Source organism: Stegodyphus dumicola, chromosome X1, assembly GCF_044657685.1.
Source record: "Stegodyphus dumicola isolate Sdum_Otavi_A_Nest chromosome X1, ASM4465768v1".
Classification (NCBI taxonomy): Eukaryota; Metazoa; Arthropoda; class Arachnida; order Araneae; family Eresidae; genus Stegodyphus; species Stegodyphus dumicola.
In genome coordinates this window covers 120,681,523-120,825,701 of record NC_140780.1, presented here as the reverse complement: position 1 = coordinate 120,825,701, position 144,179 = coordinate 120,681,523, and the positions used below count along the sequence as shown (strand labels likewise).

The 144,179-nt window shown below is 32.8% G+C and overlaps 1 protein-coding gene across 1 annotated transcript; it reads left to right on the top strand.

The window, feature by feature from the left end:
• The first annotated feature begins 73,400 nt into the window (after positions 1-73,400).
• On the top strand, positions 73,401-116,572 carry LOC118193450 (pancreatic lipase-related protein 2-like). Its single transcript, XM_035364545.2, has 10 exons — positions 73,401-73,555; positions 82,457-82,728; positions 94,842-94,988; positions 100,487-100,595; positions 102,432-102,548; positions 102,981-103,097; positions 110,203-110,463; positions 112,236-112,359; positions 114,113-114,298; positions 116,333-116,572. The coding sequence occupies exons 1-10, from the start codon at positions 73,456-73,458 to the stop codon at positions 116,439-116,441; spliced, it is 1,542 nt and encodes a 513-aa protein (XP_035220436.1). The 5' UTR covers positions 73,401-73,455; the 3' UTR covers positions 116,442-116,572.
• The last annotated feature ends 27,607 nt before the right edge of the window (positions 116,573-144,179 follow it).

Below are 144,179 nucleotides of genomic sequence, written 5' to 3'. Positions count from 1 at the left end.
AAACTGATTTTGTAAAATAATTTAATTATGAATATATTGAATTCAGTTTGGGGCTATTGGATGATTAAAAATGATCGAAAGATTTTTAATATCTTAAACATAAAAGCAAAATTTTCTGTTATAATATTTTGTATTAATAATCATTTTAAGTTCCTTGCCCAGTTTTAATATATTTACAAATTATTATGTAAATTGTAATTCAGATAAAAAAAATAAGTTGTATAAATATTCTCAACATTTCTTATTTTTCCATAGTAACCATACGAGAAGGATTGACACTATGTGTGTAAAATAAGTAGGTTTTAGATTTTAACACCTTCACAAATTTTCACTGGAATGTAAGGAAGTTTCCTGGGGATGTACTGGAATGTGACATTAAGCAGTTGTGTTATGTATTAATTGTTTATTAATTTCAAGCTTTAAGTTAACTATTTCTTATTTCAGTTTGATCAGTAATTGAAGTTATTAATTTGTTTTTAGTTTGTTTAAAGTTGGTTGTAAGTTTTAAACTGTAACTTTGGTTAATTTAATTTTGGTTGCTTTAAAAGTTTTTATGTGAAGTTGGTTAACTTTAATTGAGTTTAGGGACTTAAGGTTTTACTTGGTTTTTGAACGTGTTTGTTTTGACCCTTTAAGATTATTTAAACTTTTAATTTTATTATTTTAAAAGTTTTGTTGCTGCACATTTTGGTGTCTTAATTTTTTTTTAATTTTAAGGTAGTTTAAACTTTAATAGAAGAACACGGTAAATCGTCTTTCTATTAAAATTTTCTTGAATTCATATTTATCTGAAATTATGAGCTACTTAGTGAAAACCTGAGACTGTTACCTGACAAACCACAATACCGTAAAGACAGGCCGGCAGATCAAACTAATCTGATCAGATTATATGTTGCATGGAAATAAAAAGAAATCGCAAAATACATGTGAGCTAATAATGTATGGTATCACGAAGGATGATGCAGAAGGATAGTTTTGCGCTGAAATCGAAGAGTGCAAATTCATAATAGTATATATAAAGTTAATGCAGTATAAGCAAGGTAGAATATCCAGGCGTTACAGAAGAGGAGTAGAAATGGCACATGATGATACACAATGATCAATACAAAGAATGTTGTACGAATGAAAAGGCAGTTGTTATATAAAAATATCTCATGGTTTAATTAAAATAAAATTTGATCAATGACTTGCGTAACTATTACTTATTTAACACGCTGCAAGAACTCTATTACAGGATTTGTACTTAAGCTGACCAGATTTCGAAAGTTTGAAATTCGGAACCCTATATATATATATATATATATAATTTTTTAATATTTTTTTACAAATAAATTATTTTATTTCTATTGTTATTGTGGTGGAGGTGGTATGTAGGTCAATATCTATCTATCTATCCATATATATATATATATATATATATATATACATATAAATCAAAATAAAAAACTTTTGTTTTATTTTTTTAATAGTGATATATATTATTTTTTAATAAATAAAGAATAAATTAAAACACACTATTCATTTTTAAACAAAGTAATAAATTTATAACAATTCTAAATTATTTTGATGAAGTAGCCGTATATTTTTCTGAAGCATTAATGTTTCTTAGAACATCTTTTTCCTTTGTGTTCTTATAAAAGTCCTAGCAGTTTTCATCAAAATTTATTTAGGACATTACCATAACCTTCAAAGTGCCCACTTTAAGCTAAGCCCAAAAACTATTCACAATACTAAATACTCGTTCCAGTTGTATCACTAGTACCAGGAAACACAAAATTCTCTGGCAGTTTTAAAAACATTTGAACAAGGAATCTAGTTACGGCGAGATTTTGGATCTCTCATCAAAACCTGTATTTAAACAGCATTTATAAGCTGAATTTGTATGATTCTTTAGTTTAGCCTATAAGATAAAGCCGACGATCGCTTACTTTTGTCTATTTCAATGAAAGTGAAGCGTTAATTTGATTTTAGACTAATTCTAAATTTATGCTTATTGAAGCAAATTATAGATCTTAATATCGGTCATTTTATAAATTGCTGTAGTTATATTTATACGGAATATAATAGCAAATAAATTAATTAATAACGCTTAGAATAGATAAAATACACATAGTTGGAATGCATTTTTCCAAGGATGGTTTAAAACTTATTTTAAAATCAGAAACTTTTTGAAATGGAAAGAGCATATTATAATCAAGTCATAAACAGGTAACTATTAAGTAAATGATTCAAAATGTACTTATTGATTTCTATTGGGAAATGTTCAATCCAACTTCCCTTTTTTGTGGGGCTGTTATTATGTTTTTTTATTTTAATGTATTTTGTCATTTTATTTTCCCTTTTATCATAATTCTTATGAAGAATATAGTCACGAAAGACGTACACAACTATAATCACTCATGCATTCATATAGTTGACTTAAAATATCTTTCTTTTACTAATTTATTTACAAGCTGTTTATAAGAAGATTACGGTTTGCTAATTTTTGCATCTAACTTTGTTACATTCTTTTTTTCATAGTTTTCATCAATCACCAAACATATTTCTGATATCAATGAAATAATTTCTTTTTCGGTCTGCTCACGTCTACTCTTAAGTTACTCTTACAAATCAAAGCTAATCTGTGAAAGGTTTCAACAAAACGTTAATTGCAAAGACTATAAAGTACTATAATCTTGAACACCTCAATAGAAACTTCAGAAAATCCTACTCTTAAAACAGACATTTTTTTGGTAATTTTAAAAGGATTTTAGACAGGAAAAATATATTCATGCGATAATTATTCCTAAGTATCACTAACAGTTAACTTTAAATTCTTTCCTATTCTTGGCTCGACACGAGACTCTCTCAGAGCAGAAAGTCTATCCAAACTGAACATCCACAGTTTAAAAGCCAGTATATTAATCTTAGTCGTTAGTCTATTGGAGCTTACACAGTCTTAGAAGTTAGAAAGATTTCCATGATTTTTCGCATTACAAACACGTTTGAGTATGTGAGTACTGAAACACATGCAAAGGAATTACCGAGAGACATCATTTCCGATTTGTCGAAAAAGTTATTACATCATATGCCACCTAGGTGTTTATAAGTTTGCTATTTAGGCTATTAATGTAAATAATCAGAACCTTAACTCCAAATAATCAGAATCTTAAGTTGCCTAGAACATAAGTCCGATATCAGAAAGCCAACTTTAGTTTGTATTATTATTTTAACAATCTGCGAATGCCGTAAGCAATGTCTAAAACAAATCACTATTGAATTTGTTTTACATTTGAGTTTCTAGTATTCAAACAGTGTCAAACATGATAACTCTCCATATATTTAACTTTTGTGGATAACCATTAAGTGGTAAGGTTAAGGTATTTTCACTCCACAAACATTATATCGATAGGAGTTATAATAAAGCCTAAGTATTGTATTTTATATGTAATTACTGTAAAAATTCTTCTTTAAACTTCTTTCACCATCTTTAACTTTACAGTTTCTCTTCCCATTCGCCATTATTTCACTTGTTACCTTTTCAGTTTTTCATGCACATGTATATAGAGCCACATAAATTCAAATTTATATTTTAAGAAGTATATATAATAAGGGGTAAAATAAACATTTCTTTTTAATGCGCATATTGTTTAATTTGTGTTCTGTAATATGATTGTTAATGAATGAGGAAAAGGCTGTATGAAACTTACTAAAATGCTTTCAAAACTAACGGCATAAGCCCCAGTATTGTTAAGGAAATAAAAGAAATACTTCCCATTTTTTTCACAATTGCTACGTTTATGCCTAAAGAAAAGCTTTCTTTGGTGTTCAAATTGCCTATGAATATCGCAGCAACATGTCAGGAATTTTTGTTAATATAATATATATGAAACAATCCCAGAAAGTACAACTATCTAAGACAAATAATAAACAGCAATTAGTATAAAGAGCCCTCTTTTTCTTCATAAAAATAAAATTCATGTGTGCAAGAGGAGCTAAAAGGGAAAAAAAACGGAAGTCATCATAAGTGCTGTTTACGATAACAGAAGTAAGTATAATCACACTGAGAACAATAAAAGCCATTTAACCATTAAAAGAGAAGTCACATGTATCTTTTTGGGACGAAAGCGAAAATCCTTGATTGCCGAATATCAGATATAAATGTAACAATGCGCATATAACCTCTTTTCGTACTAAATGGCGCTTAGGAGTCAGAAATGTAAACAACTGAAGACCACATTCTTCTATATGCTCCTCTTTTGCTCTCACTTGTAAAGCACAATAATCATATATTACTTTTTTAATTATTTAAATCTAAATTTAGAAAAAGTAACGAAAATAATCTAATTTACTTTTCCTGAAAGCGGGTAGACCATGTTAAGTTTTTATTTTGAGACCCATTAAGTTTAAATTTGGGTATACTTTTGCAATTAAAAAAATTCAAGAAAAATTTAGTAGAAAGATAACTATTTTGAAATTCTATGTCTAAAATGCACTTAAAAACCAAGGACTGAATAATGGAAATCTTAAATTGAAAGCAGTAACCTTTTTTACATTACACAGACTTCTTTATTTTCCCCAAATGCCTACGTGATAAAAATATATCCTTCATTCGTATTCTAAAATTTGAAAGCTTTATGGTCTGTGTTCTGTGCCATTTATGAAATTCACTAAACTGAAAAATGTGCCTAGTTTGTTTACATAAAATGTGGTTAAAGTGAAGTTCATGATGTTTACGTTAAAATTTATTGCATAAAATTTTTATGTTATTAATCTGAAAATTTGAAAGAACAGTAAAATAAGAAGAACTCTATATGCACTTGAAAATAAATAAAAGAGTATCAGCATACTGAAAATGAGGGTAAAATGAAACCCAACCGATTTATGGTAATTTTTTTCTTGAGTGCTATAACAAATTTCTTTAATTACAGAAGCATAATTAAATGATTTCTTCAGCAATAAATAATTAAGCAAAATGTCTGATAAATCATACCATATTCATTGATTTATTAACAATTAGCAAGCATTATAGTGAAAGAAATGAAACACAAGTTTGGAATAAAAAACGTTTTTTTTTTCTTTCTTTCTCTTCAGTACTTCTAAACAAGGAAAATACTCAACAACATTTTTTCTCAGTTTGGGAACTTTTCAAAGATAAGAACATTACCTTAAGTTACAATTCCCACAAATTTACTTGACAAAGTCAAGGGGAAAAATGAATTCACACTAAAAAAACTTATCTACAGAAAATTAAAAGCAGAAGGCATTAAAGGAAAATTATGAACTTTTGTGCAATGTACAATTATTTCAGATAGCGGAATAGGGTACTGTTAGCAGCCAAACTTGACGTGATACCACAAAATCTAAAATAGCAGATGCGATGGTTAGATGATCTCAGTATATCGAAAACCTTAAGTAATCTGTATAGGCGTAAGGAGAAGCTTTTTTAATGATTGGTTATCCGATTACATATGAGTTTACACGAAGGTCCGTCACCTGAACCAATGTCAAAAGGCATTATTTTCGATGCTTGCTGAGAAATTCACTGAAATGACGGTATGAGTTGAGTATGAAAGCTAGCGAATCTTCTGTTGTGGGTTTTAATTTTGCTTCAGTCTTAATTTGTTTTCATTAGTTTTAAATTTCATCTAATGCAAAACGTTCAAATGCCCAATTTAATTTTAGCTACTTTAATGATCTTTATTTCGTAATACACTTAAAAAAATAAATAAAAAATATTGACAAGTCTAACCTTGTCAAGATTATATTTAAGTACCCTATTAATGTAAGACAGGTTAATTCGCTTCCTGTAGCCAACTTCGTTATTGCTTGAATTCTTGGGGGAAGGCACGTTCGAGCAAATATTGAAAGTAGGCTGTAAAACAGCGCTTGTCAAAGATGCTGTAAATAAGCATTTACGTTTCTGTTTCTGTTAGTATCTTCTTTCTCCTCAGTATTTTCTCTTAGTAGCACACTCGGCGTGTATTCAAGAGGTCTAGGTTCGAGTCCCGGCGAAGGCATTGCTATTTTTCCATGTTTCTTGTCTCAAAATAACCTAATGCCTCTACAATGTCTTATTTCTCACGTGTGTACCTCAACGCACCGCTTACGAATACCATGCAAAAAATATTTGTTACAATGTGCTCTATTGTAGCTTAAGTTTTGTCCCACAAATTCTGAATCAGTAGACTCTCAAATTAGTAAGAGTTAATCTATAAAAGAACTTTCCAATTTCTTAGCAAAGAACTCATATGAACGCAATTTCCGTTCATATATTATAAAAGTTGAAAGGATATGTCATCGAGTAGATGGTATCGCTTTCTTATTAAAATAATTGTACCCGTGTTAATCCGAAGATCCTATAATCCTATCTGTTCAAGTTGAAATAAATATTTCTATCTGTTTTTGTCATACTCTGTTTCATAACTACACACCTGTAACACTGGTCTAAGTAAATGGGATTCTGGAAGGCATGAGAAAAACTCATTAACTGAATTTTTTTCATTTATTTTTTTAATTTTCTTTTCAAAGAACAGATAATTTTTGATCAAATTTTACTTTGGACAAACTCTGAAATTTTCCTTGTTTTGAACATCTTGTCTAATAAGATTTAATTCATACAGATTTTTTTTAAAATTTTTTGTCTTAGTATTTAGAAGGCGAACAAATTGGACTACTTTTTGGCTTAGCTTTTAATTCAATAATATAGTTATAGTAAATTTAACTGTAATGTCCTTCCTAACAGTAATTCCTACCTTGTAAAATTCAACACTAAATCATAAACTACAACAATTAGTAAGACGCGCTAAAAGAAAACTGAATGATGTTGATTGAATATGTGATAATAGTTATTTAATGAGAATCTTACACATCTGCCAACACGGCATGAGTGTTGGGTTACAACAGTTGGCCATACAAGTATAATTACCGTTTTGTTGAAAAATTATTGGGCATAATTTAAGAGTCTTGGACGAAAATGGTCGTTCCTAGGGCGCGAAAAACTACTACCATGCCAACAAACACATGCGAGATCATAGTAGTAAATGTTATTTGCTTTCTCTCTATCACCTGAACTCAACCTAAATATTCATCTGCGGAGTGCATTATAATGGCTTCTACAGCATCGCGTTCCACCACCTCTACTCCCAGACTTAAGCAAATTTATTTTGCGAGCTTCCTTGAATCTTCCTCAATTGCTTATTACTAAATAATAATATTAATTCACCATGGTACTGAATAATTCTGTGATTACGAGGTCACTGCAAATAAAGTATTAAAAATATTAACTTTAAAAGGTATTTCTCCCACCTTCCTAGCGTGCCTTCGTGGTGTAGTGGTTCTGCACAGTAGGGTCGGTATTCCAGAGGTCCGTGGTTCAATTCCCGGCGAAGGCGGTTGCTAATTTTTCATCTCTCCGGCTTTCTCAAAATACTTAATGTCTCTACAACATAATGCATACACTATCAACGCACTCATAATCACATGATACATGTGACATTTCAGTTTTCTTCAACTTTTAATGTTTATTTACTTTGTTGAGTCGGATTTATAATTTGTGATATAAAGAGCGTTATTTTAGTGACCTTTACTGATCTTATCTAGATATATTATTATTATTTAGGGAAAATCATTCCAATCTGGCATTCTTTTGTGAAATTTTGAGGTAACTGAAAGAAAACAACATGAAACTTTATCCATGAAATTAATATCATCTACTCATAATATTTAGAATTTAAAAAGCTGAGAACTAAATAACAGAAGTATTAATAAATTTTTAACCCACAAGTTTAAAGATTGCGATTTCTATAAGTCTAGGTTAAAATGTTCGAGTATAATTTTTAGGAATTCATATTACTTTATAAGTTAGTGAAATATGGAATATTTTATTGCAAAATATTTTTAAAATGTTTTATAACCTTGAAAGCAATTTAGAAAATTAGACTAGTAAATATGAGAAAGATTTAAGTTGTCAAGCTCACTTTCCGTGAAAATAAATACGATTCCCCATTATAACTATGTTATATTCATATGCACTGCATATAAACATGAGCACGCTTCTCTTCTTATTATAGTCCTTCAAACCTCTATCATTCTTACGTTTCTAGTATTAAAATTGTATGTAGCCTAAAATACATCATTCAATACTTATATTGAAAAATATATATTGCTAAGGTTTTTTTTAAAGACAATACCTTTGACCGTTTCGTAAATTATTTCATTATTGAATCACTAGCACAAATTTAGCAATAAAACGTGTTTTAAATCTAACACAAGCAATACAATTTTAAACATTATTTAAGAAACAAAATTTAGCATTTTCAATCCATGGTAAATTTTGACTCTTTAGAAAACAAATAGAATGAATGAGTTAAGAATGTGACGATCATGAGTGCTTAGAAAAAGTAATAGAGCTTAAGCAAGTTAAAATATTTGTTAAAAAAGTGTTAAAAATATTTGAATCCTTTCATCAGGTTCATATAGCCATTAATTACAACAGATTTAACAAGAGACGAAAACGAACAGTTGCTTTTGTTTCCTCTTAACCCTAAAGATCTTACTACAAAGGGTAAAACACTGAATCAGTGATACGGAAATCATTTATTATTTCAGAGAACTAATGAGGCTTTTAGAAGACTAAAAAATGAAAAATAAGATAACAAAATTTAAAAACTCTAAGCCACTATGTGTTTTGAAGTGCAGTCACTGTAAATACTTATGAGTGATTGCTACTAAAATTTTCCAGCTACTTCTATTCTGAATTCTTCAATATGAATTGCGTTTCTGCATTTTTACATACAAAGGGCTGACTGTATGTTCGTTTTCATTCTTCTTTTCATATTTAACGTGGATATGAGCCAGTTTCCCTTAAGTCTTCCCTAGGTCGTTATTAACAATGTTAATTTCGAAAACAAAAGTGACTTTAAATGAGCTGCTAACAGATATACTACACTTAATAAAAGTGTTAAGTTGAAGAATTGTGCGATCTCTCTAAGGAATTAAAACAAGAGGTTAAATTAGCTATAAACCATTAGAAGTTCATTAAAATGTTTAGCTTTGAATCACAGTAAGAAGCACTGTTTAAAATATAATATTTCAAGTAAAAAACACTACTTAAGACAATTGAAAAGCATTATATTCTTGATAGTACAGTCATTATCGCCGCTGTGAAGCCGAATTCCTGTCATCTTCTTGATCAGGAAAGCGGCTGTTATTTTATTGACACAGTATAGTGCCAATTTAACATCAACAAATTCTTTAAACATGAATTAACTTGTTTACATTTTCCGCTTAATGGTGGCTAATTTCTATAATACATATTCTTCCTTTCCATAGTTCCGTTAAATTCAGAGCAAGAGCACAATAAAAATTTTATAGTATAAGTATCTCAATGGAATTTTTAGAGAAGAGTTATTGAATTTAATTTACTACCAAAAGTGCCTGGATTTTACAAAACTGTAAGCACTACCGTCTAGTATTAAAATTTATTAATGGAATTCCCTTATTGGCAATGTTTAATTAAATGTTCACTGCACAAAAAAAATGGGATTGTAAAAATAGGATGGGTAGTTTTTTAAAATTTAGCTCTCAAAATTTTAGCTCCTCAATATTAATTGAATTTGGTATATATTTATTAATATATCTTTTTTATTAAGCTTTTTTTATTCTTCCTTTCACATTTCGAAATTTAAGTTCATTCCAAATAAAATTCGCCCATTTTTATGATTTATTTTTAAAATTTGTATTTTTAAATAATTTTTATAAATTTTTCGAAAACAATTTTGAATTATAACCTATAAAAGTTTTACCATCATCGTAAAGTAAGTGTATTTCTAAGCATACATTAGAAATGCAAAAAATTAGACTTCTTTATTCAAAATTTTCTAAGATATACACGAATTTACGCATTTGCACGGTTTGAAATTTGGCATCTCTTTTTTGAGGGATAATAACGCCAAATGTGGTTTATGGATTTTGTCACAGTGAATTGCCACAGCTATTTTCAACCTTAAATATCAAATACATTTTTACGGAGAATTAATTATATTAATTTTTTCCTCAATGATACATAATAAATATTTATTAATACCAAATGAAAAGCTATTTTTTTAAGTTACTGATGATATTATTCAAATTTTTGACTTTTTAAAATTTCATTCTTCTTTTTTTAAAAAAAAATATTTGTAAGAGTAAATTTTTACCCTCGCCGTATTATCGTCTGCTACTTTACTTTAACTTCATTTAAATTGAGTTGTCTAAGACTGAGAAAGTTCTTTTGATATTTATTTTTACAATATTTTTAAGCAAACAGGATGCTGACAGTTTGGATCATGTCCCAGCTTAAAAAATATATATATAAGGTTTTGCAAAAATCCTCTTAGAAATAATGTTTTAAGTAGTAATTTTTTCTCATTTTGTAGATTATATACAAAATATGTTATTTAATATAGAAATTATTAGGCTTAAAACCTCGAAATAATACTGATTTAGATTCTTTGCACCAGATATAAGAATCTGGCCACTCAGTGGTAAAGGATAAGCGCTGCTAGAGTGGTTTATTTATTTCTCATTTGACAAAACTCTTTTGATTCAAATATTTATCCTTTGGACTTTGCATTAAACTTTGTTTATAGTTAATATGTCTAGAAAATGAAAAGCTATCTTTAGCTGAAACGCATTTGATGCAACGGATATTTTTAAAAGAATGCAAAATTTATGGAAGTGCAACAATCGAAAAATCTTAATTTACTTTTGTCAGCACTGAAAACAAACGTAGAAGGAAAGAAGGGAATTAGGGGGAAAGCAAAAATTTAAAGGGGAATCTACTTCAAGGAAGTTGGGTGTTGGAAGTTCACGTCAGTGTGCACACCAGAAAATAGCAGCAACTGAGTTAGTACTAACGGAACAAAACTAAGTACAAAGACAGAACTAAGACAAAGACAGTATCATTGCAGAATAAATTGAAGAGCCACTGGTTTTCGATTATATGGTTGTATAAATTAAAATTACGTCATGGAATATCATATCGTATCATAAATGGAACATCCCATGATTTCTCAGTCAAATTATTTGAAGATTCAGGAATTTATCCAGTGACGTTATAAGGTATTACTCCCGCCTTCTTAGCGTGCCTTCGTGGCTTCGTTTGATTCCCGGCGAGGATATAGTTCATTTTTCATTTCCCCTGCTTCCAAAAAATACCTATGTCTCTACAGTGGCGCCCGAACTGAAGGGTAGTGAATGCTGATTCTTCACTACCAGGATTTGAGGACTGGTTTCCCCAGTCGCCCTTTAAAAGGGGGAGTATATAAGGTATTTCTCCCGCCTTCTTAGCGTGCCTTCGTGGTATAGTGGTTTGCACGCTCGACGGGTATTTGAGAAGTCTGTGGTTCGATTCCAGTCGAGGGCATTGCTCATTATTCAAGTCTCCTGCTTCGAATAAATCCTAATGTCTCTAAAACATATATGGATATCACCTAAAGGTGTTTTCCCTCTTGATGAAACCAGTCTTTCCTTTCATCTCACGCCTTCAAAATGCCTAGCCTCGAAAGATTGATAAAGGCCCTGACCAAATACTGATGAAATGGATTGAATTGGATTACTAAGTTACGGCAAAGCACGACTATCTACCTAAAAGCAAGGATGCCTTCGTGAATAACTTTCTAAGGGAAACCAGCTGGTATATACGTTACACATGAGAAAAACAACGAAAACGTCCATGCAACCAGCCCGTTTGCCGGGATTCGAGCCCCGGAGCGAACTATCAGTATGCAGCGACTTTACCGCTCGACCGTTTGTGGGACATTTGGAAATGGAAGGCGATAACTTTATTTAAAATTAATGTCAGAAATACCAAGATGTTTCGAAAAGTTGAATGCTTTTTAATATACTTGCAGAATGTCTGAAGAAAAAGAGGAAGCCATTAAGAAGAAAAAATACATTTTTAAATAAATTTTAGTATATTTTTAATTTAAAATTTTTAAATTTTATGATGTTGGATTCTTGTGATTTCAAAAATAAAATGTTTGATTAAAATATGAATAACATTTTAAGAAATTAAATGTAGTATGATAAAATTGTGTGAAGCAATGGGCACAATGATAAAACTGTTTAAAACAATGTATGCAAGTCATCCTAAATTAAAATGTTAGATATACTTCTCTCTTATTTATATATCTTTTCTGAACGAAACATTGAAAGGCGTGTTAACTGTGCTTTACTGTGTTTTCTCTTTTAATATATGGAGTTTTCAAACGCATCGTAGTCTGGGTCACAAAGTATTCTTCCGAAAGAAAAGCTATTCAAATGTGTAACATCAAATTCTAGAAAATCTATATTAATAAATATATTTAAAATGCGCAGTTCGAATGAATGAATAGAAAATTTTAAAACAATTATCTGAAGAGACAATGCAAAATAAACAATTAAAATAAAAATCTAAAAAATTACCTAAAATAATAACTATGACTAAAAAACATAGTATAAAGAAAACTATTTGAAAAAAATAAATAAAGGATGCACCTTTTATTTAAACTACGCAGTTCGAATGAGTAGTTAGAAATTTTTAAAACAGTTATTTGAAAGAAATCATTTAATTTAAACAATTAAAATGAAATTCGAAAAAGAAAAAAATTACTTCAAATAATAAAAATTATAATTAAAAATATAGTATAAAGAACATTATTTGAAAGATGGAACGATGTAACTTTTTTCCGCTCACGCACAATCTAAAAAGGGAAAGGAAAATATGTTGCCATATATCAAGAAATTCGTCAAGTGAACTACTCTTGGCGAAAACTGTAAAAAAAGCGCCAACATAATTTTTTAATTTTTCCGTAAATTTCGCGCCAAATTTTACAAAATTTAATATTTAGGCATAATTTGTGTTGTAGAATCGTAATATGTAAAAAAATTGGTATGTTATTTCAGAAAACGTCCGATTTTTATGTCAAAATACCTATGTTAGAATAGTGCTATATGTAAATTTAATACATATTCTAAGTCGCGCTTTCGAGACATGAAGAACGCAATTTGAATTTCGTACATAGACAGGAGCATAGAAAATGCCCCCACTTCAGTGCTTCTATTTACTTCTAACTTTGCTGAAGTTAGAACTACAAGAAATCCTATTAAGCTAAAACTAGGGTAATTTTGTCAGAACATACTTTTTTATGTCCACATTAGGAACTTGGAATCGCGTGACGGTTGCTTAGAATTCATTTCATCGAAACCTGATGTGTTAAAACTCATTAGAATTACATTAGGAGATTAAAAACGTTCTTATGAAAATGAAATATAACTCATTAAGAGCTTTTTCATTAATTTTTTTAAAGAAGTTTGCCTTTGAACCAGATTTATTCTTCGAGTTTTCATCCTATTTTATTCATATTTATTTTCTTTCAGAGCTGCACAGTCGATTTCATTTACTGTTATTCCTCAAATAGCTGCAGTTCTTGTTAGATGGTTTAAGTAAATCGGCATCTTATTTTTACTTACTGTGATGACTGGAGAGTAAAGAGATCAGGTAAGGCGTGGTTCTCCTTTTCTAAAATTTCTGGTATTTGCAAAGAAACAATAAAATGAATTGTCTAATATGAAAGATATAAAAAAGAAGGTTTAAAATTCGGAATTTTTGGAAGAATGAAAAGAAACCCTTCCAATAAATTTTATGATAACATATAAGAAAGACTGCAATAACACTGATTTTCGGTATTACTAATGATGCTAGTAAAAATATTCATATTCTGGAAAATATTGATAGTAACATAATTTCTAATAAACATTATTTTGAAAGCATATCTAATAATAATTTTAATAAAAGTAAATAAGTTCCTTTTTTAAAAATTGTCATTAAAATAAAACGCAAATTTTATTATAGTGAATTTTATTCGAATAAAACTTAACTTTAAATTAATAACTTTATTGTAATAAAAACTTAACTTTATTAAAATAAAAATTTTATTAATGTACTATATAATAACGCTTATAATTATTTTCTTACTAAAATAAAATTTGAACAATTTTAATTTAAATAGGCATATTAAAATAAAATCAAATAAAATGTAACGTTTAATGTAAGTAAAACTTAAGTTAATGAGAAGTCGTTAGTATTCATTAATAACTAAGCTTCTTAGGAAATAATATTATAACTTATTTGCCAACTGTTATTTATTAAGTAATTGTACATATTTAACTAACAGTAGCCGAGTGCAAAAGATCCTTATAGTTCGACTTTGGTTAAAAGCCTGAGAGTGGATTGGCTACATAAGCGTTTATGTGATATTAGTGTTTATGTTTATGTGATTATGGTTCGGTCTTCAAATTTCAATATAATATCGGGATGCAAAACCCTTTTCCAGCAATTTATAGTTGCTATGTATGCAAAACTAGAGTTGGAAAGGTTAAAATGCATACGACGTAATCAAAAGAGCACTGAGAGTGGACCAGTAAGCTCATCTTAGAGATGCTGTGATTGCTGATGAAAATGTCAGTGACATCGGTCAACTTATCATCTTGCCATCCACCTTCAATGGAAGTCCAAGATATATGCATGAAAGAACTAAAGATGCGATGATTTTTGTGTGTATTTATGGTCTACCTGATCCCTTTATTACCTTCACGGTATAGAGTCCAGCTTGGGATGGAATCAAGAATGAACTCTTCCCAGGGCAAAAGCCACAAGACCGCCATGATTTACTTCCAAGGGGTTTTCACCAAAAATAAAAGACCATGATGAATCTCATTGTCAAGGCAAAGATTTTTGGCAGTGTTCAATGTCACATGTATACAATTGAATGGCAGGAACGAGGGCTCCCTTATGACCACTTTCTGGTATGGCTCAAGGAAACAATTCATGTTCAGAGAGTCCATGAATTTATTAGTTGAGAAATACCAAATCCAGATGAAGATCCACATTTGTTTAAATGTATAACTACACATATGATTCATGGTCCGTGTCGACTCATCAATCCTCATTCTCCATGCATGATGTATGGGAAATGTATTACAAGATACCCACGTAATTTTCTGTGAGGAACGCAGACAGGACAAGATGGATATCCATTTTATTGTCGCATCATCAATCCGACAGCAATCATCAATGTTCGAAGGTGTGAAGTGTTGGTGGACAATAGATGTATTATTCCCTATTGTCCTCCTCTTTCAAAACTTTTCACTGCTCATATAAACGTTGAATACTGTAATTCAGTGAAGGGCATAAAGTATGTCTGTAAATATGTAAACAAAGGATCGACATGGCTGTTTTTGACGTAATGACTTCTGGAAATGAAATGAATGAAATTCACCAATATGAAATGGGAAGATATATCAGTAGCAATGAGGCTGTGCGGCGAGTTGTGAACTTACGAGCGGAGAGTTGTGAACGAGGGTTACCCATTTGAGTGTCCGCCTTGAGAATAGAGAACGAGTATATTTCACTTCTGCTAATGCAATTGAACGGCCCCAGGCTTCTCAAGAAACAAATTTGAGCTCTTTGTTACGCCTTTGCCTTGAAGATGAATTTGCACGTACATTAGTGTTTTATCAAGTGCCAAAGTACTACATATGAAACAATACAAACAAGAAATGGAACAGGCGTAAAGTTGGAACCAATGTACCTGATCCTCCTTAAATCAAGTCGAGTGATGCCCTCTGTCGGCTGTATACCGTACATCCAAACAACTTGGAATGTTTTCAGCAGAGATTGTTTTGCACGAAGTTCAAGGCCACAAGTGATTTTGAGAACTGCGAACAGTTGACGAAAGAGTATTCAAACCTTTCAAAGAAGATTGCCAAGTTAGAAGACTTTTGGAAAATTTAAGCACCGGAGTGCAGCATTAAGTGCCGAAGTTGCTATGACCCGCTCCACACGAATGCTACGAAATATGTTTGCTGTTATGTTACAGACATGCACCATGTCAAATCCTCATCAATTGTGGTCAAATCATAAGGATAGACTGTCTGAACACTTACTGCATCAAACAAGACTTCAGCAGAATAATATGAATCTTGCTTATAATAAAGAAATCTTCAACAAAGTTCTTATCATGATTGAGGACAAAATTTGCTTCTTTGGTGGACAAAACTTGCAGTTATTCGGGTTACTTGAACCAACACAAAATGTTGAACCGGCAATGCCCCGGGAAATTTGTCATGAAATGAGTTACAATTTGCAAGAACTTGGTAGCATTTGGAAGGTAGCATTTGAAACAATTACGACTGCAGTTTCGGATCAAGATGGTGGTATTTGTTTATTGATCCACCAGGTGGTACAGGAAAAACATTTATAATTAATCTTCTACTGGCAAAAGTATGAGTTAAGAAACACATTGCACTGGATGTTCCATCATCCGGATTTGCTGCTACATTGCTAACGGGAGGAAGAACAGCTTATTCAGCATTTAAATTTGCCATTAAATTTGGAAAATACCGAAACACCAATATGTAATATTTCTAGAAGTTCTGCCAATGTAAAAGTTCCACAAGAGTGAAAGCTAATTGTGTGAGATGAATGCACAATGTCTCACAAAGCTGCATTCGAAGCCCTTGATGTTACTTTGCAAGATCTGAATAGAAGAATGGGAGGCATTACATTGGTACTTACCGGAGATTTTCGATAGACACTACCCGTTGTACCACGGGGTACACGAGCTAATGAAATGCATGCATGCTTAAAATCATCATATATTTGGAATGAAACTCAGAGAATCTTAGAACTAATATGAGAGTTCATTATTAATGGATATACTACAGCTCAAGGATTTGCTGACAAATTGCAGAAACTCGGAAATGGATTCTTCACACCAGATAACCAACATGGATGTATATCACTGGAATATATTGGAAACATTGTGGAAAGCTACAAAGACCTGTTACTTCCAGTATTTGCCAACTTAAAACAGCACTTCACTGATCACAGCTGGCTAAAGTGAAAGAGCCATTCTTCCACCAAAAAAATGATACATTGAGAGCCACTAATAAACAGCTTTTGACACAGTTGTCTGACAATGTTCAAATTTACAAGTCAGTTGATACTGTGTGTTCTACAGATGAGGCCCTAAATTATCCAAATGAATTTTTGAATTCTTTGGAACTTCCTGGAGAACCTTCGCATATTCTGAAGTTGAAAGTTGGTGAACCTATAATGCTGTTTAGAAATTTTGATCCTCCTTCACTCTGCAATGGTACAAGATTATCTGTCAAGAAGCTCGTGAATAATGTTATTGAAGCAGTTAATTATTACTGGTCACGCAAGAGGAAAATATGTGTTAATCCCAAGAATTACCATTATACCACCTAATGTACCATTTCATTTTAAACGGCTTCAATTCCCAATAACTTTTAAGTTTTGCAATGCGTATCAACAAGACACAAGGAAAGTGTTTAAAGGTCGTTGGGCATGACCTACAAAGTCCATGTTCTTCACATGGCCAATTATATGTTGGTTGTTCTAGAGTAGGAAAAAAGATAATCTTTACATCTTTGTTCCCAATGGGAAAATACTTAATATTGTGTATCCAGAAGCCCTTCAAGAATAGCAATTAATTAACTTACCGTAACATTTTATAAAATGCACGTTTAAAATCATCCTATGCCTGAAGCGGAGCTCAAAGGCTTTGCTTTACAAGTTAAATGGCCGTGATATTACTGCTGACACATTTTCTCAGAAGATTACCTCAGAAGTGTCGTAAAATTTTAACACATCATATATTGGGCGTTATTAAAAGGTAATGCTTTTAATGTATATTTTTTCATAATTCTAATTCGTAAAATTCAAAATTTCAGAAAAAGTACAACTCAAACTGTCGAGTAAGACAATGAATTTGCTAAAAATTATGGTTTGCTTCCTACATCAGTGCCGTATGCAAGGGGGGAGTTGGAATATTAATAAAGGAAAAAAGTCGGAAGAATTTAAGAGGCCATCGGTCTTAGGTGTTCCCTTTAGGCATTTTTCCGGTTACATTTAAAAGCCAGACGATGGCTGACCGCCTAGCGAATCATATGGTAAATAAAATATGTTCATATTATAGATTCTCCCCCTCTTTGGTAATAACGCTATGCCTTGGAAATTACAAAAGATTTGGGGAAAGGGTGTAAAATAACTTTTATTAAAATCAGTAATTTAACCCTTAGCCTGTCGAGTGATTATCTGAGAATCTCTTTAAAACTGTCGCTAGTTTTGGACCGAACTTCCCGTAAAATGTCGCGAAAATAACCCTAAACCTCTGAAAATTGTCAAGCAGTTCTTTTGTTATTTCCCATCCCTCCCAGAATTTTGCTTCAATGATTCCGCTAAGTGAGATTGATTGCTATATATTGTTCAGTACCTGTGAGCTCTCAAGAGAATTGCAAAAGGCTAGACTCTCCGTGATGATCGTCTTAATGCCGCAGGCTACAGCTGCGAAACTTGAAAGTTTCCTTCCCTTAAACAATCTTATCTCTACATATCTTCTCTACATATAATAAAAGAAAGAGTCTATCTGTGTGTGCGCGCCTTTCGTTCGCGCTGCGCGTAAGCTAATATACCCACGGCTACGAAATTTGGTACATAGGTACATCTACACAAGAGCCAGTGCACTTCGAAGCGATTTTTTCGAAATTCGAATTTTTTTTATTTCATGTTTTGTAACGAAATCGTGTCATTTTGAAACATAATGGGCTATAGGAAAGTGAGATTTTACTCTACACACTCCATTTTCACATCGTCATGAAACGTAGGCACTTAGCTATTTTACGAACTTAAAATAAATTTCGTGTTTCAATAAATCGATTAAATACGAATTTATTTAACAAAGGGAGCTTAACACTTTTTCAATGGGATTTTTTCTAAAAAAGTTTATTTTTAAAAATGTACAGATTATTTTTCTTTGATTTTTGGACACGTTAAACTTTCATCCTTGCGAATGCTTTTACAAAAAGAATTTTGGAAAAATGATAATATTTTGTATTTTAAAAAGATTTTTTAAATGAAGCTTCCGAGTACATTTCTCACATCTCACATCTTTAAAAATGTGATTTGGGCAACAATTTTCCTGTCTTATTGTTGTTGATAGATTTTTGATGAAATCGCATCATTTTGAATAGTTTCATTCTTTTAGAAATATGGGTTTGGCAACAATTTTTCATCGTATTTCTTATGTCACTGTTTTTAAGAGATTGGCATATTTCATTGTCATTTTTATATAAATATAATATATTTTTATTGATTTTTTTTTTTTTTTTGATAAAGTTGTTCTGTGGAGTAAAATTCTGCGCGGAATTTTATGTTTTTTGAGTTGCTTTCATGTTATTTTTTTGCTTATTTCACTGTTTATAAGATATTGAAAAGTTTTGCATGATTTTTGTTCTTCTACGGAAAGTTGGTTAATTTTTAATTAGGATAATTAATATTTGTATTAAGGGATATAGCTTATTTCATTGTAATTTTTTCCCTTGAAAACATAAGATAAAATATCATTAATTATACTTTGCTTTTCAGAATTCTTTGTTTTTTGCATTCCTTTATTTTATTTATTGCTCATTTCACTGTTTTTAAGATATTGAAAAGTTTTGACTGATTTTTTTAGGAAACAAAGTTATTAACCTCCTTTATACCATTTGAGTTCTTAAGATTTTGCAAAGGGACTTTGGTTAATTTATTTATTAGGATAATTAATATTTGTATTAAGGGACATTGCTTATTTCATTGTAATTTTGTTATACGTAGTAACTTTTTTTATGAAGTTGTTCTGCAGAGTAAAATCCTACGCAGTTTTTAAATTTAACGTTTGGAGTTCCCTTCAGCCATTTTTCCAGTACATTTAAAAGCCAGATGAAGGCTCGCAGCGAAGCTGATAGTTTTCAAATAAATTGGTTTTAAAATTTACCCGGTTAAATTTTAAATTATTACACATTTTTAACCTAAGTAACCTAAATCTGTATGTCACTGATTATCACCGGAATTTCAATGCAGACTTATTAAACTGCTATCACTAAAATTATATTCTGGCAAATATCTGGTGCAATTTTCATTCCTTCTGAGATATTGCTGAAACATTTCGTATTATTTCCGATTTTCTGTATTTTTGTCATTAATTAAAAATCTTTAAAATCTTCTGCATTTTCCTATATTCTTCAACTGCAGGTAACTAATAATTATTTTAAATAATTTCTTTTTTCCTTAATTATTACGTAGTTTTAAGAAAGTAATAAACGAAATATTTGGGTGTTTTTAAGGGTGGTAATATTAATATTAAATTTGCATTTTACTTTTTCATATACATTCAAGATATTCAGAAAGGGAATTATAACATGAAACCGTTTTCAGTGCATCATAAATTTATGGATTCAAATTAAAAATTCTTGCTTTCCTGTCCAAGAAACACTAGTAAATTTTATCTGAAATAGGAAGGATGAGACATATTAATAACAAACAAAGCAATTAATTTGGAAGTCAAAGAACAAAAATCAGCCTTATATTTTCAAATTTTCATAGGACTAGTTTCGATGGTTTTACCGAACCATCATCTTCAGCTGCAAAAGCGCAAATGAACGAGATAAGATATAATGAAAATTAGATTGTGAAAATTGCAAAATATAACGTTGATTTTTGTTGTTTGACTTCCAATTTAATGTTTGTTCGGCTTGTTATTGTATCTTAATTAAACAAAGCAATGTTGTTACTTATTAGCTTACAATATAATTTATTCAATATGGTATTTTTGTAAAGAAAGAGTGTTGCTGTACATTTGGTAAAGTATAAATAAGCATTTCATTTAATAATTATAAAAGTTATTAATTATTTAATAATTAATCATAAGAATATGAATAATTAAATATTTTTTCGGAGATATCTTTTCCGGCGATATTTTTTTTCTAGGGATCCCAGCATACATTTTTGAAGCACTATGCTCTAAATAAATGTCTTGTTTAAAAATAGCATTTATTGTTGACAAATCTCCAACCAAAGGAAATACCTTAATAGGGAGGATATTTAAACAAAAATTTTTAGAATAAATATTTTCGTTATTTTAATACTACTAATAATATACAAACATTAGTTTAAGTTCACTATAGTTGAGTGAATAAGATTGCTGGATGTTGGTATTTTGTTGTTGGCAACCGAACAGTTTAGCTGCTTGTGGTCTTTATGATTTTCTCGATGCGTAACGTGAATTCAAGCCAATTTTATTTAGAAATTTGCCCACGAAGGTGTTCTCTTAAAGCAGATAACCCATGACTTCTTAAAAACTGTAAAATATAATCTGTGGATATTTTCCGTTATACGATAACACGAAGAAAATGATTTCCTATACGAAACATATGATCAGCGCTGTTATTGCCCGCCGTTTAATTAAATGCATCCATCTTATTCCTTACAATTAATTTTCCTTTTTCAAAGAAAGTTTGATTTCAGTAAAATGTACTATTTACAATATGTCATTTTATTTTGCTCGTTTTTTATGCAAATATTCAAATTCAGATAGATATTGCGTAAGTTCAGAAAGGCAACTAGTCTCCAAGCGGTAAGATAGCTGAGCACCGGTAAATTCTAGCGGCTGCATGGGAGGCTTAGGGGTTTTTCATAAGTACAATTGATTGTGAATTAACAGTTTGTTTCCCACAAAAAAAAAAAATCTACTCTTCCTTTCCCTTAGACAAATAGGTCCTGTGTGCTTTATCATAATCCAAAATCTTAAGCGTATAAATCTTTTATCATGGCCGATGATGACGATAAAATATTTTCTATCTGATGTGTCAAGTTAGCATAATTGTATATTTCTAACGAAAATTGTTTGGCTCATGTTACCCTATAATGAAAAAAAAGATTCAAATCGGTTTTTAGCTTAAACAGTATTTTCATTATTAATTATATCACGAATTTTATCAATAGTATTCTTAGTATTAATTGCAGGCATGTATTCAAGAATATAATATACACAAAGCTGTGTCTAATGATTACGGCTAATTTTTATATAAGATTTTATAGTATAAAAATTTAGGTTCATAGGTCAGCCATATTTGAAAGAGTACTTGTGTATTATAAGAAAAGAGAGAGAGAAATTTAAGAATAAAAAAAATTACCACGAAGTAATATAAAAATGCAATAGAATACAAAAGAGTACAATACTATTTCATGTTTTGTGGATATACTTGAAGACAGAAACATGTTTCAGCTGTATTCGTTCATCGGAGAAAAACTTTTCATATGAAGCTATCGTTTTCAAATCTTTCACTATACAAGTAATACAAAAGCAGTATAGGAATTTCTTTTCTTAATACCCAACCGAAGAGCTGAGGGGACGTACAATGATTAACATACAATGGGTGCCTTGAATTATTTTGCTTTACATGCAGTTTCCTTATATATGTAAAACAAAATAAAATTTCACCCATTCCAAGATTTCAAGAACTCACAGAGAGAGAGAAATATCTATAACAAATTTTATTGCTGTCTGACTTCGGGAACATCTTCCAACTCAAGCTTTCAAGCTTCAAGCTATTCAAATACGAACGCTTCTCAGAAAAGCCATTTGGACCGCATCTGCTTTGTTAAAGAAAACCTTTTGGGGGTAAAATCATCCACTTCATCGGGTTTTTCAAACAAAGCAGTCAGTGGTCCTGTTACTACCTGCTGACCTAGAGAAATTTCTCAGAAACTTTTGTTCGAAAAAAATGAATTTCATATTTTTAAGAATTTCCATTCTGACAGCAAGATTTTGTTATTTTTCATATATAGATGAAAAGAAACTAATTTGTTTTTAATAAAGAAGAAAAAATTAATAAGCTTATTTAAATTTTTTACACAGCACCGAGTAAGGAGACGAAATTTAATTTTCTTTATAAATATTTTTCTCAGACAATACTTTAGTGTTTTTCAAATTACGAGAATAGCGCGTTAGTGCATGCATTTTCAAATTAGATTTATTTAATTAATATATATGGATATGCCGAACAAGCACACTTTCGCACACATACACTGTATATTAGTACATACTAAAAAATCAAATAAACTTTGAAAACAAGCAATTTAAAAACTACTGTATTGAAAAATTATTGAAAATTTGTTTTTACCTCGTTTTTTTTTTTTTTTTTTTTTTTTTTTTTTTTTTTTTTTTTCCGTTATATACATTTACTTCAGTTTTTTTATATGCATTTCCTTAATTTATTTTCTTATATGCATTTACTTAATTTTATTTTGTTATATGCATCTGTTAGTGTTTTTGAAAAATTTTTAGATTTTTTGAGTATGGCAAAGGAAAGGAGATCTATCAGCCGAAGGCAATGAATGTCTCCATGGACGACTTTCTAAGTAAAACGTACTCATGTTCATGTTACACATAGGGGAAATCACAAAATTCAACCAGTTCGTTTGTTTGGGTTCGAATACGAGTCGAAATAGCAATAATCAGATATCTTAGCCAGGAGGCCATTGATTGGGTTTGACAGATTTGAAAACCTAATAAATAGTATTTAATAAATATAATATTATTAAACGAATCGGATTTATATAAACCAAATAAAATTCTTAGATCGAACACAACTAAAACTCGATATAACTTACACTGATAAACTGATGTGTAATAACACTGATAAATTAACATACTAAACGGAATATACATTAATTCTACATAGATAATTTTTTGTAATTTATTTCGCTGGGAATGTCTGGCCGCAAAATCCTGATTATATATACCCTTATTTTAAGGTTATCACATATCTGATGGTTTGACTTTTACCTCAAAACACAAAAAATCCACAAAATTCAGTAAAATTAATAACTTTATTTCCATGTTGAAAATTCTCTGAATCTTTTCAAATATAAAAGCACACGCGCCAAGCAGTTTGCTTTAAATAAATATATGCAGCAACGAGAAGATGCGCATTTGACAGCAACTCGTTTCGAAAATCGAAAATTTTTCTAAATGTAAGAGATTTGTCGCTTAAATTAATTTTTCATTAAACAAAAAAACAAAATATAATCGCATATTATTAAAAGAATTTTATTGATAATTCAGATTCTGAAAACAAGAACATTGTTGTTATAAAAAACAAAGAAAAAATAAACAACATATTTCATTCAACGGGGGCCAACTTTGGCGCATGAACCTTTCAACATAAAAATATTTGAAGCTGGTTATGGATAAAGGTTTATTTGATTATGGCAAAGTACTCGATGGTTATTTGCCTAAGGTGAAGGATGCCTTCGTTCGAGGACTGCCTAACGGAAATTAGCTTGCATACATGTTACACATATGGAAAACTAAGAATATCATCCTGGCAACCAACTCGATTCCCGGGATTCGAACCCCGGACAGAACCACCAGTTGTTCCGTTAGACTCCCTCAGTCCCTGGTGGGCTGTCCGATAACGGAAAAGTTCAAAATTTCATGTTAGAGGAAAAGTAGTAGCATAGTATAATTCGAAGTTATTGCCATTTCAGTAATGTGAAGAGATTTCAAGAATGTTTAATTATTTTATTTAGCTTATGACAAACTAAATAAAATAATTAAACATTCTTGGAATCGCTTCTCTTAACATACTGGTAGTTTGACCTGCATTCAAACCCCTGTGAACAAGATGATTGCATGGGCGTTTTTATGGTTTTAACTTTTTGCAGTGCGAGATTGTTTCCCTTAGAAAATCTGTCACGAAAGCATACCTCCCCTTAGACAGATCGCCTTCACGTGCTTAATAATCTAACAAGCCAAACCAAACACAACCCGAGCGAGGACACGTAGTCAAGGCACGTCATCATGAAAAGCTAAATAAATTGTCTCATATTCACATTAAACACGCGCAACAAACATTCGCTAAAACTGGTATGCAGGCAATTCATTCATCAGGATTTGAACCCGCTTCAAACTATTAGTATTCAACGATTTTACCGCTACTTCGTTGGCGGCCTTTTGTAGTATCTATAAGAAAAGTAATCGCAAAGACACAATCATTGCGTACCGACGGATGAACTAAGTTCGGAATTTAAAGAATAACTTTCATTCGTGCTTTTGCTTTTAGCATTGACATTTGGACAGATGTTAATTTATTTTAAATTCTTTTAATGTAATTAATTTATATCTTTAAATAATTGATCTTCTGACTGTAATTTTTTGTGCGCAGTATATCTAACCCTTCCGTACACTAACTGTTTTAATTAATTTACACTCCATTAATTTTAAGAGATTTTATATCGATAGATTTCTTTCCAAAAATGTTTCAAGGATTACATATTTTTTTCTTTAGATTTCAAAACATTTTGTATTTAAAATCTTAATAATAAAATTTTTAAAACAAATATTTCTAGAAATTCCCTCGGCGTATTCATTTATTCCATTTAGTTGAAGTTTCGAGTAGAATATCTTCCTTTCAACATTCATATAATTTTTATATGTCAGTTCGCCATTTCTACGGAGCATAGAGCCACACATACGAGTACAAAACTCAGGCATGCTGAAAGCACAGTTTTAACATTTAAGAATGTAAAAAGAAGAATATAACATTATAATAACGCGCATTTGAAATACGAAGGCAAACAAGAAAGCTGGTTGCAACATTTTATATTGTTTCCTGACGAATCAGAAATTGTAATCATTTTTGAATACAAAAATAAAATATTTGATTCTATAACATATAAGCATAAAGGCGTCCTCCGTTACAATTCTTATTTTTTCTTGTTTCTACTAAAATTCGGCAATGTACTATAACAACGTCGGATCCTGTTTGACTTTCATTTGTATAAAGTACCACAAGGCAAACAGTTATGAAACGATTTACCTTCTTTCGCAAACTTTTAGTCGGCACACAGATAATACATACCTGCTGTCTGACAAAGATACTTCACTCTAAGGACTTTTTCCTAAAGTGCTCTTTTGAAAGAGACTTCACACCCTGTTAAGAGCTTTATGTCAACTGACAGCCGCCTGCAGAAAGGTAGGGGAAGGAAGATCAGATCGCGTCGTCTAAACACGTCTTAAGCAATCTTCGCGAAATTCGGGCTTCGTGTATACACGTCTTAAGCATTTTTCGTGCGATTTGAAATTCGTGTAAAGACGTCTTAAGCATTTTTAAAGAAATTCCAAAAACGTTTAAACACGTCTTAAGCAGTCAAAGGGTTAACAGAAGGTACTACTCGTGCTTACAAAGCCAGCCAGTATTTAAGGAGAAACTCAAAATTAAAGAATTTAACTTAACAAGTAAATCGTACGTTAGCTCAGGAGTTACACTGGCATAATGCGCGCAAGTTAACTGAGACTCAATATTGGCGTGACAAGCCTAATGACCTAAATAAAGTAACGCCGCAAAGAAACCGCTCTCGTTCTGATTCCATAATCTAAAACCTTTCTTTAAATGCTATCTCTTTCTACCGCATTTAAAAACTCGGGAACTAGAAATTAGCATTCTGGCAAGAAAACGGAAAGCCATAAAGGCAGTAAAGATAATTAACATAAAATAACTGGTTAGTAAAACTAATAAAATCCTTGTAAAATGTAACTTAAATACACTGCTTGCCATTAAAATTGCAACACCATGAAGGAAACCAAATACAAGGAACTGTACGGTAAACTGTATAGCATGAAGATAAAATGATTAAATTTGTAAGCAGATTAGGCGTTTACAGATGTGCGAAATTAGTAGAGAACAGCTTCCCCCCCTGGCAGCTGAAACGGCCCTTACCCGGTTAGGCATGAAGTCGAATTGTGCTTGGATGACAGAAACGGATAACTCGTTCCATGCTGTTTTCAAGTCTATGCGTACTTCATGAACCATATTAGCTTATGAGGTTGGCGGGCCAGTCCCTCAGATACCCAAGACTAGATGTTTTGAATGGGTAACAGATCTGGAGACCGCGCAGGCCAGTGCAAAAATCGAATGTGTATCGAAGAATGTCAGGACACGACGTGCAACATGTGGTCTTGCATTATCTTGTTAGGAGATGGCGTTTGGCAGGCCTCGAAGATAGGACACAGCAACTGGATGTAAGATGTTAGAAATATACCGATCTGCTTTCAAATTTCCGTCGACAGAAACTAGAGATGTGCATGTCGTGTACTTAATGGCTGCCCAAATCATCACACAAGGTGCAGGCCGCCTATGTCGATATCGAATGCAAGCAGGCGACGTGCGATCTCCTCGGAGGCTACAAACACGTATACGGCTATCAGAATACTGCACGCAGAAATGGGACTCATCTGAAGATAGGACATTATGCCACTCCCATATCCAGCTTTGTCGTTCGGCGCACCAGAGTCACCATCTATGCAGCCTTGTCAATGGAACTCGAAATAATGGTCGCCGTGCTGATAGTCCACGCTTCAGCAAGCTTCGACGTACCGTACGAGCCAACACTGTGCGTGCTCCAAACATGCACATTTCTTTACCAGTGATCCGTGATGTGGTTTTTCGGTTTTGCAGGGCTGACCTCACAATATGTCTATCCTCTAGGGCATTATTCATGGGAGGGCGTTGAGATCCTGCATGCCGTGCAGTACGATCCTTTGCAACCCATTGATTCCATATTCACATGACAGTGGTTGGATGTCGACCAGTGTGACGGGCGATATCACGGAACGATAATCCGCACTCTCGATAGGCACCAATCCTGCCTCTATCGAATGCCGACATTTGCTGGCAAGCATTTCTTCAAACTCCGACCTTACAAAACGCTTTCCGAATGAGAAATCCACTACACAAGTTTTCTTCAAAGTAGTGCTTCAGCTGTCGTTTATCCCTCCTGCGTCGTCTAAATGCGCTGAAATACTAATCATTTGCATATCTCAACCTCTTCTTCCTTTCATGTGATTTGACGTTCGTCAGATCATTTCTTCCTGATGTTGATCATAATCATTCCCGGCCAGCATTGTATGAATCACTTCCTCTCAGAAAGCCTTCCAATTCCTTCTTTTCCTTAGAAAGATAACCTTTACGTGTTTTGGTTTTAATCAATTAAGCAAATCAAAACAAAAATTAATTGAGGCAGTACAGGACAGGAACAAGTACAGGGGGCACTATGCTATCGCCATTGACAAAAATGCTATAGCCCTCATGCACTAATTCTCTAGGGTACCGCCCCTTCCACAGGGGACCTGATTACGGTAAACATAGGACATACATATAAGACATAACATCATATAAGACATAGCACAACATACTTCGACACATAGGACATAGCATTAACATACTGTTACAGATTATTTACAATGCAAGAAGTTATGTTCCTTGTAGAGCTTGTTGGTTTTGGCACCGCTCCTTCCACAGGGGACCTGATTACAGTTAACATAGGACATAGCACAACATATTGTTACAACACACTTCAACACATAGGACATAGCATTATCATACTATTACAGATTATTTACAATGCAAGAAGTTATATGTTCATTATAGAGCTTGTTGGTTTTGGCATATGCTTTATGATACCTAGGGTGTTATATTTGAATTATGTATTGAAATTTGTAGTGCGGTAATTAGGTAGGTAGTGTTCCATTTGGTCCAAGTTCGATGTTCAGAATTTAGCGGTTCATGGGTGCGAGGCAGAAAAATCCATATCGCATATTTTATATAATTTTGATATAAATCGTGCTTAGAGTGATGGAACGCCTAGGCCGACATAGTGGCGGTGCCATAGATAGCTTGTTAGCATGGTCCAGGATGTACAGGGACCAGACTTGGGCAAAACCAAATCTTTAAGCGATCAGATCGGAACCATTCGCTCGCTGAAGTGAATCAGTTCTTTTTAACGATTCACCGCTCTCTAACAATGACCTTGATGAATGCGCGTGGATCAACAGCGGTGTGCAGAGATGGGGAAAAGCAGAAAACAGAACGTGAAATTAAGTGAAAATACAACCAGCTAACTACTGTAATCAGTGCCATGTATCAGAAAAAATCTATTGCTCTCGACGTATAATTCCTTACTTTCAAAGTTTAGAAGTACTGTGTATAATGTGAGCTCCCAGTAGAAAGTTGTTATAAATTTTCGCTCTTTACATATAAGGTATTTCTTCCACCTTCTTAGCATGGCTTCGTGATGTAATGGTCAGCACACTCGGTGCGTATTCGAGAGGTCCTATTTTCGAGTTCCGGCAAGAGCATTGCGCATTTTTCACATCTCCTGCTTCGAAATAACCTAATGTCTCTACATACATACTGATTAAATTTATCAGGAACTTTCACATTCGCCTTGAGTAACACATTACACTCGAAAAGCGTTATCACGTTCTCTCGTATGTGTTTGTTCTTGCGGAATATTACACATACGTAATTGCTAATAGCTAGATTTCTTGATCGAATGCCGGAGAGAGCAAAGATTAAAATTTAGCAAAGTCTGACCAAAGTGCTACAATTTGTATAAGCAATTAAAGTAAACATCAAATTTCAGGAATGAGTCATAATTTCAGTACTGTCTCTACAGATGAGGTATGCATGTGTGTGCATCAACTTCAGCCTTAGAATGTGAAGTTGGCAACACTATTTATTATTGTTTTAAAATATAAAACAAATATCGTAATCCGCTGTGTATGTGCTCGCGGTGTAAGTAGTAAACACGTCCAGCTAGCAATCAGAAGGCTCCTGATTCGAACCCCGGTGTAAGCACAGTGGTACTGAAAATCGTAACAGTCTTTGCAAAAACAGATGTGATAGAAATGCTTTTACATAAACCATCAGTAATTTTTGAATATTTTAAATTGCGACACCTTCATACTGACAAGGAACGTTCAAAAGTCTTCACGATTGCAAACGTAGTGTGAATTTTTTCTCATATTTGAGGAAAAATGCTGTTGATTTCCAGTATTTCTGCATTATTTGTAATAACAGTGGTACTTCAACTGAGGAAGAAATCTGAAAAGATATTTTAAGACAGCATATAGCAAATCTGAAACTAATTATCCACATGAGAATAACTTACAAAAAGCTAAATATTTGGAGCTAAGTGCATCTTATCCAGTAGCTACCATTTACTAAATAAGCAACAAAAGAAAAACTTCCTGTTTCTGCGACTTTATGACGTATTATTTCAAAAAAATCAAAGCATAACCTTTCTAAAACTAAGAAATCCATTTGGGATGAAAATTTTAAAAGAGCATTCATAAAAACGTCTGATGCTTTTGCTTTGTAACTTTAAAAAGAAGTCAGACGTAGCTTTTATCATCGACGAAATGTAATTATCACGCAATGTAATTTCAAAATAAATGCAAGATTAAAAGCGCAATTAATGCGAGATTTTTATATTTTTTAGGTTTCTGTTGAGTAATATTAACTGACGCATCTCAGACGATTATTCCATTAAGATGGTTTTGTAAAGGCACTAAGGAAGAAATACTTGTGCTCATTCTTCTTAAATGAAACTTAATTAATGACACGTTATTTACAGGGTGGTCATAAAAAAACTTCTCTGATATATGAACCCCTAGGGGGTCTATCAGCTGAACCAATCGAAATAACATTTCAGGTATTGTTATTTGAAGATATGCGCTCAAGATTATAGTGATTTCGAAATAATAAAGCTCTAACAACTATGGTTACAGTGAAAACATTTCGAAATTTTAGAATGGCAACATTTATTTCTTTCCTGCGCAAATTTATCTTCAACTTATGTGGCCTAGAGCAGGTCCATCAGGTCTCTCGATAACTAAGTAAAAAATGACTAATCGTATTGTTTTACGAAGTATAGTTTCTGCAAAAGTTTCATAGTTTCTACGAGTAAAATCTGCGAGAGTGTATATCTATTCAAAGAATCCTGTTTTAAAACGAATTCTTCGAAAACAAAACTCTGACATTTTTTAACGTAAGCTGAGAATTAAGTTGGTGCTTACTAGAAATTCGCAAAAAAATATTATGAAATAGACGCAATTCTATAATTAAAGCAAAACGTTTAAAACTATACATTTTAATAGCTTTTCTATGCATATGATACTCATTTTTATTAGGGAATAGTTGCTTAGTAAAATATTTGTGCAATGCATCAAGAAGTTAGTATTTAAATAAGATAGAAAAGATAATGCATGCGATATAAGCATAATTTATTCAGTGCAGACAGTAACGCATTTTATTAAAGAAGAACTTTCAAAAATAATGATGGAATTTTATATCTTTGTAATATTCTACGCATCTGAAGCCTTTTTTATGAATGTAATTGTTGGAGAGCTTATTTTCCTTATTCCATGATAGTTTCAAGAAGTTCGGTATGAAAAAGGACCGTTTCATTCATAGATCAAGGAGATTCGGTGAAAAAGAGTCTATTCTTAGATTACTTATCTAACCTTGGGCGTTTATACTGTTAAAGAATAATAGTAAAAGTAAACAATATCGAATTAAAATAAAAAAGTATTAGATCGTTAGCAGAAATTATTCCTTATTTCTCATTTTAAAATAATCTATTCATTTTGGAACATCGATTTTTATATCAACTGATATTGATTATTCATTTTACTGCTCTGTTAATGCGAAACTGCAATAGAGGTGAAATATATCTTAATTTAAATGTAAACATTGTATGATCACGTATTTAAATTTGTGGCAGTATTTAGCATACAAACTGGTCGTCTTCGATTGACGTTTCTGTCTTATGTTCTAGTTCCTTTGTCAGAATTCCCATTTTGTAAATATATTTTCATATTAAATACTCATGATTGTTTTTCTGCCTCTAAAAGAGGATTTTTCAAAATGTTTCATTTAAAGGAATATTAAAACTAAATTGAATTATTTAATATATGTATAGGAAAAGACTACCAATAGTGTTACGAAAAAATTAAACAATTTTACCATTATATTTTACGCCTTATCTTACTCTTAGAATCTTTCATAAAATTATTACCATATCATTTTTCCTTCTTGAAATTCAGAATTTTAGCAGCATTTACAAAAAGCAATGCAGTGCATTAATTATGCATTTTAGTTCTAAATATTCAAATTTTTAAGGATGATTGAAGATTACAGATCGGATCTTACATTAAGTTTTAGGAAATATAGAAGAAAAAAAAAGTTTTAGAAGAAAAAAAAAGTGCTTATACAAACCAAAAAAAAAAAATAATAATAATAATCTTACAGTCGGTTAAACCTATGTTATCTTTCTATAAAGAAATCGTGAAAAATTACTTTTTCTGCGAATGAAATCTTTGTCCGTGTACAGCTACTCTTCGTTTACCATAAAATAATGTAACTTAGTTGTATTTGCTTAAAACACTAATTAATATTTTCTCAGGTAAGTTTTTTTTTTCTAAAACTTGTACATAACTTTTTCAGGAAAAGAATGTTTTTTCTGCGAACCATTCTAAAGTCTTTTAGTCCCAGAACTATCTGTGACATTAAATGAATGTTTTAATGAAATGGAACTTTATATTTGTTTTTCATACCCTTCAAAAGATTATATAATTTAAGCACAATAATTTTACATTACAATCTCAAGCTATTTCCTGGAGGTGCGAATATTCAGTGCCAAAAATATTTTTGCTGGGCTTAACTCTCGACAACAAACTGGAGTTTGCAGTGCAGTGAACAATTAAAAATATTACTTTTGTTGTAACCTGTGTTAGACAAACTGATTCAAGTCAGAATTATTGGAATTCCAGATGAGATTCCAGATCAGACATCTCGGGCTTGGCAAGCTCAACCACTACTTACGGAGAAGTAACATAAAGTAACAGTCAATTTCAAAAGTTAATGTAACTTTAGCCAAGGACTACACAAATTGATTTAACACCAAAATAGCTCAAGCTACTTACCGGCGTAACAATTTAAATATCGACAGCTATATCTCAAAGCCAGATGATACAGTCGGAGCTAAACAAAACCTAGTAAGTTGACCTCGAGAGGCAGAAACACGCTCTTTCGTACAATCCAAAAACTTCAGCTTAAATACTCTTAAACTAATTTGCATTCTAATAGAGAAATTGAAAGGATAAGTAATCGTACAGTATGAAATTATAGAAGTTGGTTAAATGAAATACTGATAACTCTACAGTGTTCCGCACCAGAATTTAAGTAACCGCAATGAAGGTCTTTAAGGACCTTTGTAAGATTTTAAATTCTAAACTTAACTGTGAGCCAATTTTTTATACTTAAGAAAGTTTTAAGTTTAAACTGTATTTAAATATTACATGCAATACACAACATGGGACAATAAAATTTTGCATATTAAAATTTTCACTGGAAACTAATATTCTTCATGGCATCTGGAAAGAAAAGTATTTTAGGAAAACAGCTTCTTAAACATATCATTATTTTTACTTTCAATTTAATTTTATCAAAATCTTCCATACGCTTTGCATTTACTGTACAATTAAGTTTTCATCCGCTGCTCTCTAGCAATGTACTCAAATGTATGCCATGTATCATTGTCTAACGTGTTCATCTTCTACCTCCTGACCGAAATTTTGCACGTTAATAATTTAAGCAAACTAGAATGTAGAATGCTCTCTGAAATATTAACATGTAGAATTTCGGTCAATTTAACAAACACTTTAAATTCAAACTATTCTTAATGTGCAAAGATTTAAAATTTTCGTTAAACATTAGTGTCGGCCGGAAAGCCTAACTTTAATTATATGCATTCACAAAGCTAGCTTCTACCTTAATTTATTTTATCATAACTTTCCAGCTTTCATTTGATTATCTAAGACATATGTTAACAATTTTACTCGTAAAAAATCAGTAATAGAACCCTTTTACATTTGCAAAACTAATTTAGCAAACATACCTCATGAGACATTTACAGTTTATTGATTATCAAATTTTAAACTAAGTCTAAATGCCAAAGGCTGTACAAATTGATTTAACCCGAAACTAGCTCAGACTTCTCACCGACGTAACAATTAAATATCGATCGCTACAACGCGAAGCCAAGTAATACAATCTTATCTGAGCTAGCAGAAACTTAGTAACGTAGCCTCGAGAGGCAGGAGCATGCTCTGTCTTACAGTCTGAAAACCTCAACTCAAATACTCTCAAACTAATTTGCATTCTGTTAGGGAAATGGAATGGAGAAGGGAAAGTGCAGGCTGGAATTATAAATAACTGGTTACATAAAATAATAATAACCCTCACATAGTTTTAGCCGTCTTTCCAGATGAAGGACTAGTGATGACAGTTCCTATTTAAAACAGAAATAACAGAAAATTTAAAGGATATATTCACACCAATTATATTAGACTCAAATGAACCTTTCGAATCCTCAGACTGCCAAACCTGCGAATTGTGGCACGGATGGTCTTAATCATGTACTATGAAGCTCTGCGCATTTCTAAAGACCGGGAGGAAGTATTTCACCTTTAGAAGCTAGTACTGCTAATTCAGGTAGCTAAGGTACTACAACAATGCAAAACTGTGCATATTTATTAAAGTACGGGAAAAAAATATGATACAAGTTATAAGGTATGTCTCCCGCCTACTTGTCATGCCTACGTGGTGTGGTGATCTGCACGCTGGGAGCGTGTTCCAGAGAACCGTGGTTCGATTCCCGGCGAAGGCGTTGCATATTTTTCATCTCTCTCGCTTCCAAAAAATACCTAATGTCTTTACAAAGTATGTGTATAACATTCTTGGAAAGTAACATAGTAAAAAATACAATTATTCAGAACAAATTTAAGAAAGTTATATTATTTATTTGTTTTTATTATTTGTATTCTCATACATTTCGCAGTTGCTTAATCTGCCTCTTAGAGCCTGAATAGAAACTGTCTGTTAACACCTTATGCTTTTTCTACAATTTTGCCCTAAGAATCTCTATTCACCTATACTGAAAACTGTGAAACTTGTCACTAAGGGCTGTCTTTAATGGCTTTCATATTTTTTAGTCTTTTTTAATTATTTGCGTTATTTTCCTTCTATGAAATTCAAATTGACTTTTCCTCCTCTTAAAATTTTACTGCAGGCAATTTGGAGCAGAAAAACTAATTTCCCTAGTGAACTAGGTTTCGCATCGTTATTTTGATCCGAATTTCATAAGAGTGCTAGGAATAAAGAAATTTCGGCTGTTAGTTCTCAACAGTTGTTAAGAAACCTTCTTCACTTTCGTAAACTGTATAGCTATTAAGAGCTCTTAAGGTTTATTTTTTCATCATTTCACTCAGAAGAGAACGTACAGAATAAAATTATCATTCATTTGAGAAAGAGACATATAAATATATTATAAATACTTCATTTACAAGCATAAGGCTACGCAAATGCACTGAAGTAAATTATATTCCATCTGTTTCCATTTGAAGACTATCTTAGAGTTTCCAAATGTATGTTTGATGAAATGTATGTTCTTGAAAATATCAATAGTACATTGAATAGTGCAGTCAGGTAAACAGTTTACATTTACGGTTTCACGATACTGAGCTCAGCTTAATTTATAATTCCTAAGATAAACATATACCTAATTCAAACTAAATGTCTAAGAAATTTTAACATCCTTGATTTCCAAAATCGAAGTGTTCAAATGTTTGTAATTTATGAATTTAGGTTAGCCTAAATCTGAGTTTCGCTCTTCGAAACTTAAAAAAGGTAAAATTACGTGAATCAAGTTTCTCTATTCCCCTTTAATTTTACAAAAACTCAGGATTCTTGTGATCATGATAAACGAGCCATAAAGGATCTGATAAAGTTAGCAAAATTATTTAATACTTTTTAGTTAAAAACATGATATTTTCTCAAGTTATTTTAACACGAAGCCACGGGGACGCAAAAAATAATCTCAAGTTTTCTCTTTATCACATTTCTTATCTGCTTCTGTCTTTCGTGCAACAACTTTTAAAACATAGGTAACATTGAGCTAAGGACCGCCTCTAAATTTATTATTGGCTCAACTATAAAGTAATAACTGCCCAATCCAAATCTTTATATATAACTCTCTCCAACCAAGGAGAAAAAGGGCAATAATTTACCTTCAAATTTCCCAGAAAAGTCTAATCCCCTTTTAAAATGACATAGCCCGTTCTCGCGCTAAACTTCAAGTAAAGTTTTCAACCGTAATTCTATCAAAGATGCGATACTAGTTAGTAATAAACATATTACAAAGTTCTCCACATCAGAGAAACCGAAGAATTTCTGGCCTCTAAACGAACAAAACACGTATTCAGTTTGGAAGTAAAGGGAGTGGGCGGAGCGCAACGGTCCGCCGACCCTTGATCCCTAACGGGGTAGCCTCGTGGGAATGAAAATCACCCACCTTTTAGCTGTATATATTCGTAAGTTCCCACTAACTCTTTAAGAAAGTAGTGCATTCAAAAGAGAAATGTGTTTAAATAATAATACATTAAAAATTATTTCTCAAATATTAACGTTATAAATTCACTATTCCTGTAAATTCATACAATCAAACTATGCACTGTAAATTAATAAACAACACTACATATATACATGTTGCTTTCATGAATTCCTTAATAAGCTACTAAAAGATTAATTGCATCCAAAAAACTTAAAAAAGCTCTTCAAATGCCCCACAAATTCATCGTTGAGACGCATTTCATGATTAAATAAAGTTCGTATGAAAGACTTAAAAAGAATCTTGAATCAATAAAGTTTCTTTCCAGTCCCCTGAGATTTGTCTGCTTCTATTATTTATAAAAATATTTAAATAACGATTTTGTGATGCAAATTCACATCTAGAATATTCCTAGAATTTTTCCCAGATATAGAATTTACTCTGCACCATGAAATTGAGTTTATGTTTCCAGAGATTTCGAAAGAAACCACTCTGTTTGCATCATATTTCCCATAGCTCTTTTGATTCAATTTTGACATTATCCACTTTTACAAGATATGAATTCTAGCTATGCACGGGCTATTTTTCATATTCTTATTTACTTACCTAACCATTACAATGATCAAACGAAATATTTTTTGTTTCTAAAATATTTCTGCTTTCCTTTCCATCGTACTACGTCCCTCGACGTGACGCACTTGGGCACACGTGCTCATTTCCTGTTTCCTCCTTGCAGAAATGCTCCACAATCTCTAACTGAAATCCTGGCTTTTAAATTCCCTTTTTGTTTTAACACTATTCGTCTGCACTGAAGACTTTTAGTTCATTAAATTTTTTTATACTTGATATTAAATACTTATAACTAATTTCATAGGTGCATTTTTGATGGAATATTTGTAAAACGTGTTAAAAGTGTAGTGTATATAAAAGCAAATCTTGCTTAGGTCATTCAACCAACATAGATTGCTTTGTATATTTGTCAGCAAATATGAAATTCGCTTGAATTAATGACTCGCAGTGCCTCCTGTGTAACGTGTATACGAGCCAGTTTCCCTTAGAAAGTCCTCCACGAAGGCATCCCTCCCCTGAGGCAGATAGCCCTAGTGTGCTTTGCCATGATTAAATACACCGAAGACTCGCAGTGCCATTTAATAAGTGCAGAATTTAAGTTCCAAAAATTTGTTCCTTGTTGATTATCTTAGAACTAAATCAAATATCATTAGGAATTCAAAGTAGAATTTTTAAAGAAACCTGTTCATTATCAATATAACAAAGGCTACTCCAATAACGTCTTTAGTAGAATGCAGATCTGAAGACTAAAGCGGTAGCATATTAGAATACTACTTAAGGTAAAGTTTTGCACATTACCTTTATACGCAAACTTATATACTATGATAGTATCTCAAGTAGCTCAGTAATAAATTGTAGAGCTTTCAATTAACGATGAAAGTAGTAAAAGCAAGAATAAACTTTGTGTAGGAAATAAGGTGCCTATTGATCACAGTGCAGTAAAAACGGAATTAAATATGTTAGATGGCAGCATTTTTTCCGTGACAGTATACTTTCCAAAAAAAAAGAAATCAATTTAAAATAATAGTGTTACAACAACTGTCAGTTTTAAATTTAGATATAGTAACGTAATTTTCATAAAATACAGAAAGAGAAAAATTAGTAAAATATATGACTAAATTACTTTCTAAAAAACTTCATTAAGACTTTGACTGAATTTAAGAAGCCGGATATCGAAGAGAGATTACCAATTCCTTTAAGAGACAGAAGAAAGGACAATATTGATATTGTCATTAGATTACAAAATTTCTACATAAGCAGTTAAATACAAGTTTCTAGTTAAACTGCTAGCAATAAGAAATTTAGGTCGAACTATAAAAAAATAAGCTCGGAGAAAATATAATGCCTCTTAGGAAATGAATTTTCTGATCCTTGCATATGTTCATACCTAACGAAATTCAGTAGAACTAATTTTAATCTAATGTCTATTGAATATGAAAACAATTTAAAGAAAATACCCTCTAAAAACCTTCGCAATTAGTAATTACTGGAGTATTAATTTTGCATTACTAGAGAATTATTTATTTTCTAGTAACGCAAAATTGTTCTTCTATAGACTGAGTTTCGTGGCTAACAATTTATAAATTTAGCTATAGGTAATATAGTATATTTTGCTATATATATATTTTTTTTTACCTAAGACCGCACTGTTTCCGCCGTCTTCCGAAAACATCGAGAAAGAAAACGACTTGGAGGAAATAATGCAAGACGAAAACGTCATAATACAATATATCGTGAGAGAAAAGAAAAGCAAAGAGAAAACATCATAGTTCTAAAACGCGGTGGTAGAAAATAAAGCGGGGCAAAGTGTTCGCAGTTTTAAGACAGCGTCGTCCACTATATACTGATAAAAAGGCACCTAAAAATCATCGCATGATGATAACATTTCTGACAGATAATTTCTGACTATAAAAAATTTTAAGAAGAAATAAGGAATATTTTTACTTTTATATTTCACATCATTCTGTCAACTAATACATGTTTACTAACAAAGCAAGAAGGAAATTTCATTCAAAATCTGTAAATTAGTAAAAATAAATTCTACGTATAGCTTTAGACTTTTAAGATAAAGCCAATAGAATTTTAAGCTTATGTCTCTTCCTCTTTCTAATTTTTTATGCTTGTCTTTTTGAATAAAAAACAACAAACACGTCTTTACAAGAGGGATTAATTAAAAATGACTTTTAATAGTTAGCAACATAAGTTTGAAAAAATGTTTGACTGGTATACGTAGCAGCAAATTTTATTAATTTCCAGATTTTGTCGCTTAAGTTTCCTTCTTGCGTTTTCAGTAAACATGTATTTGTTTATACAAAATTATGAAATATAAAGATAAAAGCGCTCCTTATTTCTTCTGCTGACAAATTAATATGCGAAAATTCACTAAATTTTTAATTGTCAGACAATGCATGTCTGAGATGTTATCATCATTCGATTGCATATAAATGCCTTATTCTTTACGATGATGTTTTAAAAATTCGAAGTTCTTGCACCGCTTTATTTTCTACCACGATGCTATAGACCTGCTATTTTTTCTCTCTGCTTTCTTTCCTCCCACGATATTTTGTACGAGGACGCTTTACCTTGTACAGTTTCCTCCTTCACGTCTCCGTATGCAGTGCTTGCTCCTGTCACCGTCTACATGACACGAATAATTTTAATCAACTGCATACTTTTTGAGATGGTAAAATGTATAAGAGTAAGTTCTAGCCTAGGTCGCTTCCTGGCCACTTGGCTAAGATCAAAGTTCTGTTCTTGATATTCAAATAATGAATTGTTTTTTGGCGATTCTTAAGCCTTATTGTTACAAACACTATATAAAAACTCTAATTTGTAGAGTTCTTGTTTTTCTAAGAATGCATTGTTCTATAAGAATTTTTATTGAAAGCAGTTTCCGTATATTCCTTGCCACTGAGAATACGTTACTTTAAGTAGGATGTTTAACTCGTTCTTTGTTAATAAGGAAGGTAAAAGTAATGTAAAAGTCAGTGGGTCTAACATTAAGGTATAGGTTAGTCTAAATGTCTAAACATTAAGGTATAGTTTAGAACGAACGTTTTGGCAACTTACATTGGCATCAAACACATATACTTATGACAGCTTTTGCTACCTAATACCCTCATGCACCTCCTGATTATAATTATCATGGAATTGATTCCATGATGATGATATTAGACAAAAGTAAAAGCACACTTAAATCCAATCCGCTTCTGGCGAATTAAGCAAAAAGCTTGATTTCCTAAGAACACCTGTAAGTTATTTACTGTAGATTTAAAATTACAGTTTATGTTCTACAAATACCATTATTGCGAAATAACGTGTAACTGACTTTCTCGGGAAAAATAATGAAACCCAGCAGCGATATCGTGAATCAGATATCCCCTCCCAACTCATTGATAGCTTCTTTCTAGATGAATTGCTGACAGAAATTTGCAAGTCAGTTTCCCTTTATAAACGTATTGGAAGAAATGTAAGTTCAAGTCAATTTTCCTCTACAAACATATTAGCGGAAATGTAAGTGCAAGTCAGTTTCCCTCTGCAAACGGCAGAATTGTAAGTCCGTTTTCCTCTACAAATATATACCTTGTTAAATTAATTGGTTCTTTAATGTATAAAGTCTGTGTCTCTTTGGGAGCATAAACTTTTAAAATTACTTTTGAAGAATTATCTTTTAGCCTTTGTGAAACTAAACAGAGATCAGAAGAAGGGTATATTCAATCATAAAATTAACAAATGACCCAAGTTGGGTTACAGGAAGCCTATACTTGTGGCTTAACAGAAATACGTAACAAATAATAATTTCAAGGTGTGGTAGTTCAGTCTAACGGCTCACAGAATCCTTTAACGCACAAGAACAGCTCTGGTCGGTAGTAACCGGTGAAAGAAGCCTAAAGGCGAGAATATATCAACGCAAGTTGCTAATAATCACAGCACAGCGTTACCTGGAATAGGCAGACACGCTCAAAACTTAATTCCGAAACTCTTGCTTAAATAGCACTTCAATCTACCTTAATCTGAATGAACTCTCGCTAACTCATTTACATTCTGGCATGAAAAGCATGGGTGAAAAGAGAGTAATAGCAAAGTCTTTCAACTCCAAAATGAACTATTAGTTAAACATAAACAGATAAACCTCACAAATGTTTCGTCACAATAAAATAAACCAGATAAAATAGCAATGAACATGTCCTTAAATTTTTCGTATCTCTCATTATTTAACTAGATATAATTTTTCCTTATTTGTTAAAAGAAGTTTTGATTTTCAATTTATATAATGGCAATGAAAGTTTTATTTTGCTTATAAAATATTTCATGTTTGACTTCAAGGGAAATATTCAATAAATTTACCCTTTGGACCTTAAATGTACAGTACAAATTTCGAAAATATAATTTGTTCTATTACAAAGTTTAAAGGTTACTTACCATTATTTTTCCACAGAAAAATGTAAGTGGAATGGTTGATTTCATGTTAAAAGCACTTTTCCTGACGTTTAGCGCTTCCGATACTGAGAGAGGATTTTAACTCTTAACCAAGTGTTTCAATTAATCAATCTATTATTGACTTTAAATCTTGCATCAGAGTTTAATTGCTAACATTAGTGATTTCAACCACTTTGATATCAGAGTCTAGCTTTAAATAAAAACATTTTCCAAAACATACAATTTAATCCATCCTTAGTAAATTAAAAAGTGATGAAGAAACTTTATCTAGAGGACAACTCTGTTCATTTAATCCAAATTACATTCCTCGTAGCTCCGACTGGCGCCGACTCCCATTCGTCGTAAAAACCTCAATTCAGCTATAAAAGCAGTTTGATCTAAGTTGACTTGGTACATGTATGTTCATGTGTGAGTGAATGTGTCAACTAAAATATGCGGCGCCTCCGCTGACAACGTGTAGTGGAGTCTCCCTTTGGCTGAAAACTAGCTTTTAAATATAAGACTCAAGAAATCAATGGAGAGGTCGTTCTGGAAATGTCAGTAAATCTTTTTAGTATAAAGTGGGATTGAATATTTTAAAAATAGTCTAGTGACTTTTCTTCTCAAGACCTGCTTTAGGACAGAAAAGGGGTTATTTAGCGAATGAGGATCATTGTTTAGTAATGGTACCTTGTTTAGCATAGTAAGAAATCTTTAAGTTAGAACTAAAGTAAGTCGACTAGCGAAAATAAAGAAACTCTAAGCCACCTTCATTTATCATTCATTAATTGGCAGTTTACGTTCTTTATAAATGGAAAAAAAATTATTAATCATTGTTTTCTCCCTTCTGAATTCATTTCATGCTTCGAGGACTATATTTAACTGTAACTGTTGAATACTGTTCTTTTCATTGAGAAGGAGTTTTTTCATCAGTGTTTTCGCTCAAATTCTGTTTTTTTCTATTTCATTTCTCACAAAATATTTCATTGACTGCATTTAATTTTCCGATTTCATTCATTTTTTTATGGAATTGTAAATGGAATATGCGTATACGGCACACAGAATTTAAAATTTTTGTTGAATTTAAAATTGGAGTAGAGAGTTTAGAGAATTAATACTTAAATATTGTTGTCAAATTTAAATTTACAGTTTAATGCTTATCATATTATATCATTTATTTCTAAGCATAGAATAGTTTAAAGCATATTTCAATCAACACTTTTATATTTTTAGAATAATTTTTACAAGCAAACAAATATATTTAAACTTTCGAAATTGTGGGAGTAATACTTCAGATTCAGACCCTTTTTTAAAACTTACATAAAAAGCGCCAATTTGGTTTTAATTATTGATAACTATTTTATGTCATTTAACTCTTATGTCATTGTGTTTCTGTAATATACATCTTAAACCCATTTAGCGCATGTATTGTAGTTTTATATTCGTATTGGTTTAGCTAGTTATAGTTTGACTAATTAATCATACAAGACACGTAATATTTACTGTCCAAGCAATAGGCAAACAGTTTCATTTTCGAAAATCTGACAACCTCCAATATTTACCGTTATTTCTACTGGTACATGTTCCCATCTGTGAACTGGAAGTTTATTATAACGAAAAGTTTAATTATGCATACATTAAATCATAGCGTGCGCAATAGGTTAAACTTCATTACCAAAATCTATCTCATAAACTTCGAAAAAAAATTTCTTTCTAAGTAGGTAAGTATAGAAGTTTTTTAGTCAATAGAATATATCTATAGGCTAAAAGATGAAATTTCCCGATAAAAAAAAAGAAAAATTGAAAGGAAAATTGAAATTTTGAACTAAAGAAAGCAGTAAAAGCAGTATTTGCTTTGCTTTCATGCTTTTAAATTATGAGCTGGATATTTCAAAAACCAAAATCGGCGGGAAATTCTTTTCGTGAAAGATATACGATATTTAGGTGACATAAGTTGACGTGGCATATAATTTTAAAGAATGGCAGGGCTGTAATTTTACTGCAACAGCACTAGAAAAACCTTGAATACGGCATTTAGAAGACTAGCCGAATAAAATTTCTCTTCAGATAAAATGTCCTTGAAACAAAACTGTCGAAGAAGCAAAGAGTTGGAGTACAGGAGCTGCACTTTCCTTTTCCTTCTGCATCGTTTTTTTTTATGGCGGAGAGACTTATAGCAGATATTGCTCTTAATAATATGAATTTCTTGTGCGTTTATTAGAGAAGTATGCCGATAAATTTACCGGAGAGGAATGACTGTCAACAGGGAAAAATTAAGACTTTTAAACATTTATGCAGACCATTCAGATTTTCAGAGCAAGGAACACCGAAACTCACTTTGCAGGGATTCAAACCTTGGATCTTTTAAGTTAGGCGGAAGCGTTCCCACTTCTATAAAAAGAGTATTCACGGGATTGCAGTAAGTTTTTATATTTTCTCCCAATTGGAAGGAAACTGGGGAGCGGCTCAAGAGCCAGTCGACCAAATTCGGTTGGTTCATTACATTATTATTCGGGCGCCCCGCACAGATCATGTGATTTCTCAGAGCTAAAAACATAAAAAATCACCTGTGTCCTTTTTGATATTTAAACCATGAATATCCTGAGCTTACTGGATTCCCTGCCAGTTATACCACAACAACATGCAAAGCAGAAAGCAATATTCTTTACAAACTGTGGTGACAAAACATCTAACGCCAGCTCCTATAATTCCAAAGGAACAAATTTCCAGATTGATTAGGACCACAATCTCACTGCTAAATAAAAAATTCCGGGTAATTGAATCAACTAATAAAATTATTAGTCAAAAATGCACATTTACTGCAATGCAAGTAACATAATTTATTTTTTATTCACTTTCCGTTTATTGTGTATTAATCCAACACCTATTACACAGTTTTAAAACAAAAAAAATTTAATTAAGTACAAACAACTATTTTTCTCCTTGTAAAAAGTGCCAAATATTCTTTCTAATAAAACTAAACGACGAAGTCACGTTCAATTTCCTTAGCAGAGAGCCAGTGTCTATTTCAAATATTATAAAGCAAGACATGTAACATAAATTTATGTTAAAGGCTTTTTACCTAATATTATTGGTCAAGCGTTCACAAAATTCTCTCTGAACGCATCAAAAAGCACTCCCTCATTTCAAGAGATTGTAAGAATTCTGTTGCTATTTCTCTCTTTCCAACGATTAGCTGTAAAACTGCATGTGGTTTACAGAAATTCATCTTTCTGGTCGTTTTTGCCTCTGTCAATAAAATTCGTAGTTCCATACCTAAGGACTCTTCTGGCTATGAATTACTGGGTTATATACAGGATTCCTTGCCAATGGGAATTAATTTAGACTGGTCAAACTGACAGAGGCTTAAAATTTCTCGCTAGGTACATGAGGCATATGCTAAGAAATACATAAATCTAGTATTGCCCAACATTGTTGGTCAGTAAATTGCATTTTCCATTTTTCTGCAACTAAAATTGTTTTTCTTTCGCCATTTGCACTTCTGCAGCCGGAAACGAAGGTTCTACATTCTTCGAAACTAGTCCTGCAAATGTATGAATATTACGCTGATTCTTGTTACTTTAACCCCTCTAACAATATGAAAAATCAAATGATTGTTTGATGATAAAAATTAAAATATAAATACTTTTAAATTGTTGTAACTTAATAAATATTGAAACTTGATCCAGATAATAATGGGGAAATACAATGGATTAAAATAAAAACACATGCTAGAAAAACTAAAAAAAATCATAATGTACATAGTATTACTAAACTGATTATGAAACTTTGTTGATGGCAGAACTCGAGAACAAACAAATTCAAAACAGCAGCTTTAAAATTAAAACAGTTAGTGTAATTATCGATATTATTACACTCATGTCCATAAATTAAGGATAATTCGGAGTCACGCAAAAATCGAACTCTAAAATAAATATATCACCTGTAAAATCACTACACACATCTTAAAGAATCATATGCAAATTTCAGGAAGTAACCAGATGACACCGGTGGTACGGCACAATGACGAGAGTGTAAGAGAGTGATATATAAGGGACACAGGCAAAGACGTAAAATTGTTCGCAGGCGCTTTATAAGCATTTCAGTGCAATAACCGAATAGTTATGACACAAAGGACGCATTTGGATGATTTTTTACGTGGTAGAATTATCGGCCGTCTGGAATGTGGGCGTACCCAACTGGAACTATCAGACGAACTTGGAATTGCCCAAAGTGTCATCTCCAGGCTGCTTTGGCAACGATTCCAAGATGATGGTAAAGTGAGTAGACGTTACAGTACAGGTCGCCCCAGAGTTACAACGCTGAATGAGGACCAGTATATGGCAGTTACTGCCAAAAGAAACAGGCGGAGCACAGCCTCAGACCTGTCTTGTCAGCTCTCTTCTGCCACTGGTACGACAATTTCCAGGCAGACCGTGTACAGAAGCTTAGGGCAGATTGGTCTATATGCTCGTAGACCTGTCAGATGCGTTCTACTTACTGCAACTCACTGTCGCCTGCGGTTAGCCTGAAGTAGAGAGCATGCATTGTGGACACCGCAACAGTGGGCTTGTGTGATGTTTTCCGACGAATCCAGGTTTAGTTTGCAGTCTGATTCTCGACGGACTTTCATATGGAGAGCTCCAGGTACCCGTTACCACCAAGAAAACATCATTAAACTACACTGTTACGTTGGTGCAGGAGTGCTCGTTTGGGGTGGAATTATTCTAGGTTCCAGAACTGACCTGCATGTTCAAATTGGAACCATGACAATCCAAATCTATCGGGACGTCATTCTGGAACAATATGCACGTTTGTTTCGGGGCGCCATGGGCGCACAATTTGTGTTTATTGATAACAACGCCCGTCCTCACCGTGCAAACATCGTAAGCGAATGCCTTCAATCGGAAGATGTCACCCGTATGGACTGGCCAGCATTCTTACCGGACTTGAATCCAGTAGAGCACGTGTGGGACATGCTTGGCTGACGAGTTGCAGCCCGTCAACCTCCTCCTACATGTCTACCGGAATTTCGGAGAGCATTGCTTTTTGAGTGGTGTAATATCCCCCAAGATCAGATCGATAATTTGATACTCAGCATGCATAGGCGTTGTACGGACTGTATTGCATCGTCTGGGAGACGTACAATGTATTAACAATCATACCAACCATGTAATACTGGTTTTTTGTAAATAAGTTTTTTTTTTTTGTAATTTGCTCCAGGGAGAAAAAATCGCTAATTTTTTAATAATATCAAACATATAGCATCTTTTTTTGCTCTTTACCTTTTGTTTAATAAATAAGCTTTACAAATAAGTCAAATTCGTTTTGCTTCTAACTCTTCCTTTGCCTGATTTTGCATTATCCTTAATTTATGGACATGAGTGTACTTCCATTCATGCTGAAAAGTGATTAGCACAACTAATAACAACATTTGTAATATAACAAATTCTCCACTAAGAGAGAACGTAACTGAGTTAAAGGAAATTTATGCCAATATATCGACAAATCTAACGCTATTCTTCCCATTAATGCTATTGAGATAAGGGCATCATCTTGAAAGTGACAAACGAGGATGATCTATCTGTTAGAGCTTACCACAAACTAAAGCATAATATGGAAATTCTTATACTAGATTTTAAAAGATATTACATTATATAGCATGTAAATAAGTACAGTTACAGATAAATGAAAATGAGGTAGATTTAGAATACCATTTCTGTACAAACATTAAATCAAGTTAGCTTAGTAGTGCACACAAGGGCTATCTGCCTAACGGGTGGAATGGCTTCATGGAGGATTTTTTAAGAGAAAATAACTTGTATGCACTTTAAACATTGGACAAATCACGAAAATCATTCATGCAGATAGCCCGTTAGCTTGAACGTAATCCCGGCTAAAACTACAATCTTTCATTGGTCTTAATCCCATCGTCTCTCATGAGACCTCTGTGCATATGAATTACCTGCCTATATTTGAAAATACCGTTTTTAAAATTACCTAGGCCCATCAGCATGAAACTATATTCCTTCAAAAAGGAATTTTCAGAAATGTTCATAAGTCAACAATGTTGGAACTCGTAACCCAAGCGATTAATAGAATTGAGCCCCCAATGATGGACCGATAGACCAGCACCTCTCTCGTTTCGCAATTGCACAAATAAAATTTCCGGAAAAAAGAATACTGGTATTAAGTATATTACTTTCTTTTTTAAGATTTAACTAACTTGTCGATTTTTCAAAATTGTATTCCAAGAGTCGTAAAAACATTGTTGAAAAACGTTGCCCATATTAGCTTCTTTTGCCAGTAAATTTGTAACAGAGCCTTTTGACATGTTTAATGATTGGTCCTTTATTTTCTAGACTAACCACGGCCAACTTACTTACTAACAAAGCGTTACATGAAAACGATATTTCTATTACCTGATATGCATTAAATTTATATTAATACTTGAAATTTGTTAAAGTGAAGCTTAGTCTTTCAGGCACATGTCATTGCTTACCGCAGAAGGTTTTTATATTTCTCTTACAAGTGATCTTAGATTTTAGAATACCATATTACTCCAAAATTATGGCCCACCAGCGGCCGAGCGGTAAAGACGCTGAACACTGGTAGCTCGGTCCGAGGTTCGAATCCCGCGAACGGGCTGGCTGCATGGTCGTTTTTATGGTTTTCCCCATGTGTAACGTGTATACGAGCCAGTTTCCCTTAGAAAGTCATCCACGAAGGCATCCCTCCCTTTAGGCAGATAGCCCTCGTCTGCTTTGCCATAATTAAATAATCCAATCCAATCCTACTCCAAAGTTATACCATTACTCCAAAATAAGACTCTATCGGTTACCTGACCCTCTTTACATTTTACGATGCGTTTTAAGAAATAAATTATAAGTGAGTATCAATTTTGTTATTTGGCACGAGTCTCAGCATCCTAGACAATACTACCCAAATCCTCAGTAAATCCTGTTTAAATTAAGATCATCTGACTACCCATGGTATCCATGACTCTATTAGATCTACTGTGTTTCCCCAAAATAAAAACCATTCAAAAAATAAACCCTAGCATGATTTTTCAGAGTGCTCTGATATAGACCCTACCCTTAAAATAAGCCCTATCTAAGCTCAGGAGTCAAAAGAGCGCCTTATTGCCGAATTACAAAGTGCAGGCGCAACGAACATGCACGATTGAAACAAACGGATGTGGTTGCGATAAATTAGAATCTTTAGTATTCAATGCGGCACATTAACAATGAACATTTAACCCTTGATTTAATAATAAATATAAAGGATAATAAATTATGATTCTCGTATAAAATGAGCCAAAAAAAGCTATTTCGTGGAATACAAGAAAAGAATTGTGGGATACTCCAAGAACAAAAATTGTGTATTCTGCAAACAGAAGTTAGATTTACGAATGATCCAGAAAAAGTGACGTTCGCTACCTAGTATAATAACCTCAGTTAACAGGTCGACCACAGAAATGCCAGAAAGTGTAATTGCAACCATTATTTCCAGAATAGGGAACACCTTATCTGTGAATGAATTGCTAGCATAAGAGCAGAGTGTTTGATTGTTTGCGGTGCTGATATTAAATCATTTTGCTCTTCTAATAGCACCACAGCTAGACATGTAAGAAGACAAATTCAAAGTGTGACAACATTGTGTTGATGGCTTCCTTGAGCTATATGAACTGTCTCTAAGAAATTCGACAACACTGCTCAAATTAGAAGATATGGAAGTGATTAAACCTGTACTTGCATTCAGTTGTTTTGTTGATGGCATCGACTTTTCTAAGTTCCAACTCTCGAATATGATGAAATTGTAGTGTTTATGAGTCAAGGGTCTCAAACCACCATTGATCAGAGGGGTGCGTCTACGATATATGTTCCCTCCACTGGTTACAAAAGTTCACGCTTTGTCAGTATTGTGACAGTTCGTCTCGATGGAAAGAAACCCCCTTCCAACATCTCTAACGGCAAGAAAGGAACGTGGAATCGAACGTGTTTTAGGTATTTATGTTCTTAGGACTGAAAATGCTTCGCGCACTAAAGCAGCAATAAGAAAGTGGGTCATTTTATTTTTCCCACTTGTTTTGTGAGATAGTCAAAGATGTATATTAGTGTGGGATTCTGTCAGCCCTCACCTCGCTAAAACTACGAAGAACTTCCTTGCAGAAAGAAGAATTGATCAAATAATGTTTACTGCAATAAAGACTGCATATTTCCAAACTCTGATACTGCAATAAATAAGCCATTTAAAGAACATTTGCGCACGGAAATAAGTGACTACATTTGAAAATGCATGGAGAGAAAACTTTGTGAAGCCTAAGCTACAAGAAGTCGTTACTTAGGTAAAGAAGGCATGGGATAAAATAATGATATCTGTGCTGCCGATTCCCTATGAGCAGGCAACGTGGATAAGAAGTGCTCATTTCAGGAGAGCTCTATTGCTCAACATGAGAGATAGAGGCCAATTATCTTAGAAGAAACGAATTCGTAAACTATTCAAGCCGGAAATTCTGATTTCGAGCTTTATAACGATCTTCTAGAAAAAGACGACGTGGCTGTATTAGATTAAATTATTTTTATCATTTTTGAATGTTTCTTGCACGTAAATAAATGCATTTCTTGAACTAGGGATAAATATATTTCTTGAACCTTAAAAAATGTGCTTATTGAACATGATCAAATGTTAATTTTTGTGCATGAGAAAACGGTATCCTGTGAAAATAAGCTCTAGCATGCTTTAGCAACAAAACCTGGTATAAGACCGGGTCTTATTTTCAGGGAAACACGGTAAGTAAGTGTAAATTTGTTTCATATGTCCGTTGATTTCACTTTAAGAACATGTGTTTAATTTTTGATGAATTGCATGAAAATATAATAATAATGTTTTAACTTATTTAACTGTGGCTAAAAAAAGAATTTCAATTTTAATATTCATCGCTTGTGCAGTTTTATTCAAAGCTAAGGACTTTCTCAAGTAACACGTTTTACCCTCTATAAATTGAAATTTTTCTGTGTAATATTAAAATATTCCCAAGCACCTGAGTTGAAAGTTCTAAATTTTAAACTTTACTGTAAATGCATAAGTCTAGAACATTAAAACAAACCAAGAAAGAAGCAATATTTATCATCAACTTTTATCATGTTCGATAAGCATTCCAAGACAATCGTACTTCAAATAATTCTAAGTAATGCAAAATCAGTTGCAGCATTTTCCCCGAATTTCAAAATTATAATACTCTATGAAATATAATTTTTCTCTGTCTTACCATACTTGTTTATATTAAGAAGCTAAGAGTTATATTTAACTGGCAGTGCCTTTTCTCTAGAATAATATGGCTATACTTCATATTCCAGGTTTGACGTAATAGGATGGTTATATAAATTGCTACTTATTTTCTGATTAAAATTTTTCTTTTCCCAATTTTAATTTTCAACTTAAATCGCTTGCAATACAGTCTTTCAAAAATTCGAATACTTATGAGACCTCTGCTAACTGAATCTATGTCTTCGGTTTTCAGATACTGAATAATTGAAAGAAGTTAGTCTAATTTCAGAATTAAATTTTGAGATATAAATTAACTATATATACATTCACAAAATATGTTATCAGATATCAATTTTTTAATTGGTAGCATAGCATTTTCTAATTATTATACCTGCTATTGCAAAGGAAGTCTCCTTAAGATTTAGAAATATATGCATTCCTTTTTACTCTTTTATAAATATAAAACTGCTCATTTTGTTAAATTGTAAACACAGTCTGAGTTCCTTTATATGCAAAATAATCTCTGCCCAAAATATTCGTAAGTTTTGCCATCTCTATTTCAAATACTAGCTAATAACCCTAATAAAGTCCTATATGAAAGGTATACGTCTGTATTAACGAAATCTATATCATATTGGGAAACAAAAGCAGAATCGACTAAATTGATTTTTCACTCCGATTAAGCGTTTCGATGAAACTGAAAGTAAAACTAAAGCAAAATTATATTATCATTTAATTTTCCTATAAGAAAACTAATACTCTCTATAAAAGATGTGAATGGATGAGTGAGTTTTTTTTTTTACACTTTCCTCTGACGACTGAGAGTACGTTTGACGTACGATTTTTACATACGATTCCGTACATTTCAGTTTATAAGGTAATTCTCCCTTCTTAGCGAGCCTTCGTGGTGTAGAGGTCTACACGCTGGGCGCGTATTCCAGAGGTCCGCAGTTCGATTCCTGGCGAAGGCGTTGCTAATTTTTCATCTTGCCTGCTTCCAAAAAAATTCTAATGACTCTACAGTGACGCCCGAACTAAAACGTGTGTTGGATGATATTCCCCTCACCCAGGATTTGGCGATTGGGTCTCCTAAAAACCCCAGTCGCCCTTTAAAAGGGGGAGTATATACGATATTTCTCCTGCCTTTTTAGCGAGCCTTCGGGGTGTAGTGGTCTGCACGCTCAGCGCGTAATTGAGAGGTAAGTGGTTCGATTCTCGACGAAGGCGTTTCATATTTTTCATCTTGCCTGCGTCCAAAAAATACCTAATGTCTCAACAAGTTTATTAATTTTATCGTTATTGGATAAACGCAGGAAATTATCATTTATATTAAAAACATTCATTCGATATGCTAAGAAAAGCTGCAACTGCGATAGTTCTTTATCATTGCCCAAGGGATAAATACATATGAAAGCGGACTTTTATGTGTCATTTTTTTTTCCTTTTTAAGTAGGAGACGTGAAAAGTGTGCAATGAACTAGCTGGGAATCGAACCATGGTCCTCTCGAATACGCATCCAGTGTGCTTCCAGTTACATACCAAAAGCATGTGAAAAGGAGGGAGAAAATACCTTATAACATAATAGACGAATTTTTGAAACTCGAAAGAACTTTCATTATCTTCAGAGTAACTTTTAGAACTACTTTTAGAACGGTCATCTTTAATAGTAAACCACAAAATAAATAAGCGCTTTTACTACGAATGCTTTCTTTAAAAAAAGTAAACTTTTCTAAAATAACAAAACTAATTAAACTTTTTCTAGGAAACGCAAATACAATGTGCATATGAAGTGAATAATTCAAAAAAAAAAGAAAAAGAACTCGTAATCTGGTAGCAAGCATTGAAAGATATCATTCTGGTGTGTGAACCCGGGTTCGAATACCGGAAAAAGCATGGATGTTTATAAGCTATATTCCACTATACTACTGGTGCAATATCAGCTACCTCTTGTAGTGCGCTCTGGGGAACATGCTCGGTGAAGGGCGGTAAATGAACAAAAAATGTTAAAACTCCCTTAAACTAGCTGCAATGAAGAAACGAAAATGCTTGATATTCAAATCTTGATCGAACAGATGAAATTTAAAATCAGTTGATTAAAGACTATTTGATGGCTGAAAAAAAATCAAATTATATTTGAAATCACATTTATGGAAATGAAAAAGGGAAATTTTTTTTTTACTTTTGAGTGTCAGATAAAGTAAGCTGAGAAGCCACCTTTATTCTTCAAATTAAGTAAACCTGTAAATTCTTAGCAGCTACATTTTTGAACCGCTAATATCCAGTCATTTCTTGAGTTTAAAATTTCGCTTAACTTATCGCCCGTAAAAAAGGACATTCCTTTTGGTTAATTACATTTTTCTGTTTAGTTTTCTATAGCTTTTACTAATTGATACTGCAGTGTATCTCATCCAAAAATCGTAGCTATCTAGAGATAAAAATGGGAAATATATATCAACTACAGGACGAAATGTATTTATGGTAGCTCTGATAAATGATCAATGTTTCAGTTTACCGTAAAATACGAAATTTTTAAATAAAATCTTTTGCTTCTGTTGTACATCATGGGACATATATATATAAAGCATTTGGCGTATGATTGTACATGATATATCTTGCAGTCATTAAAAGTAATTATGTAAAAAATTTTCTCTAACATATGAAATTTTATTGCTCCATTAGGCTGCATAAATCTCATCACTTATCACTCGCAAATGAACTTTATACCCAGTTCAATGAAACCAACTATACATCCAGAATGGTGTACATCAGTTTTAATTATGCGAGAAAGTATAATTTAAAGCACCTCTTTTATTTAATATATGATGCATTAAAAGTATTTGTCAAAATATCTAATTATAAATTTTTTATATGTAATCAGTGTTTTATCAAAAAGTACAAATAAAAAATAAAGAGTCTTACATATTTTATTTTTATTGTGACAAAACTAAGCATGTAAAATATGTTAATATTTAATATAACGCATAATGATACCTATTTTAAAATGTATAAAGCAGCTTTATGTGAAAAGACCGGTTTCTTTAACGCAGCTATTAAGTCTTCAGAACGCCATTTAGTAAGACAAGTCACATTTTCTACAAACAAGTTTCTCCTTATCTTGTAGTGATACCGTCGTTAATACTCACACAGGATTCACAAAATATGCAAAAAATCGAGTTACATCGAGTTAAAAATCGAGTATACATTTCATCATTCAATGTCATGTACATATTTCAGCATTCCTTTCCTTCATAAACTTTAACAGTACTAACTAGCAACAATTTTCAGTAAGCCAATGGAATGTACTTAATATTACACAACATAGCTATATCTCCTAAGAGTCATGTATTTACATGAGAAATAAATTGAATGTAAATAAATATCAGCATGTATCAAGAAAGCACAATAGTAATACCAAGGACACGTAATAAAATTTATAGAAATGCGTACAAATTTCTGCTAATAATTTGCATACGGAGCAAATCTGTCGAAACTTGCCAAGAAACTGAAAAAAAAAAAAAAAAAAAAAAAAAAAAAAAAAAAAATCGTCGGAGCATTACGTCACCTAAAGCATTAAAGTTGGCACTCAGTGCACCAGTTTTTATTGCATACTGTGTTTGGCAGAGAGGCATCTCTGAAGTTGATTTGGCTTGTATGTAACAGAAACAATGCATTGATCCAAAACAGTGTCCCCATCATTTTTGCATCAAAGAGCACGTTCATAATTATCAATGATGTGGCTGCACTATTTACTGTTTAAAGATGGATTTACTTAAAAAATTTATTTTTGCAAGAAATGAATGTTCAAGATATATGACAAGAATGTATTACAGTGCTACAAGAGAAAATACTATTATTTACTGTAGGAGCTGTTCAAAATTTTCATCATTACTTCTATGGTTACAAATTAGATAGGGCTATGCCTCATTGAATTTACTGCTTAATTTATCTTAATTTAAAATGTACGATATATTAAGTACCCAAATATATACAACGGTTACAACAATACGACATGTACTTTTAACAATGCAAATTAAATTTAATGCGAAGAAATGCCTATCCTCTTTCAAGAGAACATATAAGTTATTTCTTCCGCCTTCTTAGCATGCCTTCGGGGTGTAATGGCCAGCACACTCGTGTTATGTAGAGAAATTATCTGATAGCGTTGTAAAAACTATGTGAATGATTTTATGATTTATGGAAATTTAAATTTTATTTTGATTCTGAATTATTTAATTTAAGGCTTTAATTTTGGGGAGAAACAGATGCTTCGGGAAATATTATTTAGTTTGAAAGAGTATTATTTATTTTCCTCTATTTGCAAATCTTGTACAAACTTTATTCATTGTGAAAGAAGCAGGAAAAGGGAGGCAATTTTCGCCAAGTCATGATTTCGCGCGCTTTAGAATGTTCGAGAAAGAATTTTCATTGTTAGTTGACCTTAAGAGAGGAAAGTACGTGACCAAAAAGGTCAAAGGTTGCTACTTGTCTTTCAATGTAAGTCATTCAGGTTTGGCGATTGAGGGTCCGGTTGTTGGCTAAGTGAAGAAAGGCGCGCATGCGCGATCACCCTTATTTCCGCATTCTGGAGTTGAAAACGAAGATTTTGCCAGAATTAAGGGGGCGATAAGTGAAGCCATAGTGGGAGCCCGTTTGGGGAAGGAGACGAAGGAAATTCGAGTTGGATACACACTTACTTTTTGGCTGACTCTCTGACTGACTCGCTGATTTTCGGGCTTGCTGGGAAAAATGTAATTACGACGAGAAATGTTTTCCGGTGGGGAGCGGCAAATATGCTCCCCGGCCGCGTTTTGGTTAAGAGGCGAGACTCTCTTACACACTTACTCTTGGACTCGCTTAGGCACTCACGCTTGGATTCGCTGACTTTCGGGTTTGCTAGTCTTGTGGACGTTGCTCTTGAAAACTGGCTTGAAGAAAATTGGAGTTGGATTCTCTCCCTTACTGACTGGTGGGTGGAACTTACTTGGGTCGTTACTCGTGAAGCTTGCTCTTGGGATGAGTAAGAACAGGCGAGCTGAAATGGCCTAGAAAAACGTTTCTGACCTGAGCCTGAAAACCCTCTTCCTTGCGGCGTGCTGGTAAAGAGGCGAAATTTGAACGAGTTACCTGCGTGTGGACATAGGACTTTCAGGACCAAGCGGATAGCCGCCCTGGGCAGCAGTGCTCCTGTTTCTGTTTTACAGTAGTGAAGTGGAGTCTACATTTTTAGAACCTGTGTCAAGATGAGCCCGGCCGACATCAACTCTTGATAAGATAAGAGTCCTCCGCTTCAAGATGTCCCCTCAAGCTAAGTTGTATTTTTTTGGTGTGTTTGAACCATAGGCAAGTTTTTTCAAAAACGTCCTTAGCAGTAAAAAACTACGTCGAATCTAAAATTTAACTCTCAGGCCTTAAATTGTTTCCCTTTCCTTTCTTTTAAATCACCAGACAAACCTTAAGCTTTTATGAATTTAAATGAACAGACTCCCAGATGAGGTTAAGATTTTTCTTATTGTGTTGTAATTGAATAAACTGATATTTAATCTGGAACCTCTTACAGTATGTTTTCTTTATATATTTAATATGAACTTTTCCTTTATATCTTGTATATGTTTTATGTTTTGTTCACGGCGCGGTCCCGGGATGCATTTTTTTTCACAACGCAAAAATGCTGTACACGTTTCACTATACGATCACTCCCTTTAACGGCAAGTAGTTTCATATTTAACATTTAACAATAATATGAATTTAAGATATAACATTGGTCAAGATGTCTTTACCAGATAAGAAATTTTTTTGGATTGAATTCTCACGGTAATCTATATAACATTGGTGCCGTGAAGTAAGATTCATAACATTATTTCCCGGCGTGACCTCTGCTATTTAACACTCGGTGCATATTCGAGAGGTTCGAGTCCCGGCGAGGGCACTGCTCATTTTTCATGACTGCTTAAAGAAAACTATGACTTTACAAACCCTAATCGTAAAAGGCAGACTTTGCTTGAAATCTCAGGAAAAACATGGCTTTGAAATCCGAGTATCAGAGATGTTAACTGATTTACTGAAAGAAAAAACTAGAACAAACAACTTGAGTTTGACTTACAGTAACTGAATAAATGTGATTTCCACTACGACAGATCACCGTGATTTTCATGCGTGCCTAGAACTAGATCTACATCATCTGTGCTATTTTTGAGCATTAATTATAAGTTCTGAAATTGACACTTATCAGTGGCAGGATCTTCTCAAACTAAACTTGGGAGAAAAGGTGAGCAATACGCTTCCTTACTGAATTACATATGTTTTGATAAAATTACCGCGTACTATCTTTATACTTTCTTCTAAGTTCTGGGTTAGGTAATCTATGGTTTTTCAAGTGAAGAGATCTTATGCATATGAAATCATAATAAACAGAATATAGCTGAAATGTTAAGGTATCTGCTTAGGATCTTACAATAAATATTAAAAAATTTGACAAAAATTAGACATATCTCCATATGTTTAAAATTAATACATATTTGGTACTTTCTTAGACACTGCGAAAAAGCATACAACTTGTGTGTTTCTTAGAACTACAGTCTGAGTATTCAAAACGAAATGACTCCACAAATATCAGCTTGTCGTATGGTAGAATTGCACTACTATTCTAATTTACTTCGCCTTATACGTTACACTTTTAACTAAACAGTTACAGCCAATCAACTTTAAAAAACTAGTAGTATTTTGAACAATAAACAGTTAAGTTATTTAAATTAAACTTTTAACTGTTCCCATTATATTGCCGTCATAATACCTTTTACAGTTTAACTTAGTCGCATCGGTATTTAAAATCGTACGTGTTCAGCAACTCAGATTCAGGAGACCACAATATATAAAGGATTTTAATTTTTATTGTTTTATAGTCAGACATCTCAGCACTTATTAAAAGATGATGAGATATAATTGATAAGTAATAAAATATTAATATCGGTTAAAGGCAGCCTGTTTAATTTTTCTAAAATTTTGTTAATGTGCTTACTGTACGAATAGAAATAACAGAGGATTGTCAAAAATATCCTTCGCTCACTATATAATTTTTCGCAAACATTGCTAATATTTCTCATTTGATTTAAAAGTGTTTTATACTCTTAAGGTACATGTATAAGGTATTTCTTCCGCCTTCTTAGCATGCCTTCGTGGTGTAGAGGTCAGCATGCTCGGCGTATATTCAAGAGGTCCGTGGTTCCAGTCCCGGCGAAAGTATTGCTCATTTTTCATCTCTCCTGCTTTAAAAAAATACCTAATATCTCTATACATGAACAAGATAACTGTATGATGATCATATCAATGGAAGGCCTTTGGATTTTCATCTTCTAAAAGAAAAATTCGTTTCTATTTCAACCTGCTGATATCATCGATTTTACTGCCAAAGTGCTTTTGTAAGATTTAATTCACATATCAAAAGTCGAGCACAAATCCAGTCAGGTATGGAGCAAAAACTCAGAGTTATATTTGAAAAACACCCTGTCAGTAGTGACATCATCTATGAGCAGAAACAATTTGCTGTATTTTCCAAATTAGGCGTCCTTGTTAAAACCTCTTAACTGCAGATTTTGTTCTGCTTGTTTATTAATGTTACTTTAATTAAATATTATTGTTATAAGTTTTATAGCTTTATGACGCAAAAGTGTTGTTTCCTAATTCATATGTAAAGGATTGAAAGTTCAGTGATCTGTTTCCTATGCGTGGCAAAAATTATAATCTACATTTATAAATTAGAATTTATCAGATAAATACTTACAATACAAAAAGTTAAATGAAGCTTCAAATTTAAACTACTTATATATCTTAAGAAACATATATTATTCAAGCAATGAGCATCTGTATGCCCCATATATAAAATCTTTACGCGTGGAAGAGAAGTTAAGCCAATTTTAATATGTAAGAAGAGAGAGAAAAGCAAAAGACAAAAGTTAAACGAAGAAAATATATTTTAAATCTAAAAATATCATTTAGCAATATACAGTAAAACAATATGAATATCAAAATGATTAAAAATGCGTGTCAAAAATCAATGTCTGTTATTAAAATGTTTATTCATTTATTTAAACAGTGATATGTGAAATTTTCCACTTAAAAGATGAGCACAAAGAGCTGAAATTCATTCAGTATACTTCACTCCTTCGAATGCTTATTCAATTAAATAGGTCTCCCATGTTTACTCATTCATATTTACGCAATTAAATAATTCTGAAATAATATGTTTTCTGTTAGAATTGAGCATCAAAAACAACGAAACGGGAAGCCGCAAGAAAATTATGAAATCTAAGATTTATTGGCCGAAATGAGGGAAAAAATAATCGGAATGCATTTTATGCTGAAGAAGAATAACGGATGTCATGTTCAACTCATATCAATAATTGCTAAAATTAAATTATTTTAATAAAATACGAACGAAAATCAAATCTGAAGTTTAATCTGATGTTGACAATCATTTCGCATTAACATTTTTCGTTTCAAAGTCCTGTTTCTTTTTTTATGTAAATTAATAGATTTAATATTTCTGCATTTTTATGTCTTAAAATGTGTCACTCATTCCATCGATGTGAAAGATTTCAAATTTGCAATTAACACATTCTACTACATTTTAGACTGATACTAATAAAGGCTATCATTTTTATTTTACTTCAGACCCAATCAGCAGCAGAGGGGTTAAGGACTCTGAATGCTAGTAGTACCCTCGAGCTCGGACTCAGGCAAAGGGTTTGGATGAATGGGGTATTTACCCCACAAAATTCCTATATTAAAACAAGCCAGCTTGCTTTGTAAAATCTATTAGGCTTATCAAAGCAGAGAATAGGCCTTCACCAGGGTTCGAAATTCGGAACTTTCTATTGCTAGCCAGACGTGCTTTCCAGTTAGTCCCAGAAAAGCACACGGCTAGCAAGGAGAAGACTTTTTACAGCCTTTTAAATCCTTCATAAAGACATTCCTCCTTAACCTTCCAGTTGCTGTTACTTTGTACCGACTATATTTGCTGTTACTGATTTCTAGGCTCAAAAGCGAAAAGCAATAAGCGTTTAACTGGAATGGGAGCTGATAATCCCGAATATAAAACAATATATTACAAGTAATGAATATTAATACTTTATTGCTCAGCTATAGGAAACCTGGCAGCTATTTGCAAAGACAAGAGAAAATTAGGCTCGGGCAGACAAACTTCGCCTTTAGAGACTTCAAATAAGGTCGTATTGATGAATGTTTCTTATTTGCAAGCCCTATTTTATATGCGTTTATAAGCTGCTTAGCATTCACTGAAGAAACCGAACTTAACATGTAACTCTGGAAACTGTGCTTTTGCTAAATTATATTTCGATTAAACACTTCTGTGAATCTTTATATGGAAAAGATCTTATGCATTTAGGAAACTAGTTTGTGATTCAATTAAAACAAGAGATAATTATTAAATTAGTTAGTGTAAAAAATGAGAGACCACCAAAATTTTCCGATCATAAAAATTAAACTTCACGAAATTTCGTACTTTTCGCTTCATGTACGTCAAATTTCGAGAACTGCTCCTTGGAAATGTTTAAAATTTCATCTAACTATTTAATATCTATGCTTTGTAAAATAAAACGAGTAAACTAGTATATTATCTGTGCTTGGAGCAAACTTCAAAATATTGTAACGGATAATATGCACAATGTGTGCACTTGTAATCCGTGGGTATTTACCATTTCAACATAATTCAGCTATTCGAAAGAGAAATGCCTGCAATTTGAAGTACGTGAAACAAAAGAGAGAGAGAGATGAGCGAGCTTTGAAATCCCCCCCAAACAAAGTATAAAAGCGAAATTTTGTGTGAATGTCTGTTATTCAACTACGTAAATTCCTCAATAGAAGTGTCCGGTTGATTGGATTAAGAAGTAGGCCATCAAACATCCAAAATATTAGACAAGCTCTCCAAGGACCTCAAAGAATTTATGCAGATGAGAGAGCCAGAGAGCTACCAGAAATGTTTTTTAATCAGAGCAAGTACTACAAATCTTTTGCGTTTCGCACTTGTGGCATCAGTTAAATACTTATTTAGATTCACCCATGGCTGAGTGCATAATATCTTTGAACACAAGAAACTTGACCCTGGCTACATTTCTAGAAAACGACTAGCTGTTAGGTCGCCTTCGTGGTTTTTTTATGTGCAACATGAATGTAGATCATCTTATCATTGAAAGTACTCCACGAAACTACCTCTGTATTTTGCCATACAGACTTCGCCTGCTTCTCCATTATAGGCTAAACAGGCACATATGAACAACAGTGTTTAGATTGGAGATACGTTTACAAAGCATACTGTGAAATCATATGGTGTGATACACCTATAGAATTAAATAAACTAGTTCAGTTGTTTTACGAAGCAACGAAAAATACTTCTTAACATATTTTGTTTTTGCTTTTGAAACTAGTGTTAATGTGAAAACAGGGTTCAGTTATTCAGTAAGTTGTTACTATTATCATTATTTTTATTAAAATTACACATTTATCTTTGCGTCATTTAATAAACTAGGCATAATTTTACCTGTTCTATGGCCGCTTGTAAACCTATTATAAAGCATGTAATAGTTCTGTGGTATTCTGGAAAATCAGTATAGATTATACTAGTGAACGCCTGCCTTACTAGTGTTTGACCTGGATATCATAACTCTGAGCATAGAAAAGCATGCCTTGTTGGTACCAATTTATTTGCAAAATAAAGAAATGGATGCCCTTCTTGAGAGAGAACTTTACCATGCTTAAATTGTTTCTAGGCACATTCAGGAAATTGGGAATCAGAGAATAACCAGGCGCAACTTGAAGTAAAGAAGCAAAAGTTTTGAAAAGTAAATTATAACATTCTTTGCTTTCCTATGTTGAGATTCGGACAAATGCTCATGTAGCTGATAATTGGAAGTGCTTTGGAAATTGGGAAACATGGGAAAACTCTTTCTTCGTGTGTCACACAGTATTTCACTGTCACTTTAAATCCGCTAATATTACAATATATATTAGCGCAAAGCAGAGTAATAGAGCTAATGTTACAAAAATTCGGAGATGACTGTAAAAGCATCCTTCGCGTATCATATGTGCATATTTACTGAGCGGCCAAAATACGAGGGTTGGAACTTTAATAGTGGCAACACAGCTGAAAAAGCGCTACGCAACAAAACCAAATATCGCGTATAACACACGTAAACTACATACCTACCTTACCTCTCAGCAAAAAGACTCGTCCTGCCTACGTCACGCGCATGCGGAGTGACGCGAAGAACGAATCCTTGTATTAGATCGCGGTCTAAAGTAAGTGTTGTCAGGATGTTTTCAAAACAAGAACAACGATGTTGGATAAAAATTGAATGTGCCAGAGGTCGTACAGCACGACAGTGTCATCAAGGGCTTCAAGAGGCTTGCGGGGAATTTGCATTGCCTTACAGAACCGTAGCAAGATGGGTGAAAGCATTCAATGAAGGACGCCAAAACGTGGCAGACATGCTGCGGCCAGGTCGTCGGAGTGTCAGTGATGCAGACGTGCGAGCAGTTGCCGCACTAATGGACAGTGATCGCCGCCAAACGATTCGTCAGCTGGCCGGACAAACAGGATTAGCGCATACGACTGTGCTGCACATTCTGATTCCTGTCCATGAGAAAAATTGCTTCACGATGGTTTCCACATCAATTGACGGAAATGCAGAAATGGCTACGATACGATGCTGCCCGAATCCACCTGAAGAGCTATGAGCGCGAAGTAGATGCGTTTTTACGCCGTATCATTACGCTGGATGAGACTTGGGCCCGATCGTACCAGCCAGAACTGAAACGCCAATCAAACGAATGGCGTCATCACGGGTCACCACGACGTTCGAAATTTCGTCAGAACCCCCAGCAATGTGAAAGTTATGGTGATTCTCGTGTACGACTGTGATGGTGTCATCCTAACGCATACCGTTCCCCCACAGCAGACCGTCACTGCGCGGTAATACTGCTCATTTTTGGAGCACAATCTCCGACCAGCTTTGAGAAAAAAACGGCGACACGTTCTGCAGAACGCTCCTCTCATTTTGCATGACAATGCTCGGCCGCATGCAGCACAAGCTGTGACTGATTTGTTCAAGCGATGGGGTTGGGAAGTGCTTTACCATCCACCATACTCCCCAGATCTAAGCCCTTGTGACTATGACTTAATTCCTAAGATGAAGGAACCACTTCGTGGCACTCGCTTCCAAACTGTTCCTGAGATTCTTGCGGCAGTAGACCGGTCCATTCAAACTATCAACAAAACAGGCGCTGCTACAGGTATTCTGCGACTTCCATATCGTTGGAAACGGGTTGTACACAATGCTGGCGACTATATTGAAGGACTGTAAAACATGGTGACATGAATCACTTTTGTATTCCTTGTAAATAAATAGTTGCCACTATTAAAGTTCCAACCCTCGTATTATGTCCTAAGATTAGTACAGGCTGTTTCTACGTACACAGCACATTAATCGATCAAATCTAACCATAAGCAAAAAATTACGAGGACAGTAACTGAAGCTTTTTCAATTTTACGTATTCAGCACCAGATGGCCATTTTGTCCCTTGAACACTTTTCAAAATATTATGGATTTCAGAGCACAATAAATTATCTTTACTATTGTGTCTGGTATTCTTGCGTTATTTGAATTCACCTTAGCATCCAACCACACTGACTTTTTTATGCGCTATATAGCCGTTTGTGATACGTCCTTAGCAATTGCCCACCAGCATATATTGCGTAACGTAAGCCTGAGAGAGGGGGGAGGAAGAGAAGAAAAGCTGTATTCATTGATCTAGACTGAATAAATTTCGCAGACACGCTCTTTCAGTTGAGGTAATAAACTTTTGCACTAAATTAAGAATTATATAAGCAAATTAAAATTCTTAAATGATATGATTTTTAAATGTCAAACATGCAATACTGAGGAATGTGATTTCCCGAAATATAATGGCAAACTATAAATAGCTCAACATTCTGTGCGAAAACGGCAAGAGAAAACTGTAAATCAAATCCTGTACTTTTCTAACAGAAAAGTTACAAAATTCCATTGCTGTGTACGAGAAAAGAGGCCGCATGCGAAATCATAACGAGAAAGATAATCGTTATAAAAGAATGCGAGGGGGAAACTCCTCCATTTAAAACATTACCGTAAAGAGAGAAAAGCAGAAGAAAAAACCTTACTATTTTAAAACATCGTGACAAAAAGTAAATGCAGCAAAGCTTAACACTTTAGAAATGTTATACCACACGAAAGCTTGTGATAAAACAAAAGCAGCGACAAACTGGTTTTTATAGCTTTTTTTTTAATTTGTTAGATTTTTAAAAAGGAAAACTAAATAAAGTTTCATACAGGCCTGTTTTTAACCGTAATAATTCGCACTACATTGTTTTGAAATACGATTTTTTATTGCTGCTTTTCGAGTTTAACAACGATCTATAAAACCATGTTCCGATATTACGGAATTTTGATCTTCCTTTACACATTTCTCCTGGGATTTCTTCCTATAGATATATTTCCTCTTCTAGATTTGGTTTTCGTTCACCGGAAAACATTACACTCGCGTGCATGAAACGCGTGGGAATCTGGAAATGTGTTTAACTCAATAGATCATCGTAACTTCGAAATCCTGAAGAAAAAGTGTATTGAAAAATGGAAGTGTAGGAAAAATCTTTTACTTTTTATTTCAGTTTTTGTTCAGTTTGTTAGTTTTCGAAAGTACATCTTGCTTTTAACACCTGCCAACAGAATAGTGAGTTAATGTTTCACGGAAAAAATAAAAAATTGTTATTGTAGACTTCCAGATTAACATTCCTTAATATCAAACATTTTGCAACAAAGTGAATATTTTATTACACATGAGTAATTTTGAAGACTTGGTTACTTTACCTTAAGGAAACCATCTACTTGTAATAAAAGATTGATACTATTCTATATAACCTTGGTTTTAGATAAATGTAATATAACCTTGGTTCTAGATAAATGTTCAGAAACTGCTAGGAAAGTTCCATTTTGTAAACAGGTGGCCCAGAAAGCTTCGACTATACACCTGTCGAACAGATATACAGAGATAAGGTCCTGAAAAAACCTGATGGAAGATAAATCCTTCACACGTCAAGTAAGAATGTCTATTGCAACTTTAAAAAATGACATTTCTGGTAATAAAACAATTATCTCTCGACTGTGTAAAGTATATAATCTGAATTCATCTATGCTTCTGATGCTTATATCTCGATACTTCCACTTTAACTCAATATCACCAAGCGAATGTCGAAAAAAAATTATTCATGAAATTTCTACATGATAATTTCGAAATGTTTTTATGCGATCAGTTTTCCTTTGTAGAGGTTGTATTATAAAATTTAATTTTTCATTGGATCTCAGTGGAAATTTATACTCCTTGCTGCTTTCAGCTGCGAACAATGAAAATCAATAGTGATCTTGGGATAATTGCTTCAAGTGATTTCTTCCATGAGCAAGTAGATGTATTCTGACCATATAATGGAAAGCGAAACCTTCCTGAGTGAAAACCCTATCCGAAAATATATTTAAAAATTTTGAACGGTTTCACTAGATTTGATCAGTAACAGATATAAATTCTATAACGCATATATAACAGAAAGTAATGTTAAATAATCAAAATGGACATTTTAGGTAGCAGTTTCGCATTATGTTGGGTGTATGCCTTTTTGGAAAATCTCGATTTGAATCAATAAAAAATAATTAATAATAAAAAATATAAAAGTCTGAAGGCTTTTAGATTTAACATTACGTCCAAAGGGCTGTTTTTTAACGTTTTGTGTTTTACCTTTATTTATTAAAAATTATGTTCTTCACACTTAAACCATAAAATTCAGTTCAATAGCAATATCGCAAAATAATTTTAAAATATGCCTATCTGTAGAATTTCCGATATACTGTCTCGCGGGCTGGAGATATAAATGAATTTTTCTCCGTAGAGTTCTGTAATTGCTCGCTTTGAAATCGCTGAGTTTGTTAATCGAAAATTCGTTGAAATTTTACAAATTATGAAATAGATATTAAAACAAATTCCAAATTCCAGATGCCCATATTCGGGTGGAAACGTACGTAATTCAAAATTTGATGGCTGTAGGTACCGTTGTTGTATCACAAAGCGAAAAATATACATACATTTATGCAGATTCTTCATTATTTAATGTCTTATAATATAATACATGTGTCTAATATTTGATGGCAATAATTTGAAAAGTGAACCTACAATTATGGTGAACCAACGCAAAATACCAAAACGAAATTAATAGCTCTTCTTGGCTAACGGCCTTTGGGCTAATAACAATTATATCACAAGTATACTAATTAAAAAATTATTTTATTTTAAATAATAAATAAATACATTAAAACCAAGTGCGGTACGTTTTCTTTTTAAATTTTCCTTGCGGAATAAAACTGCTAACATTTAATTGCATGCTTGCAATTTCCTTGTGGAATTCTGCAGGGACTACAAAGAAAAAGTGTTCTGCGATTTAATTGAACTCTTTGGCGATTAGTTTACTTTCGCCGTAAGCTAGAAATTAATTCAATATTTAGATACTGAATTTGTGACACTTTGTAAGTTCCTACGTTCCATGCAAGCCAGATTAAATTGGTACTACTCTAAAGCTTTAGTTTTCTTTCTGGAAAGTTTAGTTTGTATTTCTTTTCTTTCCTAAACTGTAATCATTTAATGAACATATGTTTCAGCCTGTTTTAAAGCTGCTAAATAATAGGCTTGTTGTATAATATTTATGTATGCGTTTTAAGCAGAAAATGTAGTTTAAACAAAACTTGAGAAAAACTTTGAAACTTGAGATATAAAATATGGATTTGACTTATTTTAAAAATATGGAATGATTATTACTCTATTATTCCTTTCCAATCGATTAGCAATAAATATATACTGAGACAAAACTCCATGTCCAAACACCATTTCTTTGAAAATAGATTTCTGGAAAGAACCAGCAATATTCAATGATTTTAACCATTCACCTCACGCCTCATAATATGCTATGTAACAGCATTAATATTAAAAGGGATGATTCATAGGTTGATTCTTTCTCGGTTTAGTTTTAGGTAAAGATTAGAGTAAATAGTAAACATTCAGCAAAAGGTAAGGAGTGGGAAATTTTCAGTATCCAGCTTTCTGTTTTATTTGGTGCAAAGTTCAATGAGGCCATATTCGAAAACTACATTACAAAGAAGTGGTCTGCATCAAAACAGCTAGCTGCACAAGAAATTATTTACGATTCCCTTGGGTATTATGTATAATAATGTTTAAAATTTATTCAGAATCTTTGATGCATAAAATCACTGAATAAAATTAAAATTTTACCTTTCCAACCATAAATTAATTTAAGTGCGTATTACATGGCATATTTCTAAACCTTTACTCAGTGACTTGTTTCCGTTTTTAATTTTGCAAAAGAATATCATTTCAGACAATCTAGAATATATATATATATATACTAATGTCCACAAAGTTGGCAATATACTATTCAAGCATTCTTCCAGGTTTTTTATATATCTAACTGATACCACAGCCATAAACAAGACTATCTACCTATTCCCTAACAGAAATTTCATAGAGAAATAATTTCATACATCTCATAGTACATTCGAGAAAGATGGATATATTTTTGTTCTTTAATTTACATCTAATTTCAAAATTTCTCAAAAATATATAGATTTTTATGAAAATAGTTTGAGCCTAGAGGTTAGACAGTGTTATAAATAGAAATTATATTTACGAACCTCTCATACCTTTATGCTGAAATTGCCTATTTTTATTCAAAATTGCATCTTATATAACCCACGTAGAGCAAAACACGTCCATTAATAAAACTAACTTTGATGAGGTAAATAAAAAGGTTTCCACAGCTTATCGTACAAAATTCGCAGAGAGTGTAAAATACAAAAACCACCGTAAGGGTGTATTTAACCATTATTTTTATCAAACTGCCACTTTGATCTTTGATGTAAAGAGTGATTAGCAATTAGTCTTATGGGGTTAGTTATAAAGTTAATAATGAGTTCTAGTTTACTCAACACCAGTTATTAATGCCAACTTCTCTTTTGCTTCCCTAAACCTAATCGAAATCTCTTAATCATTGAAAATTTACTCATGCTTTTCCTTCAATATCTTTATGAATTTTGTACGTAAATAATGCACTGATTTGCATTAAATATTTTAAAGCATAGGAAACAACGGTTTTTTTTTTTGTTTGTTTGTTTTGCTTTATGGAGAGAGAATAAAAGTCAAGTTTTGTATTATTGAAAGCGTTCATTTCCTATTTGCCGTGGAAAGTAATGTCACAGGGAGAGTTACTTAAAAGCAAAAGCATGAAACCATTCAAATGGTAGATGTTCGAGAAGTATCAAGGCGATATGCTTCTTATTACATAATTAACGTTATGGTACCTGCGCCGTCGATACTGTGGTTCTCCAAAGCCCTTGCTTCCGAAGCACTAAGATGAATCCCTGTACCACCCAACCAACCCTTGACCACGTTCGCGTTGAAGATTCTGTGACTGTTATTCGAAGTATTCAGCGAGAGACAGTGGGGTCGCCATCCTCATTATTATTACTTGAATTCCCAAGTGAAAGAATAAGTGTTTCTGATAGACTTCAAGAGCCGATGACAGTACTTACGTTTAGAACCAGCAGGAAACTTCTCTTCTTAAGGAATCCTTCTGGCGTGCTAGGACCTTTGTAAGACAACCCCATTTTATCTTTTTCTTCATGCTGCGGAGAGGGATTACATTCTGCTGCATGAGTTTACAAACCTTTATATCGGTGGTATAAATTGTTTTCATAATTATACATCGCCTTCTTTGAGAAACAAATACGTGAAGGTGCATATTTCGTATCAATAAAGCTTACAATTACCTTTTTCAAACGTCCGGTATCAGTAAAAAAGCCACTAGTCTTGCACTTTTCTCTTTTGAACAAACAGAACTCGGAATGTATTCGTGGTCTTATATCTCTGGTAGTTTTAATTTTCCAAATTTACTGAATGTTTCTAATTATGAAACATTCATTCATAATTTCAGAGAATATTTAACTATGTGATGGTAACTGAAGTCCAGTTTTAACAGATTATCATCCTTACAGATGCTTTTTCCAGAATTCATTCACTAATCTGAAGTAAGAAACGATATTTTTTTAGATGAAAATAATTTTCTGTAATTAAAATGACTTAACACTGAACAAAGCCTACAGTGCAATCAACATACCCAATACAATTGTTTTTAGACGTCTTAGGTACTAGTAAACAATCAGTATTATGACATTACCTGGCTTCAAATAGAATACATATTTCTATTACAGATGACGTTAAGTGGTATCTAATAAATTAACTTCCTAGCTTACCTGTATGTGATCTTCCTAGCAACTGAGCGGCAAATTCGCCGAACACTGTTAGTTCAGCCTGGGCTCAAATCCATGAGAACGGGCTTGTTGCTGAAACGTTTTCGTGGTTTTTCTCATGTGCAACGTAGATAAGAGTCAGTTTCCCTTAGAATGTTCTCACCGAAAGCATCTCTTCACTTAAGCAAATGCCCCTATCTTTGCCATAACAAAATAAACTAAACCAACGCTTGAGTTACAGGTTTAGCTATAAATTTCTCCCGCTGAGTTACCAGTTCCTTCCTAAATTACAGTGTTCTTGTGAAAAATGAGGTAGAGCTCTAGTATTATTAGGAAAATTACCTTTTCAAAATATTCAGTAAGAAATTTTAATGCATTTGTAAAATAGTCCAATATATATATCAGAGCCGTGCCTACATAGTTTTTCACCTGAGACAAAGCGGTAAATGTGCGCCCCTGTATACAATGCAAGATTATTTATTTACCTTTTTGTGGGGGGTGAAATAAATTAATAATACTAAATGATGTTCGAAAACATAACATTATACAATATTGATTGTTCAAAGGTTTTGGATTTTACATTTATTAGATTATTTGAAATTTATTAATTATGAATTTGAAAACGTTTCGTCTTTGTGATACATTAGTTCTAATTTTCTTACTTTATGTATTTAATATATATACATATAGAAGAAGTTAACTATATTTATATATATTTTATGCTCATTAAAAGTAATTATTTCTAGGGAAAATACAATAACTCTTACAGTAATATTTAATTACAACTATGTAAATTCCACAAAATACGATATAACGATTAACAATTTTGAAATGGAAATCATTAAAATACGCTTTTTGATAAATGGCAAATAATATTAAGTATAAATAAAATATCTACTCAAAAATTTATAGCATAAACGTTTCAATCATATTTATAATTTAATTTTTCTTGCTTTTAAAGAAGCAAAATCATCAATAATTTTTTCAAAATCTATTTGATTACTCGACGCATGTTCTATAGAGAGAATAGCCATGTTTGAAAATTTTCCTTGGCCTACTGTAAGTCTCATATAGTTCATTATAATTTTAAGTTTGCTAAAGCTTCTTTCGCCACTAGCTACAGTAACTGGCAACGTTAAAAAAATTCTTAACGCTGCTTCCAAATTGGGATAGAACTGAACTAAATTATAATCGTAAATTATTTTTTAAAGTTCTAAGCTGGTAGCTGCTTTAGTGTCCGGATTTATTGAAATAGCATGGTTTTTAAAACTAGGTATTTCTGGCTGAATTCCCCAGCTTTCATATCATTCAGATATTTAAGTTATAAGCTGCTGCCTTTTAATTACTTAAATCTAATGACATTTATTGTTCACCAGTTAGAAACTGAAAATCGGAAGAGATTTCATTTAACTTTTAGTATCGTCATTTCAGTTGTGAAATTAAAACGTGGAACACTTCTTCAATTTCTATAAAAATATTTTTTTCTGAAAAACTACGATTTATATCGATTGATTCCTCACAATTTGATTTAATAACTCTTCGTTTCCGTTTCCCTTCAAATTCTGATGATACATTCATCTGTAAAGCTGAAGTTTTACATTTTTCAAAAATTCATTGAGAAATGTTTTCTCTAATTTCCTGTAATGAAAGACATGCACTTCTATTAAGCGTGTGGATTTATAGAAGTTATAGTTTTTGACTGCAAGGCTTTATTTACATTTTCGATTTCTTGAAATATTAAATTCCAAGCAGATAACAAACATAAAAATTTTTAATTGATTTATTTCAAAATGCTATTATTTTCAGCCCATTGCAAAGATTTGTGATTTAATGTCATATCTCTCAATAATCTATGTACGTACTTCTGTTATTTATAGATCTAATTCTTTAACAGCATATGCTTATGATGACCATTGCGTATCCGTATGACCTTTTAATGTTGTTTTCAAAACGATCATAAGTGCATCCCATCTACTTACTAAGGATACAAAATAATTATAAATCCTCTGTACAGTGCCAAAAATATTAACATACTTGAATTTGTCGAAGCGGTTATTTTGGAGAAGAAAAAAGAGAAAAAAAAAGAAATTGCAAAGAGGATTCAGATTTTAAATTAAAGTTAAATTAAATTAATAATTAATTTAAAAGTGCAATATTATCGTACATTTTATTTCCAATCAACCTTGTTTATTCTTTGGATACTATTCCAGAAGGCGTTTATAAAATTGCAAAACTCAGGAGTTGTGTAGCCGTCTCTGTTCAGGTAGTGGACTTTGGCAAGTTTGTTATGACTAAGAGCTTAAGTAAATCTTAAAGCTACTTTCAATAACAAATTTTAATGTTAAAAAATACCATACAGACTACTGTGAAAGTTCATGTCTTTTGAGAATAAATGAATGCTATTAGTTTTTCTTTTTTTTCTTTTTTTTTTTTTTTTTTAGCTGGATTGTCTATAACACAAACTTCTTTTAATAGTCACTGTTGTATTCCGAAATTAAAAGTTAAAAATAATAAGTTTTAAAAATAAATTTCTGAATTTTTGATCGAATACCTAATTTGGAGCCCCTTCTATTTGTTCACCTGAGGCAAGTGCCTCACCTGCTTCACCTTCGTTCCGGCCCTGGTATATATTAACTTAAATTAAGCTACATGAATAGTGTATGGTTTTTGTAAACTGTTTTTATCGTTTACTTCTATTTTTTAGGTAAACAAACCTGAAAATACGTTTTATTGATTTTCCATCAATTATGCGCTTTCCATTTACGTTCATTTTCAGGTAATGCCTAATATTAAATCATATATGTATGAAAGAACTTCGGGCAGATTATTGAATTTGATGTAGATGGCATCCGGCATCTGAGAATTTTCCTAGATATTATAACATATTTTTGGTTATTTTATTTCATTCTTTTCTTTTTTTCCTTTTTTAATGTATGGAATTAACGCTGTACTTTACATTATATGTGGTTATTTACCCATACTTAAATGACTAAAGGCCCAACTTTTTACTCAATTTGTATGTTTTCAGCAATCGAAAAGCTAATAGAAATGTCGTAACGTAATTTAAGGGGTGACGTGTTTAAATGATTGGTGTCTCACAATGAAACTTCAAAACCGTTTTTTCTATTTAGGTTTAAAACAATGAACTCAGAACTATAGTATTTATCATTTTCAGAGCATAAAGATTTTATTATTAAATGTATAAAGTTACACATTTTGTGACGTGCAAAAATTGTTCATCAGCAGTGTTTTCAAGGTGTCTTCTATGTAGAAGATAGATAGATATTTTTCATTGTAAATTACATTTTCCGTATTCCAGCATACATTCTGCTTCAGACAGGTTGCATAATCATTTAAGGTAAATTACATCAGAGTTAAAATTTTATTTGAACTTTATTCAAGAATATGCCATATCTCACATAAATTTTAAAAATTATAATAAAGGAAAAGTCTATTTAAAAAGAACTTAAGTTTTGTCGATAATGTTTACGTACGTAATTTCGATAGCTTTTATTTGCAAAAAAATCCGAATAGAAGAGCCTTTTCTATCCTATTATTTGCCAATACATTTCATTTAAGTTAAATGTTATTTTAGTTTTATCTACACATTTATTTGATTTTATTATAATAATATAAGCAAACTAACAAAGAATTTAATTTTATTATATAATCTTTTATACTTTGATCAACGATCCAAGATTACTTCCGAAAAAACTGCAAGCTGTTCATCAGCTTACACAGCCTAACACAGAATCTATATCCGGACCTAAAATACATAAGAAGCTTACTAACTATCAAATCTCTGCAGCATATTAATATGTATGTTTCAAGAAAATCGGAGCAGTTTTTACAAATAAGTTGAAAGGAATACTTCTGTGGATAAGATCTATATAAATGAGATAACTCGTTTTGAAGGCAAAACCCCTCCCGAGAGATAGCAAAATGCAGCCCTTTAATTCCGGTAAACTTTACATTCATATGAGTAATTTCATTGAGATAACGCTGGCTATAAGTTCGTGTAATCTTTAATAAAGACATTACTCTTTGCCTGCTTTTTATATGCATTTATTTCCTGTTATTCTTACAGATTTCGTAAATTTGTTTTTATTATTCAACGTGCCTATTTTTTTCCGCAAATCCATTATTTATAAATATATTTCTTTCAATTACTTGACAAGCGAACAACATCTTCATTGGTATCTCAAGGAAAAAAGAAAATCTCTACTTGTATTGCTTATATAATTAAAGGCACGAAAATAAAGTATAAATTATATGTATATATGAATCCGCAACATTTTCTCAGCTTCTCAACAATTTGAAAGCTTTGGTCAGAAAAATACACATGACGCAGCAAACTTCGGACATTTTATGCAATGATTAAAAAGCTCTGTTTAAAAAAATAAAAATCTTCATTTATTACAGACGTGTTGCTGTATTAATATACTTTTAGGATCTAATTTATTAAAGTTCTAAACAGGTGTGCAACAAGATAATTGTTTCTTCTAAAGAGTTATCTTGAAAATTCCACGTAAACAGATTTTTATCATACATTCTCTTTTTATCAGGCGTTTGTTTCCCTCCATAAAAACTTAGGAAACGTCTCATTAAGTTGAGGTCTTTTGTGAGAAGAACTTGTTAACTGCAAACATGAAAATTTCTATTTGCGTTTTGTTCACTTTGCTTACAACAGTTTATTGTAGGGTCATCTCTTACGATGCGTCGGCACCCGAATTGAAAGCTCTAGGCAGTAAGCTTTATTCCTATATTTTACAAATCTTACGTAGCTTTAAGACTGATTATATATTTATTTTTTAACAGCAGAATGAAATATGTTTTCGTATTCTCATTGTTGCTATGGAATTCTGATTCAAAATGTGAGAGTGTTTCATCATAGATTACAGATTCGCATTTTATCTATTAGGGTTAGTGAACTTTCAAACAAATATTCTATTTAATCTATGTTAAAAATCAATTGAGATACTTCCATTAATGTGTATTAAATTCTAAAATACAGTAAATCAATATCAGCGCTGTCCGTAGCAATAATTTGCAGCTAAAGGCATATTTTTCTCTATAATTATTCGATTGATACATTTTAGTTTCTTTCATTGCTTCCTATTTGAGTTTTCCAAAATCAAAATCTACATCTGCACGTATGTCTTTCTGTACAGTTATTGAATCAATATTTGTTACATTTTTACTGATGGAATAAAAGAATCAGCTTCTAAAAATGGTATTTTAAAGTATATAGATGAAAGTGTGTTTCTTATCCTCGTAAGAGAAATACTAGCGAAATATAGTGCAAAACATAGGTATAAGAGAATGAATGAATCTGAATATGTTATTATAACAGATAAGAACTCCATGCGGATCGTATATTGTAAAAAGAGTTATTGTAAAAATGTCATTTGTTCTGCTAAGTCTTTTGAAATATCCAAGTTAATACACGAATTTATCAAGTGGCTAAAACACTAAGACTTGAATTATTATTATTTATGTCAATAGTCAACGTTAACTGCATTTGTTTTAATTCCTAAATGCACTCAAAAAGTAAATAAAAGGTTAAGTAAAAATAAATTCAAGAAAATCGAAATTACATACTAAAAATATTGTACGCTTTCTAAACCAGCAAAAGCTAAACACACAATCTTTGGAAGATAACATTAGAGAATAAATTAAATTATTTTGTTTCAATGAACGGGTTAACTTCAATATTCAGAGAATGGTGTGTTTACTTATTAAGAAAATAAACAGCATAAGCTTCAGGCTTCAAATTCAAATCAAAATAATTAGCCTGTTATTTCTTGAGAGTTTCAGTAACATTCTGCCTTAATAAAATGCTAAGGCTTAGCAAGTTATGACTTAATACGTTTAGTTAGATCAATAATTGTTATAATCCTTATAAGCAATTCAATTATTATGCGACTGATACTCATCATATTCCAGACGTAATTTGTTAAGAAATAAATAAATTCATAAAATTATAATAAATATTAATTCCTCTTACAAAAATAACATTTAAGTATTTTATTTGTTTTACAATTTTGAGGAACAAAAAAGACTGAAATTCTTCTAATATAAACTATTTTTTCCCAGCGTTAACACCATCTATTTAAAATAAGAAAATATATTTTCCCTCACTTAATACTAGATATTTAAAACTATAACTCCTCGGAATTAATAGCATATATTTAAAATCAGAATATAGACTTTTGGTTTTGATACTCAAAATTTTGAAAATAGTTTCTTTACCCATAGCCATATTTAGTTTTTCCAGAAAATAGAATGGCAAATTTCTACATTGCAAAATATCTAAAAATTCACTAAGTTTTCAGAATATGCTCGTGTTCATGAAATGCTAAATATGTTTTGTTCAGAAAAGAGGGTTAATCTAATAATTGAACTTATATCTCCCAAAGGTTTTTGAAAAAGGAATTCACATGTAAAATATTGTGCTCAAGCGTGATATTACAATACTATTAAAATAAACAAACAATAACAAATACTAAAATTTAAGAAATAATTACAAAATTGAATGAAAACGTGTTCAGGACTTTTTTGAAGGAGAAATTAGCAACAAATCCGAATTTAAATTTTATGTTAAAGCTCTGCATTATATGGCAGTATTTCTCAACCCTTTTAAGACTGGAGAAAGAAGACATATCAGTAGGCTTTCATAGCAGAGAATTAAATTATATTGTTTATCAACTCCCACTGTTTCTGTAGTGCTATTGAAGGAAAAGAGTCCTAAGCCTTTAAAAGCATGATTATCTTTCAGGCGCTTGTTACTTGAATTCGATTTTCTTTTTAATATCTAAGGAAAATAAATTCAGAGATATTCTTGATCCTGTATAGATCAATGGTGTCTAAGAAAGAGATTTCCTTTCTTTAAAGTATCATACAAATCAATAATGGCTTCCGAAACTAGAAAGGGATTTTCCACTCATGCGGAGACTTCGCTTTTCACATTTAAGTTTTAAACAAACAATTACTTTCATACAAAAATTCCCAGGATCACAATATAGTCGTGGAAATGCTTTCAAAATAGAACTAAGTTTTGTGAGAGTTAGCGTGATATTTTAAAGGCTTCCTTTAAATTTCGTTATAGGAATAAAACTGAATCATACATCAAACTTAAAAATGTTGGCCCGCTTTCTATTTCATTAGGAAGATAAAATAAAATACGAAGACCTTATAGAATTAAATATTAATTATAATATATATTTTATTTATTGCGAAATTCTTAGTATTGCCAGTATCATATATAAGATTAGGACATTCACTGAGATTTTAAAACGACATATGATCACCCCACTTACAATTTAATAAATTAAACTTTAAATCTCAATGACTGACCTATCAAATGAAATGGCATTATTGAAGCTACAATTCGATCGACTGGCTATAATATTTCTATTCTTGAAGTGTTTTTAATAGCTCGAGATCCGAGCAGTATGGCAGATTAACCGATTGCTGGCGTTGCCGACGTGTCTCTGTTGATACATTAGGCGTTATTGATAAAAGGATTAAGGATACATATACAAAGTATTGATAGCTTAGGTGATCATATCCCACTTCTGTAGAGGCAGTGTGTTCTGCAATGTGCAATAATCAGCACAGCTCTTTTGATTCCAATGGCAGAGCATGGAGAGTAGATATGAAAATATCTTATATGGCTAGAAAGTGACTCCTGCTAATTTCATGTTTTAAATAGCAACGAGATTTAAGTAAAGTATCACTTCCACTTGATCGCTTATAAACAAAGTCTAATTTGTTGTTCTAATAAATAGAAAAATAAAATTCTAAATTCATTATGATCTGCAAATACATTCCCACTATATTTAGGTATCAGTAAACAATGTTCGTTAGTTTTTGGAATCACCGAATAGTGATCGTGGTGGGTTTCCTGATCGGTAAGAAATAATGCAATATTGTATTTTCGAATTTTCTATTTTCTCTTGCTCCTCGTTATCATCAACATTGCAAGAGAATAACAAGTGCATTTTTTTTTTGGTAACAGGACTGCATTACAAGAGTTTTGACGCTTTGCAAATGAAATAATCTTGTAAAAATCCATCTTTTCTACTAAATATCATATCCAGATGTAATAGATATAACCTTTAAATGTGCTGCATTATTTTACATTAAACTCTTAGCACAGCGATTCTATATTTTTTCATGAAACTATGTTAACACTTCGAAGTAAAGTGCCACTAATTGCTTATCATACATAGTGAAAATCTAGTGGGTTATTTTAAGTTATGAGTTTATATGCATCACAAATGCATATACGAGTGTTAAATACGAGATATGAGAAGTCTTACATTATATCTCAATAAATATTTTCACGAAAATCTGTTGATAACTTCAAGTACAGTATTACTTCTGGTTCATCCGTTTTGGCCAAAATCTTACATGTTGTTTTCCCTTTGATATAGAAGTCTTAAATATTAAAATTAAAATATTTTGAATTCTATTTTTATATAATTTTTCATTAAAAACTATTATGGGATTCAAGTAAAGTGCTACTTCCGGTTGTTTAATGTTACACAACATATAATCAACTCCGCATAAATACAGAAAATGTACCGTGGACGAAATAATCGTCACATATAAATATACATCATTGCGAAAATAGTAAAAACGTGTTGTGTGGAATTCAATTCGTGCTTATTCATTGAAAACTCATTATCGAGTTTTTGGACCGAAATTATTACCTCAGTTACCACAGCATGTAATGTTGACGGGAAGTGATAACCAGGCATTGGTCGAGGTTTACATGCTTAACTCCACGGTTTTGATATTTATAAATCTAAAATATAATTTGACTTATTCTTTTATTAACTTCGCTATCAATAGCTACTAGTACATATACAATCTTTAAGTGATCAAATTTTAGTGTAGAAAAATGCATCGTAAAGCATGGCTCAAAAAGCGAAACGAAGTTGATAGCATCCTTTTGATTTTTCGAGAAAATCCTTCAGCAGTTTTTCGCAGCTGAATATTAATCTTTTTGCGGATTGTGTAGAATATCTCAGTGATAAAAGCGCTAATTTAGAGAGGTATTTAGAGTTGGCAAATTGTCAATCTAATTTTCGATGTTTTGAAAAAGTCAACTGGGTTAATGAAAACTCCAGTTTTGAGTATTCACAAGTTTACCATAGAACAAGTTAGATGATACTAAAAAAAGATAACTTCTTTAAATTCAAGTTTAAAGCTTCAAGTAAGGCAGCTAGCTGTCTGTCCAGTGGCATAGAATTACATTACGTTTTGTAAATGCCATGCAAAAGGCGAGGATAACTTAAATAACGCACATGATAAAAAATATTTTGCTTACAGTTTTAATAGAAGCTAAGGTTACTACAGCTAAATCTAAAAAAATAGAATTATTAAGTTTTCCGAGTATGGAGCTCTATATAAAGGAAGAAAATATTCTGAATAAAAAAATAAATGACTCAACGATTTATAACAAAAGACATTACATAACAGAGACCTCATCGATTGCAAACAACTGGCAGAACCTGAAGTTGCAAAATAGGAAAGTTACAAATTACTGGCACGGGAGGTTGTAGAACAAAGCAAACAGTTTGAAATGCCAGGCTTAGATTCCAAAACAAAAGTCTTTTACATACAGATTTATTCATTAATGGTAAGATTGAAGCGGAGAATGTAAATTTAGTGTGGAAAAATGATGCATATTATTTTCTAGGAAGGCGGGGGTGGGAGGAATTCAAAAAGCAATAATAATGTAATTTGTTTTCATGAGCGATTTAATTATTTTATATAGTAGACTTTAGCAGAAAATCTACGATATGTAAAAGTATACATATAGTATAAAACTTCGACAAGCGTAAAGTATTGTTAGATAATTCGAACTGAATCCCAAAACATAGGAAACTGAATCAATGAGTAAATTTTTCGGAAAATCGAATTTTTGGTTACTGGAAATTTTTCTGTTCCTTTCACGTGTTAAAGTTCGAATGTAAGTAAATGTGAAAGCAGTCCACCAGAATGCCTTGAAAATGAATAATTAATTTCAGACTAAAACGAATTGAGGATAATTACATTTTAAAAAGCGGAATTAATAATGTTTCTCATAACAGATTTATAACTCTTTCTCACAAAAATCATTTGAAATTAAACCCTTAAGATTACAGTGAAGCCAAAATAAATATCTCTGAAATTTGACATGTTATCTTGTGGTTGTGTGAAGTGCAATTAGCAGATGTTGTTTTCAGAACTTAATACAAACATTTCAAGCAACGAAGGTCATTGCTTTGCTCAATGAACAATGAAGCTTAACAGGTGTGCAAGCAGATTAAGTTATCTTAGTGGATTGCGCGTCAAGTGGCACTAAGCTAAAATGACAAGAAGTTTATATTGAAATATCAGAGCGTTGTGCTTTTGTATGTTCCGTAATTGCTGTTTTACAGATCATGAGATCATGAGAATGAAGAAATATGGATATGAGAATACTTCATTCCCATTTTCAAGTTTTCAAGGAAAACAATTCTTCATAAGGGAATTGAATCATTAGGCGGGTATGTCAGTAATTCGACACGTGCGGTCACCGTTCAGCTGTCAGATGAATTTAGTTTAATCTCTAATTTCAAAAAATTACTTGACTATGAATAGTGTACTCCTGCGTGTAACTGAAAATTATTATTTGCTTATACTCCTGAAGACCCATACAAATTTAATACTTTAAATAGCAGATCGTGCTTAAACTACATAAATAGATTCAATATTTTTAAATTGCTCATTATCCTACATATACATAAAATGTTTTATTCAACTATCATGCATGATATTATTCGTTTAATGTTATCAAAAATGTGTATTGTCTTATTAAGTAAACTATATAATGGTATGCATCTCAAATATCCATGATAAGTTAGAAAGATTAACGCTTTTTGATAAGGTAGAGTTTGCTTATGTTTCGACAGTTAAGCAGACATTTTTCACATTACTATATACTCCGCCTTTTGTAATCTATTATAGATCAGTTCATATAGCATATCCATATCGAATCAATAAATTAGAATGATAACAGTACGTGTATAACTACTTTAAATGGCTTGCTTTTTTAACATGTGGAAAAATTTTTCAAAATAGTTAACTATTATGTGCAAATTAGGCAGTGTGTTAAACTGTTATATATGGCATTCGTTTGGTTCTTAAAAGTTAATTAAAAATATATGTTCGTATTTAATCCCTCTGTTTAGAGTAACTTAATGGTACTATTTTACTGAAGAACTGATATATATTTATTAAGTATTTCTAAATGATTTTCTCCAAAAAAAATACACTTCCAGCACTAAAAAACAAAACGATGTCTACGTGTGTCTCAATGGTTCGTAAATTATGGAATTAAAAATTTTATTCTTATAATAAGTTGAACTAAAATATTTTGCTTGCATATTTGAATGAAAACTGATTTTAAACTGATTTTAAAACTTTAAATGCGAATATTTAATGCCATAGTGAAATCAAATGAGAATACTTATGCATTCTAACTGGGAATTCTGTTTGGGTCAGTCAATAAATAAATGAGCCGAAGATTATAGCTGAAAATCTATGAAGAAGGGTCTTATTTCGAAGGAAGCAGTCACAAAGCAGCATCGCATTGCGAAACTAGAGATAGACCTAACATAGTATATGCATCGTCCAAGAATTAAAAATGGGCTCCTCAAAGGGTGAGTAACAAACTCGAGCGAGGTATTTGAAGTTAAAATCATCATTATCACTCTTCTGTGGACTATAGAGATGCAGCTCATAAATTTCGCGAAAGTGTGCAAAACTTTATTTTTTATACGGAGAAAGCCCAAATTAAAAGTGTTTTTCATAACTTTATTAGTCGAAAAAAAAGGAATCCATCTTTATACGATTCACATTACCTAAGATATCATTTACTGAATCTTTCGAGAACCGTACACAATTATTGCTATAAAGAACAAAGCATATTAAGTCTCTGAATTCATATTTCAAACGGATATTTATACAAATTAAAAAGCATCAATTCAGATACATTGGCTTCAAATTTAGTGGTGTAAAATTCTAATAAACATCAGAATTTCATATTTAATGAAATTTGATTTTATGTAAGTTCAGACACTGACACTTTTTTATTGGCTGAAAGTTATTTAAGTCGCATGATTTTGACATTTTTTTTCAAGGATAAAGTTTCAAGGATGATAGTAAATTTTACGTATTTTAATAAAAGATGTCGTGGGATCAATCATAGTTCGAAAGCCTAACTTTATTGGTTTCTTTCTTTAACTGCCGCCATACGTCTGTGACCAGCTGTTCAAGCGATGTTTAATTGCGTAATCGTTTGAAGCACCATGTTAAACTTATAAATAACTTTTCAGAACTTATATGTCAGTCCATAGCCCAAAGTGATAGTGATTTGGAAACTCATATTTGTATTAATAACATTTAACAAGTTAGGTTTTTCGCTCACATATTACTATGAATATCTAGCTTTCATATCAAACTACATCTTTGACAACAATATCATTCTACAATTAAATTTTCTAATCTGGTTATGTACCCTTTGGCATGAAAGAGAAATATGATCTAGAAAGAAAAATATAAATATGCCTATCTGAACTGTCAGCAACTGAATTGTTAGGAAACTTCGAGCTCTCAGTGTCTCAAAATACTGCTAACGTTCAGCCAAAATGCTATTGAAAGTTACTTGGCTCATTAATTTTTTCTTACGAAATTTCTTTTTTAAGGAGCCCATCAGCGGACCAGTGGTAAAATCGTTAAACACTAGCAATTTGGTTCGAAGTTCAAATACCGAGAACCGGTTGGCTGCATGGGCATTTTCGCGATTTCCGCATATATAACGTATATACGAGCTTTTTCCCCTCTGAAAATCCTCCAAGAAGGCATCCGTCCTCTTACGCAGCCAGCCCTTGAGTGCTTTGCTATAATCAAATAAATTATGATTATTATGCCTTCAAACCATTTTTAAGGTTACTGTATTGCATAACTCAAATGCGCTAAATATGGAAATGGATTTAGAACGCCAGAGATTACAACTAATTTCGATAATGATGATTTTGGACTGATCATGAAAATATTTAGATTACATGGGATTAGCATTATATTAGATCATATAGCTGTTGTACTTAAGTCAATGCATGAGAGTTTAAGGAAATTTAAAGTAATATAATATTTCTTATTGACTTTAAATTCCTTTTACTTAAACATGTTGATCATTTCTGAAGATAATGCGCCTCTTAGATTAATAATAATGAAACCTCCTTCTGCAAACAGAATCCATTAACTATCAAGAACTGCACTCAAATGTACAATTCGAATTCGAGTAGATTCTTTCAGAATACAAATTTTCCCATAATTTACTTTCCCATGATTGCCTTCAAATTAAATACGGCAAAAAGAGCTACATGCTACAATAGAACTAAGTGCATTTTTATAATATTCTGCATATATATCATTAGATAGAGCTTTTTTTTTCTTATTAAGATGCCTTATTTGGCATTTGTGAGAAAACAGATTGTCTCTCTTTCTTATGTGAAAAGATTACCCATCTACGTATTGAATTTTACAGTATCTAATATTACGAATAGTTATTAAAACTAATTAAATCTTGCTTATTCATGATTAAATATTTCAGGAAAAGAAGTTTGCATGAAAGAACTCGGCTGCTTCTCAATAACTGATGATTTCAAAAGTCTGCTGCACAGACCCATAAATGTTCTACCCCATGACAGAGCTACCATTAATACCAGATGCCTCCTTTACACCAGAAGGAATCCTAAAGAAGCTCACCAGCTTGTAGCAAGTGAACCAGAAACTATAACAGGCTCACCTCTGGACCCGAAGAACCCTATCAAGTTCATTGTTCATGGGTTCATGGACAGCGAACTTTATGGACCTTGGATGGTGGTAAGTGTAAAAATAAATGTTTATATTCTTCAAATTTCGTATCTACATGCTACATGCCAGTTAGCACGCAGATGAAAAATTTAGTATGCATTTTGAATACTTCAATACTTATTTTAAATGCTTTAAATGCTTGAGGCCGCCTGAGAAGTAAATATAGATCAAAAATATATTTTCTACTGTTCTGTAGAAATAAAAAACCCAGCTTGTGTCCCATATAGGTATTTAGCATTGTGAAAAATCTGAAATTAAATAATAATGTCCCTAACTGCTTGGTCTATGCTGAACGTAGAGGAATCTATTGAACTGCACTGCGACTTATCGCTGAATTCAAGTATTTAACGGAAAGTTCAGAGAAGGTTTAAAATACCCTTTTATTCACTCAAAGAAATAATAACAGATGTCCCTTTCTCGGGCTTACAGGAAAGCCTCCACTCAGATTTTAAATCAAGATAAGAAACTAAGAAACTAACCTAATACTAAACCAAACTGACTGAGCCGAAACTAGGCACAATTACCTTGTAGGATTCTTCACTGTGTAATTCTAAGTTACCGTTGAAAGCGAAGAATCTTAAGAACTGATAAGCGAATAATCGCTTGAATTCATGTGACAGGAAACAACAAGATAGAAGGGTAAAATAATCCGTTATTATTCCAATCAAGATTTAACAGAACTCCGTCTTGGAGTTGTACAATAAAACCGACACTTGGGCTTGAACTTAATAGACTAAGAATCAAACTAAACTAATCTGAATTAAAGAGATATAGCCGAAGCTATCAAAGTTCTAATAGAGTTGGCCCCTTAACGTTAATAGACTGCGAAGCTATCAAGGGCCTAAAGTACGGATGAGAGTAATAATAGCTTACGAGAGAATAGCCTAAAAGGCGGACGCGTGCAGCCAGAATATCCGGTATCTCTCTCACTAAGACAGAAGAACTTCGCTGTTAAATACCGCTCTTCCTCATTAGCATTCTGATATGATTCTAAAACTACGTTCTGGCCGGAAGTGGTAAGTTGAAATTAAGTATCGATAGGAAGGACGTTTAACTCAAAATTTAACTGTTAATAAAACTAACATAATCCTTACAACCTAATGTAGTTGTCCCTTAATTAAATCAGTCTGTGATTCTCAATAGGCATGTACAATATGGCCAAATGTAGTTGACTTAAATAACGAAGTAACCTGACGGCAAACACGCGCCACTAAGAACTCCTAATCTCTCCTACAGGTGTGAGCTGAACCCTCCTTAAAATACTCCTTCTACCTCATTTACGTACAACGCGATCCTGAAACCTCATTCTGGTACGAAGTTGTAAGTGGGAAACAGGAATTTAAAGAAAAAGTTTTCAAACTTAAAAATAACTGTTATAAAATTAAAATAAACCTTACAAAGTAATTATGATTGCCTAAAGAATCAACTCGACAACGGATTTTGAAAATACAAAATGGGGGGAACCGTTAGAAATGCTCTTTTTCTTAAATAAAATGAAATGAAAATAACTTGACCTTGGTTTTTGAGTTACTGAGAATTTTCTAAAGATATGGAAAACTACTGAAGAGTTATGACTAATATCAGTTAGCAATAAATTATGCAGTAAATTAATGAATGTATGCATCAGAAACTAAATGAGAACCAAAGCCAAGTTTTAAATAAATAAACAATATTTAACTTGTTTATTACGCCCTCGAGATTATAAACTTCGTATATTTTAGCGTAAGTAATTACACAACCGACTGATAATTTGCTGTTGAATCTAACTTTGATGAAGTCTACTTGAAATTCATTTTCGCATGAGTTATATTTAATTCTAAATCTACATCCCTGGCATTTCTAGATTGAACTGAGTTGCTACTAGTAGTTTTAGCTGCAATTAAACTTATTTAAGCACACTTTGTGACGCCATTGCTACAAGATATTTCATTTCGAAGCAATCCAAATCTTCAGCACTTAAATGGATTTCTCTATCATAAGTAGAATTTGAATTTTTCTTCATTATTCATTTCAATACAAAATATGTGTCAATGTTTTCTTCTGGGTTTATTAACAAAGAAGAAAAATATATAAATGATGATAGAAAGAAAGTTAAAATTAAAAATTAGATTAGTTTCCGTTTCGAAACATGTCTAAATCGCCCCTTTTTATCCAGAAATTTTAGCAGCCTTCTAATATTATGTCATGCTACGTTTTAAGACTATTACCGTTTTATATGAACTATTCTGCGTTCATATATTATATATATATATCATTTGTGATATTTTTAATACATATTTATCTAAAGATATTAATATATAAATCTAAATTAACAATAAGTTATTTGAGAATAAAATTATATTTTTGAGCAATGCACAGCATGATTATTCATTTCACAAAAAATGTCTGACATTTGGTATGCCAGAGATTAGAAGTATTCTGTATCTCCAACATATCAAAGTTATAAAAGAAATTTATCTTCAAGATGCAAAATCATAATAATTCGATTTATCACATGTAATTTAATTTTACTTTATCATCTGTAGCTTTCCAACATATCAAAGTTACAAAACTCCGCTCTCTTCAGTACGCACTATCATACCCACAAATTCATCATTGAAATTTATTTTACAGTCAGGAGCTTTTAAGAAACAAATAATTTAACTAGACTTAGACCAGTTGATTATTCAAACATTCTTCAATTACTTCCCAGCATATAAAATTGCTGGGCATTAAATGAAGAGAAATAAATTATTGCATAAATTGTTTTCCTGAATCATAATAAATCCTGAATCATATTATAATACTTAAAAAACATCTCTTGTAATAGCAATGTTAAAAAATACAAAATTGTGGAATTTGTAACAGAGTATTACACTTATAAGCAATAATGATCCGCACGAAAGTAAACACTCTAGAGCAGGAGTTCTCAACCGGTAGTACGCGTACCACTGGTGGTACGCAAGATAAAAATAGGTGGTACGCAAAGAAGCAAAGTATTTTTAACTATTAAATTCAAAGATTAAAACTACAACATCCTGACTGAGTTTTTTTCTCTAACACTCGTAAATTTATGCGATCTGAGCTTTGTTCAAGGTCAATAGCCGCTTATAGACTTTAGCAAGAGACGAACGAGATGTCTGCATGGCAATTTTCGTGATTCTTCCATGTTGTACGTTTCACAAATATTCTTTTAGTCGGAGGCATTACAAAATTTGCCATAAATGATGTTTTTAAAAGGAGTGATACAAATGGATGCTGTATTTAATAGGAAATAAAAATAAGTTTCTACAAAAAAAGATAATAGTATTTCATTAATCATCTTAGAGTTTATCTATTTATTAGCATGTCAGCACTTTATAACACCATTTACGGCCTCATATTGCTCCATTTTCAATAAGAATCATTTTTACTTCGGTTTGCTATCTCTAACAGTAGGAATTTTGTCTTCTTGTTGCTTTGCATTCCTTAGTTTTAATACCGTTGTCTTCTAACCGAACATGGCCACTCGGAAGCCCGAATTTTGAATTTCGAATTTGTTTTATTATTTATTATAAATCATGCAAAACTTTAACGAATTTTTGATTAAAAAACTCAACGATTTCGAATCGAGGAATGGCAACACTGTACAGAAAAAAAAAAGTTAATCTCCAGCACGCGAGACTGTATATCGGAATTGCTGGTATGCTTTTCTGCTGTTTTTAAATATTTTGTGATATTATTGTTGAATTGAATTTTATGTGTTTTAAGGGTGAAGAACATGATATTTAATAAATAAAGACCAAACGTTAAAAACGTAATATAAAATTTGAAAGCATTCATATTTCCTTTCTTTCTTTTTAACCCGAAGAGCGTTAGCCCAGAAGAGCTATTAACTTCATTTTGACATTTTGCGTTGAAAACTTAAATGTCCATTTCACTTTTCAAATTGTTGCCATCAAATATTATCGCCCTGTATTACATTTAAATAAATTATGTAAGGAATAATCTGCATAAGTTTATGTTTCTCGAACTGTGATAAAACAACGGTACATAGAGCCATCAAATTTTAAATAACGCAGTCCTCCACCAAATATGGGCATCTGGAAACCCTAATTTCGAATTTATTTTATCATCGATTTCATATTTTGTAACACTTTAGCGAATTTTTGATTAACAAACTCAACGATTTCAAAACGAGCATAGCAACACTGTACAAAAAAAAAAAAAAAAAAAAAAAAAAAAAAAAGATATGCTCATTATTTTGCGATATTGCTGTTGAATTGAATTTTATGGTTTAAGTGCGAAGAACATGATATTTAATAAATAAAGGTAACACATAAAAATTTTAAAAAAAGTCCCTTTGGGCGTAATATAAAGTCTGTAAACTTTGAGATTTTTTTAAATAGTTTTCTTCAGAAATTAAAAAAAATCATTGTAAAATGTAAGTGGTGGTATTAAGGTTTTTCAGTTTTTGTTTAGATGGTGGGTGTTAATCAAAAGGTTGAGAACTGCTGTTCTTAGTCAGCGACGATTAATAAATTTTTACACAAAGTCATAAATGTTTTGGGGGGAAGGGGGAAAGGAGAAGAAAAAGGAGCTAGAGTTGCAGTTATATGTTATGTTGCATGTTTCAGAAAAGTATTTCTTCTTGACAGCAAACGATTAATTGCAGTTTAATAAATTAAGCTTTACCTGCCTAAGTAGCAGGATGTTATGATTGAAGATATTTTTAAAAACTGACTTAACTGGCTTAAAACGTTACTTATTCTAAAGGGAAAATACTCGAGTACAGCATATAGCTAGACCTTTCAGATAACAGGATCTTATCATCTAAAAATTCTACCATTGTTCCTTGGGGATTGTTACTGGAATATCATTTATAATAAATAAACTTCAGTAACTCTTAATGTTAACATCCTACCCACGCAAAGTCTTGATACTTTGCAACAAATTTGACTTATTTCTTCTCTTATGTATTTCATGCCTTTAAATTAGATTATTCGCAATCATCATTTAGCCAGGAATTTATCTCTTTATTAAAGAATTTTTCCATTAAATCAAGGGTAGAATCTTTTGATTGCATTTTTCGATCTGTTACCTATAAAATTTCGAAGGTTCCCTATACACTCCAACTTCTAGTAATAAATCTGAATCGTATACCAGCAATGAAAAAATAAATAAATCTTCCATACCAAACCACTGTTGGCCCCTTAAGCTTTCTTTTGCTTTAAATTTTATGGATCTGAGATTCTGAATCTGGAAAAATCTAAACTCTGACCAAAACCGTAAACAACGACTTCCGTAAAGGTGAATACTAAAAAAAGGAAGGCAAAGCCAAAACTTGGAAAATAACTATTTAAAAAATTTTCAAAATATTAATTTAAAAAATGAACTACAAAAAGAGAAAGAATTGCATTATGCCAAGACTAATAAAAATAATAGGGTAATTCTTTAAGTTTTTGTTCAATTATCCAATCTCTAAGGTTCAAAAAGAAAGTGGCTGTTGGTATGCAATATTTTACAGCTTAATAATTTAATACATGAGCGATCAAACTTGAATTAACTTCACGCTAGAGACAAAGAAAGTGAATTCTTACCTCTCATTTTAAAAGCAAGTGACTTAGATTATTTCCTACACGCACATGAATCAAGAAAAAACTGTATGAAGTTTATTTATTCATATATGTTAATACGAAAGCTATCTTCATAGGTGGAGGGGTATTTTCATGGAGTGCATACTGAGAGAAAAAATAGCTTGTATTAAGAGTGATAAAATTCGGGAAAACATCAATGCAGCTAGACAACCGGTATTTCAAATACTTGTGTTCAGCTCTTTTATCTATTCCGTTACTAATGGGACATATAAAGCTTGTTGTAAACATGTCAGCTTTTACCATTGAGTATTTTATCCTTAGTGCTTATGATTTAACTTCCAAAAAGGGGAAATGTTTATTACTAAGTTTTGAAACACATTTTTAATATTCTTGCTCGACTTTGAGACTTGAGTTAAGTTGTCATTTTATAAAACATTTTTAGAAAAACCGTCTTAAAATTTTTTTTACGTGAGGTTGAATTTAGAACTAAAATGATTCACCAACTAATAAAATGATTCTAGAAAGTTTGCATTTGACTACCTACCCCTTTGGTTAACGTATAACGCTTAGGAAATTACGTAGAGATAGATATTTTACTTATCTTTCGAAGTGCTGACGCAGTAGCCCAGAATGAAGAAGTAATTTAAATGTGATTATGCCCATGGTTGCGTTGTATGCAATAAACCAAAGGAAGAGAATATTAAGATTTGTTTCTAGAGTGCCTTAACAACCTAAATTTGGATGAAATTTAGGGGGCTATTGATACATGGGTTCATGGTCCGGGAAGAGAGATATAGATACGTCAGTTGTCAATACATAATGTTCCCATTACTCGTGGGACGCAAATGCACAGAATTATTAAAAAATAAAATATATTGTGTACATAAATAACACGCGAAAGAACGGTGTCATAAATTTAGAAATTATATACAAATCCACAGCAATTCTTTTAACTAAGCTACGGAGACCCCTCGGAAATGAAAACACAATCAATTAAATGTTAATTAATTGTTCTGGATGAAGATCAAGATGCTTACGAGGTGATTCTCAGGAACTTGTTTTGGAAAACTTGCAGTTGCTTAATATGTTTTTCGGTGACATATGCCCATGTAGGCCAGGCGTGTGTGGAAATGCGTTTAATGATTTGAAGTGTAGACTTTCGTGGACAGGTTTAGGCCGTAAGCACTTGCCAGTATCTGGTAAAGCTTGAAGACAATGTTTAAGGTCTTGCTTTCTTTTTAGCTGCTTAATATGATTTTTGCAGTTGAAGGAGCTATTTATGGCGATTTCGCTGTGGAGAAAAGGGGAAATTGTGACATGAAAAGGGTGACATGACTTGCGACTTTTTTCAAGTTAGTTGAACTTTTTTATAAGTAAGACTTCAGATTTATCCGGATTGATTTTGGTCTTCCATTTGAAGCACTAATTTTCGATGGCAGGTATCTTGTTTCGCCCTCTCTTGATAGCATGATTTGGCTTTTCTGGATTTTGTCACAACAGCTCTGTCGTCTGCATAACATGCAGGTACCATATTATGATCTTCACTAAACTTAGGAAAATCGATTACAAATAGTATGTAAAAAATTGGGCTTAGGATTTATCCCTTTAGGAACCCTGCTTTCATCTGAATGGGTGAAGAGAAATCATTTCCTTGTCCAACCCCAAAAGTCTTATATTCAAGAAACGATTGAATTAGGAAAATGACTGAAAGAGGGAGATTTATCTTGATTAACTTGTAAATTAGCTCCTCATACCAAATGTGGCCAGAAGCCTTGGCCATGTGTAGCATGAGGATAGCTACATTCAGCTTGTTGCAAATAGCCGATACAATACAATCTATTCACATAGTATTAGGGCAACCTGTATAGTGGTAGATAAACACTTTCAAAATCCATACTGTACATTCGAGAGATCTTGCAAACAGAGCTTCATTCTGTTGTAAGCAATTCTCTCAAGCTGATTTCCAAGCATAGATAGAAGCCTAATTGGCCGGTAGCTAATGGGAGAATCAGGCCACTTGAAAAGCTGTACAATCAGGAAAACTGATGATTGCTTCTAGGCGTCTGGAAAATACGGATTCCACAGACATCCAATCAAAATACTGTTGAAGGAAGCTATGTAATTATTAGAAAGATTTTATTTTAGCATTCTGTTTGCAATTTGAGTTAAACATGGTGCTTTCCTGGACGATGTGGTCTCGATGATATGATTTATTTCGCCTGCGAAAAGGAATTTAATGCTATTCCTGGGGGACGGGGATTTAAGCCAGATATTTATTGAGTCAATTACTTCTTTGTCCATCACCTCTCTAATGGTTAGTATAGGTCATGTTGTTATCATTTCTGATTGGCTGACTATACTGTCTGTTCGTTTTAATTGTTCTATTATAGTTCCAGAAAGAACCGACTTCGAGCTCGAGTTTATACATCTTATGTTGCCATATTTTTGATTTAGCTCCCTAATAAGAGTTTTACTGCTTCTGTTTAGTCTGTTAATCTAGGGCTTCGTGTCAGGATCCCAAGTACGGTTAGAGTACTTCCTTTAGCCTGTTTCATTCATGGATAAGATTCTTGATGTGAGTGAGAGATTTTCCATTATTATTATCGGTCTTGATAGTTTTTGTGGAGGGCTTCAAAAAATCCTAAATATTGTTAGTGAAGATGTTGATTTCACTATCGATATCACTCGTTGTTCTCAAGCAGTTAGTATTTAAAGGAGTAATGTAGGATAAATTCCAAAATAGATCCCAATCGGTGACTTTTTTGAGCGGAAAATCTTTTGGCCTCATTGCGCGCTTACTAGTGCACGGTCAGATGAAAGGACGTCTGTCACGTCTATGGCCATTTTAAATTTGATGGTACTTGAAAAAAAATCCAGATTGTAATATCTACGGCTAATTATATTTGGCCTTTAAGTTGTCATGTCCCGAACAACGAGATTAATCGAGTTATTTAGAATAAAGTTGTGAATAATACTGCCATTTCTGTTTCTGGTTCGGCAGCGGCAATTCACATAATTGCAATTACAGTTTTCGCCAGCGTATTTGGGATACTGATGGTACAGTTGTTCGCTGAGAATGGCGTTGAATAACACATTATCCGACGGATTATAAAGTCCATAAAAATAATATTTCCCCGCATTGGAGAATTCACACACACTTTCACTATTTCTTACTCTTTCTTATTATCCGTATTCAGCAAGCATGATTTTAAAGAATGTTTGATGTATGTGAGAACCCCTCTTCCACGATGCTTTATTCTCTCATACCTATATTTGTAGGAATTTGCAAGCCGCAGGCTGTGCTGAGGCTTATCGTGGTTTGCTGCGATTATTGCGATATCTACAGCTTGACTGACCATAAAAATATAACACTCTAATAATTCTGTATACAGGTTTACATGCATTCCATAGCATGATCGTATATGGTGCAATCGTTGCATGTGGCGTGCCGTTCATGATGTGGATTTTGCTGTCTGATGCATTATATTTTTCATTATTTTGTTGCAGGATTTGGGCTAGATTCTCACTGCCCTAATCTTTGAGCATGAAAAGCAGAGAGGTCAGAACTCCCAAAACTTCTTCTGCCTGAGAGAGTTTGCTCAGTATAAAAGATTTCTTGCCGGTGGTGCGGATTCATGTTGGTATTGATGATGACTCTTTCAGTCCGGGCAGTGGGATGGATGCTCCCTAAATGTTTAGGGAAGACCTCATACCCGCGGTAACTGACAGTGGAATTGGCACAAGTGGGGATCTCGTGCAGGGGCTTCTCACAGCTCTTGAACTTGTGTCCTTGCCCACATTTTACAACGCGGGTGTCGATAGGTAGATCAAGCGTGGTGGAAATACTGGCAGTGAAAACGTTAAGTTTTTCTACTCCGGCGTCTCCGGGATTGCATTTTGATCCTCAAATACATTACATATTGCAAATTATACAGTGTCCTTCCTTGCTCAGTTTTCCGCAGAGTAATCAAGAAGAAAGGGAGTTTGGGGATATCCAGGCTTTTCTTCTGGTCAGTTAATCCACCTTTAGCGCGGGGTATCATAGTGCAAGTAGTTTGTCATCAGTCGTTTTAGACGACAGAAGGGTTCTTATTCGAATTTTAAGACTTTTGTTTTCAGGCAAGCTATACGAGTGATAAGGAATCTCCTTATTATCAAGGAGAGCTGTGATTTAGCAGTGGATAGCTGGCTTGTAAGCTTTCGCCTCAAATCCTCGGTTTGTTTTCATCTTCGCTCGAAAGCCTGTAAGTTTAGAAACCTCTAAACTATCAGTAAGCTGCTTCTAAGTGAAAGATAAATTTTTAATCATTTTATTAAAAAACGTAACGCTTCGTTTCGAGGATAGAAAATTGTCCTGAGACAAGTCCTGAGAAGTTTCGTGCTTGGTTCTGGTTTAAGCAATCGAACTAATAGCATTTGGTCTGGCGTGGCTTCAGCTGAGAGGCTACAGTCGCGTATCTTCAGTTCTTTCCTGGCAGGAACAGCAGATGGGGATTTTTTCTCCAGTTTAGCAGGAGAGCGGGCTGAAAACTTAGATTTTTTTTATCACTGGTTATTTTTCGGTAGAAGAAATATCACCCGGTTGAGAGGATGTATCACCGATGCCGTCATACAGGGAAGCAAACGGGTTCGCTGAAATTCCGATAGCTGGAGACTCGATAGTAGGGGGCTGAAAGGTCTTTTATCCCGAACTTTGTTACATTCCATATCACGTTGATCTCCGGATTCAGGTTTGGCTAGGAGTATCTGGTTGCACGGCAGTGGGATTTCTGAGACATTTTTCAGCTGCAAGAATTCTCTCGCGGCTAACAATTTTTGCAAATTCAGGTAATCTTTCCCGTCTGAGATTCCTTCCTTGCGGCGGAGCTCCTCAATTCTGGTAATGCGAAATTCTGCACATTGCAGCACAAATTGAAAACAGACATTTTGAAATCGAAAGCAGAAATTTTAGTAAAATACACAATAAACAAATTAATTGTGGATAAAGTATCAGAGCTAATACATATACGTCAGACAAATACGAGGTCGCTACTAAAATTCTCATAACCAGAATTCAGTTGTCGCTAGTTTACATAATACCAAAAAAGCCCTAAGTCTAAATCGCAGCATAGGACGCGGGCGAGGAAAAATCACCTTCACGCTCGAAGTAATCTAAAAGGTTTCTCACGGGAGAATAGAGAACGCGAACTTAAAAACAGATCTATTTATACTTTTTTTAGCTAACGTCCGTTGCCACAGTCGAAATGGCATTCGAACTGAAAAATGTGAGGATTTGCGTTCACAGTGACGCATACTGTAAAGTTCGATATGAAGACTGTAAAGATATTTCCATGTATTTTAATAAAAGATACAAGAAACAGGAAGACTTATAATGAGGTTTCCAACGTGAAATACCTTGTGATATTTAGAATAAGAGGATCAAAATCAAGGAATTATTAGTATGAATCGACACTTTGTTTTGAATGAAATACATTCCCATGTATTAGCGATTTATTTCTCCAGTTTTATATCTTTATTTTCCTATATCATTCAAAAAATTCTGTCGATTTCTGCCTTTTAATGCCATTTCATTAAATAATTTCTTTTGCACGTATTTTTTACAGTTTTCGAGAAAAATCGATATTCTAGAGGCAGCGCACAGAAACTACAAATGAGAGTGCTCCGGCAGTTATTTGTAATAAAATTAATATTAGTGCTACTAGAAAATTCTCTTATTATGTAAAATTTCTTTTATCTGTTATGCATTATTGAATATATGCTTCATGCTCCCTTGTCTCCCACCCATTTATCATACTACCTGCTGAATGTAAGTTTCGGTTTCTCTAAATCCTAGTACAGCTTCATTTCAAACGAAGCACATACAATTCTTTACAGCTCTTTACTTCTTTCATTCAAATTGTTCAAATGATTCAACTGAATTTTGAGGTTTAATAATTGAACAAAAAAGTTTTTTTTAATTATCCGAAACATCAGCGGTGAAAATCTGATTTTAAAAGAGTTTTCCGTCACATTTTCAGTTCAAGAGTACAGATGACTCAAAGTTTTATACAAATTCCATTTTAAATTGTCTACATAATTTTTTTCAGCTTAAATTAAATTTTTTCTGATAAAATGTTTCATGCGGTTGTATTTTATGTATAATAATGTAGACAAATATTTTCGCGAAATATTTTGATGAAAATGTGTGCTTTGTAGTCTTATGTTAATTGAAATTTACCTGTTTGTCTTCATGTTTATTTAATTAATTGCTATTTATTTAATACCAGAAATATATTTTTATTTTATTTATTTTGACTTCACGCTACTTATTGCTTTATTTACATATTTTATTTATTTTTCCTAAACGGCCTTCCTTTGGGATCCGGACTAGATTTGATTTTAATTAGTTGGAATTTGATTTTAAATCCTGTAAAATCTTATGCATTTATGTTCTTTAAAATCCATAAAATGAACACACAACTGTTAGATATTGTGAAAGATGAAAGTATCTGATTGTTCTACATCGTCTTAAACGTACTTTCTTTTTAAACGTACTTCATCTAATATTCTCATTTATAATTCCCACAGAATATGAAAGATGAGTTTCTTATGTATGGTGATTACAACGTAATTGTGGTCGATTGGAGTGGAGGAAACAAGCCTCCATACTATCAAGCAACAGCAAACACAAGAGTTGTAGGCGCAGAAATTGCTTTAATAATCAAAGCTTTAGAGGTGAGTATTTTTATCAATTTATAGTGAAATTTCAGAATTACTACGCTGTAAATGCTCTTGCATGGAGGTTAGTTCACGAATATTTAAGTTGTATTTATAAATTATCATGCTAGGATAAAATATTTATTTTTTTTTACAAAATAAAGGCTGACTTCAGTTTAATATTAATAGTCTTCACATTTCCGAATTTTAAAATTTTTCTTTTACTTGTTATGTTGTGTAACGTGCATATACAGTCCTTTATTGCCTCAGTTTCAAATAATTTCACATTGTTATCATAGTCGCTGTCCTTAAACCTTACGATTTCTCTTTTTAGAAAATATCATTCAGCCATAAGGAAATGAATATTTTTCTTTCAACTCATAATGAGAATCGATTTATCAGGAATCCCATCACGTGTTAAATAATTTGAATGTGCTATTAACATGGATGGTTGTTATCTGAAAAATCTATACGTATTTACAACAGCTTTATTTGAGACAGCTGAAAAATAAAATTAGCAGCGGTTTTTAAGTGTTTAAATAATATATTTTAAATTCACAAGAAAAACATGCTACTACATTTCAGGTGCTTTATGTTGTGAGTTTTTAATATTGATAATAATCTATTAATAACTGCTTCAGGTCTTTTAGATATTGAAACCTCATTTTCTACGCTTACTGCAATAAGCTTTCAAAAAATCAGTACGCTTTTTAGTACATTGTATTTGGGCTTGGTTATACACTGTTGAATACTCCGTTACTTGCAGCTTATATGAGAGCTATGTAAATCACCTTTTCTTCCTTTTCTGTTTCCGTTAGGCTTAATACATACAATGTAGTTATTTTTTTTTTTCATAAAATGATCAGCAAAGTGTTTGATATAATACCTATTCACACTGAAACATTTATCTAATTTGCCTTACAGATAATTGTGAGTGGATTTTATATCTGTCTTAAAGCCACTCAAAGAGTTCTTCTGTCTCACAAAGTTAAGGCTTGCCGTATGACACAAAACTAACTTGAATAAAATGTAAAAGCTAGGGTGAAGATTTGCTCAAATCCTTAACACATTTCACATTTTTATTCATATTTTCGGCACTAGCATACCATATGTTTTTGGCTATGGTTGTCTTCTCAATGGACGTATCAAGCACTGGTTAATATAAATTAAGATACATTATTTTAAAATGTTTTCTAAACACAGATTTGAAGCTTTTAGATTCGTAAGTGTAATGGTTAAAATGATACTTACTTGGTAATATAATAATACGGGTAAAAGCTGTATTTAGTGCTTTAAAAATTGTGATACTCAAATAGAGCATCTACAAAATTTTGTCTGTGATGAACATTATATTTTCTACCTCAATTCTTGATTTTCCTATCGTATACATCAGTTATCACGGTATCTCAAACGTACTTGTTTTAAAACTAGAACTCAAAATTTTGTACTCGAGAATTCCCCTTTCTTTAACTTAATTTATCTAACTCTAATAAGTTTCACCTTTCTATAACTGGAGCTTTTACTATTCTCTAACTTATTTATAACCATTTGACTGAGATAAGCGCATAAATGCTTCCAGCAGAACCAACGGTGTGGCATAAGGGTGCATATGTGCCTCCGACGGTGTAACAAACGGACGCAAATGCTGGCTCGGCGAAACTTTAGGCTGTTTGCTGCTGTCTCAATGTGTAGATTCGGAAATTATCTCTCGCATATTTCAAACACTCGCAGAAACCTCATACTTCATACAGCATATACCTCTCGTTGCTTAGCAAGAGAAAAAAATTAAATATCGTTTAATTCAATCATTCTACAGCCGCACGCCGTTCACGCGAAGCACTTCAACTTAGACCAGTTAGCAGTAAAAGGGTTAATGAATTACATAAAATGCATTAATAAATAATTAAATAAATATTTCAAGCTTACAGTCAATAATAAAGTAGAATAGACATTCAGTACTCTTATATTACTTTCTATAACTGGAGCTTTTACTATTCTCTAACTTATTTATAACCATTTGACTGAGATAAGCGCATATATGCTTCCAGCAGAACCAACGGTGTGGCATAAGGGTGCATATGTGCCTCCGACGGTGTAACAAACGGACGCAAATGCTGGCTCGGCGAAACTTTAGGCTGTTTGCTGCTGTCTCAATGTGTAGATTCGGAAATTATCTCTCGCATATTTCAAACACTCGCAGAAACCTCATACTTCATACAGCATATACCTCTCGTTGCTTAGCAAGAGAAAAAAATTAAATATCGTTTAATTCAATCATTCTACAGCCGCACGCCGTTCACGCGAAGCACTTCAACTTAGACCAGTTAGCAGTAAAAGGGTTAATGAATTACATAAAATGCATTAATAAATAATTAAATAAATATTTCAAGCTTACAGTCAATAATAAAGTAGAATAGACATTCAGTACTCTTATATTATCGGGTCGTTAACTAAAACTTTCAGAACTTTTCCGTTTGGTAGAAATAAAGGGAATTTAAAAACTGAGTTAAACATAACTGTGAAGATTGCAAAGGCTCAAATGCACTCTCGCCATATTATAAATTAAAGAATAACAAAAGGCACTGCCAACTTACCGACAGCCAGAGAGACGAACCGTCAGACACATATGCGAGCCTAATATCTTGTGGATGTCCCGAAGCAACATTCAGGAACTTCTCAAATTTACATCTTCTGAACGAACTGATGTTAAATAATAGAAATAATAAGACTGAAATAAACCAGGTTAAAGACTAAAGTTCTTTATTGTAAGTCACAACTATAAAAATATTTTCTATTTTCTTTATGAGCAGATTATAGTGGTATATTAATTGAAAGCAATGGTATTTTGAAATTTTATATTTTGAAATATTTATTTTTACGTAAGTTGTAATACTACATCTTTTTCAAGCTAAAATTTACAATTTTAACAAATCTAAAGTTTACTCTGAGAATAGATGAATTCTTTTAATGTTTGAAGCATTATTTGTACGAAACTGTGAAAGTCATCAGCAATCGAAAATAAGTATAAGTAAAAAATTGGGTTTTTTTTTCTTTTAAAGATATTATAAAGCAGCAAAAATCTTCTTTATTCAAAATTTCTAAACGCTCTGTAAAACTTTTGATAAATATCTTTTTTAATCCACTGTAATTTGATAAATATAAAAAGATATTTATCAAAAGTTAACTGTTTACAAATTTCTGCACTGTAACTGAAGTTGTAAAGAAGCCTTATTTTGTCCCCGGTTTCCTGTTTCATTTAATTTGAAGAAGTTATTTTAGATTTTTTAAGTGCTTTCAGCATTTTTGGCTTAGAAAATGAGGCTAAGTATGCAAAATACTGTGTGTCTATAATTTCTTGTGATAACATCAGTTGGAAGTTATTCTTCTTTAACTGTTTGTGTCTATTACACGTGACAGACTGCTGTTGACATAGCGACATAGTTCTTAGCGTGCATTTAGCACAAAATATACATTTTAGTCTGCTTCAATATCATAATATTTTAAGAAGTCCTTGGATTAAATGTCATAGTACACTATCGTGTGAAATAATTTTTAATGTAACATGTAGAAAACGTTTCATCAAAAACAAGACTTTTGAAACTATTGTAGAGTCATTATATGTTTTCAGAGGTAGGGAAATATGTGAAAATCTGCAATGCTCTCGTCGGGACTCGAAATCCGGACATTCCGCTTGTTAGCCGGACATGCTTTCCAGATACACCAGGAAAAGCACGCGATAAAAAGGGAGTGAAACCTTACACTATTATCGAGGAAGAATATAATTATCAGCATTTCCTTTCGACTTAATACTTCCCGAAGGTCGGACAGAAATCTCTTAATTAAAAATATTCTTTATAAATATTTAATGGAAATAATTACTAGATAAGGAAATTAAAAAACAATTTAAATACGTACTGCTATTAAAATTCGAATAAAGAACTAAATTACATTATACCTTGGAAATAAAATTTCGAATGATCAAATTATTTCCAAATTTATTATAACTAAATTATTCCTTAATGCTGCATTTGAAACAGTTAGGCGAAACTAAGCTTATTGCCAGAAAGTTCCACCTCAATGCACGTCAGTTGCTTGTGAACAGTTAATGTTTCAAGCTGAAAGGAATTCTTAAATATTAGCTGAAGAGAGAACGTACAAGCTTTGTTAGTTTTCTTTCATCTTTTGCGAGTTTTCTTTCTATTTATTATTTATACAAATCATAACACCTACATACATAATACAGTGAGTGGTCGGACAGAAAATGTCCAAAAATGTGTCTATTAAGTTATAAACTATTTTCTGCTTCCTTTCTATAGGTCTTCGTGGCATAACTGGAAGCGCACTCGGCGCGTATTCGGGAGGTCCGGCGTTCAAATCCCGAAGAGGCATTGCATATTTTTCACGTCTCCAGCAGCAAAAATCCTAATAACTGTATACTAATATACGTTGCAGTATGGTTCGATCACTCTGATCTGACTGCAGTGACTCCTTGATGAAACTCCTTAATATCGTTGGAGCCACGAAGCTTAAGCTCCCTTAAGCCTCAAAGAAATGAATATGATGAGATAAATTCAGGAAAGCCTCCCTTTCACTTCTTTTAAACAGTCCCCTAATTGCCCAAAATCTGATTTATGGTCTGGAAAGTTTTCAGAGCCAAAGCAGTGGAGCACCATCCAGAAAAACTGGATTATTGAAGTACTCATTGGTACTCAAGGAAGCATGCCTTCACCCGTAACTTTCTAAGAGAAATTGACTCGTATTGATGTTGCACAGAAGAATTCTGTGAAAACTCAATCAGATAATTCTATCACTAACCGACAGCTCGAATTGGAAATATATCAGTGTTTCGAGGTTTGGAGCCATCACTGTTTTTCCATTACTTCCAAAAAATTGCCCTGCCTACAGGTGTTTTGATTTTCTTTTGCTATTAAATTTTGTAACTATGATAAGAAACATCTTATTCTTTTCCTTCCTAGTTTTTTTTTTTTTTTTTTTTTTTTTTTTTTTTTTTTGTTAATTTAAACAGAATTTCCATATTTAAGAGACTTCTGACCTATTGATGAATAAAGTGTAATACTGAACCGCTGATGAAATTCTATAATGGCGCAACAAACTTATTATCCGTATTCTAGAGTCTAGAACCTCTAGTCAATCATGAAGTGATTATTTACTGTGACTCAGGAGCGCGCAGAACGATAGAAGCAACTTTCTTGTTTGTGTTAAAATTATTTTACTGCAACATATTAAAAATATATTCAAATGATAAATATTAAAAATATAATCAAAGAATCAATATTAAAATATGCTTAAAATGCAATAAATACAATAAGTCATATTTTTTGTTACTTTTAATCTGCATCTTAACATGGCATAATTCAGTAAATATAAAAAATGAAATTTGACAGTTGCAAGTATTTTACTTGGTTTTAATTCTTTAAGCGTATAGTATATTTTCTTAAATGCGCTTTAGAATTTATATAGCGTTTTCTATAAAGAATTTTTGTTCTTTGTTTTAGAAACACGCTAAAATCAAAAGAGAGGAATGTCATATCATAGGTCACAGTCTTGGATCTCACGTTGCAGGATACGCTGGTGCAAGATTGAAAACACTTGGAAGAATTACAGGTATGTATACGTCTATATACTGTAAACACTGCATCTTTCAATACCATCTAAATTACCATTAGAGGGGTATGTCAGAATTAGACGTACCATACGGACATTTATTTAATGAAAATCACAATTAAATATGCTGTAATTAATTTAAAATCATAAAAATACAGTTTCGAAGTATTATTAGTTACAGGATTAACATTAGAATTGATGTACATTGTTTAAAATAACTGACAATTAAATATAAATTTAATTTTATGTTAATTTTGCAAACCTAATGCTTATTAGTCTTCTCGGAAGAATACGACTTTTATTGAAATAATAAAAGCAAAATTTCTTCAAATCTTACCTAAACAAGAGGCATTTGATTGTTAACTTAAATCATAATGGAAGTACTGATGCATAACCTTTTGAATTTGTCAATGTTCAGCTGATTAAATAAGAAAGGAAGAGTCATTTCTCAATTCAAGCTTTCACTGATGAAATTTTACTTTTATATATAATTATTTTACACTTCCTTTCACTATTTCGTTTCGCTGAATACCTTATTTTTCTGAATTTTGATTCGAGATGCCTCATTCCCATTCCCTTAATATTTTATTTTGCCACAGCTGTCATTCTAGTTGATTTTGAGTCTGCGTATTGTTTAATTTAGTCTATATAAATATTTTAGTCATTTATTCTCTATTTAAATTAGTCCCCTTTTCGTATGCTCTATAGTTATGGTATTCATTTCCACATTTAATATTTGTCTCAAAGGAGTACTCATCTTAGTTCTTCTTCTGATAATTTCAACAGTTCAGATTTCTAATGCTCAATTTTAATTACTTTTTTGCTGCCAAGGAAAGTTCTGAATATATTAGACATGCATTCCAGAGATACGTATATTGCTTATTCTTCTTACTTTTGTACTCATCAGCTTATTGCAAGTAATTCACTTTCACTGATATCAACTTTGTGCCTCATTTTACTCTGACGTAGATTTCACTCTCATTTTTTATTATCTTATTAGAAGTGATGCAAATCATACCATAGGTTTATGTCAATTGCTTAATATTGTTAACTTGTATTTTCAATTTCTAGTGTATGATGATATACTATTTGCAATATTAACCAATTCGTAAATCTTGAACTGGGTATCAAATTTCTCTTCCTCCGTCGAAATAAATTCACATGCTATTATCCAATTTCACATTTTCTGATTCTGCATTTTTATATATACTTAAGTTTCTATCTTTAGGAATATAACCTTTGGCTTTTACCCTTTTATCACGAAATATATGAAATTTAATTTGCATTGAGATTTATTCTCGTACACTACCTCTATCTGGAAACATAAGTTTTGTCTCGAATGAATTGTATTATGTTGCGATAAATTCCTTAATAACTTAAATAAATAATTGATTTCCTTCTTTCATTGCTACAGTTATGTTATTTATTAATACAGTAGTAAATCATATTACATATAATAAATAATTCATAGATTTGTTTTTACTAAATGCGTCAGTCAAAAAGTAATTAAAACATTTCTTTTACTGCATGTAATGAAGTTATACGGTATTTCTCCCGCCTTCGTGGTGTAGTGGTTCTGCACACTGGGCCGATACTCCAGAGGTCCGTGGTTTGATTCCCGGCGAAGACATTTGCTAATTTTTCATCCTGCCTGCTTCCAAAAAAATACTTAATGTCTCTACAAAGTTAATGAAGTAAAATCAGTTTCTTAGTTAATAATTTGGAACTTGTAAATACTCAGAGAACCCTATACCATTAAGGTAACTAAGAATTGAATAGCAGGCATATTTTGCCAGCATTATATTGCATACTGATTAAATGAATTCTTTCTTTTAGGTTGTGATCCTGCCGAGCCATATTTTCAGAATATGCCTCCAAGTGTAAGACTAGATCCTACTGACGCTGATTTTGTCGATGTCATTCATTCGGACGCTACAGACATCATGTTTATTGGTAATACGAACAAATTTTCATGTTTTGGAAGCTAATGCGTATTAGAAGTACAAAGGAAGAGTTATTTCTGTTTCAAACTGAATTTTGAAGAACAGGTGTTTTCAACGCAACGGAAAGCTTTTTTATATGAACAGCATACCGTATTATCTAATTAACCTAAATTATTTATCTACAGTCATAATTTCTAAATGATTTTTACTATTTATTTAATTTGTTTTCCAAAAATCAAAATTTTTATCATAGCGAAAGTTGGTACCGAATGCAGTGTACCGGGATTTATATTGGTTATGAATGTATATTTCTCATTTCTACACATATTTTAAGTATATAGAATGCAAAATAATTTATCTCTTGTTTTTAAATCATATAATATGTATGTATTTTTATCATCCTCGAATGCTTTTATCATAATACATATTTTTACCATTCTAGGGTTTGGAATGAGCCATATGGTTGGCCACGTTGATTTTTATCCCAACAATGGCCGTAAACAGCCTGGATGTAAAACAGACAAATTCAAATCTTTTATTACTGAAGGATTAAATGAAGGTAATACACTTATTTTAAAGTGAAACCAATAAAATCAACTGGAAAGATGTTTCATCGCTTTATTTTAATACTAATAACAATATATTCAAAATAAGTGGTCATTCTATCGTTATTTAATATAAGCTAATTCAGAGCTAAAAACTGACTTTAATATAAAATACATGATACAGATTACAGAAGTGATTATAAATCTTAAACACTTCTTGAATTAACTAAGAAGTAATATTATATTAAATTTCAACAAAAACACATTAAATTAACAAAGTATCAACCTTTTATTTGGTGTTACCCTAAGCACAATTTGCTAATGCTAATTTTATGTTTCATTTTGACGTGTTTCCCTTCTGTTTTGAAACATGCATTATTTTTAAGGACTCATTTACAAATATCATCTACGACGATAAAGAAATGTGAATAAAATACTACTGAAATTTGAGTTTTCATGTATTCATAAGCAACAACATTTTAATTAAATAAGTAATCATACTTCTGATAAGCAAGTTTTGTTTCGAATACCCTATTACTTGTTATGTAATACCATTAACATATCATCCATTCTTAGAGTATGATATGCTTGTTTTTAGGACAAAACAATCACATACCAGTTTTCCCAAAGAAAGGTCAATTTTAAACGAATGCTATTATCGTTATCGAATACTAAGAGATTATGGCAATCTTCTTTATAATTTATAGCTTGTATATGTCATTTATGTTTTTATAAACGGCGAAAATTGCTTAAATTTTATGAAGAATGTTAACCTCAAAATAAAAACTAAAGTAAACCTTCAAAGAAGCTAGAATAGAACATTATGCTACGTTAAAGTCAATTTAACTTCCATAAATTAAATTTAATCTTGACTGAAGAAATCAGTTAAGAGTAAATTTAATCAGAAACTGAAGAAATCCGCAGTTCCCTCGCCGGGATTTGAAATTTGAATCTCTCGAATACACGTCGAACATGCTTTCCGGTACCCCACAAAGATACGCGGAAAGGAGAAAGAAAATAGTTTATAAACTATTCTGTCACGTTTCTTATATATCGAAGGAATATTTTCCTAAAAGAACTACAGTACTGTTTCAGTTGTATAAAGTTGTGATCTTATTGAAAATTACTGTTTCGAAAATAAGTTTTCTTCAGTCCATTTCTCAAATATTTTAACCAGAAAGGACACTTTTAAAAATTAGTTTTTTTTCCCTATAAAAGTTCATTTGGCATTTTTTATCAAGTTCCTTTTCTCAATTACTTTAAAAAATTAAACGTGTTTAACATTTTAGGTGGAGTTGAAAAACATACAATTTTTAGGAAGTGCAAATGAAATTCATGGGAAATAAACTGTATATACAAAATTGATTGAAGCTTTGGAGTTTGTATAATTTAATGAATGATGAAGAAAGGGACCAAGATTTTTTAGATACAATAGAGCTCAAAAATTTTGGTCAAATAATTTAGCCAGAACAAATTTCGTCCACTGTTGTAGAAATTAATGTAGTAATTTCTTTACATAGGGATTTTATCTAGATCTCTCATAATTAGAAGTGGGATTTTTTTTCGTATCCTTTTCCGGATTCGTTAATAGTTAATACACAGTTTTTTAAAAATTCTAGGTAACACATTTTTCCATATTCATTGCTGCGTTGAACCTTTTTTACTTCCTTGTACGAAGTAAAGAGGAAGTATTGTAATCGCGAAAAGTTTCAGGCAGCATATTTCAACGAAAATATCCATTTTGACCGCTATCGAATGCAATTTAACGATGTTTTTGCCTGATATCTGTACGTAAGAACGGAATAAAATAATCTTTTCCTCCAAAAAATTATAAAACTGCTTTAAAATTAATTCTGAAGAGAATTTTTCGTGGCGTCTGTACGAACGTAGGTACGTACGTACGTATCTCGCATAACTCAAAAACAAGTAGCCTCAGAACGTTGAAATTTTGTATATAAGACTGCTGTAACATGCACCTCGTATTTTGGTTGCAATCAGCCGCACCAAACGTATATAAATGTATTTATATATATATCCACTCTGTTACACGGCTCAGTGATCTCAGTTTCTTTACTCTTTTATGTTTGTAAATTGTACATTTTTTACTTTAAAAATGATTGAATTACGTTGTTTTTATCTTCCGGTTAAGGTTTTCATGCCTTTAGTAAATCTGTATGCACTATTTTTAGAATTATCAACAATTTTAAAGTTGTTTAAGTGCCTCTAAGCCTTTTTTTTTATGGCGGCCATTGATTGTTTACATTTGAAACAGCAGACTAGTGGATTTGTTGCCAATCTAGAGAAACTTAGCTTCACAACAACAAAGATAACGCCTTTATTTATTATTGCCAATTAAATCATGCTTAATCCTTTCTGGAATTTTTTCGAGGAAATAAGTGTTTAAGATTTACTTCGTAATTTTTAATATAGATATTTTGAGTTTTTATGTATTTTTGCCTTCTCACGAAGTGATAACTGAATTAATTGAATGAGAAATACTGAATCGTCTGTGAAAAACTGTTTCTTTTTTGTTTTGTTTGCTTAATTTCTTTTATACATCATCCTAGCTTTATTATAGTATTTGAATAGAACATGTGGCAACAATTAGATAATTCTATTCTTTAAATGATATAAATTTTGTGCATTATGAGTTATAATATGAACGAAATATAATACTGTTAAGTGACTCTATGGTAAACAAATACTAGAGTGAATTTTAAAGAATGCATTTATTCTATCGTGGTTTATGCGCTGTCGGCGAAGTATATTTAATTGAATCCAATAAGTTTAAATGAAATGCAAGAAAAAATGCGTATAATTTAATATTCCGTACAAGAAAGTCATGTGGTGTACACATCAGATTTTTTTCTTTTAAACATACCACCTTTTAGACTTTCGAATAACACTTTACCTAGTTTCAACAATGGTCTTCTTCTACTCTTTCATTTTAATATTAGCCATTATTTCCCATACTAGAGCAAATATTGCAATAAAGTGCTATCTTATCAAAGCTATTACCCCATACTGATTTTAAAGCAAAAAAGGCCAAATAAAATGTATTACGTCAAGTACAGGCATATACTCAGTTTTAAAGTTTAAAATGCTATTTCCTAAAAAGAACACATTGATTTAGAAACATTTTTACTTACATTAAATGGAATTGCTGTAATACAATATATGCTCGTTCCGTTGTTTTCTTCAAAATTACAAATAAATGGTGATTTTTATATAAGTTTTCTAATCTTGTAAAAAACGTATAAGTGGTGTATACTCAGTTGTAGGAGTCAAAATATGTTTGTTCATAAGAACGAAGTTAATAAGGAACAAATAAGGATTTCAATCCGACTTCGTCTAAAGTGGCCATTTAATCAACTTGTAATAAAAGGAGCATTTTGGGCACTTAAATATTTCTAATATATACTTTGCTGCATCTGAATAAATTTTAACAGTTTGTAAATCTAGCTTCTGCAGTTTCTCCTTTTCAGTTGAAATAATGATTTAAATAGAGTCTTTAAAAGTATGCGGATTCGAGTAAATGTAAGTTGCAGTTTACTTAATTCCCATCTCCACCTATCGTGAATGAGACTCTATAGAACATCACTGAATGAGTTAATGGAATTCTGATAGCACTGAAGCCGAGTTTTGTTTACTTAAATCGATTTTATTACACCAAGTTCTAATCAAAGTGTTGGGATAAACTGTTGGAAAACTAACCGTGTGTAAAGGCAGCACACTGACAATGGATATTCCACGACATAGTTAATAGAATTTCTGCAGTTTCTGCTCTTTCCAGCTGTAAAAGCTGAATAATTTCAAGAATAGTACTTGAGTACTTACATTGAAGCTTTAATATAATTGTTATTATGTAATTACATCGTATACTGTATAGCTGGGAAAATCATGGAAACTAGCCAATAATAATTAGTTCTGGTATTGCAAAATTGTACCATTTAATTGCGTCTAAGAACTTTACTTTCTTGTTGCATTATATCACTGCTCCTGGAGGACAATGATTAAAGCGCGAATAAATAAATAAATGAATAAAACTGCAAAAAAGAATGTAAATTATTCTTATATTATTGTAATTATAAAATTAAAAGAAAATTTAATTCAAATGGGAATCACATTCATTCAAAAAAGCATCCAACATCAAGATAATAAAAATTTTAAACAATTAAACGAAAGCTTTTGAATAACATAAGTTTAATAAGCATGTACTAAGGTACAAAAGGTTTTAAAGGAACGCATTAACGTACAATAAACTTCAATTAAATTTTGTAATTAATTTACAATCAACGCTAAACTGATTTCGTTAAAAATTTAAGTAATAGAATATTTCGAAAATGAGCTAAAGCTTTTATTTTATTTCTAAGTTAAACTAATTTCTATGTTATTTCGACATTTCTGTTCATGTTATTTTTCATTTATATTCATGCCTTTGTTAGTGCACTAGGAAATAATTCAGTTCTTTTACAGAAAAACAATTTGGATCAATAGGCTTTCTACGCTTCTTCAGCCCTATCTTTCACTACGTTTAGAATTATTGTGCTTGCATAATTGTTGCTAAGATTAATCACATAAATATTACAAAATGATAAAAGTTGGACACTCAGCTGGTATTTCAGTGATTCTAAAGCATTCGTATATTGCACTAGTCTTCGTGTAGTGTGATTTAGGTCATTGTCATTATGTAATCTAACATGAAGCAATGCTTTTAAAATTTTTATCGCTTTGCTCCAAATTTCATTTTCAAATGTTTCAGTATGAGCTTTTCGCTTAATAAATACTTTATGCAGATCCAGATCATTTCATTCTTAGAAGGGGGCGAAGTTCTTTCTGTCAGAGCTCAAAATCTCCCTTTTTCTGAACGTTTTGCATAGTGAGCCAGAAACATTGTTAGCTTTCATTGACGAAAATTCAAGATTCCAGGAATTGTTTTGCGGTATGATTTGATTATTAATCTCCAGTTTTGTTTAATGTTTTTCCCTCTTGTGTGAGACCGTTTTCTAGTTTCCTTTCATTGAACGCATGCTTCCTGAAAACGTCACTCACTATGTCTTGAAATTTATGCTTTCTCAGATCATTTCTTCCAGTCTATTTATCAGGAAATTTAGCGAAAAATTTTTTAACTGTGAAAGTGGCTTTTTCTTTGCTTTATTAGTGATCATTTCACCAGCCATCTTTATTTATATCAAGCAAGAATACTTGACCATCAAGCTCTAGCTACATTTTCTACCAAAAATGTTTTAAGACTGAAAGTGGGAAAATATATTTAATTTAATCATGTATTGTATTTCATTTATTTTTTTTAAACTGATAAGCACTTTCATAGGAATAACTATTGTCTTCATTATCCTGCTTTTCATCTCGCTTTTCTTCCGTCTCACAAATTCGAATGAAAATTCAAAATGCGATTTTGTAGCCTAAAATATTTTACTTAAATATTAAAATGGTTTAAAAGTATTCTTTGATTACTACTTAGCTTTATTTAATTTCTTTCTCAGGTTTCTGAATACTTTTGTTTCATATTTGGTTTTCTTTAATTTTAAAGTAAAATAATTGTGTAATTATTAAATAAATTTAAAGTTCTCCGCCTTAATTATATGTAATATGAAATTAATATTCATTCTTAAAAATCACTTTTTTTTATCGGCAAAAATTATCCCACTGACATGGCGTTTATTTTTACACAGTGGTTATTATAACTTTATGATTCACTGGACTTTGATTTTTAACATATTTTAAATATTTTTAAATAAATTAGTAAGCATATTAAATATTACCTATAAAGATTATGAAATTGAAGTGCATTTCAAATATTGCGTTTGAATCTTTTCAAAGAACAGTGATAAAATTGTTTTAGTAAAATATATTAAACGTTCTGTGGAAGAGAGTAAAATTAAGGTACTTTGGTAAACTATGCAGATAGTTAATTTTGTGAAAATATATTAATATAGTTTATATAAGATTTCCAATGACATTTTTCTGTGTGTTATATCCATTATATTATTTACAAGGAAACATTTGTATGTCGATGTTTCATGACAGTTATATTACCATAGTTATCAGAAAACCAGCATACCCATTTCACCACAAAATTAGAAACCACGTAAAGCTTCGCTTTGTTACTCATTGGCAATTTCCATCAAAATCTTTTGGAGAAGGATCTAAAATCTTTCTCTAGTCAAAATACAGTAATCATAAATTTTCAAGAATTAATATGAATTATCAGCACACGAAATATGAATTTAAAGAGACGGAATCATTTCTTTCAGTCAGCCATTAAATCGCACGCGGTTCTTCATAAGTATTGCTGGTACTAACATTATGGCATACGCCTGACAACTGATAGTAAAGATAAAGATGTATATAATATTTTCAAATACTAAAATTTAATACAAAAATTTAGAATTTCTTAAAACACATGTAATCATTTTTTAATGCATTTCAGGTATCAGATTAACTTTTATTTTTTAAAATAATTTTTAAATGCATAAAAAGCTAAGGAAAATTAAATGTTTTAGTTTATATAGACAGAAAATACTTCTTTTTTGAAAAGTAAAAGTCAATATTTATTTATACTGACGTGCTATCTGAAGGAAATGCAGAAAAGTTAGGGATTAATTTTCGAAGAAGTATTTTATATAGGCATAAATTATGAAACATTTTTTGAAATTAATCAACTAAAATGGCTTAGCTACCAGTAATATAAAAATTAATATAAACTTAAAAGTTTCGTTAATAGCGCCCTTCTGTACAATTTTAAAGTAAATATACACCTAAATTTATTTTATTTGCACTAGATGGTCTTTGCTGACATATTAACATTTTTATAAAAATAAAATAAAATTTCAAATTTACATCCGCTTTACCTGCCTTAGACGTTTTACGCGAATATCAGAAGAAGCTGTGTAATTACAAAGTATGACATAAATCTAACGTTCGTTCAAATCGCATGTTTATATTCTAGCAAATCAGATCACATGAATCAAAATGAGCACCGAATTTACTATCTCTATAATCCTAAAATACGTAGCTCTAAGCAAAATATGCAGCAAACCTATCATATAAAGATCAAATACGTTAATGTTATAGTAAAGCAGGCTTATAAATTTCTAGGTGCCAGACGGTTTGCCAGCTGCAATCATCAACGATCTCTAGATTTTATGCATCACTCTATAAACTATAGGAAGGTTGTTCCTGTCGGCTATGAATGCAGTAGCTGGGAAGACTTCTTAGACGGCAAATGTGCTGAATGTGGTCCGGATACGAAGAGGTGTGCCATTATGGGAATTCGTGCGGATGAATACTATCAATTCAGAAATAGCTCAGTGCAGCATTCTATGTACCTCAAGACATCAGGGAAATCACCCTTTTGGCGTAAATATATACTTTTGATTTCTAATTAATCTTTTAGTTATTGAATGAAATTATTTTTCTAAAATTATGTGTTGTAACATTCCTGCAAGCTTAAACACAAAATTACATATATGTACATAATATGAATGAATTGTTTGGCAAAACTAAAGCAATTAAATCTATACATCTTTACACCTGCTCTAAGCGAAATTAATACATAGGGATAAAATTGACAGAAAAAAAGAAACAGATCGCATGTCTCTCCCGTATGAAGAATACACAACTGTTGTTCAATTGATTATCGCAGAGCTCGCATAACTATCTATTTAAAGTGAAGGATGACTTTGGGGATGATATTGTAACAGAAACCATTCCGTATTCAAATTATGTATGGAGGAAAACACATGAGCAGTAAGAATGATAAAAAAAACTGCATCTCCACTGCTAAACTAGCTGCTAACGAAAACATTTTATTATTATTATTATTATTATTATCATCGTGCTTTTTCTTTCTATAGCGGAAAGGTAATACGTAATTTGAGTCTTCCTTTCTTTTAAATATTATAATTATTTAGTTTTAGCATGCAAAGAGATTCTCAAAATTTGCACAGTTTAATGAATGCTAATATTTTCATATTTATTTTCTAACTAAATTTACAAATATAATATAGCGAATTCGGGTTAATGTTCATTTCCAATATGATTTTTTGTGATAAATGAAATATTATTTTTTACCCTGCAAATAATAGAACTACGTACTCTGATATGCCCAAACACTGAATTCTATATTCTTCTCGCAAATCAATGTCTAATTTATTCATTATACTATTGAATACGTCGGTGGTTTTCCTTAAGATACCTCACAGTTATGTGCTTTTAACTAACAATACACTCTGGTAAAAAATAAAGCCATACTTGCAAATCAGTGAAAATGGTTAGTTAGGTTACTTGCGTCTGTCAAAGCACTTGAGGGTTATCTGCCTGAGGAAAGAAACGTCTTCGCAAAGGACGTTTTATAGAAGAGTATAAATAAACGAAGAGGTCTTAATTTGTATGATTTTGTTTCTCATCATATATGGGTCATTACTTTTTTAATTTAGATTCCCACAGTGGACACGTAATGAGCGCTGGATACTAACAATTCGATCCGAGTAGCAGACTGACTGCTTGACTGGTTTTCGTAGCTTTTGTCTTACGTAATGTGAATGCGAGACAATTTCTCTTAAAAAGTTCTTCGCGAAGACATCTTCGCGTTTAGAGAAATAGCCCTCGAGTGTTTGTCCTTATCCAGATAACCTAACATATTCTTTTAGCTTAAATGCTTCATCTATGATAAAAAGCATTTTTATGGTAACTCGAATATGTCTGGAACAATATGAAACATAAGCTTTCATATTGTGATTAAAATTTCATGATGTGATTAAAATTGGAAAATTGTTTTATTTCAAAATTAGGTTTCAGATGGATCTTTAGAGAAAGGGAGAGGTTTCGCAGTATGAATGCATTGGAGTGTTTTGTATAAAGTAAACATTTCTCAAGCAGTTTTGGAGCAATCGAAAAATCATATCCTCTTACAATTAACATATCTTTCATAACGACGTAAATTGTTATCAAAGAGATATCCGTAAACGATTGAAATAAAAAATATATGAAAATTTCAAAAGCGAAATTACTAAGATTAACAAGATAATAAAAATAAAACTAAAGTACTTAATTTGACATGATTCCATTAAACAAAATACAAAGACAAATGTATTATTATACGACTGAATAGATCATATCTCTTTTTCCAGTATACCATTATCAAGTAACAGTAAAACTTTTTAAACCCAGAGTTTCTCACAAGGATGTTAAAGGCACTTTTGATATCAGTTTATACGGATCCAAGGCAGACGAATTAGCCCATGCTCAAAGCAAGTAAGTATCAATCCAAATTTCGTTTTAATTTTTCATTTAATTAAATAAATGATAAATTTATCAGTAAATCTAAATGTAATATATACAATTAATTCTGTGTTAAAATAATTGATAAAGGTTCGTACTAAGTTTCAGAAGTAAACAAAAATCTGAGTACTTTTCTTCTCTGGACTTTTGCCGTAAAACTATTTACTACTTTTTAATTGTTAAAGTATGTATAAATATAGTAATGATTTTGTTTCATGAACAAATTTCTATTAGAGATTTTACACTAAATTTTAGAAATCTCTTAACCAATGATTTCAGTCTTTTTAGATCTAAGATCGTTTTCCCTCCAAGTATGTGCAAACTGCAGTTCTCTAACTTAATTCGTATTATTTCTAAATTATAAATACATAATTCACATATTCATTAGACTGCTAAACATGAAATCAGTTATTAACTAGTTTTCAAATGGCAAGAAAATTAATTATGTGGTAATCATAATGAAAATTAAGTTTAGAACATTAATTTATTGGTTATAAACTGCTACTTGAATATCATAATTTCATATCGAGAGATTTCATTTGCAAAATATTTCATGGCAGTCTTGGTATTTATATGTTGCTGACTGTATATTCAATATCACAATTAATAAGAATTATTTCTTTCAGAACTGTTTCAACTTGATTTTCAAACGTTCTGAAATCACACAAGTAAACTTGAGCCAACACTTACATTAATGCACTTTGTGATTAGGCTATCAGGCACAGCTTTTATGTAATGTGTCAGTGCTGTGGAATCAGGATTAAAGAACATGAAAACAAGTAAACAAACTGCAACAAAAACTAAGATTACAAAACAAAAAACATTGTATTATATTTGGTTCAGTTATGATGGGAATTTAGTTGATACTACGTAAGAAGTTATATAATATTTTATATCAGAAGTTGCGAAACGTACTCTTCAAAGTCGCATTTTTGAACTACACTTAAGCTTGAACGCTGGTAACCTTTGCTTAACTTCAGAGTTTATTTAAAAAGAATCGCTACAGTAGTTTCAGGACGTTTCATGCTACGTAACATAAATTTCTTTCACTTTCGTCCATTAAAACATTTCTTTTGGCTCATCAATTTCGTACATATTCTGTATAGTTATAAAGAGCCTAAAATGAACATTATAGTAATATATATGTAATAGAAAGTGAATATGTATGTAAATAAGAACGTATACTTGATAAAGGATATTAAACGTTTAAAATATGAAATGGGCATAGGGCACATTGGAACGGTCACACGTTTTCGTTCTATATAGTCATCTTATGAGGTCAGGTATCATCTGCAGTAAAGCAATCTACTGCCGTTTTCTCCTTACGAAAGCTCATTACATTGTTTTACCTGATCTCCACTAGTTGGTGTTAAATTGTAGTAATATGTTTCAGAAATAATGTAGTACGATTTAATAGAGTTGAAGCCCGTGTATGTACAAAATGTAATTCTAATGAATGATAATTGTAAAAAAAATAACTTTCTTTGTGTTCAATAATTTAATATTTTTATGTTACTTCAAAAACAATATGTTTCCCGTCTACAAGGTAAAAAGTAAGTATAAAATGAGGAGAAAACTCCAAATTTTCATGAATTATTCATATTATTCCTTTTCAGGCAACCATTATTCAAATCAAATACAATAGGTGTTTTAGAAATTATGCTTGTTTTTTTTGCTTATCGAAATTTTATTCAGTCTAATGATATACATTCATTTATGATTTTAGAGCTATTGATTTATACCATGGAGCCCGTTATCAATATTTAGTAACCACGGACAAAGATCTTGGAGAAATCAAAAGTGTTACCCTGAAATGGTACAGCTCCTCTAAAAATCCGATTGGTATATTTTTTAAGCCAAAGCTGTACGTCGAATACATAACTGTCATACCCATGAATGTAATTGAAAAATCGTAAGTAATTGTTTATCATTTCAAATGTTCAACTCCCTCTCTCCTCTCTTTTTTTTTTTTTTTTTTGTGTGTGTGTGTGTGTGTCGGGTGTGGTCATGTGTATGTGTGTGGGAAATTCTTAATCATATATAATCTTTTTATAACAATTATCTTCATTTTTAGTGAAATTTTATTGTAAACACAAGTCTTTCCTCAGATGAACTCCAAACATTAAAAGTCACGTTGTTACAAAACAAAGCAAGCCCATAAAATTTGGCACAATGTTACTTAAAACTCTTGTTAACTTCAGACATACACACTGTTGCTGACTATCAGGTACACCTGCTTTATCACTGAGGAACACATCCAACCATTGTAAAAATGTCGATCTCACTTTGTCTCGATTAAACATCTCAGATAATAACCATACAGTCTAACATTAGGAGTGGCCCATAACTGTTTACTCTTCTTTTCCTCCATTTTACTCAACAAACAGCTCCATAGTTGCATCATCGATTGTACAAATTGCTAAGTTCATTTATGAACAATATACCTGAAACAATGCACTTTGGAGGACGTATACTGCGTTCAGTTAACTTGAAAAATCCTATCCTTGGGAATAAAATCCATAGATACTTATCATGCCTCAGAAACTTGGATGAAGAATCTAGAATATATCCTTGAAGAGCATTGTCACTGCGCGAAACATAAGACCGTTTACCTTCCATGAACCTTTGACAAATAGACAATTATAGAAGTGTTGGCAATTAATAAGATAAAAGTAAATTTAATTAATTTTTCCTGCTTAATTTATTTATTTCTGGCTAAAACACTCAGCGATTTAAAAGCAATAAAAGTATTTATTAATAAATGAAATCTTTAGAACATAATGACACGCTTAGTAAAACTGCTCATAAATTTACACAGAAAAGTTCTTTTTATATTTTTATTCTATCACGTTTTATTTAAAATTCCCTTTTTTATTTCCCCCATTCTTCCCCCCTCTTTGTAGTGATAATGTACGTTTGTTTATTTATTTTTAGAGCTATATCTTGCTTGTGTAAGCCTCGTGGTACAATTTGTGGAACACGAGGAGACAAAATTAGAGTTAACCTAAAAATATTGACTTAGATTTTATTTTAGCAGAAGCTCTTTCAGACATTCGACCCTATGCACCTTCTTCTGCTACAACTAGTAAATGAAAGTCAAATATTTTTTCAGTTAGATGTAGCTGACGAGTAACACACATATTAGGTAAAGCGCTTCTGAAAAGTAAGATAACTCGTCTTTCATTCATTTGCAGCTGAGGAAGGCAGCAATGTTAGATAGAGAAAGCACTTTTGCTATAATAAAATCTATGTCAGCTAAAGTTATTTTTCTTAGACTCAATTTAAATTTTTATTTTACCTTTTGTATAAATATCTAATCGACAAATTTAAAATATATTTATTACATAAAATATCCAATCAATAACTTTCATGAGTATTTACAACCTTGTTTTAGTTAATAAAAGAAGTTTTTAATGCCGCTTTATACGCAAGTGGTACATAAACATTTGTTTCGATTTTAATTTTCATATTGTTTTACATTTTTATACGTTTTAATAGTTATTGAGTACATTTTATAAGTTTTAATTTTTGAAATTTTTTCAATTTTTGCCTCTTCTTTAAGCTAATAGGCTGCATTTTGAAATATTCAGACTGCAATTTGTTATTTTTTAAAATTTTATGTTTAAGGGCTAAATGTTGGCTTAATAAAACAGAGTAGTATAATCTTTCAAAAAAGCAAAGTATGAGACTTTCGCAAAATGTGCAGAGCATTTTTTAAGAATTATTGCCTATCTAAACTTAAAATTACATCAATTAGAAAAAAAATAATTTACGAAATGTAACATTTTTCATTTCATGCAATGCAGATCGACGCATTTCAGTGATTTTTAGAGTAAACGAAAGGGGTGAAAGATGTTATTTTAAAAATACTCTTGCACAAAATGACAAATAAATTCAAGACTTACGCAACAAATTTTTCTATAAGTCAATTTTTACTCTCTTACAGGCCAAGGAATATGAAAAATCGTGCATTTTGTGGAAAACCTGACAAACCTATCGAACCAAAAACAGTCGCAACATTCCACAGAGACAACAAGTGTCTTACGTTCCTGTAAACCGAATGAAAGAAAACTGTTCTGAATGAAAGAAAACTGTAACGTAACACCATGTAATCTGAATGCGTGGGATTTACTGAATATGTATTCTGATATTGTATGCTAATAAATATTCTATATTGCATTCTCAATGCTTCAAAAGTTTCAGACACTGGCAATCAAAATAAGACACAAAATAAGGTGTGGTTGTCTTAAAATTGGATTCAGTTTTTTTTATTGCCAATTGCATTAAATATTTATTAACCTTTTTAGATTTATGTTTTACACGTGTGAGACGACAATCCATAAAAAACTGGGCCCGAAGCATATGTATTTCATTCAACTATTAATAAAAATTTCATCGTAATTAACTATTTCATTTGAGAAAAAGGAGATTTATATAATAGCACATTTTATTGCTACCCAGATCTGCTCAACATATTAAACTACGCTAAAACTTTATGGGGAGTACTGGGGGTCATGGCCTTCACCTATCAGCAGAATGATCCAATTTTATAATAAGTTTATTGAACGTTACTAAACTTGTGTGTTTTTAGTTCAAGATTTTAGGTGAGATCTGTGTTTTTTGTATTACGCATGAATGCCAAGCTTCAAGACTTCAGTGAAAACATTTATGTAATTTCTATGAACAATATGTTATTGCTTAATTGTGATTTAAATGTAAAACGTTGGGTGAAGTTATAAGGTATTTCTCCCACTTCCCTAGCGTGCCTTCGTGGTGTAACGGTAGCACCCTGGGCCGGTATTCCAGAGGTTGGTGGTTCGATTCCCGGCGAAGGAGGTTGCATATTTTTCATCTTGTCTGCTTTCAAAAATACCTAATGACTCTACAAGTGGCGCCCGAACTAAAAGGGTTGGGGATGATGATTCTCCGCACCCAGAATTTGGCGACTAGGTCCCCTAAAACCCTAGTCGCCCTTTAAAAAGGGAAGTATATAAGGTATTTCTCTCACTTCCCTAGCCTGTCTTCGTGGTGTAACGGTAGCACCCTGGGCCGGTATTCCAGAGGTCCATGTTTCGATTCCCGGTGAAGGCGGTTCCATATTTTTCATCTTGTCTGCTTTCAAAAAATACCTAATGACTTTACAAAGTCTTTAAAGAATTACAGTTTTGAACATCAGTGGTTGATCAAAGTTTAACTCAAAGAGAGTTCTGATATTAAGTTCTTTATAAATCTTCTCCATTATTTTAAATTTCTCTTTTAATTTAGTATATCTTTATCAAGCTGGATTTCCTTATATATCCTTTTTCATGGAGACTATTATTATTTCATAAAGATTTTTGTTAGAATATAGTTATAAAATACGAATTAAGCTTGTTTCTCCCTGTAGAGACATTAGGTTAATTTGGAAGCAGTCAACATGAAAAATTAGAAACTGCCATCCCCGGGAAGCCAACCAACTGACCTATGGATACCGCCCCAGCGTGCAGAACCACTACACACGAAGGCACGCTAGGAAGGCGGGAGAAACACCTTTATTAGGAGATAGTATTTTATACTTATTTATTTCCTAACATAAACATGAAGTATAGAACAAGCAAAAGACATTTATAAATACAAAAAACGTAAGTGATGCCATTCACAAAAAGGGTAATGTTATTTTTAATAGTTCGCTGGCTTTGCCGCAACATCCTCCCCACCCTGGTCAACCTCCAGGGGGATGACCAGCTGCACACGTCGGGTAATGGTATGTCCATTGGTGCGCAGAACACAAGTACGGACTCTTTTGTCGCGGCCAAGGATTAGCTCCTCAACACGGGCCTTCTTCCAGGTGTGGCGAGGTCTAACATCTTCTTGTAGTAGGACAATGTCCCCTTTCCGTATTTTATTTGTTTCAGATGGATTCCGCACTTGATAAAATGTACGCAAGTCCATCAAATATTTCTTTTGCCCTCTTTTCCAAAAGGAGTCCATCAAATGTTGACGATTTTTCCACATATGATTTAAATTTGTTTCAGGATTTGTGGGGCTGGAAGGAATAGTGGTTAATTTCTTTCCTATGAGGAAGTGCGAGGGTGTTAAAACTTCCTCAGAGTCATCTTTTATTCCATATTCGAGGACAATCGGTCTACTGTTAAGAGCGGCTTCAATATCACATAATACAGTGATCAAACCAGCGTCATCCAAAAGAGCCTTACCTAATGTTTTCCGAAGGCATCGCTTAATTGAGCCAATCATTCTTTCCCACCATCCTCCCCACCAAGCCGCTCGGGGAGCGATGAATTTCCATTTGATGTTGTGGTGGGCATAAAACTGTTGTGCCTTGGCAGAGGATATAGTATCCCACAATAACTTCAGCTCTTTATCCGCAGCCCAGAAAGTTGTGACATTATCAGTGTACACTGTATGAGGAAGTGAACGTCTAGAGACAAAACGTTGTAATGCAAGTAGGAAGACGTCAGTACGCAGATCGGAAACTAATTCTAAGTGGATTGCTCGAGTTGTAGCACATGTGAAGATGACAATGTAGGCTTTTGTAACGGAGTTATTATTTTTTACGTAGAGTGGTCCAGCAAAATCAATTCCGGTAGTTTCGAAAGGAGATGACTTTTGAATTCGCTCAGCTGGTAGTGGAGCTTCTATCTGTTCACTTCTCTTTTGTTTCAGTACTTTACATGGAAGGCAAATCTTTATCACTTTTTTAATGGCTTGTCTTGCTCTTAATATCCAATATTCTGAACGAAGCTGAGAAAGTACAATCCGAACACCGAGATGATGCATTCGTAAATGTGTTTGGCGTATCAGTAGGCTTGTAAAAGTATGAGAACCTTCCAATAATATGGGATGTTTTTCAGCATGAGATAAATCAGAAAATTGCAGTCGACCACCAAGAAGTATAATATTGTTCTTGAAGAAAGGGTTAAATTGTTTTATCCTTGATTTCTTAGGGAGTGATTTTCTTGTCAACAGAGCTTCATATTCTGAAGGAAAGGATTCCTTCTGAACGGTCTGTATCCAATAAATACGAGCTTGATTCAGTTCTGTGGCATGTAACTCACCCGCTAACTTTTTTTGTTTCCTACAGTTGTGAATAAAGCAAAGAATCCAAGATGTTACACGTAACAATCGAACGTAAGAACTGTAGTTTCCAGCCTTTATGATTGGTTGAGTAGATACGATGTGAAGGGTCTGAACTTTTTCTTTCTTTGCCTCGAAGTTATGACTGTAATCTTGAGAAATAGTATCAGAATGAGGCCAATATTCTAGAGATTTGACTAACCATGGAGGGCCGTTCCACCAAATTTCCAGGTTTTTTAGTGTTGATGGTGAAACACCTCGAGAAAGTTTGTCAGATGGATTGTCTTTGCCAGGATAGTGTCTCCATTGTGAAGGATTGGTATAGGAAATAATTTCTGTTACTCTGTTGCTAACAAAAGTTTTCCATTTGTTGGGGTCACTGCGTATCCACCCTAAGACAACTTGAGAATCACTCCACAATGTTGCATTTGACGAACAGATGTTTGCTTCAGCACAGAAATATTGCAACAATCGTGCTCCCATCAGGGCGGCCAAGAGCTCCAAACGAGGTAAGGTAACTTTCTTTATAGGAGCTAGTTTGTTGCGACTACACACTAAATTCACATTCGATTGGTCACCTTTAAAAGTAACAATGTACAGAACTGAACCATAGGCACGTTCAGATGCGGCACAAAACACATGAATAGCAAAAGGAACATGTGATGAAATCCCTATGCATCGAGGAATTTGAAGAGAGCAAATGTCATCAAGTTCTTTCACAGCTGCATACCATAAAGTTGATAAATTAGCAGGTAGTAATTCATCCCACTTGATTCCAAGAATCCATGTATCTTGGAATAAGATTTTCCCAAGAATAGTAAACGGTGAAAAAAGGCCTAAGGGATCATAAAAACTAGCAATGCAGCGGAGTAACCATCTGTTTGTAAGTGGTTTGTCTGTAAAAACACAGAGGGAAGTCTTGAATGCATGCTTCAAAGTATCAGAAGTTGTATTCCAGCCAATACCTAAGACAGTTGTTTCCGTTTTGTGAGATTCTTCATGTGTTTGTAGTACATCTTTGAGTTTCAAAGAGTTTGTAGCCCATTTTTCCATAGGCAATTTTATTAGAGACATTAAATTCTTGATCTCGTGATATAGCATTATAATGCGTGATTCAGTTTCCATACTAGCAAGAAAGTCATCCATATAGAGATGTTTATCTATCATTGGTGCAGCAATTGGAAATTCTGCGATATGTTTTGCAGCCAATTCTCGTGTCGCAGCACAGAGTAAAAACGGACTGCAAGTAAGGCCAAATGGTAAACGAGTAAACCTGTAAACAGTTATTTCATCTGTAAAAGTAGTAGGTTGAGATGAATAAGATTTTAATTTGTACCAGAAAAATTTTGTAACGTCCCTATCTTTATGTAGTGACAACTGTAAAAAAGCTTGCTTACCATCATATGTAACAGCGAATTCATGCAATCGAAATCTTAGTAGACAACCAATAAATTCAGGAAGAAGATTCGGGCCAGCTTCCAAGGTATCGTTCAGTGAAATCATTCCTGGAGCATGCGAGGAAGCATTAAACACAATTCTCCACTTGGTTTCAGATTGTGTTTTCTTTCTTACAGCATGATGAGGAAGGTAATATACTGGCTTCTCATTGGATTCATCTATGAAACAAACTTCAACATGCTTTTGTTCAATGTAATTCAGCATGCAGTTGTCATATTGTGTCTTTAACACATCACTAGATGCAAGTCTTTTTTTAAGAGAATGAAATCTGTTTTCTGCTATAATTTTGTTTGTAGGCAAAGGTGTGACCAATGGTTTTCTAGGCAGAGACACAATTCTTCGATTGTCTTCAGTGCTGTAAGTTTTGTGAAATTCTGATAAAATTTCTTCATCTCGAGTAGTCATTTTTCATTTCTGCGCATCTTGTATCCCTATGGAGTCTAATTCCCAGAAGCGACGTACCTGATCATTTAAACAATCAGTTTTAACTTGCACACAAACTTGATGGACAGAAGTCTTCTCAGCGATTGTAGTATGTGTTCTTGTTCCACTAAGAACCCATCCAAACACTGACGGTACCATAACAAAAGATTCTGAAAGCTTGATTGGAGCTTCTGTGGAAACAATTTGCCAATAATGATCACCACCAATAAGTATTTCTATGGACAGTGAAGAGTCATCCGGAGGATCAGCAATTCTCAATCTTTTCTTCTGAGCAAAGTGAACTATTTCTGGTGGAGCAGTAGGATGTGTAGTATAGGAATTGGAGCTTTCAAATGCGGAGATCAAAAATAATTGGTTGCTCCACAAACTTGAAAGTGACAGTTGAACACATCTACGTTGTTCTTGTGAAGTAAAAGATTCAAATGCTTGAACTGAAAGTGAGGCAGAACTGACAAATTTAAGCTTCAGTTTTTCAATGAGGTTTGTGTGAACAAAACTTGCTTGGCTACCACCATCTAAAATGCAGCGTGTTAATTTAGTAATGCCTGTGGGGCCAGTAACGTACACACGAGCAGTTTGCAAATGTGTGAAAATTGTTTTAGGAAAGGTTATGTGATTTACAGCACTGTTAGTTATCCGCAGTTGATTGTTTTCAACAGGAGGACAAATAGAAACATGATGCATTTTCTTGCATTTAGTGCACAGTGCAGTATTTTTTCTTGGGCAGTTTGAAACTCTATGACCACTGTTAGTACACAGAAAGCAGCGATTTGAAGTTTTAAGTTTTTGAACACGAGTATCATAGTCTGTAACAGTTTCACAATATTGAGGCCAATGTCCTGTAGTATCACAAAATGAACAAAATGGTGAAATTTTCTTACGTTTGTTTAGTGTTTTGGAATTTATATTAAAATTTTCTACAGTGCACTTTACGGTGTGATCAGAAAAAGACGTACTTTTAACTCTTTGTGCTGCAACTACACCTTCCACTTCTTCTGCCAAGAACTGCATCAATCTAGTAATATTACCTTCGTTTAGTTTTTCACGCTTGGCATAGATAATCCAGCGGCAACAAATATCATTGGGGAATGCACGAATAATTTTTGGCACTAGGATTCTACCGTATGCTTCAATATTTTCACCCAGAGCAGTTAAAGCTTAAATTCTTCTGTTACATTCTATGTAAAGATCATTTAGATGCGTAGGAGATGGGTCTTGAATAACATTTAAATGTTCTAAGTAATCTAAGTGTGATTGGATAATTCGATCTTTATTTCCATATCTTTCCTCCAACAATTTTTTTGTTGTTTCATAGGTGTCTCCTATTATACTAATTCCATCAACAAGGCGTTTAGCTTCACCATCTAAATAACCTCTGAGGAAAACATGTTTATCAATAACAGAAAGATGTGGATTGGCATCTATAGAAGATTTAAACTGTTCCCAAAAACATTGCCACTGTTCAATTTCTCCTGTAAATGACTGTAGTTTAATTGTTGGCAATTTAACTGTATATGGTTGAGTCAAAGGCACTGTAGTAGGAGGGTCGCCAATTGTCATCGCTAAATCATTGGTATCCATATTCGAAGCAGTAACATTATTTGGAGTTGGCGATAATTTATTTTGAATAATTTTTCGTGCTTTGAAAATTGCGGATTCACCAGTATCTATGTAGTTTTCACACTGCAAATTATCACTTTCATATTCATCGTCAGAAAGGAAGTTGTGAATTTCGTTATCTATTAGTTTCATATCATTTAAAGCAGTTGTTAAGCGATTACAAATATATTCAACTTTCTCAATTGAGAAATCATCGTTCAAAGTATCAATTTCAGTAGAAAAGTGAGAAACATTACTTCGCACGGCTTTCCGCTTTCGTTTCAGTTGCGTCATTTTGTCTACAGCTTCACCGGTCGGCGCCATTGCCCGAGTAGTAGAAAAGAACAAAAACAAAACTAAGTTTTAATGTCGGAAGTAAAATATTTCAGCAAGAATAATCCAACAGTAGGAAGTATAAGTTCAAGGTCCTGTTTCGTAAATGGTTTTTTCGACACCAGATATTAGGAGATAGTATTTTATACTTATTTATTTCCTAACATAAACATGGAGTATAGAACAAGCAAAAGACATTTATAAATACAAAAAACGTAAGTGATGCCATTCACAAAAAGGGTAATGTTATTTTTAATAGTTCGCTAGCTTTGCCGCAACAACCTTATATACTCCCCCTTTTAAAGGGCGACTGGGGTTTTTAGGGGACCCAATCGCCAAATCCTGGATGAGGAGAATTATCATCCAACACCCGTTTTAGTTCGGGCGCCACTGTAGAGACAGGATTTTTTGGAGGCAGGAAAGATGAAAAATTAGCAATCACCTTCGCCGGGAATCGAACCACGGAGCTCTGAAATATCGACTCAGTGTGCTGACCACGAAGGCACGCTAGGAAGGCGGGAGAAATACCTTATGTCCCAACTATTTACTGTCTTTGCATTTACCATTGGTTAATACATTACTGAATTTTGTAATGAAAATTGAAATTTTCAAGTAATAAAACTTCATGAAATTAAAAATTGTTTCAATATTAAAATTTAGAAATATTTTGAATGATTAATTCATAAAATACTAAAATGATAAAAAGATTTTAGTTATTGAATTTAGCACTTTTATCTTCATGAATTTTGGTATAAGGGTTACTCCTTCTAAGTAGCATTACTGAAATGCTCCACATTTAGAAACATATTTACTTGGAGCAGATCTGTTACAAAATTTAAAGGTTTTTGACCTTTTAACTGAGATAAACATTCTTGTTTCCAAATTGATAATTATAGGTAATTTTTTAAATGGCATTTAAGGAATTTGATTTCTAATCGCCAGTTCTTTTTGCGTAACGCATACCTACTCTTAGTTCCGTTTTTTGTTTATTTGAACTTTCCAGAGGAACACACACAAAAAATACTTTCTGAAAGAAATCAGTAATAGCTATTATAAAATATTTTAGCCTTGAAAAGGTTTTGATATTTATTTTAAATAGGCATTTCAGCAGTATTCTAATAACCATCCCGACAGTATTTTAAACGAACATTTTGTAATATAAAAAGCATAGCATTTCTCGCAAAGTAAATTGGTCTTAAGAAAAAAGTTAGAAGAGAAAAAGGAAATTAAATCTACAAGATACCCCTACCCAAAAAGCGAATATACAAACGTATGCTAAAATAAACACTATTTGTCATACACTCGGGGGAGGCTTAACGAAGCTTTAAGTCTAAATATCGTTCTTGAAAATACACTATATTGTGAACTTAACTCATTAATACTATAGGGGATTCATTCATCATTTATCTCTGAATTGCCTCACAGTTCTAGAAAGAATAAAAGGAAAATATCATTAAGTAGCTGTAAATAAGCGCAGGTACATAGTTCTCTTCAAAACTATACTTAATATTTATTTAAACGCAAAATAATTCTCCAAAAGGCATTATCTCTTAGCTTTTGAATAATACATTCCTTCTCCGCAATGCTAAGTGCTTTGCTGAGTATAAGTATTATATTGTATTAAATAGATTTGAGGATTAAATATAAGTTTAAATAGTTAAGCTGCTTTATTATCGTATTTTTCTCTATTACCTTAGAAATATTGCTTAGATCACCATCCATACATTAAATTCCAATTCGAACTGCACTTGCCAGACTTCTTATTAATCAATCAATAACTGCATATTAATAACGAGTAGCAAGGAAACTCAAGTTTATTATTAATAGGAATTAATATCTTCCAATATCACTAAAGATCGTAATAAAGCTATGTGGTACTAAGTAAATAAGTATCAGTCGCATGATAAACTCATGATTTAGTAAACATTAAACTGAGGTAGAATAAAAAATAAAAAAAAGTTCAGAGCTGATTTTCGCTCCTAAGCACTATTCAAGGTAGCCTTCTGGCTATACTTAATAGCTCACTGATATGGAAAAAAGTCAAAATTCAAATATGCGCCAGTACATCGATTAAATACAATAACTGTTAATAAACGAGGTCATTAATAAACATTAATATTTAAATTAATTTAAATTCAGATTTTTTTTCCAATATAACTTTCTATCTCGATTCATTGAATAAATTACTAAATTTCAGTGACTAAATATCAGTAATTAATTTTCCAAATGTAAAAAAGAAAATCCATTATACTCTCTAGAGGATATTTAAACAAAATGTATGCACCATTTTAATTAAATACTGTATTTACTCGCTTGTTTCTCTGCCTTTTCTTCTAATTTTACAGCTTGAAAATCAGGAGTAGGAAAATACGTACTGTATTCTTCTTCTGGAGAGACGGCTTAAATGATAAACATAGCACATTAAAAAGCATACATAAAGACTCACTAATATTATCATACTATGTATTTCAAAGGACTTATATTTACTAAACACTCTTTTTACTTACACAATGTACTTTTCTATTTGTGTGTAAATTTTGCATTGTCACCCTAAATCAAAAATTTATAAGTCATAATATAAATCATGTTCTAATTTATGTTAAAAATCTAGAGGAAGAATTACGCGAAGGGAAGAAATATGTGAATAAATGCGATAGTTATTAGAACTGTTGTATAATTTGTTCAGTCAAATAACGGGAAATCACAGCAACATATATTAGAACATATTTGGCAGTACAAATCATAAAAAATCTTAAACTGGAAATAATAATGATTTACTGTTAAGCAATAACAGCAAATAAAGTATTTAAAATTAATTTCAGTATCTACCGAAGATATGTCCAAATCTCCAGCTAACAATTTATACAGATATGACAATTTCAATTTTCTACAGATATGCAGACACGGTTTCAGTTTGCTTAGGGAACTAAGAAAAATATAGTTCTTATAAAGGAACTTTCAGATAACACCTTTACTGAAAGAGGTGTGAAATCTCAGTACTGTGATTTCATCATTCATATTATTTCTTAACAAATGTAAAAGTCGTTTGTTGAGGAATGAAAGGTTGAGTTCGTTTAGTTGATTATGGCAAAGCACTGTAGGGTTGTCTTTCTAAGGAAAGGAATGCCTTCGTGGAGGACTTTATAAGGAAAACTGCCATGCATACATGCTACGCATGAGGGAAACCACGAAACGGCACATGCATCCAGCCCGTTCCCCTAGAATCGAACCCAGGGTCAGAACTATCAGCGTTCAGCGATTTTAATGCTCGGCCGCTAGTGGACCCGACTAATGAAAGAAAAACAAATTAATTCAAAATTATTTACTAAAAGAACTGTAGTTTTCAGAAGGTACAAACAAAGATTTACTTATTTTATTCAACCATGAGACTATTATGTAACTTCGTGAAATATATCATAATTCTACAACTTCATTCTTCCATTCAAAGGAACTACGTTAAATCGAGTTCATCTTTAAACTTCCAGCACGCGCATATGCGCAAAATTTACGAAAAATTCAGTTTTAATGCAGATTTTTCGCATATCGAAGCTGAGACGTCTGAATGTCATTTCTATTCCTTTTTTCTACCCTTCCCCACATCATGGAATGGGCCAACAAGAAGTCTTTTGAATTCTTTTTTCCTGAGCTTTTGTGCTAAATGGCAGCTTTTTCGTAAACGTTATGACACGCGCGTGGTCATGGGTGAAATTCGGAAAATATTTTTTTTGTCAAATATTTTGTAAGTTCGTGTTATTAATTGCCGTGTAATATTTTAATTTGAATACATTTGGCTCTGTTAGTTTTATATTTTTTATGGCAAAACAATATGTGCAACCAGCTGATTTTGCTTGCATTCTTCAAGAATTATCTGATGAAGAAAAGGAAGACAAGGAAACCTTTGGATGAGAGAACAATAGTGATTTCCATTCCTTATTTTCCTTTATTTCTATTTTTTAGAAATAAATAAAAATATTAAAGTTAGTTTAAAGTGCGTTTTAGTAACCAGTAAGAAGTAAATTTTCTTGCAGAATTAAGTAATGCTAAACTTACTTTTATTCCTACCAAGGTGTTTTCCTTTTTTATTGTCTATACTTGTCTTTGATGAGTATTAAAATTAGCTTCGATTTTAAAATATAATTATTAAATAATAAATTTAAAATTTTCTATAACGAAATACATCATTGCATTTCCATCTCACTAACATAACATTTGTATTTTGCAATAATAAGATTAATATTTCATTTATTAACAAATTTAGTATCCTTATTCACTCATTTCTGCCGTTCTTTGTGCCCAAAACGGTAAAATAACGGGTGTCGTAAAAAATACTACACTCGCGTGCTCATATAAAATTGCCAAGCGCGCATGCTAGAAGGTTAATGCATACTAAAAAGTTACGAAAAAATAAAATTTCGAGTGGAACAGAATCGAGCCAAGCATATCGCCAGCATCCTACTCCCAGTTGTAATGACGAAAAACATTATAATAGTTGAAAATAATCATTTAAATCGGTAATACTCTTAAGCTAAAGTAAGTTTCAGCCGATATGTTTCAGTTGTGTCTCTAACCACTTTGACATAAGACATGTAGTGAAAGATTCAATCTGCAACGCGTTCCAAGAAATGTTGCATCTTTCTTTAACAAGTCATGCAGGGGCTTTGCGATATCCGCGAAATTTTTGATAAATCGTCAATAGTAGGAGCACAAGCCCAGAAAACTTCGGACATCGGCGATATTTTTCGGAACAGGGAACTTGTTACAGCCTCTACCTTTTTTGGTTTGGGATATATCCCTTGTTGATCGACTAAGGCCCATATCACAAGACGTTTGTTTCACTCGAACAACTGTTTCGGACAATTTGTTTCACTGGTTTATTATTGAAAGAAAGACGTGCGACTATTTCCTTCCTTTCGATAAAAATTGCAAGTTGTTCGTTTTCAACCAATCAGCTATCAGCTTCGAATACTATCAGCTTCTTTGTAATGGGGAACCAGTTTACCCTGTGTTAAACCCAAAGCGATCTATGGTGATTGGCTGTTGTGACAAAGCAGAAAAATTGTTCCAAACAGTTGTTCTTCCGAAACAAACTGCCGTGTGATAGCAGCCTAAGAGTACCAGTATAGTCACCTTCTTTTTGCCGAATGAGCATTTCTTGGAATTTAGCGTCAGTTCTGCTCTTTTTTTTGCCTCAAACGCTTTTGATGTTGTTTGAAATTAGTTGCGTACACGATTATGTCGGCGAGGTAGCAAAGGAAAATATTCCATTTGAGACATCTTAGTACCGTGTGCATATTTCACAAGTGCACATCTGTGTAGCCACCGAGGGTGTGGCTTCTAGGATGGACCAATGGGCATCCAGTAATATTTCTGTCATGTCACATGACCTTTCGCGTGCTTTAAGATTTAAGCAAAATGGTGTAAAATATTTTGCCACGCAATTTTCTGTACAAAATAATTAAAGTATCGTCGATTTCTTCTGAAAATTTTGATTGCGAAGTTAGATCAAATATAAGCAAATGTGAAGATTTCACTGCCTTGTTGAAAGAATTTGAAATAAATACAAACACTTTTTGGATACTCCGCAAAAATATCCATGCGAAGTATTACTCAATAAACGGTAAATAAGATGAAGAAAGGATGGATTGGATTGGATTATTCAGTTTTGGCAAAGCACACGAGGGCTATCTGCCTAAAGGGAGGGATGCCTTTCGTGGAGGACTTTCCAAGGGAAACTGGCTCGTATACACGTTACACATGGGGAAAACCACGAAAACGCCCATGCAGCCAGCCCGTTCGCGGGATTCGAACCTCGGACCGAACTACCAGTGTTCAGCGTCTTTACCGCTCGGCCGCTGGTGGGCAAGATGAAGAAAGGAATATGTGATAAACATCTGAGCCCAAATGCTATCTTTACCTAAAGCTATGCATGTGAGAAAAATATTTACACCAATTATATATGTAAATAGAAGTCAACACTTTTTATTGCAGTCTATATGAAAAATTATTAAAAAAAAACTATACACTCGAATGTCCTTAATCCACAGGTGTTAAGTAAATGCATAATATTCGAAGCTAATTATAGCTTGAGTCTTTTTTTCGATGTAAAGAGCCGTGAACATCAATCCAAATATTGTGATAAAAATCGCGAAAGTGAAATGTCAGCGATTAATTGAACTCGTGAAACGAATGCACTACAAGATTTTCTACTATGTCATAAATTTTTTACCGCGAAATAAATGCAAATTTAAACGTAAACGACATACGCTCACATGCATGAAGATTTAGCGTCACAAGAGCAATAGAAGCTCATTGGTCCATTTTCGAAACCCCTCCATCAGTGGCTACGCTGATGTGCGCTTGTGAAATATGCGTACCGTGTCCATCATCCGTTCAAATGCGGCTGGAGCATTACATAATCCGAAAGGCATGACTTTAAATTCGTAAAGACCATCTGAAGTCACAAAAGCTGTCTTTTCTCTGTCTTTATCATCAACCTCTATTTGCCAGTAGCCTGACTTCAGATCCATCATAGATAAAATTTTTGCACCAGCCAGACAGTCCAAAGCATCATCGATGCGAGGTAATGGATAGACGTCCTTTTTAGTTGCATTGTTTAATTTTTTGTAATCGACACAAAAACGCCATTCACCGTTTTCTTCTTCACAAGTACGAGTGGAAATGACCATGGACTGTCTGGTGGTTGCAGCACGTATTCTTTTAGCATTTGTTGCACTTCGTCAGCAATCACACGCCTTTCAGTGGCAGACACACGGTGTGGCCTTTGTTTGATTGGTGCACTGCCACCTGTATCAATCTTGTGCTTCACCGCATTGCATCGGGATTTTTTTCGCAATACTGTTAAAGTCAAAAAATTTCCATAAATTCATCTAGCATCAATAGCTCGTCTTTCTCAGCATTCATCAAATCAGTATCGAAAATTTCTTTTAAGTTTTCTTGAGATAAACTATTCCTGGACCTATCCCTTGGAACCTTCTGGTGCCTGACCACATAGGAAGAAAATAGCATCGTTTCTTATAGTCGTTAAACAGCGTACATTCATCCCTTTCGGTATCAGTTGGTTTCGTCGAGAAATATTAGCTATCCATAATTTACCATAACCATCCTCTATAGTGACAAATGAAGCTGGTATCGATAGTTTTCAGAAATCTCTTTTCAACAATCATAGCTCCATCTGCTTCTCATAGTTCTGAATTCAGGGCACATATTCGCCTTGTGGCGTTTCCTTCAATTACATAATCGGTTGCGGCAAACAAGGAGGGCTCTGACTTATTTAAATATTCATTGTCTGGAAAGATTTCTGTATGTATAAATTCTTGATTTCCACAATCGATAAAGGTATCGGTGGCACGGAAAAAGTTCCATCCAAGTATCATTCAGGAAACACAAGGAATTCAAACGGCTTAGTCTCATTAAAATCAACTTTTCCGCGTCCCGAGGCGGCTACAGGTTTACCACAGGCAGTTTTCAATACAGGTCCATTCTCAGGAAACACAGGAGCATTCAGCTGTCGACGTGACTCTTCGGATATGAGGCAATAATCGGCACCCGAATCAACAAGGACTTTCACACACTATCCGTTCACGGTGATAAAAGTGTTATTCTTTTTCAACTTGACTGTGGTGTACGTCGGAGGATTTTCTTCAACTGCGGCCTCACCTCCCGTACAGGTCGCTTGAGCTAGTTTTCATCATTGGTTCGCCGTGGGAAATGGCTGGAGTGGCATACTGGTGACTGCGATTGTCAGCGGTTGAGAGAGCGTTGCGGATAAGGTGAACTGCTCCTTATTCGGGAAGAAGTAGGTTGTCCATATTCGTCGTCGAAGCTGTATGTAGATTCAGCATCCCTGTCCCGTAGAGGGTTGGACGTCTTTTAGCGGCTCTTGCATTTTCAAATATTTGGCGTTTCTCCTTACAGTACCTCAGAACATGTCCTGGGCGTCCGCAATGAAAACAGTGAGGCACATTATCATCAGTGCTCCACAGATCTGTCCTACATTGTGGAGTAGTTCTCTGCCTGGCTTCACGTCTTGGCTGCGACCTAACTGGAAGTGAACGCTGGGCAATGTTTTTGCTTCTCCCGCTGCTGTGAGTGGTGTCAGAGCCTCCATAACCTTTTCTCGGACCACAGATGCTATGTCATTTGGTGCTGCAGGTTCTATTTCCGTGTAACTTTGAACTTGCGGCAGGACCTTCTGAAACTCTTCCCTGACGATGGCGCGCACTATAGACCTTAGTTCACCGGCTTCACCATCGGCCGACACCGTGGAGACATTCGGAGCCATTATTCTCCGCGATAAAATTCTATGTTCTGTGTAAAAGGTAGTTGAGTGATTTAGACTCACAAAATTTACAAGCGTATATTGTTTTGCAATTAATTAATTGTTGTGACTGTGATAAGCAGTTAATGCAATGCTTTTGCTTTTTATTAAAACCAAATCTTTGAACAGGGTTCATTTTCAAAAAACGAATCGCAGTTACACACCAGATGAGATGACTGTTTTACACAAATTACATAATGCACATTCTGAATTCAAAAAGAAGTTTTTTTCCTTGTTTTGCAGATTTAGAAGTTTCTTTTGACATGATGACACCCATCCTTTTGCCAGTTTTCTAGAATCTAATAGAACTATCTTGAGGAAACGAAATAAATTTATTCCAAGCTGGCAAATCTGAGGATGTTATTAAAGTCACTTCATATCTCTTAGGAGTTACCTTACACAATTTTTGCAAAATGATATTTATTAACAAATTATAACTAAAATTATTCATTTCAATGCTTATTACTTTTAAAGCTCTAATATGTTTTACAACACAATCACAAGCATTAGTAGATATAAAATGAGGGTTCACCGACACCCGGAAGTCGAGTTGAGGCGTGGCCAGTGACATTACGGGAAGAGAGATACGTCATTTATGACATCACCGGAAGGGATGGAGATTGTAGAATGGAGAGGTTTACATGACGCTGCTTCGAAATTAGATTAGGCAGCACCTAAAAGTCTATGTTCACCGAATGGCAATAGCTACTGTAGTAATGTCTATCATGGTTACTATGACGAAGCGACACTTTGATCCCTTCTTTAAGCAGCTAAGGAAAAAATTCACAGTACTCATTTAGTTTCACACACACACACATGTATACATATAATTATTCACTCATGGGCTTTTACTGAAAACATCAGCTTTCTTGACACCTGAGGATCTATCTTTTACAGTTTCCCAGTCATATTTTTTTAATTCCCAGGTGCCAGCCCCTTCCCACAACTTCACTATGAAGTCATTGACCAACGATAACAGTAAAAATTATCAATTTTGTTTTTTAAAAGCCTCTACTTTATAATGTCCATGGCATAATGCATTTATATATAGATACCATCCTCTAAAATGTGTCTTTTATCACTGAACATTGAATTTGTTTAGCATCGTTTAGATCGTTTAGCATTGAAATCCATCCCACAAACTGTCATCCGGCACCTGAATGATACAATGCATGCACATTTGCATGCCTGCAATTCAAAATTCTGTCAGTTACAACGGTTATTAATGCATCAGCTTTTCGCATTTGAAATAACTCTTCTCGTGCTTGCACAAACCTATGATCTTCAAAATTTAATGAATTGAATATGTTACTTAGACAAATGGGTTGACGAATTTTCATTACTGTACAATAAATTTTTCTTGGTGTTGAGATTCTTTATTCCGTTAGTGTATACATATATATACATAATCTAAAATTAAAAGATGAATTTCTAAAATGAGGCTAAAGTATTAAAAATATTTAAAATGGGGCAATTGCCCTATTTTCCATTTTTGGATTACATTATTATATATATATATATATTGTAATGGAAATTAAAATAAAATAATACGTTTAAAATCATTCACTTCGGAATAAACCATATTGATTTTTTTAAAAATAAAAAAAAATAGTAGGTCAGTGCCAAACTGCATAAAAGGGTCAAAATATGCAAAAACCAAACATGGAAATGAAAATTAAAAAATGAAAAGCGAAATTTACATCCTCATCATCAGGGGTCGTTGCAACTAAAGATGTAAATAAATCAGCCTATTTCTGAATCAGCAAAGAAAGAAATTAGAGTTTAATACTTAAAATTAAGCTTTTATACTTAAAATAATTTCTTAAAATCAGTCAAAGTAATCTGCATATATATCAGTCTACCGCTTGCAGGCCGTAGTAAGCAGTGCGAAAAAATTATAAAATTATAGCATCAAAACCGTAAACAATCTTAAAAAAAAATTATAAGGTATTTCTCCAGCCTTCCTAGCGTGCCTTCGTGATGCAGTGGTTCTGCACGCTGGGCTGGTATTCTTGAGGTCCGTGTTTCGATTTCCGGCGAAGGCGTTGCTAATTTTTCATCTCTTCGGCTTCCAAAAAAATCCAACTGTCTCTACAAATTTAAAATACTTATTTTGAGAAGATTGAGAAAAAAAAAAAAACAAGCAATCCAATACGTAAAAAACAATAACATTAGAAATTTTTGAAACGATTCAGGCAGGAATAAATTGTTTAAATAACATCAAGATCATAAACAAGCGAAAAGGCTAAAAAATCCAAGTAATTATTTTCATTTCAAGTGAACCGAGTAAAAAATACAAACCACGTAACACAGAGGCAATCCAACATATGAAAAAATAATAACAAATGGAAAATTCAGTCTAAAAATATAAAATAAAATAAAAAATAAGAAGAAGAGTTAATTTTTCAAATCAGTAACATTAGATCAACAAAAGTATTAAAAAAATATATTAATACTGTTGCTAAGTCTAACATGAGCCAAGCAAAGCAATTAGATAAACTATGAGTTTTAAATTGATTAATAATAGCATAAAAAATTAGAAGAGTCTTCTATTATCACATTATATATGGTGCAGTAAAAATTAATAATTTGTAAAAGGGAAACAATTCAATTACCTAGATTATAAATCACAAAAGAACTTCAATAGCTAACCGCGTAGTGTATATATATATACTGTGTTTCCTCTTGTATTTTTCTCCAGAGCGTTTCAGGGTCAGGTTCTGAAAATGTTTAAAATATTCGTGTCATTTTCTCCTTTTTCAGTGCGTTCAGAAAGCGAGCTGCCCTAAAATTTAAAACAGATTCCTTCACGTAATGTTTATGCTCGTCTTACTAAAAAAGACACACTCTTAGCAAACTACTGCAGAAGACATACTAAACATTTATTTCCCTTATAACTGTTGAATTTTGTCCTAGCCTAATACAAGAACCGACTAATCACAGAAAAACAAATACGAACTGACATTCACTCTACGATTTTGCTGGGTGAGCTGGATAGCAGAGACAGCAGAGCGGGCGGGATTCAAGTTACAGAAAAATAGAAATTAAGATATCTTTAGCCATAAGAGAATACACAAGGTTACCATTCCCCCCCCCAATTATATGTTTATAACGCATGGACAAATCCACGAATACTCCAGGCAGCTGGACGGGTTACCCATCGGAAATCAATACCGAAGTGAACTGTGCTTCAGCTACCCGATTGTTTCTCGTTTATTATTTTAGTTACTTGCTATTTATGTGTAATATGTTCAAATTCTATCATTTGAATTAATGATGCATATTATAATTTTAATCGATTAAAATCATGGATCAACGTAAGGTAATTTTTAAAACATGTAACGCAAATAAATCTTGAACTATTAGAATTTAAAATATATTTATGGATCTCAGAAATACCAAAAAATTACATTTGCACATTACTGTCTGACTTATCTCATTTGTCGGCCAGGAACATCAGCACAAGCCCATGAAATCCATCGTAGCGAGCAATGCAAGATTGCGCCTATCGTTGGCAAGAGCCTTGAGCACCATACAGCTGACAAAACCACTATGCTCAGTTAACTTTGCCCGACCCGGATATCGAGCCCCAGACCTGTGGTGCTTCTGCACGACGCGCTAGCCACTTCGCCACCGTGCCTCTTGCACATTACTAAGAGGTACTGAAAAACTTCCCTTTACTTCCCTTTAATTTTACTTCAATTCCCGAACTGGAATTTCTAGTGCATACTTAATATGTAAATTCTTATATATCACTTCTTGAATTATGTAGATAATTCGGTCACGTAATAAAATATGAAGAAATAAATCATTTAAAAAGGATTATATAGGCATCAGAGGACATTTCACGACTCACGGGAGAAAACATTCTTTCGAAAGCTCAAAGTATAATTTAAACCAAGAACCTGATTTTTATATTCTGTATTTCCTTTCGAGCTCTCTTTAAAAAAATAAACCAGGTAAATCAAGAAACAAAAAAAAAAGTAAATAAAGGCAGAAGAAAAGAAGAACACGAAGGAAAGAGTAATGGAAAATAGATGGGCCTTGACAAAAAAAATGCTACAGAAAAACACATTGCTCTCAGATATTCACATATGTAAATTATCCGCGTAGAAAAGTCATTAATTATGAGCAGCAATATCCACCTAAGGTCAGATTTTACCCAGAAGATGTATGGAAGTGCATTTAAGTAAGCCACTGTTTCAATACTCGCATCGTTTAGACTTCTCAGAAATGAAACAAAGAAACTTTCAAAGTAATTCAAGAAGAAAAGCATATTTTTCTAATACCTTACAGGAAAGCATTAATACATTTTCTACTCTTTCAACTAGGGATAATCTTACTTAATTACTTAAGGATGCCCTCAATTAGATCATTATGGTATTAAATTTCAGAGATGAAATGGTTTTAACAATAATAATTACTGTAAATGAAACATTCCAACAATAGCAGAAAGGCTAAAATCTCTTACAAAGATTCTATCGCAAAGAAAGCTCCGTATTCACAAAAATTATTGTTCTTAAAAGCATTTTGAGCAGATATTAGAAAATCCTTCTTTCTGATGGTTCTGAAAATCTATTAAAAATTATAAAAACATAAACTGACAAAATTCTCTGCTGCTTATTTTACCGTGCGTGATGAGAAGTATTAACTTCTTAACTTCTCTATTAAAACTATTGTCAGGAACAGTGCACAAGAAAATACAAAATTAGTTAATGGTTTCAATTTACAGTGCACATTTTTAAACAAAATTTGGTAACTGTATTTTATTGAATACTCTTTCACAGTTAACTGCTCTTTTTTCAAAACTTGTTATATTGTTGAAGTTAGTATTTGATGTATTTAATATTGGGATACTTATAGAGCTTCTTGTTGCACATGAAATAAGGAACATTTGTAAGAATTAAGGAGAATAAGCAGAAAATTTAATTTCCTGGAGACTAATTTATTTAGGTTCCTATCATCTACGGTGTTACATACAGGTGAAGCATATGGATATACTGGTCAGATCATTGCTTTATAAATATACAGTTTTCCCCCTCAATGAGTATTTGAAATTTATACTAATCTCTATGATTTGAGAGAATTGAGGATGATGTAAACAATGCTGATGATTTTATTCCCGTAGACAGTTATACGATCTCTTTGATAAAAACTCATCGCTGTGAGGTTCCGACGCCATATTGAAAAGTGTAAATAAGAAGTTTTTTCCTATTATGGAACGTGATAAAACTCAGTCAGCTACTAGCTGTTCGTTCACGTCGCGGGCGAAAAAGCTGAACATGAGCGAACTCAATTTTACGTCCTCTGCGTAATGCGAATCGAATTAACGCCGACGAAAACAAAACAGCGGCAACTACGTCGCGAGCGAACTCGTGTGGACGGGCTTTGAGCCGAGTATTTTTATTTTGTTTAATGCACCAAGGCAAAAAATATGAAGGTTATCTGCCTTAAGGGAGTATGCCTTCCTGAAGGAAAACTGGCTCTTATTTTTTGACTTCGCTGATTTTTTTTTCGTTTTAGTCTATGTGTTATATGTTTTATCAGATAGCCTGGCTCAGTAAAAGTAGGCGGGCAGTGTTACTCTGATTCAAAATCCGGTTACGACCACGTGCAGTGCTGATAAGGACCACGCGTTTCTGAGTCTCCTTTGCCGATGCTTTATTTTCTTTTTTTTCCCCTTTCTAGTAATTTCGTTCTCCTGATGAAGAGGGAACTTTAGCTGCCCTCGAAATCAATTGAGTGTCTCTTTGGCGTGTTTCTCTTCTATTCTGGCTCTTATTTGTTTTGCATATGGAAAAAACGCGGAAACACCCCCCGCAGCCCATTCACTAGGATTCGAACCGGGATCGTAAAGCCATTTTTCAATGGCCTTATTCGATTATCCATTGGTGGGTATGTAATCAAAGAAACTTCAGTATTTTCATTTCTGTCAACTCACCTATGCCCTGTTTTTTGTTTTCTTTCTCGCTAGCAAGTTTATGTATTTAGTGTACTGTTACTGTTTCCAAAGAATAGGCGTACTTCGTAGAAGTGTAATAACGCTGTTAATATTTCTGGTTCATTTGATGTCAGTTAACATTAAACATTGTGAAACGTCAATGTTAACATTAAACATTAAACAAAAGATGTCAGTTAACATTAAACATTGTGAAACACTGTTAATGTTTTCTGGTTCATTTGATGTCAGTTAACATTAAACATTGTGAAACGTCGTCTCAACTCTATATTAAAAACTGCTATGAACTCTGTTTTACTTTGATGCCACCCGATAAGTACTTTTGAGCCCTAAAAAGAAATACATACTATACTATGCTTTAAGCAAAGACATAGAAAGAAACTTTGTCGAATCAGTGACTACAAATGAGCTAGGAGAAACATCATATATGAGGTGGGATATTTTATCAAAAGTAATGGTATAATCATGATAGGGTTTCATAAGAGACCAATAAAAATTATTGCAAAAATAAGAAATTATTGCCGGATTAGGAATTTAATGAAGAAAGCTGCTTGACAGTCTTTCAGGACTCTGCAGGTACAAACATTTCCGTGGAAAAGGTAAGTAAGAAATCATGAAAAACAAATGTATGATCTTTTGAAAATCATACGAATTCCTCGGACGTCAAAATATCACTCAGACAATATTTAAGACTTCGGTTTTTAAACTTACACCTTTATTTTTTTTTCCTTAAAATTTTGGAACAGTGTGTTATGTGCATGAAGAGTTATTTTCGTAAAAGGGCAGGAACTGAAATGTCATATCAAGGGCATTGGGCGTCCGAATATGCTTGCTTAATTTCTTTTAAGAGAAATGTTTCTCAATTCAGGCATAACAACCAATTTTAGCCATTCCATCTTCTAAGATTATCCCTTCCTATATATATTTACATACGTTCACATAAAGTTTAACCACATATCATAGACAAGTCTTGCATAATAGAAAAATAAAGATTACATATTTCAAGTACATTAAAAACCTTACATAAAAAGGTTATTTTACAGTGGGTTCCGGCTCACTGTGGAATGTTTGGTAATGAAACGGCTGACCTTTTTATCTAACAGATTCCATCGAATCCTATCCCTTAGTCTACTGTAGTGCGAGTAATAAAAGAACGCAGGAATAATGACTTTCGATCCAGGCAAGCAGAGCATTTTAAAGAAAAGTGTTGGAGGGATTCTCTTTTAAAAATACCTACTGCCCCAAGATGAATCGCTGTTGCAGCCTTTCGGTTAGAAACTGGGCATGATTGCCTTGAGTGTCATTTATTTAGATTTGGCATCTTTTCGTCTACTAACTGCATATTATGTGAGAGAGACACTTTTGTGGATGCTTCTCATCTTAAGGAATGATCTAAAGTGACTGGACATCTACATGACAGATACTGGCACGCAAGAAAGTGGCTTCAAGATCTTCAGACTGTTTGACTTTTCCTTCTGACCAAATTAAGTTCCAAAATTTTGCATTTTGTTCTCTTCATGTGTTTGTGTTTAGTGTACTTGTCACACTCTAGTCACTGAATTGTATATTCAAGTGCTACTACTAAAAACAAAATTAAAAAAAAAATATTTCAAGTCAGCAATAGAAATACTTATAGATTCACATACTTTCATTTGTGTAACGAAGAAAATAAATAATTTTTCTCTTCACAACAATATTGTAATTAAAGTTTAACATATAATTTTAATTTAAAATTCATCAGTATTAATAGATGAAAAATTTAATAATAATACGAGATTTAGTAAACATAAAAAACGAAAATTATGCTTTCGAAATATTTTACTAAAATTTCTTAAATGAGTTTCATAGATTCAATAATTGAAACTATCAGATTCACATATTTGGATTCACGTGTTTGAAAAAAAAATTTCAACTTTTTGATTGAGCATTAACTATTTGCTGAGTTAAAACTTTATTAAATTCTAAATTTTACAACTGTAAGTCAAATGCTATCAGTAACATATGTTACACAGTAGATTTTGGTTTTGTTATGTAAATGAAGTTCGTATTTTAAGATTATATATTTGAAAGCATGCGTATTTTAATTTACCCGATTTCATAAGCATAAATATGCATCAACCGCTCTTCATTCAAGCTCTTCTAACCTTGGCCTTTTATCAGAAATCAGTAGTTCCTCACCTCATATTTTCCAACAATAGATAAATTTCCAGTACCGTTCATGATTACAAAGAAAAAAAAAGTAAATAAAGGGAAAGTTTGGGAATCTTATTCATGAGTATAATTTAAATCAGGTGAAACTTTATTGCTTCCTGATTAAATAATGGAGATCCTAATAATATCAAAATAGTTAAACTTACTTGCACTTAAGTATTTAAACAAATCATTTCAAATAAGAAGGCTGTCTTCAAGCGTTTTAATAATTTTATCCACTTTCCTTAAATTATATCTTATTAATAGTTCTTTATTTGTTTCGATAATTTAAACAATTTTATTTGATAATTAAAATGTCTAATTTTATTTTAAACGATAAATAGTACTTTTATACATATTAAACTTCTTTTCGTACGTTTGTTGAAATACGCCGCAGGCTTCAAATATTAGAATATAATGTAATTACATAATATGAATATGCTGTTTATAATTCAAAGTTATACTATACCATTAAACTCGATTTTACTGAATCTGAACACTACTCTACTATATATATGGTGTGTGTGTGTGTGTGTCTGTGTACTGTGTGTGCCTATAATAATGAATTGATACGATGAGAAAATTTAAAATTTAGCAGAACTTTTCACCGATAGGTGACAGGTGACGGAGGACGGGGACGGCCTGATGACCACCAGAGGTAATCAGGCATGTGTTGCATGCTCTCCACTATCTAGTGGCAACAACTCCCTGGAGCCGCAAGAGGCCACCTCGGGAGTTAATTCAGATCTTAAAATAAAATGTTGCCGAACAAGAACATTTTACAGATAATTGTGGCTTACGGTGGTGATTCATTAGTTACACTGATACAATAAAATGCACAAAAATAAAATATGACACGTACAACACGTACAACACATAAATAAAGAAACACATGCATACAGATGTTTATAGATGCAACTTGCCTAAGATATGAAATCACATGAATACAACACAAGGTACGTACTAGAACGGGAGTACGAAATGCTAATTTACCGGAATACTTAATACTTGCTATATGCTAAGTGCTAAAAAGATTGTGTTATTTACAATATGAAACACAACACAAAAATAGTGCTCTAAATTCAGACAATAAAATACACAGAAATACAAATATGACACATGCAACACTGCATAAAAACAACACATAAATGCAATACGTAAATATAAGAACCACCCGTGTGGTGACCGCGTGTGAAAGAATAGTCCCAATGTAGCTCATGTATGTCGTAAAAGGCGACTAAAATGGGTACCCAGCGTCTGGGGGTATAGCCGGGCGCCTTGTCCTTGGGGATTATATCGCGTAATGGCAAACCGCACATTGAGTTGATCAATGTTAAAAGAATTTCGCTTACTGCGCATGCCCAAAAGAGAATTTGGAGCAGTTACAACTTTGGCGCAATTTTAAAAGAAGATAAATACGGTATATGGTTGATATTGTGTTATCTTGGCCGTAAACAGTTCGAGGTTTTAAAACGTGTCAAGTTGTAAGCTGTTTCATTACTTGGAGTGTAAATGTCGATTGTAAGCTGCACACATTTTCTTTTAAAAAGGATTGCGAAACAGGAAAATTTACAAGATATATTAGCTGATGAATAAAAACAATTGAGTATTTACCATACGTTCCATTCCCATATACTTTAACAAATCAAGTATTAAATCTAGTTTAAATTACTGAATTAAAGGTCAAATAAATTACTGTAAGTAAATGAAATAGACTATTGCAATTGTAAACAGTCGATAAGACCTACATGACGAACAGGCTGGTGTAGGGCTGCTTATGCTTAGTCGCCAGTATTTTCTCCCACGCCAGTGGTACACCATTAAGCATGCGCAGTAAGCGAAATTTGTTAACATTGATCAACTCAATGTGCGGTTTGCAATTAAGCGATTATATCAGGGGACTGGTCCTCCAGGTTGGGGGTTCAGCGTGGGGCTAACTACCCCACCCCGTAAAAAATCTTACTGTTAAGAAATCCAAAGATAGAATTAGCCGGACTGCTTCTACTGGAAAACGACTTGAAAATGGCCTAAGGACTTTTAGTCTTGGAACCCGTAATGCCCGAACACTGTGCTACAGTAGGAGACTGCAATTTCGTATTCCAAATATAATATGGATCTACTCTCCATTCAGGAAATTCGGTGGCTTGGGGAAGGTACCATTGAGAAAAGAAACCGCACGGTTTACTGTAGCTGTGATGTGAAAAAACATGTTTTTGGTACTGGTTTCTTATTGAATAAAAGTTTAAAACACTTAGTGATTGATTTTGTTCCTAAATCACACCGACTTTGCAAAATTCGGCTAAGGGAAGACTTGTTATCAATGAACATGCACCTACAGAGGACAAGGAGAGGAAGAGAAGGAATTTTTTATGAGGAAATTTCTATGTTATACAGATCTTGTCCCAAGCATGACATTAAAATTGTCATGGGAGATATGAATGCTAAATTGGGTAAAGAGGGTGAATTTAGACCAACAATTGGAAAGCATGGCTTACATGATAGTACTAATGACAATGGACAACGACTAGTACTTTTTGCTGCTGAACACAACATGATAATTTCAAGCACTGTGTTCAGCCATAAGAGAATACACAAGATGACTTAACGCTCACCTGAAGGAGAAACCTGGAATCAAATTGATCACGTATTCATCGATTCTAGGCATTCTTCGAATATCCAGTTCGGGAACTGATATATTTGTGATCCGAGCAGCTTTCGTCATCCAGTACTGTCCATGCTCTTATTTTATTAGCCATGCCCTGAGTGCTGATTGTCCGATCAGGGCAGCCCCTGTGATAGGAGGTGTCGAATGTGGGAGGTGCGCCCGTTGTGTTGTGTAGATAGAGATTGTGAAAAGTAAGGAAATCTTTCAGTTCTTGGTCCTTCTGTTTCGTGTCAGAATGACCCCAGTTTGGAGCATTAAAGTATTGACCCATGATGTGTGGAAAGGAAATAGTATTTAAGCTTTATGTCACTGTACTGCACAATTACGTTATCCTATGCTATCCGTGGGATAAGAGTAGACCGAGCTGAAAATTAATTATGTACCTTTAAAGATGACAAGGATAGCTACGCTGTCACGGTCTAGCTTAACTATTTGTGGAGACCATTTTGGATTGCAGCAGACTATGACTGATCGAAGAACTTGGGCATTTGGAGAGGTCTTTTGAAATATTATCCATGCTATTGGTAGACTTGATGCACTACCTTTTCTGCAGTATGGTTCTTGAATGAAGAGGAAATATATGCTACATTCAATTACGTGCTGGGATGTGGCTGCTTCCGCTCTTCGCAAGTTAATTTACGCACACCTGGTTTGGCTCTGTTGATCGTAGTTTGTGGAGGCTACCATGTCAGAGTATCCATTGATAGTAGGCTGCAGATTGTTTTTTTTAGGGTTGGCGGTATCTGCTTGGTGCGAGACATAGAAGGGTTATTCATATATTGTGCTACGCCTGATCCTTTTGACGTATCTGGCATAAGTCGGACATGCGACGCCATAGGCCGGATGACCTCATTGTGTTCTGTAATTTGTTCGATAGTTATAGTCGACACAGTTAATACATGTTCCTCCGTTGGCTCTACAGTCTTTGATGTTATGAGCTTCCGAGCAGAAGGCGCAGGTATTGCTTATTCTTCCACCCTCGCTAAGTGTGCCCAAATTCTTGGCACCGAAAGCACCGTTTAGTATTGAAGCACTCAGCGATCCTGTGGGCGCGCCAGCCGAATGTATAATCTGGGAGACTGTAAGAGTCATTGCAGAGCCGCCGGCTGGCATTATGCGACCCATTTGACTCCATGCTGTCTGCCTTTAAGTCGGTACAGTACTTTGACTGATGATTTCAGTAGGCTGAAATCCGATCCCAATGCCTTCTCAATTTCGTCCTGTTGGATGTCTGGTGATACTCTGTGTATCGCTATTCTTGGGAGTCTGGTTGCCGGTAATTTCATTTCTACTATGGCCTGCCCTTTGTGAGTTCGGAGCGATTCTTTGAGTTTTGACAGATCATCTTCTGTTAAGCAATCTGCAGCCAGCCCTACCTATTTTTATATTGCGAACTTTGGCTATCCGTACTCCTATTGCAGGAAGCGGAAACTCCTCATTCATTCGCACCTTAGCTCTTGGCTGGTTGCTGTTTTAGAGTCTGCCTTTGGACAGATAAGTAAAGTACGCTCTGAAGCTCAGACTGCTACCTGTGCGTAGGTACGTTGGATGGAAGGTGGTGTACCAGCAGGTGTTGCTGACTGTGGTGCTGGTATATGTTCCGATTCCGTGTTAGTGCTTCCTTCCGCTTTTGGTGTGGGGGAAGGAGGATGGTTTCCTTAGTGTCAGTGTCTTTAAAGATTCAAGGGTTACCAACAGTTGCTTTCCGTAATTAGTAGGCGTAAGGGATCTGT

Bases quoted from the DNA above. Each gene is read 5' to 3' on its own strand.
- LOC118193450 (XM_035364545.2), top strand. From the start codon at position 73,456: ATGAAAATTTCTATTTGCGTTTTGTTCACTTTGCTTACAACAGTTTAT. The intron at 73,556-82,456 runs GTAAGCTTTATT...TAAATATTTCAG, and splicing joins CGAATTGAAAGCTCTAGGCA to GAAAAGAAGTTTGCATGAAA. The intron at 100,596-102,431 runs GTATGTATACGT...TCTTTCTTTTAG, and splicing joins AACACTTGGAAGAATTACAG to GTTGTGATCCTGCCGAGCCA.